At 42.5% G+C, this 144,179-nt stretch overlaps 1 long non-coding RNA gene across 1 annotated transcript; it reads right to left on the bottom strand.

Moving 5' to 3' along the window:
• Positions 1 to 25,655: 25,655 nt before the first annotated feature.
• Positions 25,656 to 142,097, bottom strand: LOC142064107 (uncharacterized). The gene is made up of 16 exons (XR_012662992.1): positions 142,030 to 142,097; positions 140,214 to 140,358; positions 137,649 to 137,822; positions 96,912 to 97,121; positions 89,037 to 89,134; positions 87,546 to 87,772; positions 67,829 to 68,020; positions 61,560 to 61,682; positions 61,171 to 61,325; positions 55,910 to 55,978; positions 52,351 to 52,512; positions 42,618 to 42,752; positions 42,034 to 42,225; positions 37,642 to 37,751; positions 37,448 to 37,530; positions 25,656 to 32,675 (listed from the first exon to the last, which is right to left on the bottom strand). It is a non-coding gene; the product is annotated as an uncharacterized LOC142064107 (long non-coding RNA).
• Between the last annotated feature and the right edge of the window lie 2,082 nt (positions 142,098 to 144,179).

Genomic DNA, 144,179 nt, shown 5'->3' with positions numbered 1-144,179 from the left:
TTTTTTTATTTTTCCTTTTTTTTATTTCTCCCCCTTTTAAATCCCTGGCTGAGCTGAGATTTACTCCTCGACACAGAGCCCCTCTGGTATTTATCACTGCTCCACCCCTGCAGTAGAGCGACGCACTGGGGCCATGCCACCAGCTGCCCTTGCGGGACCGTGTTCCGGTGGCTCCCGCTATGCTTGCAGCACCGGCAGCCCGGTCACGCAGCCCGGCGAACCCACACGGCTCCCAGCCACCATGCTCTCCCTCTGGAGGACAAGAGCAAGTCACAAATAAAGTTTACCAGCATGCTTGCTCCAATAACTTCTCCCATCACACTTTTTTCCCCAGTTATTATTTTTTCAGCCCCCTCCCTTCCCCCCCCCTCCTTATTTTATTTTAGGCGCCTCTGAGAGTTCAACTGTCGCCTGAGGCTTCAAACTAATTTTCTCTTCAGAAATGATTGCAGAAAGCCGCATGCATAATAAATCCCGTTATTGCTCTTGTTATTAAAATAGGTTGTTAGGGATGTGGACTTGGAGGCCTTTTTGTCTGATGACAGCAGTTCTTCTTAGCTAGGCGCTTATGGCTTATTGACTAAGGCTGCCAGGTTCAAAAAAAAAAAAAAAGAAAGAATAAGAAAAGAAAATCAAAAAGAGAAGGAGCTGTAGCTGCTGTTTAACGGTGAGAAAGTTGGGATGATTTGAGGCGCTTCTTTTAATCATGTCCATGGGCCATGTTCAAAAAGACAGTGCATTTCCAGCAACTCCAAGGCTGTACCGAGGGCCCACAGAGACTGTGGCAAGCTCTTTTCTGGAGCAATGATTAATTAATATTTCTTTGACAAGATTTATTGGAATGATTAATTAATATTCTGTGACAGCCAAGACTACATACCTTTGCCATGCTGGGCCCCCAGCAAGCCCCAGTGAGAACCAGAGCCTCCAATGAAGGGCCTGCAGTCAGAAGAGATGAACCGGCTGAGGGACTGTAAGGGAAAATTAACAGGACCGTTCTGCTTTGTTGGGTGGGGAGCTGACACTTATGGAGGCAAAGTGACTTGCTCAAGGGCACCCAAAAACCCAGTGTCAGGGCTGGTAATTGAAGAAACACCTGTCAGTTCCTGCTTGGCACGTTGACTGTCAGCTCACGTTTCCTCACCTCGTTCCAACAAACCGCTTGCTTCATCCAGCAACGTGAAAGTTTTAGCAAACCGGAGCAGAACCCCTTTAAAATGAAATGTGGTTAAAGCAACAAATCTGTGAGAATGTAGTCTTAAAACAATAAGAAGTTTTCAAGCATGTTTGATAAAGGAAAGTACACTGTCCATTCATTAAATGGAAACATTTTCTGGTTACCGCATGAAAATATGCTTCATAAATCACTGTTGTCCGGTGAAACAAAAATCTAATCATAGATGAGGCCATGCACTTAGCAAGTTTCTTATGCATGGAAACTATGAAGCAGGGTGTACTCCTACCCGGTGAAACTAAACATGTCACATCCATACAGAAGCCAGTGCCAGAACTGGCAGAAGTCTCATAGGGAAACTTCTTGCTGCAGGCACAGGGGCAGGGGCGATGCACGCACTGCCTGCAAAGGAGTGCGTTAATTCCAGTGCACTTTCAATGCGGACCTGGAAAGCACAGAGCATTGCTCTGAGCCATCACATCTCCAAGTGCCACCGGCACAAGATGAGCTGAGACGAGATAGTCAATGTCCTCCCTGACAATTTGATGTCTGTCTGCCTCTCACTCCCAAAGGGAGGACACTGTTTCGCGGTCAGTACTGACTCTGACATCTCCCCTTTAATATACACGCAGATGATAATATGCAGTGGTTGGCAATTCATGATTATTTTAGCATCAAAGAAATAAGGGTTGTTTAAATATTATTAATTTTTTTTGCACAGGGTCAGTATAGAATTTATACTGTAGTATCCCAAAGAGGAAACTCTGGAGACTTTGTTGTCAAAACTGTAATATCATGGTACTCCAGGCCTTGCTCTCACGTTCAGCTACTGGGAGATACCCCAGAGATACGATCAGTGAGCTCAACCTCTGCGGCACGTAAGCTACCCAGCTGGCACAGTTAGCAAGGCTGGGCACAGGGTGGGTACTGGCTCACATGTCAGATCAGGTCCTTCGGCTCTGAAATGTCGAACCATATTGCAAGCTCAGGGCAATGGGGATGTACTATCATCTCATTTCTGCTGCCAATGGGACGAGGTTTTGCTGGGGACTTCAGTGGAGCTGGGACTTGACCTGCTCTGTTCAGAATTGTGTCACTGTTTAGGTTAGGGTAAAAATAGGTGCTATAAACTAACACGGCAACTGAATGTAACAACACAGACAAGGAAAAGAGCTAAGTCTAGGAAACACTATTACCCAAAGGAGAAATATGGTCACTCAAAAGCTGTCAAGACTAGCTAAATGCAAAGATTCCTGTAGAAAATATAGAGTCCATTAGAGAAAATACAGACTCAGTTGTATATTTAACAGGTTGAGAGCCCCAATTTGCAATTGTTAATCAATTATTTTAAGGTATCCATTTGAGTGTGGAAGCTGACGCTAGATGTGAGTAAATGAAGTTGGACATTAATACTTGAAGTGCCCAAATTGAAAACAACATCCCTGGCTTCAGTAAGAAGACAGACATTCAGGCACAACTTCCTTGCCCATGTTCTATTTCTAGGTGGATTTTAAAGAATGCAATTCATGCCCCAGCAATACACAAGCAATTACAGAAATGGAAAATGACCAAGTCATTCTCAGGTATTCATAGAAAATTGGCATCTCCTGAATATTGAATTGTACTAGGTCCTAGCTTTCTATAAATACAGAAGATCAATAATTATCAGTGAAATGTTTTGCTAACATCTGAAAGTTGGCAGGACTGAAATAAGAAATGCCATTTATGTGTTACTGCCTGAAAGAGAGAAAGAGTCTTTCCCATTCCCTTGGTGAATATGCCGTGTAGCCTCTTGATGAGGATTAATTATGGGGCACTCCATTTGCACGCTCAGGAAAGGAGTGAACAAACAGATGTGGGTTACAGCTGATTTGCTCTTCTCCATGGTGAACACTACAATGTTCCCAATCCTTCTACTCTGAGGCTTGCAGAACTGCTTCACCATACATTTTCATGGGGCAATGGTGTGCTAAGAACAGCTGCTCTCAGGGACCGCTTGGAGAGTCACTAACAGAAGTGTTTACTGCTAACCATCCAAAGATCTGGGGGCACTTTCCAAAGGAGATAACATCACCAACCTTATTGTATAGGCGAAGGAAATTGCTCAGGTTTTTAGGTGCAGCATAGGATGGGAACTAGAGCTGATGCCTCCCAACTCTGAGCATCAGACTCCTGCCTCTTTACTTTCTTTGCTCCTTTCCTGTACCTTTTTATCCTGAGAATACCAGAGGCAGCTGTGCAGTCCAAGGACTGCAAGTTCCTCCTTCCCAAACTCCAGCATCTTAGGACTTTCTTCACTGCAGCAGACTTCAGAGTTTGGGAGAATAAAGGCAGACAGGAATAAATAAGCTAGAAAACATATCATCATCATTACAAACATAAAAAGCTACAAATCTGTCACACTGCAGAAACTCTCACTTCATTGTTACTCTGATTTATTGGGGAGCTAATTTTAAACAAGTTTTCTTTTCCAAAACCACAACACAAAAACAAACTGAACAAGCAAGCCAGAGGACAGAAGCTAGTCGCTACCGGACAATTTAAGCAATAATCTCATTTGCTTTGTAGTATAAAAAGCAATAAAGGGCTGTTTACTGAGTGAATAAACACTGAATGAATCACAAAAAGCTCTTTATTGCGATTATACTCCAAGGCAGAGGAGATTATTGTTATTACACAAGAAGGCACAATGTGAAAATTTAACTCAATGCGCCAGATTTTCAGACTGTTTCAGTGGTACAATTGTGTTCGGGGAGTACATTGTGTCTAATCTTAGCACGCTGTTTTGACAATTCTGCATGCAAATCAGGTGGTGGGGCACAAATGCATTTAATTAACTATTTACAGCCAATTTATGCAAGCCTGGTGGCTGGACACGTGTTTTGCACAAGCAATGGCATGCTGAACTGGTTCGAAAATCAGTTGCCCTGTGTGATACATTTAGCCCTGCAGGAGACCCACAGATGTTCTGCAGCGAGGAGCCTCCTAACCACACGTTCAGCAGCAAGGTGCATGGTGTCTCCTCCTCACAGGGCAAACTTGCACGGTTTCCATGTAAAGTTAGTTTCAAGGAGGTGGAGAAGGAGAAGGTAAGCAATAAGAACGACATCAAGGAGTAGAGCGTCTTTCTCTTTTTTTTGCCTTCACGAGTTTCTAACATATTTTTTCCTTGTCAGGTGGTCCTGTCTTGTCTTGCAGTCCTGATAAAGCGGCTGTGCTGAGAAAAGAAGTTAAGCCACAGAGGGTTTTTTCTGTGAGTTTCCTCCTACTGTCAGACCATTAAAAATGGAGGGAGCTCTGAAAATAGGACCTCTGTGGCATGGGCTTCCTCTCCTGGCTGATCAGCAGGGACAAATTCTGCTATAGTTCAGGTGTGCAGTGCACAGTCCTCCAGAAGCCACCAGCCTTCTGAAGGGGTGTGTGTGCCAGGCGTGTGTTCAGACCACAGCACTGCCTTGTGCACAGGGATGCTGGTTAGTCTCTTGATGTGTCCCCATGTCTCCTTGTGCACTAGTGCTTCAGGTGTTACCAGTCGCCTCTCAGCAGAGCCAACAGACATCCCTGTGATAGTTACCTACCTCTGACTGATGGGGATTTGCCAATTCTCCACTGGAGACCTTTGTGTCCTCATCCGATAGAAGTAGTTGGTGAGATGTGGTCTTTCACCATTGCCTCGCCTTCCTGTGAAACCTGCTGTCTTGGCGAAGCCACCAGTGTCTGCACTTAGAAACACCAGAAGAGGCTCCCAGTTACAGAAGATGCTCTTAATTAGAGAAGCTTTTCCTGCTGGGAATGTTACAGATTGAAAACCTGCATAGCTCATCCACAGAGTTGTATTGCTAAAACGCAATCAGCAGCTAGTTGTTGTTGAATGTGAAAAGTGGGTTAAGCCCTGAAGACGAGATTGCCAAAAGCTTCATTCTCCATTTACATGTAGTTGGGAAGCTGCTGAGAACCATCTCTAGTGTGGCCTGAGTGGCATCCAAACATGAGGAACAGTTAGATAAAATATGAATTGGCCGCCTTTTTTTTATTTTTATTTTCTCTTGGCTTCCACTTTTAAGGTAGTCTGGTCTGGTGTTTATGACTGACTGTAAGCATTTATGGGAAAGGAAGAAAACCCGAGTGAGACAAGAGTCTTACTGTATGTATTCATTAAAAAAAAAAAAGATAAAATGCCTGTAGTAGAAATAATATAGCTTGTTAGACAGGTGGTCCAGTTAGAAAAGCAGGCTTGAACTCCCTTTAAAAATATGTGTAAGAAGGTCATTATGGATTTTTTGTTTGTTTTTAATTGCTTTTGGGTTTTGCTTTTTTCCCCAATTTGAAATGCTTCAGCCACACAAGGAGGGAATGGAAAAAACATAACGTGATATTGGCAATCAGTCTCGTCAGACAATAATAATCAAATCCAACTACTCGGATGCAGCAAAAAAAAATCCTCTTGATTTCTTCCAGAATTGTAGGTCTGTATTTGGTTTGATTTCTGAGCTACCCAGTAAGCAAGCAAGGAGCTGACCTCACAAGAGTAATTTGGATCAAATAGTTCAAATTAGGTCTGGTGTTTGTCCAGTTTTGGGGGCAATTAAGTAGATCCCAGGGATTTGGGTTTTATTTATTTTTTAATGAAACTTAAACAGTCTCTTGACTACGCTCTTTGTGAGGCTCACAGCTATTCAGTGCTAGCAGCACAGGGAACAGGCACTGCAGAAACAGCATAAGTGCTGATATTTAAAAATATGGCCTTTTGAATCTATTTTAAGCCAAACCTCCCATGTGGAAAAGAGGCATCAATTTGTACCACTCAGGTAAAGAAAGAGGAGGAGTATAGGAACTTTTGTCATCAGCATTTCCTCACCTCACCTATCGTGTTACCAACATAAGGAAAAAGCAAGAGCTGCAATTGCCAACAAGAGCAAATGATGGATAAAGTAAAATAACAAAAGGAAAAAGAAAATATAGAATATTATGGGAAGTGTACATGGAAAAAAAAACCCACAGACCTTAAAAATATCAATCCCCCAAGCTCAAAGCAATGGATTTATTTTTTAAATTGTTAAATAAACAGAAGACAGGAATGGGGGGGGTTGCCATGGATGAGAATAGAAAGTATTTTGTTGCCGATAGTTCTGAATCTCCTTTGAAGGTTTATTTTGTGAAGGCCGGAGCTTTCAAGATCTTGAATTCAGTTCCTTTGGGCTGCTGGCCTCTGTAAACACTTTCACGGACTACCAGTAGGGAGAGAGGAGCTCGGGCCCTAGAGAACAAAGCCTTCATGTTCAAGACACGATTTCTCAGAGTAAGATGTGGTTTGGCTGTTCTCTTGAAACCACTTATACCTGGTTTACTTCAGCAGCGCTGGGCAGGATATGGTAAAAGACCTGGAGTGTTAGGACCAAACACACCAGATGTTCCTACACATACATACCCTGTCACAGCAAAACTCCTAGCAACAGCCCTGTCCCCTTTTTCATTCCCTTGACCACAATTCAACAATCTAAGTAAAACATTATTTTTTAAGTATACTTCTTATTTTCTTCCAGCTCTGACTCTCGTTATGCTTTTGGCCAAGACCAACTTAGCTTTAATTTTCCTTAGCAGCAAGTCTCTTGTGTTAGCATTTGCTTTTTATTGTTTGATAACTGGCTGGCCTTACAGGTATATTTTTGCATTCAGACAAAATATTCTCATCTGACAGAAGTTAGGGGTTAGCACTGTCTACCTTGTTTTCCAGTGCCTTGCTTGTATGTACTCCCACCAGGACATATGGGCAGTGGTGAGCAGGGGAGGAAGGCCTTGCATTATTGAATAAAACTTCGTCAGATCAAGCAGAAAAAAGCTAACATTCCCAGTGGATCCATCCAAGGTTTCATGCTTATGTCTCCTGGGACAAGACTCCAGGAATATAGGGACTGACTTATAAATCCTCCAGCTGTTCAATAGATCTCCTTCAGTTGATACAAACTGGTCTGTTCTGAAGACACAAGGAGCAGTAAAACTTCCAAACCTGACTTAATTTTTCTTCTAGATCAAGGAAAATAATAACCCAGGGACAACAGATGCAAAAAAATTCCCACAAAAAAAATCAAACGTGCTCTCAGTGCTGGCATAGCAGCAACACCTTCAAATTGCCTCTTCCCACCTCTTCCTCAGAGAATCCACTTCACCCTTCAAGGTGGTGTAACCCAAAGTATCACAGCTACACACAGCATTGAGGACAGAATACGGCTGATATGACTGAAGAAGTGACCTCGAGGACAATGGTGTTTCTCCTGCAAGAAGCTACCAGTGCGATAGCAGCAGTATAGAGATGCAGACCTGTCCGTGTAGCTTCAGTCTACCAAGAAGCAATGACAACGGTTGTCCACTGCAGCTGCCTAGGCTTATTCTGTTCTCTACCTACCTACTCAGCAGAAAGCCTGGGTTGATATGAGCAGATTGTCGCTGTACCTGTAGAATTCCTGGTTTCTTTTTTGTCTCATTTTTCCATGTTCCACGCTCCCCACCCCACCCTCTCCCATGGTACCAATCTCTACATCATCTTAAATTCTGATCAGTCTAAGTCAGCTGCAACTTGTTGCAGTTATTTTTAAAGGGAGAAAGAAACTGAATCAAAATTGTGCCAACATTTCCTGGTCTTCACTTTTTTGGACTTGTCTACCTAAAGCCATAAGCCCTTCAATGCATACTGTGCCCCTCAGGTAAGAAGTATGCAACACCTGTGATTTCCCTGTGGGTCTGTAGATGCTACACTAATAGAAGAAATACCTGATAGTGTTTAAATGCTGGCATCTGGAGCTCACTTGTTGAGAATTTTATGAGGGGAAAAAACCCCTTACTTTATATGTAATTTTACATGTCACAGCTTTGTTTTTCATTCCCAGATATCATCCCTTTCCCTCAATTAGCCAGCCTTCTGTTGCATGAAATGACTGTCATCTTGTGAATGTTGTAATTGCCTTTTGCAAGATGAAAACCAGGTATAGGACTAAAAAAAAAACAAAACACCACAAACCCTACAACCTAATGGGGCAAATGCTGCATATATACACATAGCCTTGTTTAACTTCAGCAGTGGGAGTGGATAGGCTTGGAGAGAACAGGCTGTGCTCCATAGGAAAATGATATTTTAGACAAAAATATAGGCCGCACTTTATGATTGAAATAGTAAAAACCTGACATCTATACATCTTTATCACAAGTGATTTCAAAGGCCTTCACAGCACAAGCAGAAACTCTTCTGCTCAGTCCTGAACTGCGGCCAGCCCTGGGGTGAATCAGCACGGCTATTTAAAAGTGATTTACAATATGAGGTTAAGAGGAGCATTCGATGCAAATGAACTCACTAGATGATTTCTGATGGCTAACATGCCATTAGCCTTCCTCATACCAAGCCAATATTTCAAGCTTTTGTGAAAACCACCATGATTTTTTTTAAATAAAAGCAAATTTTAAAAGCTCAAAGGGCTTACCCAGGTGGATCAGGGGTGGGGGAAGGAATTGAATTTTGTTCATGAGGCGCTCTCCAGATGAAATTTCACTTACAAAAGGAAGAAGGTTTTAAAAAAATAACCTGTCTGGGTGGAACCTGGCAGAAGTGCCCAGACAGGGGACTTTCCCTGCTACCCTGCTCTAACTTGTCCCATTAATCCTTTTAATTTCAGGTATTCATTTTTACACAGCTTAGCTTGTTCACTGCATGCCAGTACAAATCATGTTTTGCTCCCTCTTCTCTCATCATCCTCCTTTCTCTGACAGGACCTTGCTGCTGCTGCAGCAGCAACTTATGTGGTCTGTCAACTGGGCCTCTGGGATGCAAATCTCTTTTGGTCCCCTTGGGGTGCCATTGATACTTTATTAAGAGTTTGCATCTCCCTTTATCTGGGGAAGTGATGGAATAACTGCATTTTCCTTCCTCTCTAGTGGTCTCAGAGGGCAATAAATAAATAGATAATCTCTAAAAATGTCTAGTAAATAATGGCTGAAGGAGAATCGACTAATAATTTATCTAGGTTTTCTTAAAACTAAAATTCGTTTTAAAAAAAATGTACATTTCAAGTATTATTTCCCCCCTTTTTTTCCTGAAGCCATGTCATAAAAAAAGTTAGTGATACATAACTGAGAATCATTGGCACCGAGTATCCAAAACTCTGTCTAAAAGTCTAGCTCATCCACCCATTGGATTTTGAAAATATATGCTCTGTACCATATTTGAGTCAGGAGTTGATCTGGTTGTGATAAATCTTTCCTACTGTGGGAGATGCTTGGAGATGCCATTTAATTTGAGGGCCAAGTTCTAACAAACAAACATCTGGATTCACCAAAGCTTCAAAGCTAATTCTTTAAGTTCACCCAAACCCAGGCCGACTCCCCTTGTTTGGTGATGCTCAGATCATGCTTAATCTTAAATATATGGCAGTGAAATCCTCAGAGGAGCTTCTCAGTATATGTAAAGCTAAGAACATACCTTATCATTTTTCTGAAAATGGTGACATTCTGAGTACTACTCCCGACAGCAATTTTGGCATGTCAGGAGATCAGAAAAGAGTTCAACTTCTAAGGATTATATTAAAAAAAAAAAAAAGATTTTTGTTCCCCAAAGCATAATGGAGCTCTCAGAATTGAATGATCCAGAACTGGTATGTTTGAACACACGGCTCTTGCAGTCCTCAACAGAAACCCCTACACCAACTTCTGGAAATCATATTACCCAGGACTTCCAAATGTTTGTAAGATCAGGCTCTGTTGGAGTTATGTCTCCACATCTAAGGCAGAGCAAGAAAAGAATATGAGAGAGCAAGCAGGCCCTCCACTAGGATTTTTTACTTAATATTATGAAAGTAAAATGACTTCCTTTTGAAATTTCTTTTTCATGATTAAGGCACGGTTGCCTCAGCTTTCGCTCTGCCGGTAATCCCTTTGACTAGACACAGGCTGCTCCTGTCTCTAAATCCTCTGTGTCACAGGTAGAGAGGAGACGGGCAGCAGAGGAGTGGTCCTGACTGACCGCCGCAGATCGGGGGACGCAGCACCCTGAGCTGCTGGTGCACGCATGCTGTGACACAGCCTTCATTAGCTGGTCATACACTGGTTTTCTCCAAAGCCCTCTCAACTTTTCCAGTATATAGGTGAGATGTTGCTCTCTGAAGGAGCATCTACTCCATATTCTATGTTTCCCATGCCTAAACGCAGGGCCCCATGTACTATGTACAGCACACCTTTCAAACCCTTCATCAAGTACAGAATTATTCATTTCCTTATGGGTTTTTCTATAGGCTCATCATGACAACATCCAAGTGCTTCTCAAATAAGCACAGATGTTTCTTCAGAGCAGTCTGATGAGGATGGGAAAAGATGAGGTCCTGAGGCACAAAGACTAGGATAAGTCACCATGAGTTTGGTGTGCCCGAGGTGAAATAACAGAGATGCATTGTTTTCAAAGCTGAAGTTACCTGGCAGTTCTCAGGTTCAAGACCCTGCTCTAACACCTCAAGGCAGGTAAGGGCCCAGCATCCCTGCAACACAGACAAAAGCAAACCGATTAGACCTGCAGAAAACTAGGATCCCACAGTGCCTGGTGCTTCAGGAAAGCTGCAATCAGCTCCAGGGCTCCGTGACAGAGGCAGTGCATCCCATTACCTCCCCTAGCAGACCCACTTCCCACCTTCTGCTGTTCACGGCTTCATTCACAAAGTGTTTTGCAACTTTAACAAAGCAGAGAAGCCTGGGGTCCCACGGCTTGTTCCTCCCTGCTGCTCTTGGCAATGCCTTGACCTGCAGCCCACTCACTGGGCACTGATGTGAAGCTTTGGTCCACTCTAGGACATTCCTACTATCTGCTTTCTTTTCTTCTGGTGTACGCCTGATGGAAGGCACCTTTTCCCAGACTTGGCATTTGGCCCCCACATTGACCCATTCCAGTCTGGCTGCAAATGCTCTCCATCCCCAGGCTTCCCTAGACATATTCCTGGGTCCATATCCCTCAAGAATCTGCTGTCTCTATAGAGTCATTGTCTTCCCAGAAACAGTTCACCCTGTTCATCAGTCTCACCTTGCTTCACTCCCTCTCATCCTTCAAAACAGGAAGACTTATGAATAAGAAAGGTTTGTTTAGCAAGTTAAACTCAAAGATTATTTTAAACAGAAGGTTATGAATAAACAGAAGACAAAGCACAAGCATTCAGTATTACAACTGGATCACTCTCTAATTGCCTTGTCTTTGTCTAGAATCCAGCAGGTCTTGCCCTGCACATCAGTGCGCACACGGCAAAGTTTGGGAGATAAATGTAAATACTCAGCTTGAAACCTGGTGTTTAGTGATTCCCTCCCACCTGCCCATGGGGGTTAAGGCTGTCCCATTTCCTCACATCATATTGTAAGCAAATGTTTCCTTCCCATCTGCAATCTTCTGTCTTTGTAGAGCTTGCTTTCAACACCCAACCTCACAGACACCCTAAGTTACACACACTGTATTTCACAGCTCAGTTAGACCCATTTAATTTACTACTGAACCTCATGAGTACAGTGACCACAGGCTTGTGCCCCACACCATTCAAGGCTTCAGTGCTGTGTCCTACCAGGGACCGATACCCCAGCTTTTCCAGCTGCTAAGGAGAGTTGCCAGTAGGTCAGCATTTCTACCACACCCACAGGACACACAGGCTGGCTCTCCAGCACCTCACCCATGGGCTGGTTTCTGTCACTTCACAGCCTCATGAACTTTGTTCCTTTTCTGGTTGGAGCCTGGAGCATGAATATTTGCAGTGCACCTTCTCCACTTCCTCCAGAACTTCTTTTTGAGATTGCAACTGGACCATATCTTTTATTTGTACATGAGTACATATCGGACACAACATCTTAACACTCTTGATTAGCTTCTTCCTAATTAACCTTGCCACAGCATCCATGCACCAGCAAAGTAGGGGTAATATTGGATTAAAATATACTACACAGGGTTCAACTTCTGCTCTTGTAAGTCTTGTCTGGTTCTTCAGGCTGTGTTTTCTTTGAAGAGCAAAATTCTCTCTTCTCAGCATCACTTCTGTTACTCTTGCGCTAAACAGAGGAATCTCACCTTTCTTTTACTTAACAGTAGTTTCCTTGTTCAACTTCACATCTTCATAATAAGACGCAGATCTTCACTTCTCGGCAGCTTTAATGCAACCTCCCTAGGATCCCAAAAAGCCACATTCTTTTGAAAAAAATGAGAACTTGAGACATTAATGAACAGGTTTGACAACTGTTAGATGATTGAGCCAATCCTGCCTTGGGTCAGGGAGAACTAGATGACATCCTAAGGTCTCTTCCACCCCATCCTTTTATAAGGCTATTATTTTATATAATTAAAGATGATCAAAAAGCATATTTGTCCATTGGCACTTCCCAGATCTTACGGATTTGCAATCTTAAGAATTTCTTTTAAGGGGAGATTTTTACACATATGGGCATGCTTAATGCAATAAAATAAGGAAAAGAAAGTTGTTTGAATACTGTCGTACAATCATTCCTCCTGTGATGGAAGCATTTGTCCTAGATGTTGTCAGCCACTGCTTGGAACAAAAGGAGAATAACTAGGACTCCTGATGCTAAGTAACCCTGCAGGCCAGCAACCATACCCCATTACATTCACCCTGTACCTCGGCAAAGAAGCAGTTAACAAAACATTTTTGCTCATGTGAAAATACAAAGCAGCTGCTTAGTACTACACTTGGCAGAAGAAGGCAGCCCCCTCCGCGCTCCTTGTCTTCTGCTGCTCTTGGATCATTGCAGAGTCAACCAGCTGTTGCATTCCACATGCCAGTTACACCAGTTTGGAAAAGCAAGAGCAGGGATAGTTTTATGACTGTACAAAAAGAATGAGAATAATACACTACTGAACCAGAAAGGACAATATTTATATAATAAACATTTTCAGGAACATAATGATTCCTTTGTCGTCAAAATTTTGGAGTGGTTTAATTACACACACAAAAAGTGCACCTAATCCACATGCTTAATAGCAGTTAATATGTTCCCAAAGTGTCTATGCACTGTAGAGCTGGCCAGCTGCACAGCCCTTCCTGCAAGAGTCCTCACAAAATAGGGTGGTCAAATGCACAAACACTAATGAAAATATAGTTGCGTGTATGAAATGCCTCATTTTTTATGTCTGTGAAAATGCAACTCAGATGATTTTGTTTCCAAGTTTTAAAAAAAATCAGACTAAACCAAGCACTGAGGGTTTATTGCAAAATGTTCATACTAGCTCTGTGCATACTTAGAGGGTATTCCAGTATGAACTACAATTTGGTCTTGAGATATGGTGGACACAGCCATAAATATCAGCTACAGAATGAGATTCAGAGACAGAACCTGTCTGTTGCTTCAGATGTTCATTTCAGGCTAAACTCAAGTTTACTGAGTTCTGTTTCTGACTAACATCTAAAGCAAAAATCTACATGAGTCAAAACAGGCTTAGTGTGAAAGCTTTCCTAAAAGCTGAAGTGTGGGTAATTGGTGTCTTTTCAGGAGGTCTGTTCTTTTCTTCCTAAGCATCATAAGGGAACTCCCACACTAGTGAACGGATGACCTGGCAAAAGATCACAAAGAGTACCTGTAAATGAAACCAAGAAAGAAGAGGCCAGTCCTAAACATAAAACCATTTTTATCTGGGAAAGTTTACAAAGAGAAGTCAAGGGGTTTGCAGAGTTCATACATTATTTTAGCTCAGAAATGATGCTCCCCATCCACAGAAGTCTGTGCTAAAATTTAGCCTGAATAAACTGACATTCCCTATTTCATCATTTTAAATGAGTTCTTAATAAGCAGCCCTCAGGGGGAAAAAGCATTAAAGCAGGTATGTTTGATCTTATGGTGGGTTATCCCAGCCTCCCAGTCCCATTGGAAATCCAGTACCGACACAAAATCAAATCAATGAAAGAACCACCTTATTTGTTTCTTTCTTGTCTGTATCCTGGTACTCTCGCCCTTCTAATCCTGCCTGCTTTCTCTGCTACATTGTCCCTAAACCCTGTCATTAATTTTCCATCCCCCTTGACACCAAGTGCCCAGGCCCTGCCACTAGTGACTAATGGATCTCCTCACTCTCTTCCAGTTTCTGGGCTTCCCTTGAAGTTGGGTTTCCAGGAGTAGATCTCCTGTGTTTGATTTCATGGATCTGCAGCTCCTAGCAACGTCTGCCAGTAGCACAAGTCCTCAGTGGCCATCACATGGATTTCCAAGCTTTTTATTTTTTATTAATGCAGACTAAAAGTCTTTAAAACAGAGGAAACTCAGCCAAATGTAAAGCCAACATTAAATGGCATTCAAGCAAATGGTACTTGCAAGAGGAGAGAAAAGATTTTCCTACACTCAAGACTTCTTGAAATTTCTGAACCAAGTCTTTCAACAGAATGTTTTTTTCTAAAAAAAAGGAATTATCTCAAATATTTTCCTTTTGCAATAATAACTATAAATTACATATACCATAATGAAACCAGGTCAATAGAAAAATTCAGAACATTTCTATTTCAGAATCTAATTCCTATCTAAAAACCCCCCACTATTCAAATTTCAAATCATAAAGTCACCTTCAAATGAGAAACAAAGCTTTCTTTACGAAAACATTGAAAAGTCCCACTTCAGTAATTTCTTCCAGAATTCCTTCAAATCTGAGTATTCATCAAAGCCAGCCTTTCCCAGAGAACTGGGTACATTTCACTGAAGCAGCAATCATGTAATACACCAAAGACTTTCAGCAGCAGCAAAATTCTTTATTAAAAGGGCCCTCTTTTTCATATATAGATCAGGAGGTGAGCTCAGCAGACATAATGAAGTCTGTTGCATGGTTGTCTACTCTGGTTAATTTGTTATGTCCTATAATGCACAGAGGTTGGAAACCTGACTTGCTTTCCAAACAGCTTTCCTAGCACCTTCCTTCCCCATCCAGCCCAGGACATATTGTAACCTAGAGAGTAATATTTCTATAGGATGTCTGCAGCTCTGCCGTTGCCGGCAATAGGATTGACTGGCATGCTGGAGTTACTCCTGGGAGTGCCATATTCGGGCAGGATTAGATAATTGCAATGAGTGCTGGGTACCGAAGTGATGCTCACCTGTGAGCTATTAGCTGTGGGATGTGGGCTAATGGCTTATTAGGTCAGGCATCCCACCTCCAACAGAGACGTTTTACTTTCATGATGGAATGAGTTGTTATTGTTAGTTAGCGGTGGGGGGGATCTGTGTTGATGCCATTACTAACTGAGTTAGTAATGAAGCCATAGTGCCAGGCTGTTAATTAATTGCTTGCGGGATGGTTTTGGTATCCAGGTCTGTGACTGGAGAGCTTCAGGTCTCACCCTAAAAACGACCCTGCGCTCACCAGTGGTGCGGTCACTTCAGCAAGAATACCTCTGAAGGTTATCCCTCCCTGCACAGGTTAGCAATATTACCTTTTAAAGGAATGCTTTAATTTTTGAGAACCATGCAAGTCCTTAAACTTGGTTATGCTTCCTGAGAAATAGGAAATAATAAAGAATTCCTGCTCAGACAGGGAAGATCTCTTTGAAAGCCTTGCTTTACGGTCTGCCTGTGTAATGGGTGAGCACAGAATCCTTCACCGCTATTTTACGGTGCTGTTTTTTCATATATGGAACTTGCCCTTTCACTGGAGCTGGGGCTTGAACACAGCACTCCTTTACCCAGGGCTATTGGATATTCCAGAGTTTGACACAAGAAACCTTCTCCTTTACTCCAGAAAGTTTGTTTCAAAGAATTGGCATTTTCCAACCAAAAGACTTTTAATGACAAAATTCCTGAACAGCTCTAATTATACCCTATGGCTCAGTTTGAGGGAGAACACTGTTAGCCTCTATAAAACAACAGTCCAGCACCCCATTATGTGTCCCTGATCCTCAGGAACTTGGAGGAGGAGTGTTGGTGAAAAGCACAAAAATTTGGGGGGCTGTTAGGTGAGAGCACGCTGCTTCTTTGACCACCCTGGATAAATTAAACCCTCTGTGACTGCTGTGGGATCAAATCTGGGTGGAAAAATGTTACAAAAGCAACCGTTTTCTATGTGCTGCACACAGTGGGAAAACAGGCGGACAAAGGGTGCACCAATCTGTACCGTCCAGCCCCAGCCGAAGGCAGGCGACCGTCAGCCTCGTGCTGCAGACAGCAGCGCCCGAGGCACAGGCTGGCCCCGGTCTGAGCGCTGCCCCGCTGCTCAGCTGCCCCGGACACCCGGGGCGATGCGAGAGGTCGTGCGTGGGCTGGGATTCTTTGGCACATCATCCAAGCTCTCCCACCAATTTTTAAAGCACGTCGCAGAGCTTTGGAGTTGACTTTCTAATGAGGATAATTATTATTATTACATACACACATATATATATAAAAGCCCCAGATCCCCGTGAGGTTTCTTCAGATTGTCCCAGAAAGAAAACATTTTCATTGTGTGGGCTGTGATTGGGAACACATGTACACGCTGCACCCCACTTCGCTCCGCTTGCTCTGGTACTAATTACAAGGGGAGCAGAGCCCAGTACAGAGGTTTCTTTAATTCCTTGGTTTTGGAGACTCAGCAATCGAATTACCTGAAGAGGCTGGAGCTTCTCTGGGGTACAGTCAGTCATGCAGCATTTGCATTAGGCCAGGGTGGGGAGACACGGATAATATATACATGCTGGCAGTATTATGCAGCCACCCAACTGGGGAAAAAGGAATTTTTCTTAATTAATGGCATGATGTATGACACGTTAGCAACATAAACTCTTTAATAAACTCTGATGCCTTCTTTTACAATTCACACAAGATGAAAGTGTGCCGGGTTACCTGTAGGAACCAGGTACTCAGAAATGCTGGCAGAGCAGCTTGTGGTGAGAGAGTTTTAATAGCTGCACATGGTGCTTTTGATTCTGGAGTCAGTTTAGACAGAGCTGCCTTGAAGCAAAGGAAGCAAGTTTCACTTTCAACCTCTCCCAAGGCTGCTACTCAGAGATGAAGATATTGGTAAAGAACACTGAAATCTTAATTTAATTAACTATAACTCCCAATAGGACGTGCTTGGGAGGTTTGGTTAGGAGGATGATTTTCTGAACCAGTTAAACTGATGTACTGACTTCCCAAGTTCCAGCTCAAGTTTTCGTTCGGCACAGACTAGATGCGATCCTCAGATTCACTCACATTTGCCCAAAGTATAAGGGTACTCAGATTTGGCTTACATCAAAAAACCATGCTTACAGTTACAATGAATTTGGCCTTCTCCCACACTAAAAGCAATTTATTTAAAACTCTCATTTTGGTTATGTCATTTCCATCTTATATTTCTTAGTCTGCTAGGTCAAAAAGTGAGTAAATAGGTCAAGTGCTTCATGAAAAAATGGAATACAGAGATGTGGCTAGGACTCGGACTCCAGAGCTCTAAATTAAGCATATTAGCAAAGACTGTTATGAATTGCTATTTATTCATAGGTACTTTGATGGTCTTTGCCTCTTTGAAGGCCAGTTTCTGGTTTAGACCAAGAAAGGAAAGGAAAAGGAAAAGCCCCAGCTCTTGGCAGCTGTGGAGAACCCTCAGCTGAGATCCTGGCAGCACTAAAGCCTCAGAAAGAGAGCGATGGGGACACTGAAGACAAAATACAAAGAAAGAAACAAAATCTTAATCAGGCCCCACCAAATTCAGCAGAAAGAATGCACGTGAGTCCCACGGCCTTCAGGACAAGGCCATGACTCAGAGGAGGGACACGGATCCCAGACTCCAGATGTGACAGTAAATTTCAAACGTGCCTAAGCACAAACACAACAAGAAAAACATTTTAGGACTCTTCTGTAATAAATTTATGGCATCTTGTGTCCTTACACTTGAAAAAGGAAGACAGATCACTCTGACCTGAGACCAAGACCAGGGAGTAGCATAACATTGTTCTGTCCAATTCCGTACCCTTGAGACCTGCACAGGGCGACCTGTGGGGAAAGACTGCAGAGACCAAACACTCAGCATAGGACTTTTTGTCTATATTACACACCACAATCACGTTGTCTTTCTTCCATGGCTCTCCATAAAGTTGAGAAAGAAATGAAAAACTCTCCAGTGAGTAAAAAAAAATTGCATTCCTCAAAAGACAAAGGAGAGGAGAAGAGTCTTGCTCGAAACATGCTTTTTCGTTCTGGTATAAAACTTTTTTTTTTTAAAGAACAATTTAGTGTGGCCAATAAAAGCCCAGCTAATTTTTAAATCAGCATGTAGCCAACTCAGCCACCCAGTAGCTCTGTCCTTGGGTAATATTATTGAAGCACACACAATCTATACTAAAGCGATCAGCTTCCCTCAGGCCTGCCAAGGGGATGCGTTAGCCGAGCCCAAAATATGACAGAAGGAAATTTATGTGCAACTTTTACACATAATATCTCATTATGACTCTCCCCAATCTTTCAATTTTAAAAATAAACGGCCTTTGTAATGATTTTACCAGGAGTATGTTGGAAGGGAGATTGAAAAAGAAAAAGTAAAGTGGCTTTGGCTACAGTTATTTCTTTTGCTCTTCTCCTCCTCTCGGGTTTTTCTTTAATTTTCCTGAAGATGTTTCCACTCAATTTAGGAAGAAATGGAATTTCCCCCTCCCTGCCACCACTCTTTCTCTGTTTTGCCCATGTTTTCAAAGAATGGGATGGCTGACCTAATGAAGCCTCTGTCAATAGCAAAATCATTTTGACCGGTTGGTAAATAATGAAAGTTTCCACTTAATGTGCAAGCCAGCTTACCCAGGGGACGAGCGCTTGGTCCCCTTCCAGGCCCGCAAACTGTCATCCCTTGCACTGCACACACACAGACACACACGTCTGAGAGCATTGCCTTGTAGCAAGGAGAAACGAGAGAGCTCAGCTGAGACCAGAGTTAGTGGCTGCTTTGCCATGAAGCACATGCACTTTTGGACACTGGAGAACTGATTGCACAACCGCGCCCGCTGGTGCCTGCAGGATTAGACCCAAAATGGAACGGAAAAAAGATGGAATAAATAAATATGCACAAATAAGAGGGGGGGAAAAACCCCAGTGATGATTGATTTGCAAATACACAATTGCCAGAGCTGAACTCCAGGACTCGGTTTGATAAAGAAAGGGTAACGTGGTATATTTGCCCGTCTCCACCGACATGCCAATTGTTGCATGATTTTCTGATGTTTCACTGTGGGTATCAGCAGGAATGACTTCATGTGCTATTCATACTCCACAGACCACAGCTTGAGAACCCACAGGAGGAACATATACCTGGAGTGAGAATCAGTTATAAGCGTTTTCGGGAACAACCTCCTCTTAGGGGGGTAAGGAAAACAAACAAAGCCAAACTCTCACAGCTTCTGCTGGTAGCAGAGCGGGTTGTTCTCAGAGCAGCAAGCAGAATCACTGCCAATGTACACTGAGTGGCGGAAAGAGCTTTCCCATTGCGGGCTGATGGGCAAGTGACTGTTATCAGCGAGAACTGGAGCACATGTAAAAATACTCCAATCTGTACAAAAAAAGCTTTCGATGTTGCAAGTACCGCACCTCCCAGTTGTACTACACCATATTGCCTTTGCATCCCAAGTTCCCAAACGCCTTCTCAGGAGACAACAGCTTTTATGCCTGTTCCCCTCTAGTTAGTCTCTTCCCTCCTCAGCAGTCCACCCACTGGGACAGTGTGACACTTTTAACTATATTTGCTTCATTCATTTATACATTGCTGCTTTCTTTTCTGTATGACTATATACTGTTTGGTTTTCATTTTTGATGTGCTTGTGAAACCAGCAGTAAAGTTATTAGCACCAAAAAGCTGTAAATACCTTTCGGAGGACTCATTATTCTCTTCATCAATCCCCACACCTCTCCAGTGAGTCCAGCACTGACATCCTGTCAATACCTGCCCTTATGGAGGCAGTGGGGTGACCCCTTCCCTTAGGTGGCTTTCAGCGATATCTTTTCTCTGAGGGCTGAGCTATGAATTATTTGTGTAATTCTGGGGAAACCGCAAGAAATCTTGAAGCTGGATACTGAAATAAATAGGAAGTATGTATATGTATTTAGTAAATGACCATGACAAAAATAACATCAGAAAATACAGAGCAATGGGAGAAAAAATATACATCTTGGCAAGAAGATTGTGTATTTTTTATTGTATTTATAATGTACTAATTCTACATTTGAAGAGATCACTTGGTTTAGACAGGAGAATTTCACTGCATTTATTCTCTTCAAGAAAAAAACAAAGACTGAGGTCAAAGGGCTGAACCTCAGCAGCTTATTCCACACTACCTAGAACAAAATAACTGGAGGTGAGAACTCAGCTGGGATCTCCCCAGGGTGATTTTACAGACTAATCCAGTATTTTTTACCCATCCCACCAAGGCCTGGAAAAAATGGTATTTAATAGAAGGAGTATTCTCCTCTTATTCAGGAGGGATGAAATTGAACATGAATTTGGAAATATTTAAAGATTTACCAGTCAATGTTGGCCAACAGAGGTTGTTTGCTGTAGCTGCTTCACCCTAATCCTTGTTTTGGGAGGAAATGGCTGCACCAGAATTGCTGCCATTAGTACTAGTGACATAAAATATCATCAGACAAATAGAATTTATGAATGAGTAGCAGAAAATCGTCAGCCTGGGAGTTGCTGTGTGTTGAGTGGCATAATGCAGCCAATGAATTTTCTAGGCCTCGGTTTTCACCACTGCAAAATAGGTACAACCCATTAGGTTAATGAGAATTTATTCTTAGACGCTGCTTTGAATTTGGCATTGGCCACGGACACACAATGTATGTGAAGAACCTCAGACCGAGCTCATTTTGAATACCCCTGATGCATGCTGTACACAAAACACATGGCAGTAAAACACCTGAACATTTAGCATCCAGGGTGGAATTTTGCAATTCCACTGATTGCAGTAAATACATGTTTGTGTTATACCATAATTGCTCAGCTTTTAAATCAAACAGCTCAACAATTAGCACATGGCTGTTCTTCACACACCTTAACATCCCTCGCTTCACTGAATGCTTTATATGAGAAATATTACCTCTTTGAACAGATTTAAAGCAAATCTGCCTCAAATCTTTCCAAGCTTGCCACCGCTCCAGATATTACCTGGCAATGCTACTGCTCCCACTGAGCAGTCTGAGGCTAGAAACCCTCTTGAAGTGAAGGCACCTTTGTTCCATCACTGATTTCTTTGGAAATACAATGCATTGAATACATCCCAATCCCATTTTTCCACCTGTAGAATGAAGAGTCTTTTCTATTGAGTTGTTATAATGGGATCCACCACTACAGCAGTGGGGGTTATCTTTGAAACGTTTTCTACATGAGACATAAACCCATATTTATTTCCAAACACATTTATTTCCAAAATAAAATATCAACTAGAAAGCTCAGAATTTAAGAACATTAAAAAGAGAGGCGAGGAGAGGCGAGGAGAGGCGAGGAGAGGCGAGGCGAGGCGAGGCGAGGCGAGGCGAGGCGAGGCGAGGCGAGGCGAGGAGAGGAGAGGAGAGGCGAGGAGAGGAGAGGAGAGGCGAGGAGAGGAGAGGAGAGGAGAGGAGAGGAGAGGAGAGGAGAGGAGAGGAGAGGAGAGGAGAGGAGAGGAGAGGAGAGGAGAGGAGAGGCGAGGAGAGGCGAGGAGAGGCGAGGAGAGGCGAGGAGAGGAGAGGAGAGGAGAGGAGAGGAGAGGAGAGGCGAGGAGAGGCGAGGAGAGGCGAGGAGAGGCGAGGAGAGGCGAGGAGAGGAGAGGAGAGGAGAGGAGAGGAGAGGAGAGGAGAGGAGAGGAGAGGAGAGGAGAGGAGAGGAGAGGAGAGGAGAGGAGAGGAGAGGCGAGGAGAGGCGAGGAGAGGAGAGGAGAGGAGAGGAGAGGAGAGGAGAGGAGAGGAGAGGAGAGGAGAGGAGAGGAGAGGAGAGGAAGCAAAATATGCTGGGGGGGGGCTATTTCAGTCTCATCTTTCTAATCTGCTCTTTGGGACACCTCTGGTCACAGGCCAATGTCACACTTTTGCACAGAGAAGTCCTGGTCTGGCCACTCGGTCACACCACACAGTCACCTAAGGCAGCCAGAAAGTTCAACAACTGCTTGTGGCTTCAAATCCCAGAACCCGTAAAGCACAAATACAGGTTCTAAATGGGAGGCTGTGACCTCTCCACTCACCAATAAAACATGCCCAAGGTCATAATAAACAAAACATTACAATTCAGGGTGGCGAGGCATAAACCAGTCATATGTATTTTCTTTCTGGCCACTTAAGCAAATCTTAGCCTTTACCAAAAACTACCTCGGTGAACTAAGTTAGCAAAACAATCCTGATTACAACATAGGTTAAAAAAAAAAGTCAAATAAACTTAACCTAGGGTTTCTCATGGGATGTTTTATGTTCTTGTTGTTGCAGAGCAGAGTATGGGCCAGGATAAACATGGAAGGGACACAAGTGTGATAATATAATGATACCTTTTATTAGCTCAAAGAAGGAAAAAGAATAACAGAGCTTTGGACACATCAAAGGTCTTTTTTCTTCACTTTCAGGATGCAGAAAGGAAAAACCACAGCTTGTATATTCCTGACAATACTCATCTTGTCAGGAGCATGAACTCATGTTGTGGGCTTTTCATTTCTCTGGATAGCCAACGAAGGAGGGGGAAGGGGAGAAAAAGAGTTGCTTTGTAGGAATTGAAGGAACTGACATCTGGTTATACAACAATACAAATTTCCAGGTCATACTTAACAGCATGAATAATAAACTGAAAAGAGTTGCTGGCTACTTTCAGTGTGACACCGTGGTAACCTTGTTAAGCTGCTTTCCACGGGCTACCTATGGAGCTGCAGCAGATCACAGTCAGGGAAGGAGCAGAGGCAGATTTTTAGGAAATACTTTTGCTGAAGATGAAGATTATAAGATCAGAGCCAAAGACGGGTACTCTTGTATATCTGAATCTTCTCACAGAGGGGACAAGATTCAGAGCTGCTGGAGGGGGAAAAAAAACCCAACAAAACAAACCCCAAAAAAACCCAAGCAAAACAAACACTGCACATGAGGAGATAAACGTCTGGATAAAAGTGATGTGCTGGCAGTCTGCTATCTGCTGGATATTATCAGATGCACCAGAGTTGGTGCAGTAGATTAATGATTTCTTTCCCATCCTCTCACATCTTTTTTAGCCCCTGCCATCATTTATTATGGTATCCTTACTTTGTTACTCGGATTGACAGAAGGGGAAGAAACTTTACCCTGCAGGTGTTTTCAGGAGAAATTATCTTTCCCCCAGGAACTGGATCGTAGATTTGGTGAGTAATAGTTATTTTCCCAAGAGTTCATGGCACTGCAGTAGCAAATGCTTTTTCCCTGGGTATTTCAGATATGCCCACCTATGTCCTGAACAGTACTGGTCTTCTGTGTATATGTTTGTAAACGTAGGAAGTATTTTAGAGCGGTAGGCTAGAAAATATATTAAAAGTTCTATCACTTATATTGATTTTAAAGCATTAGATTTTGACATCTTTGGTGCCAACAGAGCTAGAAGCTTAAAAAGTATTTATCACACAAGAAACCATCCATTTTACCCTTTCAACGTAGATCTCCAACTTCCTCAAGCAATAATGGCATGTTTTTCAATTGACTAAAATAAAAAATGCATTAATAGGATTTAGGGTGTCTGGAAAGACTGAGCCATCTCTGAAGGAGATTTCAGAACACAGGCAAAGGGAGATGGAAAGAGGGTTTTTTCCCAACATTTTGCTTTCTTGTTAATACTCTCCTACCTCCATTTAGTGCAAAACCGATGCCTAACCACTTGTTTCCCTCAATGTTAGTATAAGTATATATACATGTATATGTATCTATGTATGTATTATAGATGCATATATTACAGTGCAGCAGAGATGCAACAAGGAAAAGCATGAGGAGTCTAACGCGGGCATGTGTTTAGGGGGCAGTCAGCAAAAGGCTGAAGGAACAATAGCGGAATCATCAGCTAATCAGTTCCATCAAAAGCCAAGGATGGGGATGGCAAACGTTTGAGGGGGGACAGGGACAGTGAGGGAGGGAGATGTGCACAATGCAGTGATTGCAGTGGCCTATGGAGAAGCCACGAGCCTTGCAGACATACGGTTTGGGCTGCAGCACTCAGTTTAGACCCCACATTTCTGTTAAGCAGCATTTGATATAATAAGATGATACAATTTGGGTTTTTTTTTCTGCTTGCAACAGTATGACTCTGAAACACAGAGGCACAGCGAAAGAAAGAGGACAGAAATGCGTATTTATACTAGGAGCAGTTCTGTACTTTCCACAGAACAAGGCACTTCTGGGCAAAGTTGAAGGGCTGGGAATATCCCTGCAGGGTGGCCACCGGAGCATGCACGGGCGCTTTGTACCACGGGGCTGCAATCCAGTGGCCGATTGGCTTGGGCTCACCCACCCCGCCGAGCTCCAGCGCTCTGGGAAAAACCTTGATGAATTTTAAGAACGACTGGAGAGAACATGTTAAATCTCTACGGCATTGCCTGGAAGCCTGGACCGTAGCACAGGAAGAGTTTACGCTATTTCAAAGGACCGCAGGGAGGATAATTTTGCTGATGCTAGGCGTGTCCTAGCTGATTCACAGAGATACTTAGACATTACCAGGGTGAGTGCCCACAGATTGAGAGATAGCGTTTAAAGTGTGCCTTCTACCTGAAAGTACCGGGGAAAGAGAGAGGGTCAGGCACTGGCTGATCACACCCAATTGCCCCACCAGCTGTGTAATAACAACTAGGAGAGGGGACCAAAAGGGAAAAGAGCATGCCTTATAGCCATTGCCTTCTAAAATATTGCTTTTCTGCATTTCTCCTGGTCTCCTTCCAATCATTTAGCAAGCTATTGTTTGTTGCAGTAGTAAGGTAAATAAAAATTAAGTCTCTTTAGGGTTGTTTTTATGGATTATACAGCTTTTATTTAACAATTACTTTGCCACTAAGGCTAACATGAAAAAGATGGTCTCTTTTCTGTAAGGTTCAGCTCTGCCACATGGACACACTGAGGGTGCAAAGGGCCTGTTTGATAACCAGATACAATAGGGGCAATTTCATGGGACATAGCCCATTGACATTTTTTATTTATTTATTTGCCTCAGAAAAATTTGGGGGATTAACATTTCTGAAGGAAGGATGTTGCTTGGCCTACTCTAGCAACACCAGCTTTACCTAAGTTCACTGGGCCTTTACCCAGGCCTAAGCTGAAATAAATATTACTCTTTTCAAGAAACATAATGAAAAATAAGGGCAAACCATTTCATTGCCAGTTTTAGGTGGTTTTGTGTGTGGAGGGGTTCTATCCTAATAGAGACCAAATGGGTGAATCTAGTTTACCTGTCCAAATATCGCTGCATTTGTGAAAGGCTTGCCCAGCTTAGACAACAGCTGAAATTGGCCTTCATACAGGAAATGCAAAAGAAAGCAAAATACGTGAGTGATCTATAACAGTATTTGTTGTAGCAGCTTTGGGTCATTCCACAGGTCACATATTCGCTTTATTAGATTAGCAGTGAACACATGTGTACATGGAACACACAGAACAAATTCCTGTCTCTTCTGTTCTCGCTGGTTGGCTAGGTGGCAAGAAAATGCCATTTCCCTTGTACGATAGCGGAACATTGTCAGAAAACTTTGCCCCAGCACCTGCCAGCCTTACCCCAAATTTCTGCCCAGCCTTCTTTGCAGGCTCTGCCCTTCAGCCATGTCTAGGCATCCCTTTGCATCCCACAACGGTCCCATTAACCTGAACCGCTGCCTCAACCTCCCCTCCAAGCCATTCATTTTTCCTCAAGCAACGCAGAGGGGCAACTCGCTACCCATCACAACTCTGGTTTTATGGAAATCAAAGACAAATCTCCCATTTCTGGCAGAAGTAGCTGCCCTAAATCTCTGTCACTAGTGCAGCTCTTTAAGAGCACAGTAATTCTCCACCAAATTGAATCTTCTCTGACAATTGGCAGCACATCAGAGACAATTCACAGGCATATTTTTTCCCCTTTCCTAACAGGAAATAGGGCTTGTGTTACATTTACAGTGACCTGGAGCTCCAGGGGCAGACTAATATCTCACCTAAACAAACAGACAGTATTTCTCCCCTAATAAAGGGAAAGCTAACTTGGCTGTGGCCTTCCCGGGTCCCAGCAGCGGCATGGGAGGTGTCAACAACGCACAAACCTGCAAACACTGACACAAGGATCCCCAGTGCAGCCCAGGATGACGGCTCAGGTTTGGAGCTGCAGGTTTGCACTCAGTCTTTGTGGACTCCTGTGGACTTCAGTGGGGTTCCCTTTCACAGTGCAAATAGGGGGTTTCACCTCTCAACCCATGGTGGGGTAGAGAGGACCCAAACACCCCCTCTGCTAAACCTCCCCACCTCCTTGGAGCCTGCAGCATTTTCCCGGGAGGTTCCTGCTTGCCTCTGTGGGGACAGGGACCTTATTTATGGTGGACGAAAAAAAGCAAACTCCAAACTGTGTGAAACGACTCTGGGGGACAATAACTTGCAACAGATGTCATGGTTGTTCAATGCCCGATTGACAAAAGAGCCTTCAGAAGTAATAAATGTTTACATGTACTTGCTTGTAAGACAAATAACGTTCAGATACTATTTTTCTTGGATTCCGCCCCCCGATATACTACTGTATGTTTTGCCCAGAAGTGATATCCTGTTCATCCCTTGTAAAAATGAGAGAAACAAACCAAACCTGATGGGGAAATTTACCGATTGCAAAACTCCACACCATACGTGCATCACACTGAACATGAACATGAAATGCAGAAGTGAAAAGTCTGGTTTCACGCCCATTAACTTCAAATGCCAAAGGCACCAGAAAAACCTGCATGTTTCAACGGTTCACCTATCCCAGCAGCGGGATTCAGCTCTCTGCTACCCAAAACCCCACTCAGCTCAGTGGCAACCATTTTCCTGATATAAACAGGCTTTGCATCAGACCCTCAGCTCCCCCAGCGAGCACAGGATCGGACCTCCTTACAATGTTATGCCCTTCAGGATACTCAAGGAAAGCACAGTTTAGAGCTGAAGGCAACATGTCTTCAAACCTCAGAAATTTTTTGTTCTTTGAAATACCATGAAGAAACAAAAACTCTGCAGCTTCTCCCCTGCACATCTTTGCCCCTATCACAGTGAGGGAGCTGGAGCAAAGCACAGGGACTCCCCAACGGCTTAGAGTGAGTGCCTGTACCAGGGAGTGTCTCTGTGCAACACCTCCCTGAGCCTGAACCCATCCTACAGGATTCGTGTCTGCATATAGCATAGGGAAAAGTATGCTTCAGGCTCCTGAGAGTCAGAAAAAGTCTGCCTTGGTAGGAAAAAAAACCCAGTGTAGTGGCAGGAGGAGCAAAATCCAAAGTGGAATAAATGCCTGTAGCAGAAGATATTCTCTTAGGGAGCAGCAGAGAGACAGCGACAGGCGAGGGAGCAATACGGCTGGAATGACTTGCTTTAAGCTGTTGTTTTGGCTTTGTCAATGCAACCACAAGTCTGTTCATGTTAGGCACAGACCTCTCTCTCTCCCTGCTTATTTCCAGGAATCAGCCATCCACTGTTGACAATCAGAAGAACAGCATGAGTGCTGCGGCTGGCCTGTCTCAGTAGGTCTGAGGTTCTTGGTTATTTTTTTTTTTTCAAGAGAAATAGCTGTTGACCTTCGGTTTTTCTGTGTCACTCATTGTCATGGCATTGACTAGAGGTGTTTTGGGATGACCATATCTGTTTACACCAACAGTTGCAACATATCCCCTACAAATCTTACAGTTAGGTGGAAAAGCAATGTGCCAGCCAGTCACCACTCTACTCCTGTGGATGCTTTCTAATCATCCCCCTCAATAATTCTGCTTGTCCAGGGTTGAATTTGGGAAATCAACTGAATTTTAACTGTCTGAATCTGTTCTGGGGGCCCCAAAACCTCCTGCTGAAGCTCAGAGTGAAACCCTATGCCAGCTTCAAATGAGTGAGAATTTTCTGTGACTGTGTCCTGTGGTTTCAACTGGTTTTGCAATTAAGTTTGTGTCCTAGTTTCGTTCTGAATTTCAGCTGATGCCATGCTCAGCTCAGATAAATCAGAGCCTTAAAACAAAACTCAACCCTGTATGAGCCTCTCCTCTGAACTTGCTGTTGCCCCCCCGCTTTTATTTTTTGTTATTCTTTTCCCCACCTCATTTCCAGTCAAGTCAAACTCCCCTCTAGTCACTGCTCTTTCCTTCATAGCACAAGTGAAAGAAGCCTCCCAGGGCATTTGGAGGTAGCTGCTAGCTTTTCCCCTCCAAATGCATGTTAATCGGTAGCTTTGCGTTCAGCCCTCATGCATTTCTGAAAATAGAAAAGCAGGGAGCTCTGGCTCCACGGATGAGCATGTGCTGCTGGGCTCTTTGCAGCCTCTGAATACTGGGATCAGTATCCACCAGGAAGCCAACTGGTGTGCACCCACAGAAGACTGCTGTCTGTGCATTAGAAGGATGCTTAGCTAAAATGACGGTGTTTTTGTAATCCAGAGCATGAAAAAGCAGGAAAGATAAATAAACATTAAAATGAAGAAGAGTGGTCAAGTGGGTACTCAAGGGCTTCACATCTTTCCAGGAGTCTGAAGCCAAGCAGCTAAAATGACTTTAGACTAATCTAAAGCTGAGAAACCAGAGGTCACAGAAAAGAGGCCACAATTATGTGTTGAAGTTTTGTAGGTGCAGATATATACTTTTGTCTTTGCAGTCAAACGTGTTGCCTCCATCTGTGTAAACAAAAAGCAGAGAAAGTTAACATTACAGGAAAAATACAGTAGAGGGAAAGAGAGTCGAGCAGGTTTTGGCTACACAGCAAAGAAACTTGATGGAATTAAAGTTTCAGCTCAGTTGTGTTGTCATTTTCCAATCCAGATGAAGAAAAAGAACAAATGCCCACCAAAAGTGGGAAAGGCGAAAGACCTTTGGAGGGCTGTACCAGCTAGGCCAGCAACACGACCTGTGAGAGCTCAGTTTTATTTTAATGTGGTGGGAAGTGTGCCCGGAACTCTAAGTAATGCTCTGTGTTGTATGTAATGTTACACAGAGCCCCAGTTAGATGGGGTCCTGAATCGACACAGCTGGAGGGAGGGCTCAGCAGGAGTCCTATGCTAAGCAGTAAATAAATAAATAAATAAATAAATAAATAAATAAATAAATAAATAAACAAACTTCAGAGCCATTCAGATATTTATAGGGGTTTTGTTATTATTGTTCAGGTACATAAAAAAATCCAACCAGACAAAAAAAAACCACCACACCCCACCAAAAACTCATAACAGCCAGTAAGTTCCTTAGCTATATTTCCTTTGTGCAGCTAGTGATTTTTATGTATTACCTCTCTACAGATACATATATTTCTCATCGGCCTTGCCTTGCCCAATAACCTCCAGTGTTTCCTTCTTTCCCCCATAATCTTTATAAAGGCGCTTCCTTATGCAGTTTCAGGTGCATCTTATCTGCCAGATAAGACTGGATTTAAAAGGCCCAGGCTAAAAAAGCATTTGCGTAAAGCATGTCATGTATTAATAAAAAATTTTGCTTAAATTGAGTTACAATAACAAATGTCGGGTAAAGAGTTAATGTGACTTTTGAAGAAATTATTAAAAAAGCAGATCCCCAAATGCTGGGAGACCTGGGAGGATGTCAGGATCTACCTAGACTGCAGGGAGAAAGTGCTCCACTTCAGGTCTTGCATGCTGGGCATCCCAGTCAGGATACCTGTCGGACGTCATGGCAGATCCTTTCTGGCCTGTATTTCCCTTAAGTGGAAACCGGGTTTGGGGGAGAGGTGGGGGACCTCTGCTCCAGCACCTTCTGCCTCCCGGGAACTGCAGAGGACTGGGGCATACGCTTCACCGAGGGCCACTGGATGTGCTCCAGGCTCCTGTGATGGAGTTTGACCAACTGGATTAAAAGGAAAATATCATCTGGCAACATCTTTTTAAGTGTATAAAGGAAATATTAATGATCGACAAATAGAAAATATATGAAGCAAGTGGAATAGAATGATTAAAAAACCTTAGAAGCTCTTATAAATGGTTGGCATTGGTTCAGTCTGTGTACTCAGCCTAGATATTAGAAATCTTCCACAAAAAATGAAAGCTCCAGAAAACCTGGTGAAATTTCCTTTTCTTAGCTACTAGTGTGGGGTAGTATAGAATTTTAATTTTTTAAAGCTATCAGATAATAACAGATGCACAAAGCTTTCCCTGTAACTCTTCCCCTCACACATACAGCCATACACCACCCAAATCAGATCCAAACCGGATAGTGTGGGCAGAACAATGGGAAACAGAGAACAGCTGGGTCTTTAAAGAAAAAAAGAAAATCACATGCAAAGTGGTTAAGTAACTGCCTCCTTCCCTCCTCCACCTTTTTCTGGTACCTTGATTGAAATCCAAACCACGAAGCAGATCTTTGGGGTGGGGAGCCAGGAGAGGAGAGGGAGGCAGAGCGGAGGCAGGAGACCACCTCTCCTGCCCGCCCCGTGCCCTTCCCCCGCGAACGCAAGCGGCTGGGGAGGCGAAGCTGCCCCGCGCAGTGAGCCGGGCCGGGCCTGCCGGCACCGTGCGGCCCTCTCAGCCCGCCGCCTCTGTCACATCACGTACTCAAAGTCAAGGCTGACTGATGTGTTCGGAGGCACTTTTCTAAGACAAGGTCTCCTGCCTTTTCACACAGATAGTTCGGTGAGAGGAACTGGCCAACGACTTCCTTGCGCTGGCCTGAACTCCCTAAAATCAAGAGGGAACATGTGATGCCATCAACGGACTTTGGTTCTACACTTAAGTGAGGTTCTTTGCTATTCAGTATCAACAGCATTTATCACTTTCCTACTTCAAAAGTGTCAGGCAATGAGTCACAGAGTGGAAACAAAAGCGATGTGATTTATGTGACCTGTCTTGTACAGGCAGTAATATAAAGGTATAAACAATACATTGTTGTCGTCATTCCTGTTGGCATAATATTAAGAGCAATCAGGAATCCACTAGATTCCTCTATCACATCCCAGTACGTTATCTTTGTCTGTAGAAAACACATAAATTGTAAAAGTAATTAAAACAAGTGCACCCAGGGAAGACTCATGGATTACATGCTACCAGGATCTAAAGTCACCCTCACGTCTACAATTTTTCTCTTATCTTTTTTCCCATGTATATATTTATAAAAGAAGTGTTTTCAGTGAAAAAATCAAAGGCTGCTTTTGAAAAATTGGAAGTCAAAATGACATGAAATGTTTCACACCATGTAAATACATGTAATTTGTACTGCCAGCACAAGTATGTAAGGAACCAGCAACGTGCTCTACCCTTTTTATACCTCTTAGCTGTGTAAACTACTCAAAACTGGAGGGCACATGTCACTTACACTGACATGCAAATCATTACTGCTTTGTCTGCCAGGAAATTTGTGTAAACCAATGCTGAGTTCAGGTTCATTATATTGACTTTTTCACCAACAAGTAAATTGAAAGGTTACATTGTTGACATACCAGATGTTATGCAAACTGCTTTTTCAAACCATGGTTTCCATACGTCTCTATAAATAAATAAATTAGACACTTACAAATGGTGTGCAAATCAATACATGGTAAATCACCCATTTATATACACACAGCAAAAACTACTGTGTGTAAACCCATATTTCACACAATGTCAAAACCTCCTTTTTCACCAAGTACTTTTCATTTTCCTGAAAATAGTTGTCATCTATGTAAATGTTTTCCCTCAAGACCAACTGTTCTTCATAGAAAGAACATTACAGGGAAACCCGCGTGCCTGAATTAGCACACGGTGTTATCAATGGGAGTTAAGCACCCGAGTGAGAGTTAGGCTATGATGTATCTTTAAGGATTTGAGTTTATGTATCTAGAAGAGTAGATTTGCATGTGCTAACTTTAGGCACACTCAAGTTTTTAATATGGATTGGCTCCAGTTTTGATTTAGCCTCAGGGTATTTTGACCCCCTCCTTCTGCATTTTTTCTCTCCCTGACTTATCTCTAATAACAAAAATAAGCAAAACAGTACTTGTCCAATGAGATACTTATTCAGGACTGGTTCTTCTTTCATGGTGATGCAAATCAGGACTGACCTTGTAATTGCAGACTTTATGAAGTACATGTGCTCCAGGATGAAATCACAAGGGTTAATAACGTGATTTTAAGATGGATTGCGCTCCCTCAGTCTCAGGACTAAAACAAAGTGCGGCTGACCCCTGCCTAGCTTACAAAGGCCTTCAGGTACCTCAGGCTCCATTATTGCAGGAACAAATATGGTGTTTAGTCCAAGGTCTCCCGTTGCAATCATTATTTCTGAAGAAGTCCCCTGCAGTGCCAGCGATTACTTGCCATGCCCAGTTTCCAACGTGTGAGTTTATTCTGGTGTAAATCAGGGCAAACCAGATTAATTTCCTAAATCTCCAGTTGCAGAGAAATGAGATTTCTTGGAATGATGGTGATGCCTTCTGCCAGTTGCTTCATCTCCTAATCAAAGAAATGTCATAACAAATCAAATTTTCTGTAGTACCTTATACACATTCAACATACAGATGCAGAATGGTTTCAATACACTCCAAAAGATTCCTCCAAGCTGGAAGAAGCCTTGATCAATTCAGACCCTTCTCAACCAGCTGTGACACAGGACTGTGTCTTTCCCACTTTATAATTCTTCACTGAGTGCTCATACTGAAATTGTTTCATAACCACATGAATTTGGAGTTTTCATTTCACCCTTGGAAGAAATGTAGAGTCTGGCACGGTGACAAGTATAACAGTGTGTAAAAGCACAATTAACTTATGCTCCCACCCCATTTTTTTACATTTCTAAGGAAGCTCTGAGATTTCAGAGTGATTGTTTTCACTTCAGAGCCAGCAGCACACGATCCCTTCACTTCATCAGCAATGCCATACAACACCGGCGTGCTCAGTCACCGGCGTGAGCCCCTGTCCCACCGCCGGAGGAGAGAGGTCACAGCCCACAGCACACTGCGCCTTCCCCCAGCAAGAGGCTTCCTAACCCAGAGAAGCAGTAATTAAAAAGGCCAAGGGGAGTTACATACAGCACTAAGAGAGTTAGGCGCCATAAACCCTATTTTTTTCCCTAGTACCACCAACTTTTCATTTCAAAATGTGAATTTGTTTATACATAAAGAAGTAACACCTAAGAGACTAAATATCAAAGCTTTTCAATGTGACTAAGTTAGAATATGCCAAAAGATGCTAGAGTTACCTGTTTGCCAAGTATTTTGAGATCTTGAATTTCCAACTCTTGTTGGTAAAAGAAAGGTGTCTAAAAAGAAAATGGTCTCAGACACTCCATACTAAGATCCCAGCACTGCAAAGGTTCATGAACTTTCATATCTACCTGCTTTCCAAAGACAGCTTGGGTGAGCAAAGTTGACTGTAAATGTTTTCAGAGTATTGCCCCTTCTGTCTGACTATGCTTTGCCATGTGGCTGAGACAGAGTGGTGTGTGAAAGTGGTGGTTATTGAGTCAAGAAACCTTTTTATTAGTTTGAGGATGTTGAATGAGCAAGGCTGATGTTCTCTGTGCTGAACATGGATGCTGTATCGAATCATTGCTTTGAACTTGGTTCCCTGATGACTTCAGTTTACTGCCACTTGCTTCCCTGAGATCTCTGAATGACACCATGTAGAGTATCTCACTTGCATTTCATCTTCTTCCTGATGAGAGTAGACCCTCAAAACTCTGTGTTGACCTTCCACTACATCTAAGCAACTGCCTGTTTTCCTTTTTGCCACCCTTTTATTGACCTTTCTTTGGCAGCTAAATGTAGATATCTCACTAGTAACTGGTGCTAGCACAGCTCAGAGGTGCTTTCAGATTTAATCACCCCAGGCCCTATATAATTTAGAGTAAAGAAAAAATCCAGAGTTCATCTGTCTTAAATTCTCTTACAGTTTGTTTTAGTCACCAGGCTTGCCACTTCTAAGGGAAAGCAGTTTAAAATTGATATCCAGCAGACTGTCACTTCAGAACCACCATCACTTGGATCATAGATGGCACGAGGTACCAGGCAGGTATCATATTTCCAGCAGCATTCAATAGCATTACATATGCTTTTCCGTTACCACCAACACCATAAAGACATTCTGCCAGACACAATCATCTGCATCTAGCCTGGCAATTTATAAGCTATCCTAAGCACACGGTCTGAAGAGCCTGGCTGTTAAAAGAGGAAGAGCCAGCTGCAGCAATGGATAAAATTGCATCTAAAAGCAGAACAAAAGAACACCAAGCTGAGCCTTTGCTAGTTCTCTTTCACAAGCCTGTGCACAGATTTGTGCAGGGTCTTAAAACTCTTAGATAAATAAAAAAAAGTATTCTGCCACTCCTAATAGTTGCAAAATTCACATATTAAAAGCAACGCATGTCCATATTCACAGGAAAGGCAAAGAAGAATGGGTAGGTTTTATATTGTGAGATTTTGGTCTGTGGATTCTGATTTTTCTTTTCTTAAATCTTGATTGTTCAATTTTAATAGAGTTCTAATGAAACACCCTCAAGCTCTGCAGTGGTTTGCATCTATGGTTAGCAAGCCAAATACCAGTTTGCTTTGTTTCGCAGGTAGCATTAGAGATAAGAGAGGGTAAGATCATGCCCTGGTTTTACAAGGCTGTAAGAGGCACTTAGGGGCCGTACAGTCCCCTGCTTGGCTGCCTAAAGCCTACTTTGGTCATTAAATAACGTGAAAGACTTATAATAACAGCTGGTGATTAATATATCCCCTTTGTACAAATGTTTTACATTTGTCGCTATAACCACTGCAGAGAGACAGCTCTGCTCTCCTAAAGGCTGAGTCTTGCCCAGAATTTTTTTTATTTACTTAAAACTGTACCATTACGCGTCACCATTTGCCAACTACTGTCACATCGTGACGAAAGTTTACATCCTATGGTAAGTATAACTAAAAAGATCATAGTCACAGGTTCTTTAGGATTCCGAGGTGAGGTAAAACATCTTAAGCAGGAGAAAGGGATGGGGAAGGTGTTAAAGAAGGTCTTTCCTTAAACTACTTGATACCATACTTTCCAAGACAATTTTTGCTCAGTCTGGAAAAGGAAAATAACCCCACAGCTTTGCGTGAAGTGGCAAATAAGAACAGGTAGTGCTTTGGGCGCTCAGATGCACAACTACTTAAGTTCTACCATGTGAAAGTCACAGCTGAGGTTTGTCAGATAATGACTTTCTGCTTTCCAGACACACAGGTCTATTTTTACTATATTTCATGGTTTCAACAGACAGCATATGAACTGCACATGAGAATCACATACACCAAACGTGTCTCGCTGTTGATTCAGTGCCACTGCCCTCTTACTAAAGAAACAATTTTGCATTCTTCGGTGTCCCTGGGCATCTGTGGGCGATCCTAGGCAAACGGCAAATTATTTCACTGAATTGCGCTCCAGATGAGTTTGTGACTTACATTTGAAGTACAGCCTGCCAGTAAGTGTGAACCTGGACTTGACCCTGAGTTCCTGGAGAAATACCATCAGCTTCCTTGTTCTAAAGAAATTTTAATTGATCATCGTCCACTCTTTGTGGTCATTTTCTTCGTTTTTACTGGCCTATTGCCACATAAAGGTCCGAGCATTAACCTTGCTTCCACCACTTTAACTACCTTTCTCCATCTGCAAGGAGGATCAACAGATGAATTTACATTCTGCAAGTGGGAGGGACTTTCACTTCTTTCTTTTGGAATAGATGGGCTGACACTTCTTCCACTGAATGCAAACATGTTCACCTTATGCAGAAAGCACCTGAGACAGTGTAAACCCACAGCTCAGCAATCTGGCCAGTGCTCCCTGAGACAAAACAATCCCTTTCAGAACTATGAAGCACACTGTCCTATGTCATTTGTAGTGTACAGACTCCCTTTTCAATTACACAGAATCATAGACTCATAGAATCATTAAGGTTGGAAAAGACCTCTAGGAACATCAAGTCCAACCATAATCTGTACAACTGTAATCAAGTCCAACCATACATCTGTGTTTTCCTCAGACTGTCTGCCTTTCTGGCAGTTATATGGACAGTTTTGCATTATAAACCCTTAGAAAGTCAAAAATTCCAAGCAACAGAGATGGTGTTGCCTTTTTCTTTACTTTTACAGGTCATGTTAGGACCAGACGATGTTACAGGCATTGCCTTGAGTCAAGCCATGTACTGGCTTTGGTAGTGTCTTAAAGAGTCTACACAGGAAAGGAGAAGAGGCAAGATTGATGCCTAGAGCTGGTCAAAGTGTTATAGCAAAGATTTTGCCAAAATCTCATTTCTGACCAACCAAAATATTTGCCAGCTCTGTGCTAGTTTCTGCAAAATCTAGTGCTTTAAAATAACCATCTCAAACAATAAAATCAGTTCAAAAACATTTAAATGTTTAGCTTTCAAATTTTCAAAAGAAAATATCTGCATTTTTCATTAATACATTTAAACTTACTTCATATTTTAAGGGGTTTTTATTTAAAGCTTAAAGAACATTAAATTAACAAAAACAATTAAATGAACAAAAATAAAATGAAACTTCTCATTTGACCCAAGAGGGAAGGCTGACAGCTTTTCAGTTTACATACTTTTTAAAGACAGATTGTTTTGAATACACTCAAAAGTTCCTTACAACTATTTTTGCTGCACGTTTTCAGAATTGGCAGAAAACAAAACCAGTCCATTATTCACATAGCTTTGCCAGTAAGCTCCATGGCTGTGAAGGACACAGGCCCATGCGGCCTCCAACAGCTGTGTTCCATCTAATTCTCCTTGTTCAGCCTTGGTTTCCTACTGGTTTGGCAACCCTGAAGGTCCAGAATATCTTGTGGATAACATTAGGCATGAGAACACAGGTAGAGATTAGGCTGCCTGAAAAGAGCCTTGAATTCATGGACATTTTCCATCTCCTGCTGGTCTTCCAGGAATGGTGCCACTCTAGCCTATCTCTTTCTCCCCTTCATCTAGGACTGTGTTCAAATGGCACACTTAGGCTCTGCAAATGGCATTTGACTGTATACATGTGTCACAATGGTGCCAAGGAATAAGGCAGGACTGGCATCAGGTGAAGGGAGAGAGAAGCCCGCCAAGGAAAAAGAAACTGAGGAGTGATGAGTCAACTAAATTCTCAGAAACTGAGTGATGGGATGCTCTGGCGACAAGAGGAGATATGATTCATTGGAAAGTCACATGAAACATAAACATGTGACCCAATGTTCTCTGCCATGTCTGGGGATGGCTAAGTACTCACAGAGGTATCACCAGGAGGAAACTCTGCTAGATCCATGTGGTCACCTCTTCCCTGGAATACATGACGTTGTCAGATATCAGGCACTGAAAGACAACCAAACATGGCTCGGCAAAATTTGTGCTTTCTCATAAACCTTTTACAGCACTGCATTTTTAAATTCAAGCTCAGCTGTGGAGCTTTCTTTTGTGACTTACATTCAATATCTATTATCATCATCGTTCAGTGCCAAACCGTGAGCTCCTTTGGAACAATGACTGTTGTAACAATGAATGCGAAATCACACTTTGTCCAAGGACCCTAATATCTAAATGTAGAAGAGACAGAGACAAACAAACAAGAAATACGAGAGATCTATACAACAACTATGATAAGCAATAGTCTCAGCACATCATGTTCCCTGGCATTGCCAGCTCCTTTTGTAGGCATCATGGCAGAGGAAAACTTGGTCCAAAAATAACCTATATTTTGAATGTTTTGTTATAAATTTGGTTTGATCAGTCACATGGTCTCTGGAATGAGAATAAACATAGGCTATCTTCACATACAAATAACTCATTGGATATTTATCTTCTAGTTGTTTTTCCCAAACAGTTTTATAATCTACACAGACACACACACATATTTAATTGCATACTTTAAATGAACAGGCATTCCTGCTGTGCCTTAGCCCCATTATGAAAACACATTTTCTGGATAGATGAGACATTTTTACAAAACAAGATTTTGCTACTTGTTGTGGACATGATCCTGTAACAACTGTTTCTGCTTGTGAGGTTACAGAGATCAACTGTCTTGTACCTACTGCACTAGGAAGCAAAGACATCTCCTATATGAAAATAGGTTGAATTAAAGGAATTGAGAAAGAACCATAAATGACACCATCAAAAAATTATTTCTAAGAAGATCATCCAGCTCAAGCTAAACTTGGTGGAAATACTCCAAATAACATCAGTAGAGGCAAGTCCTAAGTATAGCACAGATAGTTTGTAAGATGGATGTGCTGGCATATTTTATTTACATGGCAGAACTGTAATTTATGAATTCTTTGAGATATTCACATGCAAGGTCCAGTTAAAGTGAAGGCTCTGTCTCTATCCGAATTACTGCTGGAACTCGATGTGACTTCTTCTATGTTCCCATACACAGGAAGGACTGATAGACTGGCCACAGAGGAAGGAGTAAGTTTAATCCATTCACCGCCTTTTCTTCCAAGTAAAGAGTGGAATTACAGGGGAGGAAATGAGGCGAGCCTCAGCTCAGCTTGCTGGCAAGACCATCTTAGGCTGTGTGGGGTAGGAGACGGGAAGGCGAAAAGGCCTCCTGAGGTTAAACGGCCACCAGCAAATTACTGGCCTCCCTCAAACTGCATTAAGCAGGGAGGGGCATGATTCCAAGATATACCAAAATTCCTTCTCAAGTTAGCCGAAGGATGATGCAGTTTAGACGCTACCTACTGCACCGGGCAATACCTGTAGGTATAACCTAGTGCAGAGAAATACCGACATCTAAAATATTAAAACTTAGGTCTACAGACAGATATAGATCTGAAAACTCCATCTGGCATTACAGTGTGCAGGGAGCTGTTTTTAAATGAGGGTGGTGGCTTACACCAATAATGGAGCCTCCCTAGCACCATCCCCATTACGAGAGATTTTTGTTTAATTCTTCATAACCTGTAGCTCAGGACACTAAGCCATTTTCCTCTAGGTAACTTGTTCAAATCAGGACCCAAGTAACAGCGAATTAAAGCATTTACCATCTAACAACAAGAGTTTGGTGGCTGAAATAAGCTCCCTGTTGCATTGAATCAGACTTCATTTAGACAGACTTTAATAACCTATATAGCTGCCTGTGCTAAGAGACCTACCAGCACAGTGACCCAAGTACAGTGCCAGTAGTGCTATACCACCAGCGTTGCCCAAAGAAGACTAGAAAAGGATTGTCTGACCGCCACTTCCCTGGGGACCTCCAGGGGAAATGAGATGTATCTCATGAGCTTCTCAATCAGCAGAAATTGGAACAAAAACAAATAAAACAGTTGGTGGCCTCAGTTGTGTTTCTTGTGGGCAGTCACCCATGTTGCAAAAGCTTTCCTTGTGATGGGCACTAATTGCTCTCCCTTGCTAGAGGTCTTAGTCAAGTATTCAGAAGTGAAATTACAACAGAGAGTAAAGGTCAGGATGACAAAAGCATTTAGGTGCCTTGCCCCAAATAAGAAGTCTGAACTTCTACCAGAAAAAATGGGAATGTTGGTCCCTATGTAGGAATCACGACCTGGACTAACTTGACCCACATTTAATCACTACAGTAATAGTCAAAATGCTGCTGTTTCAGGTTTTTCTACAAAGGAGGAAGAAAGGGAACTCCAGGAGCCAGATCAGAGCTTTTGTGGGACACTCAGCTCCCCTGAAGATGCCTGACCAACCTGATAGCCTTCTCTGACGGCGTGACTGGCTGGGTCAATGAAGGGAGAGCAGTGGATGTTCTCTATCTTTACTTCAGGAAGGCATTCGACACTGTTTCCCACAACATCCTCACCGGCAAGCTTAGGAAGTGTGGGCTGGATGAGAGGAGAGTGAGGTGGACAGAGAACTGGCTCAACAACAGAACTCAGAGGGTCGTGATCAGTGGAGCAGAGTCTGACTGGAGGCCTGTCACTAGTGGTGTTCCCCAGGGGTCTGTGCTAGGTCCAGTCCTGTCCAACATATCCGTCAATGACCTGGATGATGGGACAGAGTGTCCCCTCAGCAAGTTTGCTGGTGATACCAAGCTGGGAGGAGTGGCTGATACACCAGAAGGCTGTGCTGCCATCCAGCGAGTCCTGGACAGGCTGGAGAGCTGGGCCCAGGGGAACCTCATGAAATTCAGCAAGAGCAAGTGCAAAGTCCTGCACCTGGGGAGGAACAACCCCATGCACCAGTACAGGTTGGGGCTGAACTACTGGAAAGCAGCTCTGTTGAGAAGGACCTGGGAGTGCTGGTGGGCAACAAGTTGACCATGAGCCAACAATGTGCCCTTGTGGCCAAGAAGGCCAACGGTGTCCTGGGCTGCATTAAAAGGAGTGTGGCCAGCAGATTGAGAGAGGTTATCCTCCCCCTCTACTCCACCCTAGTGAGACAACATCTGGAGTGCTGTGTCCAGTTTTGGGCCCCTCAGCTTGAGAAGGATGTGGAACTGCTTGAGCCAGTCCAGTGGAGAGCTACGAAGATGGTCAGGGGACTGGAGCATCTCCCATATGAGGAAAGGCTGAGAGACTTGGGTTCCTTTAGCCTGGAGAAGACCTATAAATATGTAAATGGTGGGTGTCAGGACGATGGGACTAGGCTCTTTTCAATAGTGCCCAATGACAGGACAAGGGTCAATGGGCACAAGTTGGATCACAGGAAGTTCCACCTGAACATGAGGACAAACCCCTTCCCTGTGCGGGTGCCAGAGCAGGGGCACAGGCTGCCCAGGGAGGCTGTGGGGTCCCTTCCCTGGAGACATTCACACCCCGCCTGGACGCGGCCCTGTGCCCCTGCTCTGGGTGTGCCTGCTCAAGCAGGGGGGTTGGACAGAGGTCCCTTCCAACCCCTACCATTCTGTGATTCTGTGATCTCCTGCATCAACCAGAAAGAAAGATCAACATGACTCCCAGTGCTAAAACCTCAGAAAAGTGCTTAATCTGAGACGTCTTGAATCTTGGCTTATATATCTAAGCCACTCTGTGGACCAGCCCTGATCATAGGATCTCTCTCACATCATCCTAGTCACTAAAATACAAGCATCTAGTTTAAGCTGGTCTTCCTCATGCTCCCTCTGGGGAAGCATCCCTCCATTGATCTAGATGGACCCTTCACTGAAATGTGAGGGTTTGAGCTTCTTCAAACTGAGCTTGCTCTTTTCTCTCATCTGCCTGGTCTGTGCAGCATGAATGAGCCTCACAGCTGCTGCCAGGTTGGAGATCTCGAATTTAGAATTTGAGATCTTGATTTTTGAATCAAGCGTTAGCGAGTTAGCATGGGTATTAGTAGGTAGCAGGCTGAAAGAGGTACACACTCTGCCGCGAAAGTCATGGAGAAGTGCCTCAAGCAATGTGAAAAAGCAGTTCTGAAACTTCACATTTTGAAAGAAACTAGATGAAAAAGATAGGCAGTGATTCTCAAACACAAATGTTAGTTCTCTAATCAGAAAGGGGATTACTAACAGCGTGCTCCCCACAAACAATACATTTGTGGTTAGGCACAGTTCCTAATACATATTAAGTATTTTCATTGCTAGTACGTTCAGTGCAAATGTGTGTCTTTTTCAGTAAAAATAATTATGTTTTTAATTACATTTCTAATCTTATTGTCATTAATTAGCATATAGTATTTTTTACAGAATCAGGATTTAAAAAAAAAACAATTGTAGAAAATACAAATTCTCTGAGTTTAGATTTAGGTTTGAGGCTTATGTCTATCTAAGAAAAGATATTAGATATTAATCTCATTTGAGATATACCCTCAAAACCTTAATTTTAAGGAGTAACCTGTAACCAGAAACTTGCTCCCTCATGGGGAGCTGGCAGAACGTTCTCATGAAAGATGTTGTGAAGTGGCACATACCTGGTGGGACGAAAGTGGTATCTGGTGTGTGATGGATCAGCCCTTTCAGTTAGTCATCCTGCAGCTTTTCTCATCGCAGGCCTAATCCTGGCTCTTATTCTTCTGTGTGTTTCCTGCAGGAATAACGTAACTGGCAAATCTTCAGGCATGTAAACTTACAAATGGGCTATGTCAGAGAACATATTCTGGAGGCTACAAAGAAACAGAAAACAGGATCAAATGAAACATAAACAGTCTGATTATACAAGACAAAACTGGTAATATGGGGGTTTATTGAAATTAATTTAATATTTCTAAGAAAGTATCTGGTTTAAGTGGGAATTATTTTCTTATGTTACATTTCAATGCTCAGAAATGTCAAAAGTTTAAAAAGTCACCATTTCAAAACAAGCGGTGGTGTTTCAGTGCAAAATGTTGACATTTTTTCACTTTAACATCACTGATTCTTGGGGAATATTTCATTTTACAAAAGCTTTCAAAATCTAATCCAAGCCTACCTACTACTCTCAAAAGGAGAGTAGAAGGGGAAGGGGAAGGGGAACATTCTTAGCAGAGCAAATGGGGATTAGGATGACAGGAGCAACCTGATGCTGAGTGGGAAGGTGAGTTTGTGTAGTAACCGCTCTGATGTGAAAGGCAATGTCCAACCCCGTCTCCTTCTTAACTTCAGCTTGGAGCGAGTGTCAGATCCCAATGTAAACTTTCCCATCTGTGTTATTCTATTAACTGAAAGGGAAAGGGATTAGCATATGTACTTGTCACATCTTTTGACCTGTTGCATACTGAGACCGAAGGTAATGTTAAAGCAAACAGCATTCTTCTCCCTTTGCCAGGATAAGCAGGGCACGGGGGTGGCGTTTTGTTAAAAGAAAAGAAAGCCAGACCATGTAAAACAAAGTATGTACCCTGTGCAAAAATAAATCTTGGAAGTTGAAGATTTCCAGTGGGTATACCTTAAACAGGGTGAGAGAGAGAGAAAGAGAAAACATTTGAGAGGAAAGTTCCCCTCCCTGCCAAGCACCACATGGAGGGCCTTCCCATGGAAATAGCTGCAGAAGACTGATCGCTGACAGAAAACACCGCCAAGTGAAGGAGGTCCCAGTCATTGTCCTGGTAAAAGCTTAGTGAATGAGAACATTCTGATTAAGACACGTGCTCCAGAGAAGGGGGTTGAAGTGTGGCACAACACTCTTTAATGTGACAGAGCATGGCTCGTAGCCCAAAAGGAGTACACTTTTTGGAAGGTTGATGCGGCCTGGGGCTTCATTCCTTCTTTTCGTATAGTTTCTTTCCTTCTCCCCTCGCTGTAAGTTTATAAAGCACATGTGCACACACACAGACACACATAATGGCAACAATAGTCTGCCTTTCCTCTTCCTTCCCCTGCATTTTATTTCCACCAGGCCTTTCCTGTGATTGGGACAAGATGAAGTGTTGGATGCTGACACTGATAGAGAATACATTTGGGTATAGAGGGTTTAATGAAGCTAGGCATCAAAAATCTGTTTTTCAAACGTTCCAGTTAACTTGGCACTAAATTATTCATAGAAAAAGAAATTGAGGGCTTTCCACTCCTCCTGCTTTTTCCTAGGTATTTCTGGTTCCTTTGTAAAAATCTATAGGAGTGTATGCACTTCGTCAAAGAAGAAAACAAATTCAGCACCTCCAGGATGATCTAGTCAGTTCAGCAATGGGAAAAAAAGGCAATTAACTGTATTGCTATCACAGAGAGCCAAATGAATGGGACAGGATGACCCGGGTACAGTGTATTCAGCAAACAGGCTTTTCCAAGAAGGCTGAGCAGGAACGCCCTGATGTCCCCCACATTTGAATAAGAGCCATTATATTACAGTTATGGCCAAGGCTTGAGCGTCTGATGTCAATGGAGTAGACAGTTTGTACAAAATATTAACCACAGCTAAATCCCAGTTCTTTTTTGACTGTGTTCCCTCCTCAGATTGCAAGAAGCATATCAACAGATTAGACTGAGCCTAGCAGTGGACTATCAAGGTAGCTGAACACACGAGGGGAGGCTGAGGGAGGTGAATTTTTTCAGCCTGAAGAAGACAAAGGTTAAAGGAGGGGATCTAATTGGTGCCTTCTACTAACTGATAGATGGCTACAAAGAAGATAGAGTCCAACTTTTCTCAGATACGCACAGTAAAAGGGTTAGAGGCAATGATCACAAGTTGCAGCAAGATAAATTAAAACGTCATTAAAAAATAAACAGAAAGGAATACAGTTAAGTTCTGGAACAGGTTGCACAGAAAGATGGTAAAACATCTAAACTTGCAGAGTTTTAAAACTTGACAGGACACGGTCTTGAGAAACCTTAACTACCTTTGAAGTTTGCCCTCTTTTAAGCAGGGGCCAGATGATCTACAAATGCCAGTTCCGATCTTAACTAGTCCCTGACTCTGAGTATATCAATTATATTTTTTGCAGTGATATAGACAATCACTTTCAGAAATCCCCATCTCCTACCTCAACTCAAATGTCCCCCTCTAAATGAAAACTTTTTCTTTTACTCCTACAAACCAGAAGACAGATTAAAGCATTATTGAAAGTACAGTCGGTACCACCTGCCATTTGTGCGTTCAGAGCAGGGCTTTTGATTCTCTGTGAGCATCATCACCATCACCATCTATGACAAATAGGCCACGGCTCTCCCATTGTGTAGGAAGAAGGCAGTGTTGTGCTAGGAGCTACACAAACACATGGCACCATTTATGGGTGACCGGGACCAGTTCTACGTTGTCTCATGCTCTGTCATCTCAGGAAGTGAATAAATCTCACTCCTTTCCTCGCTGTCACTAAGCCAGGGCCACGGATGTGTTCTGTGGTTGAAAAGCAGCTTTGTTAGATGAGTTCGCGTCTTCAGAAAAAGGTGTAACAATATTGACAAAAGAAAACCCCTTAAAACATAATGTGTCTCTTCTCACGGACAGAGTCATAATGATAGAGAGTCTGCAGAGAGGACAACTAAAGATGACACACAACTTGCCCACAGTGACAATTAGTGGTATCAAAATCAATTTGCCAGGGCGTGACAAAGAGGAATATCATGGTTTCCCCTTGACCTCAATCTTTTTGACGGAAAGTATTTCCCCGTACTTTGTAAAGCATTAGGCAAACCTGGGTTGAAGTTGTAGGGAAGCCGAAGGGAGTTGGAGGATGGAGCGCAGTAGGCAACACTGAGCTGCTCCTGTGTTGTGTGGCACCAAAGGAGATCACAGAGACTACTGCTGGGATTCCTCAGCGCTGATAACAGTGTTCCCAGAGCACATATTAACCCCTCTCAGAACAAACTGTTGAACCAAAGTTTATGGCAGGCTGTTATAATGAATGCAACCATTTCAATGCAGTGATTGGGAATGTTTACAGGGTGTAATTCTTGGCTAAACAAAGGAGGCATTTCTGGGAGGCCATGTGGCATGGGTCATTGCTTTGCTGAAAGACAGAATGAGATAAGAGCCCTCACACTTCACCAGACTTACTCTTTTCCCTTTACATGACTGGAAGGGTCCAGGCTGGCAGTACAAGGCAGCATTATTGCCGATCCTCCCATACAACGCAGTTGCCTCCTCATTGTCTTCTCAGCTCCTGAATCATCTTTACTGACTTTGTCTTACAGCAGCACATAACTGCCCCACCCACAGGCCAAAGCTGCCATGTGCCGTGCAAGCACCGAATGCAACCCTGACGCCAGGTCCATGGGGCCTCAGAGACTGCCCTTCCAGCAGAGATGTATGTATTGGTATTTGTATACATTGATAACATGATATCACCAGTTTGCTTGCCTTTTAGAGCGACTCTAACATTACATCTCCCAGGGCAAATATCTAAGTACATTGTACATACATTGACTGACAGAACATTTCCAAATATGGAGTCTTGACACTATCCATGCAGAAGCTGCTGGATTTATCTATCTCTGAGCTCAGATATTAGGAGGTCTTATTGCCTCAGGTCAGATGTGAAGCTGCCCGGGTTCTAGGTTTGATATCCACACAAACAGACTGTCTTTTTTAATCAAGTAATTAATACATGCTTTTGTATAGATGTGTATACTAACGAACGTGTAAGTTTGAATGCAAATAAACACAGAGACATACTCACACTAAAATGTAATGCATACTACCAGAAAAGAGGAGAGGAAAAAGCCACATCAGGGCACTGTTTTACATCACAGATTTGTGGTCTCCTGAAATGGACAGACAATATATGCTTTTTCCAGGATTATTCAGTCTGTGTACCAAGTCAGTGGCTTTAAAAAGACTCCCGTTTTGCTCCACAGAACTTACTAGTACCGCTTGGCAGCTTTCCACTCTAGTTCTGTACCGGCCAAATAATCTGCCTAATGCATTTCAAGTCTTAATTAGATTTTTCTTACATTTTGTTTTAATTCTGTCTGAAGAGAATATTAGTTCAAGGACCAAGTATTTATAGCCCGCTTGGTGGTGTCCTGACACCGAAATGCCTATATTCCCACTGCCAGGCACTGCCAGGCTTAAGGGTGCACGTATCTATATATATGCACAGCGAGGCACACACACCCCATAGCCTTGAATAGTCTGTAATGCCAAAAGAGAGAGACCTCACTATTTGTCCTTATTTTAGCAGCAGCAAAGTGAAAGGAAAACATGGAATGGGACATTTTCATACCTTTAACATTCCTGTTTACTTGTTCAATGAGTGATGCAGTTTTTCCAATTAATATATTTTAATACTTCTTATTTTTGTTGTCTATTGAATTTAACTACAATATATGTCTTCAAATTTGATATTCGAATATGTCTGATTTCCACCTTTTCTCACTAAAATTTCTTTTTATCTGCTTTTATTTTGTAGCTGATGGGGTCTGGAATCTGTATGGGCTGGCGGCATTTCTGGTAAGAATATCTGCAATTTTTTCTACTGTAGAACGGGTTAAAAAAAAGGAGCACCAAAGCATTGCTCAAAATTTTTTCAAAGTTATAGACCTTTCTTTACATGGAGTCTCTCTCTAATGCGGTAAGTAATAGTGAATGGCAATTGTAGGATCTCATAGGTAAAAACCACCATTTTTTTGCCTAAGTTTTGAAGGACAGCAAACTGCAAATCACCCACCGGCTTCAGTGGAGTTGGGGTTTTACACTGAGTTTTCTGAAGGGCAAAATATCCTCTGACTAACTCAGTGATAGCAGTATAGGTCTTTTTTGCACTTGATTTTCCCTGATTTCATTCATTACCTGCCAGCCATTGGGGTACCTCTAAACTCAGTGTAGACACTGTCCTGTCAGCTAATCACCATCCTCGCTGCTGTCAGTGCTATTCACACAGACAACACAAATTGTGGTTCATATCATGTAGCTTACCTCCACTTTATAGAAAGAGAAACTTCACCAGCATTAAATAACTTCAAATGTGTCTGTCTTTGTTAAGCAGATGTTGGTGTGAACAAGCATATCAGGATGTGATCCTTACAAAACAAAAGTAAGGTTCATTCAGCATCAGTTTGAGTTTTGAAGCACGGGTCACCAGAATCTGGATGCGAACTGATTGCTATCACCTTGCGTATTCCTTCATGCTAATAAAGCCCCACTACACTAACAGACAGTCCACAGAGTAGTCTTTAAAAGGGGAAAAAAAATCAAGCTAAATCAACTCTCAAATTCCCGTTTTTAAGAGTTTAAGAGTGGAAAATTTCTTTTACCTATTCTTTGGGTGGTACAAAAATCTAAAATTCCTATAGCCCTACTTCCCTGGGCCAAGTCAAACAAGGATATTGTCCTTTTAATGTCTTAAAGGCTCTGTTTTCTTGTAATGCCAAATGCAATATTTTTTTGAAAACACTACACCAGAAGTTTCCCAGCTGAGAAAACAGGCTGGTGAAAAATGGTTTCAGAAAACGAAATAAACCATGCAAAAGCTGTTCAGGGTGTGTGTATGAAATGAACATCTGGATTTGGCTTGTTAAACTGCCTCCTTTTTTCTCTCTCCCCCCCTTTTCTTTTTCTCACAGCTGTTCGAAAGAGTCCTAAAGGCAAAGAGACAGGTCAATGGACTGGGTTACACCTTTTTTTCTTTTCCTCTTTTTCAAACCTCTTTGCACCTACGCAAGGAATCCAGGCCACATGTGTGTTTAATAAGTAGGCACAAACACAAGACAGAAAAAAAAATATCTCAATTCCTGTTGGTTCTTAGGAGAGACACTGAAGGAAAAATAAACTCCGGATTTCAAATTTTCTCTCTCTCACAAAAAAAAGAAACCTTATGGTTCCAATAAAATATTTCTTTAAAAACCCAATGGATTATTATTTTTTTAAAAAACCAGGGTCTTTGGAGAGTATATCTTTTTCTCTGATCCTTTAGAGGAATAACAATGGGTTAATCCCTTACCTGCTGGAGCAAAAGGAAATTATAAAATGCCAATGTCCTAGGTTCACTGAACTGCATCTTCCTATACCACACAACAGATACATACATTTATATTGAATGGGTTCATATTTAATTTCAGGCTGCAACTTCCCCAGCTTGAGCACTCCAGAAACGAAACAGAGAACAAAAGGAACTGAGAAATTATCTGGAGACAATATTTTCTGAGAAACAGATGATTTGTCTTTTCCTACTGACACAACATCCCCTGGCATTGCTAAAGCGATGGCCAAGAGCAGAGCATCTTTCAGCTGTGACAGGCTTCAGTAACCTGATCCTGTAAAAGCTGTGGAAAGTTGTCTCACAAGGGTCTTCTAGACAAGGTGCAAGGGCTGCATTAAGTCTGATCCTAGTCTTGGATCATGGGTCAAATGACCACACTACATATTTCAGCCAACAATTGGGGATGCTAAGATAGCCCTATTCCACTGACAGTTAGCTGCATGAAAATACTCTGTTCTCTTTGAAATACAGCCCTGTGGCCCTGTACACTCACATACACAGATGGAGACATCCAAGGAGCATGGCGACCAAACCTGAGCAGACACTGACACTCTAAGCAAAAACACCCTTTTTATTTAAAGGTCCACTTTCTGCCTAACTATTAACAATTTCTGTGCTCCCTCTGCACATCTAGGCTTGACGCACAGATTTTCAGCTTAGACAGAAGTATTGCACTTGTGGGTAGATCTATACAAATATACACCTGCTGCTGCTCAGAGAGCTTCCACACACAGGTGGAAGAGTTTATGACCCTTATAGTACCAAACCTGAACCATGACTATTTACTCCACCTCCTTTTACTGTTGCTCCTCTGAGTTCTGCTTGGGGTTGGTCGCAATATTGCAGTCCAATAAGTAAAAAAATAAGTCCCCAGATCCTTAAGTTTGTTTGGGAATCTTACTTTGGCTAGAAAACCAATGTTGAAAATCAAATACTTGAGCAAAAGCCCTTTGCAAAACACAAACCCTAATGCCAGGAAAGAAGCTGCATTGCTTAACATTAATACTATAACTCAGGCAATGCAGTGATATTTTCTGGAAAAAGCCTTTGCACAGTAGCCTCTGTCGAAAAGCCAGCATTTGTCAATAGGTGCTGCACGTACACACCAGATTAAACACACAGCGACACTGTTGAGCTTTCAGAAGGTCTTTCCAGAGAGAATGCAGTGCTGGTTTTTGATGTGATAACCCTGGATTTGACCTACGTAAATACTATAAAAAAAAAAATGTTAACAACGAACAAAGGGTATGTGAAAAAAAAAATCCCACTCCAATCCCAGCACTTGCTTTCCTGTCCATCCTAGTTCTGTATGGGATCCATGTCAAGAAGACAAATCTTAATCTGAAATAGAAACTTGCCTTCAGTCGGTCTAGTGATGGTTTTAAGGAACAACATTTGGTCAGCGAAGAACTAATTTGCCGATATTTTCCAAGGTCATATCTGCTGTAATAGGACTGAAAGACAGAATTACCTCAAAATCCAACTGAAGGCAAAGTGAATTCCCTTTCTCTTCTCTCTTCCCTCTCTTTTTATAAAAGACCATGAGAAGAGCACGGCAGTGAGTATTATTTATGGAGCACCTAATAAAAATGCTATGGGGAAATAATTACTGGAAACATCTGACTGTGTGACTGTAAATGCCTAGGTCCCAGTGCGCTGATTTAATGGACCGCTGCTTTAGTGTGTTATGCCTTGTGCTACTGACTTCAAGCCCCCCTGCCCTCCTATTAAACTGCTCGCATCGCTTTTAGATCAGGACTTTATTCTGCAAGGTTTGTGGCAACTTTCCAGAGAGGGATAATGTCAGAAGGGGTGACTGTGTTCACAGGGAGGCCTGGAGCCAGCCCTGGGAGAGAAAAAGGGCTTTGTGAAGAAATCACAGTGAAAACCTGAAGGCTTGTGGTTCTGGGGCTGAATAATATTTCATAATCCAGATGCCAGGTGCTTTAAGTATTTCTGAATGACATTGGCTGGATGTGAACTCTTCCCTCTTTTTTTCTACTCATTTATAATTCACAAACCACCAAACTGTTATTTTATTTTAGGGTGTATTTTTTTTTTCTTTAAATACCCCTTTATAGCCTCCCAAACCCAGTGGTACAAACCCATGCAGCCGCCCTGCACAAAGGGCACTTCTCACTGAGAATTACTCGTGCCCTCCACCTTTTCGCAGATAGATGCAAAAATGTTAAAATTCACAAAACACCTTGTAAGTGATATGAAAAACACAAGGATTTGAAGTTCCTGCTTTCATTTGCAAAAACAGTCCTGAAGAAAGACCGGAGGGCTACCATTTAACTACTGGTGCTGACTTACTAAATGAAGAGAAAATAAAAGGCAACTCATTGCTACACTGACAGCAAGAACAAAATCATATCCACTCTTTCTGAACCCAGCAGTTAGCACGCTTTTTTTTTTTTTTTTATTGCTAGTTTTAATGTAATATTTAAGTTGGAACTAAAACAGACCATGGAACATTAAATCACTACCAAATGCAAATTTACCTATATATCTGAACTAAATTTTCTCCTACATTTACAACGCAAAATTCTACCATTTGAACTGTGAGCTCCTATTGCATTTAATGGGACGCAGCAAACTCCAGACATTACTTGGAATATACATGCACTTATCTTGTTGTTACAGGTCTCCCTCGCAGAACTGAAAGAGAGCTTTAGTACCAGACAGTATCTCTCTGGGGTCATACCCAATGAATAGTGTTTTTTGAAAGGATTATTTCAAAGGAACTCTGAAAAAGAATCTAATGACTTGCAAGCTACAGGATTGCAGCATGGGAGGAAGTAGATAATGGAATGTGACAGCAATGCATTTTTCATAAACCCAGTGATTTCTATCATAATGAGAAACCCATCTATAATTCGGAGAAGTCCCCCCCAGAAGGAAACCTACGCTGTTGCAGAAAGCGCACTGAAGTACGAAATGAAACAATAATGATGATGATGTTGCTGATGAGTCCCATAGCTCTGTCTTCCCTTCTCTCTCACTGAGGTTTCAGGCGCAATTCAAGAGGAGCAGTTCCAATCCCTCTCTACCTCGGCATCGCTAACCAGGGAAGCTCACAGGCGTACATCAGAGACCTCATGATAGATGCGAAACCCTAGAGAAGAGGCTGTTCTTTATCTGACGAAAGTTAAGGCCTACATCTGCTCTCAATTAGCAGGCAATTAGGGGAGCTGAAAACAAACCTGTTTACATTGGCTATGAAGTCTAAAATAATTTGTGAGATGTCAGGACAGGATATTAAGATGTTAATGATCTTGTTTCTTTACTTTTTTGCATGCGGCGTAGTATCACATCTTCCTTTCGCAGCTCCGTATACAGTATACAGTAACAGATGGATTGGCTTCTGGGAGGGTAAGAAACCACTGGAGGCTGGTTTGGGTGGGAGGAGAAGTTGTGTCTTACAAATAATATGTACGGGAGACCTGAGGATGAGGATTTCTTTGCAAAAAAGAAGGTGGTTGTTAATTTTTAATTGTGAAATAATGTCATGTCATGGATTACAGCATTCAGAGGTTTCAACCACAATTCCCTTAGTAAAGGGTAAAGGGAGGTCTGCAACCTCCTGCAAAAGTCAGAAACAGTGACTGAACAAATCCAGAAAAGACTGTGTGCAGACCTTTGCTGGACTTGCTCTGGTGGAACGGTTCTGACCCCAGTTGTCCCTCCACGAAAGCCAACACAGGCAAGTGACCCCAGTGCAAGGAAGCCATCTGCTCCCTAAGCAAGCATCCTGCATTAGACATCTAGGGAACACCGTGATCTCTGAACCTCAGATTAACATCTGGGATAGCATCTTGCTTATTTCTGTATCGCTTCTTTCCAAATATCGATTTACAGCACTAGCTCTTTCAGAAGAAAACTTTCACTACTGACCTCTCAGTTCAGCAGCACCCACCAGGGTGAGGTTGTTTAAGGTTCAGCTAATGCTTCTTGTCGTCGCTTGGGTCGCTTGTGATCAGTCACATGAAGGAGGTTTTGCAGAAGCATACGTCCACTTGAACAGAAAATGAACACTGGCACTAGTACCCTTTGCTTCTGAAATGACAGGACTAGTTAGCAGAATATGGTAGAAGAACAGTGGAATAGATGAGGAAAGCTGCAGAAATCACCTTCCTAGAACATATTTTTTTGGACCTTATTTATTACAATAGGTACCATTCCTACTGACTGCCCGGGTTAATTCTGTCAAACTTAGAGTGGGGCTTATTGCCATATTAACCTTAAATGATACAGTCATCGCACCTTACCTTTGACCCTCATAACTAACTAACAAATAATTCTAGTAAAGAATCCACTCCAAGCTGACAAAACTACGTTTTTACAGTTCCAGATAATCAGCCATGTTACCATAATTACTTACTTCATGCAAACAGAGGCCTAAATTCACACAGCCCTCAAAATTTCAAAAAGCCAGGGAACAAAAAGTGCACCACAGGTGCCACTGTGCCCTCTTGTGTTCTCCTTTGGGCCGTCTCCTCTCTTGTCTTTTTCTTTTTTCCCCACCACACGCTACAGATCCAGCTCTAATAAGAGCCAGGTGTTCAAGCCCCCAGGCCACAAAATAGCTTTAATTATAATATTAATAGCATTCTGCTAAATCAGAAAAAACCCAAATAGGTCAGTATTTGTGGTTACATTTTTCAATGTCCTGGTGTTTGTTTTCTTTCCAATTTTATGTTTCTTACTGGCATTTATAATGCCTGAGAGACATTCCAGAGGCCAAAATACAGGCGATCTGATCTTTGCATGATACTCCTAACTTTCCACAAAAAGAAATACCAGGAGGAGATCAGATCTACATTATACCAGCCCCAGAGGTATACCCTTGAGTCTTGACCTCCTTTGATGAAAAGCAGAAGAGCTCAGCATTATCTATATTTATTGTTATTACCTTAATTGCTACTATTATTAAGCAGCCCATGAAATATATTAATATAAATAACATAAACACAGACATTTGAAACACAAATTCGAGCACAAAGAAAAGACACCTCCTATTTACCAAATATTAAACCAAATGTATTTCATACTTTCCATTAATAACTCTTGCAGATGCATGCTGTATGAGTCAGTATATAGTAAATGTTAGGATAAATGCGTACAGTATGGGAATGCCAGCCAGTCTCCTTGGTGGATACTTACTATTTAAAAGATTAAAAAAAAAAGGGGGGGACTCCGTTAAAAGGAGAACATTAAATTAATTTCATTTCTGCCAGTAAACACTCAGATCAAGTCAATTCAGTTTGAAAGTTGAAAAAATCAAGCTTTTGCCAGTTGAGCTGCTAGTGGAAGGAGCCTGTCCTGTGGTGGGGGGAGAGGGAGCCACAGGAGGGCAATTCTGTTTCGCAGTATCAAGGCTTCAAAACACATTTCTGTTCCGCACCGTGCAGAAAACAGAACTTTTTAAATACTTTCACAGAAGCAGAATCAGTTCATTCCCATGGGCATCACGCAGCTCTGCTGACCGTGCGCCCGCCAGCACAGCCCCCGTCCCCGTGGGGTGCCAGGCAGGAATCCCCCCTCACTGGCACCTTCCTCTGACATGAACAAACCACCCCCTTCGCTGAAACGACACTTGGCTCAACATCTGCTTGCCAAATCGTGCCCCTTCTGCTGCTTACACCCCTCTCAGCAACAGCAAACCCTGGGTACCCGAGCCCGGTCATTCGGTTGGTAAAACTCGATGCAGTGAGCTCAACTCATTCATTCCCAACCCTATTGACTCCTCACAACCAAGAGTAGTAAAACATGTTTTTGTCAGTAAACTACACTACAGTGACTCAGACACTGACACACAGGGCGCAGTTACCGTGTGCACAGTAACACGGTGCCATATTTAGAGTTTCTAACCATAACCACACTTGCAAAAACTGCATTAGATCAGCAGCCAGTTTCCCGGACTCCCACTCCTTGTTTCTGACTGCAGGAATTCAGATTATTTGTCTTGTACCAAATAAAGTTGCTTAGGCGATAAAACAGTACGAAGTAAAAACAGAGGGGCCTAACAATTAATGCTTTAATCTGTTCTGGCTCGAGTAGATAATGCTTATAGTGGAAAACAGCAGAGAGTAAAAAAAAAGAAGCAGCAAAATTGAAACCCAACAGGAAAATAAATCTTTTTCCTTGTTTTTTATTTTTCAAACTTTTAATATTATCCTTAGCAGCACATGTGTAACTTGCAGAAGTGTTGGCCGATCTTCATTAACTACATTTGTCCTCATTGAGGGTGCCTGTGAATATCAGCATAGACAAAGCAAGAAAACCCACTGAGGAAGATGTTTGGGTTGAGCAGTGTGTGACTACTGCTGCTCACTGCAGTTAGCCATCAGGGGGGAACATTTCAGTTGCCTTAGTTTAAGATTTTTTTCCATAGGAGCAGGTTTGGTGCAATGTAAAGGCACTCTCACTTTTTTTTTTTTTTTAAAATAACAAGCCAGGTATTGCTGGTGGGATGAAGAAAGTTGAGGGACTCACACAATCATTTAGGATGTTTTGGGATTAGAGAGGATCAGAAGCACATGCTTTCATTGCAAGAGAGACTGTTTAAAAGTGAGGCCAGCCGAGATCAAAGATACCTGTCCTGGGAAAAGAAAGGCAGATAAACATCAGGAGTTAAAGAAGGTGATGAGCACAGGAAGAGGGGATCCGGGAGGTATCAGATAACTCTGACCTAGGTCCCAAAACATCTACTGCCTGGTAAGGAAGAGGGGTCTTGTACAGGTGTATTTATTATTTTGTCTACACTTGTTTCTTTCCCATGCTATTTTAGAGAGAATTGTTTTAGTACCGTAGGCAACACCTGCACACAGATGCTCCCAGGGAATCACACAGGGAATGCCTGTGGTGCTGGGAATCTAAGAAAAAAGTGTGGACTTCAAGTCCAAAAGGTCACGGCTGGTCCTGTGGTTTTAGGGCAGCTGCACCACAGAGCTTCGCTGCCTCGAGTACGCTACTGAACACCAAGGGACGAAGCGGATGAGCCTTGGCACAGCAGCTGGGGGGACGTCCAGTGTCTGGGAGAGCTGCTTTGGGGAGTGGGAACTGAAGCCCTTCCCGTGTCCGCTCGCTCATCCACCTTTGTGGCCAGCTGGTACAGTACCAGCACATCCCTGTCACCATGGTACTAGGCGACTTGTGCATAGCAGAAATTAATTTAATCCACTCTGAAGGCAAAATTGGTTTGGAAAACTGTTCAGCATATTCTATTCTTTATTTTTAGTCATTCTTTTAATGCATATTACACCATTGGGTCAATGGTGGGGCTGGGGGTTGGGTTTTTGTTTATTTTTTACTTTTTTCATTTTAATAGAAAACAAAAGGCAACAGTAAAAATGGTCCTAAAAGGGAATCAGCTATTACCCTGTTCAGATTAGTCTAACTGTCGAGCTCTGAAGAGCTCTCTCCTATCAAAGCACTAATATGTGCTACTGACCTGGTTCCTTTTGATCCATTATCAGGGTGGGGGAACAGTCGTGTCCAGTTATCCAGGAGACAACTGAGACTAAAAAAAGAAAACAGAACTGTGAAATTAAGGCACTTAGCAATATTGCTATTTTACAGTGGACCCTGGGAAGTTCCTTAGGTGGGATCCCCCATGTTGGCACCCTCTTCTCCATGGCAAAAGACTCAGAATGGCTCTGGCTCCATTCGTTGCCTCTCTGGAGGCTGGCAGCTCCGGAAGAGGAGGCTGGCTGGCTCTGCTCTTGCTGTTTATTTTCTGGGAAGTCAGGCTTGGTCAAGTGGAATGAGTCTTTGTTCATTTTAAGAAAGTTTATATTTGACTTCGGTAGGGCTGGGGAGGAGGTGAATGATAGGAAGAGGAGGGAAGGATCAGAGATCTTGTGGAGCTGCCCCCACAACACCACAAGCAGCCCCATTACCAAGGCAGCAAGAAGATGAAGCAAAGCACCAAAATCAAACATTCCTGATACTTTTTTTTTCTTCAAAGGTCAGTGATGACTCCAAATCTAAATCCAGCTCTTACTCTGTAGCTAACCTTGTGGCCCATGAGAAAATGCAAACTAAATCCCCTATGTTTAAAACTTATCTTCTACACTTCAGAAAAACACTTCCTAACTTTGCAGTACAACCTGACTCATCCTGCATCAATAATGTTTATTTACTGTCCACAACGTGGGGGTCTCAAAGTCATCAGTCACTGCTGGACCAGCCTGGAGTCTCACACCAGATTTGCATAGTTACATGAAGCACTTCTAATCTTTTTGGGCTATATCCTACCAGCAGGATAAGAGAAACAGTTGATGCAAAGCAGTGCCTTTCCATCTTCTGCAGGACAGACACAACATTATTCCCTCCCCAGTAACTGTGCAGAGGGAGTGTAAGCAATCCTGCCTTGGCTGCATGCAGAGGAAGCAGTAAATGGAGATGCTCTGCGCAGACTTTGCATTCCCCCATGCGGTGTAAACCAAAACCAGTTCCTGCAATTCTGTGCAATAATATAGAAAGCTTGCTGGCTGCTTCTCCCATCTGTCTCCTGTGGGTATAGACTCCTGGCCTCTGAGGCAACCAAGAATGCCATCCTTCTAGTTTTATAATCACAGGGATTTATAAAACAGAGTGTTGTTGTTAGGTGCCTTGAAGTGAAAGGGGAAAATAAATAAATAAACTCCATGGGCGTTGCCACTGGAAAGAAAAAAAAAAAAAAGCCTGATCTCAATCAACCAACCACATTTACTACTCTGCATCCAGGCTTACTACATAAACCACCACTGTCATCCCATCATTCTTTTCAGTACTTCTTAGGGGCATCCATCTTCCTTAACACAGCGTCCCTGATTTCAAAAGCCAGATGCAAATTAATTCCGGGAATCCTATGGCGGGGAGACATTAAAACCCATTTAGAGGTTTCTGTGGAAGCCTCTCTCCATGCTTATTTCAGTCAACTCAGACTCACAGCGTAGCATGCTGGAGCCAGCCTGAAGGAGCAGGAGGTTATAGCTCTGCGGCAGACTGCAGGGGCACGCTGGGGTGGGCTTATGCAATAACCAAGGGGTTTGTTTCCTGTGGTAGGGTGTCAATGGTGTGTACGTGGGAGGAGGAGACTGGCAGAGTTCCGTTTTAGAGAATAAAAATAAATATTTCTTTCATTTTCTTTTTAACTCCTTCATTCTTATTTAGGGGATTAAATCTCATAGGTTTCATTTCCAGAGACCAGCTGCCTTCAAGATCTCCTCTACAGCTCTCCAAGGCTAGGAGAAATAAGGGTTATAAAAAAGGAGGGGGAGCTGTGCCACAGCATTCAGAAGAAATGTGTCTAACAGATCTCCCAGGGTCTGAAGAAAGAAGGAGGCTTCCTACAGGTTTTGGGGTTTAAATTACCCCTCTGGGTTAGGTGTTAAGTAGCATCTCTCCTTCCAACATGTAAACATTTGTATTGCTAAGTGTCTCACTTGTTCTGTTTTCTAATGGCTGTTTTAAGACATGCAAAAAGCTGAGAGGACGGGGACAGGGAACTGCCTCCTGACTCACCTGGCCCGCAGACGGCAGGGTCCGCGGGTCACACGTCAGCTGCACCGCGGTCGCCCGGTCGCACCCTTAGCCACTGGCATAGGGCATTACAGCACATTCTCTTTTCTCTAGCTCATAAAAATAATGCATTTTGTCAATAACCCCTCCTATTTTTATATTAATTTTGTGGCAATTTTTTTTTTCCGGGTATTGTCGAAACTTGCTTCAGACAATCCATGGGTAAAATAAACATTTCCTGAAGATACATTTCCTTCCTTTGTGCTTCAGAAGAGGAAGAACACCTTGTCCTAAGCGGATATGCTGAAAGGTTTGGGTTGTTTCAGAGAATTGACCATCATTTGGAGCTAAGCTCACACCTTAGTTTGTGACCTACCCCCTATTTTTAAGAGCAGAGAAGAGCGCTCAGTGCCATATCCCCACTGCAAGGACTGGAGCGGTCCATACCCAACATCTGCCTCCAACTCCCTGCGTGTGCAGCCTGCTCTGCCTGGATCCACACCCACACCTGCAACTGAAGTTAGTGAACATCTCCCACCTTCAGCAAAGGCCAAACCAAAAACTCAGCCCTGCTCACGCCCCTGGTCACTGGGATATGTTTGATCTAGCCACTGATGTTATGATTATACTGTTTTTTTTCCCTTTGAGAACTGCAGGCTGAAGCCAAAGTAGTCACCCAGCACTCATGGAAAATAACTGGTGATAAGAAGGTAAGAATACGTATTGCAGCCAACACCCTCCTCACACCGATAGCCAGGATTTTGGACAAAAACGGCAAAACTCCCCAGGTATTCAGGTGCTGGGAGGAACAAGGAACAGGGCCTTTTCCAGTCACCTGGGGCAGCCAGCCCCGCCACAGAGACACCACGGAAGAATTGGAAAAGGGCTAGCTATGTTCGGCGGGGCTGCTTGTCCCTACCAGCACTTCCACACCCCATGGTTTATATGATATCTCTGCATTGTGTGAGTTTGCAAAGTAAGATTGCAAAGCCAGTGCAACATGCTGGTGTTTTCAGCACATACCACAACAGAATAGCCATTTTTCACAGATGGCGATGGACAAGAGAGTATTATTTAGAACTTCTTGAGCGCTGGGATTCAGGCAGTTCATTTAGTATATTTTAAAGCTCTATTAAAGTTTCTTTTTGTCAAAGGACAAGACATGTTCTTGCCTACGATATAGACCTATGGCTTGCTTTTGGCAAGTCCACTTCAGCAGGCTACCCCTCAGTTTCCAAACCATACCAGGAAAACAAAGAGGGGTATCTATCTTGTTACACACCTGGGGCTAAATGCTTTTTGGCCATAACAGACATGAGCTACTATTAGATGAGCTACATTGTCTGCCTTACCGACAATGTCTATAAATGCTTGAGAAGACAGGCTCAAAAGCAGCATTTCAGGGAACAGAAACTAAATGCAAAGGAACAGAAACTAAATTCCTTGAAAGATCTATAAGAAAAAAATACAACAGACACATTAATTATTTAGCAAAACTCAGATGTCCATTAATGGCTACTTAGACAGCATTTTGGCAGGATATCCTATCTACTGTATCACTGTTGTATCCCTGGAACTGCACATTTTGCTTCGGTATGCTCATGAGCCATGCCTCTTGCTCCTGTCGATGGGGGTGAGGCTCTGCCGTTCCCCGGCTCATTACGAGCTGTCTCTATTACCATACCCGCTCCTAAAGCCAGCACCCAAAAAGCTTTCTATGGACTGCTGAACAGCAAAATGAAGTCATCAACCCTAGGGAGAAAGAAGCTGTGACAGATATTTCTTTTTTTCAGCTCTAAATCTGTGAAGCCTCATTTTACTAAAGTGTAGGATCAGATCCTCATCTCCATCAGCCAGCAATCTTCATAATGCGACTGAGATCAGAATCTGGCCAATGGAAACAGAAAGCTTGGAGAAGTCATATTCAGTGCTCTCGGGTGCCGCCTGCAGGTTTTGTAACGGCAGTTTACTAATAACTCTTCCAAAACAACATTGAACATAGTAATTTGTGGAATAAAAAGGGAAGTTATTACACTAAAATTCCTAGAGAAATCAAGGAGTGAGAATACGAGCTTTGTTTTGATTCCGTTTGAGTAAGCAGAACAGAAGCAGAGATGTGCTTATTGCTTTTTTAGTTGTTTTTTTTTTCACAATGAGTTTTTGTAATGGTTTAAATCCAAATGGTAAAATTTAATAAACAAGCCAGAGGGCCATAAACTTACACAGATCAACCTGGGAGGAAACATGCACAGGAATTTTCCCAGATGTTGCTCTCTCTAACAAAACATTGTGTTTTGATGAGGCCTCACAGATTTTAGCCACATAAACACCTTTGAGGATCCTCATTCCAGCCCCAAAACGTAGACCACATATGGAGTTTTACAAAGTTGCTGCTATTTTCAAGCTCTTTTTTTCCTTTTTTTTCCACTCACGTTGGTAATTCATGCTTCTGGACTGTAAAATTCCAGAGGCTCTGGCCTCAGTGTCCACAGACAACCTCATCAAAGGAGTGACAACAGAGCAAGACGGCAATGTGCCACCTAGAACCAAGGGCAAACCCCTGTTGGAGCTACCTGTCCATGGCAAACGGCTCTCCTGGAGGTCTGACATTATTTGTGCCTTCCTTAACCTCGTTGACTTTTTCATAAGGCCTTGAAATGGTTTCCCAAAAGGCTCTGCATTTGTTCTGGCAGCCATCCATATTTTGCTTCCTTGCAGTCCTCTGGGTCTGAGGCTGCCGCTGTCTCCCCTTCTGCTCCTGGTCCCACCACTTCCTCCCCACGTCCCGTGCTTGAAGTACAACTCAACTCATAATGACCCAGTTAAAAAAACACAGGTTATTTGTTTACGGAGCACATTACACACTCGAAGACACAGTCAAAAACAGCTTACAGGGGATGTGGGGGCCTCCTAGGTTAAGTAAGAGTCATTTCTGATGCACAGCTCTCTTGCACGGCCTGAGCCCTGCTGCAGGCGCGGGGTTTGCCCTGTGCCTGCCTGTGCCTAGGGCTGGAGGGACTGCATCCTGCACCCCGGCCGTGCCCCGGCACCCGCCCGCTGCGGGTGGAGGAGGGTGGTGAGCAGGGTGACCGAGTCCTCTGCAGAGGTCTACGGTTCATCTTCAGTTCTGAAGGAGGTGGTAAGTGGAGGGTAAAATAGCAGGGAGAAGGAGTTAAAACAATTCCAGCAATGGAAAAATTAACTTACTTTTTCTGACAGTCTCAGACCTGGTGTTGGATCCCAGCTGTACTGACCTGTGACATTGACAGCTATTAAAATTTAGCTTTTAAAAAGCTTTCTATTTTCTTCATAGAGGAAGAAGAAGGCTGCTTCCCCCGACTCTGGGAAATGCATACTCATTTCTATAAAGAATAGTAGACATTTTAAAAAAATATTTCCAAAATGCTTTTCATCTTTTTGACAACTTGATTCAGATTGAAAACACCGATTTGGTTTTACAATTAATAGAATGCTAAAGTAGAAAAGTTACTGGTTTACTGTTTTTTAAAAATTATTTATTTCTTGTATAAATATAGAAGAAAAAGGAAAAGAACAAAAGGAGGGAATGAGAGGAAAAGTCAACCAGAAATACAGACCTGATAAGTCTGTAAAAAGACTGTATTCATTTACAATGGTTTTCCCTCCAAAAAAGTGAAGCCTTTCACCACTGTGAGAATTTTTCATGGAAATTGTTGCATTGTCCACGCGACTATATTAACCTAAAAAAAAAAAAAGACCCTTCAAGAACACGTTTTAACCATCATCCATAAAGTATAGTCTTTTCTTCTTTTCAAAGCTTTCTTTCATATGTCAAGCCTCTACCAGAAGTTCAAGGCCCTTCTCATTGAAAGAGAAAGTGGGGAATGAGACAGAAGCGAGAGCGAGTGCCCGGGGGGGGGGACGGGAAAAGGAGGAGGCAGGAACAGCCCTGACACAGCAGAACTGGTAACAGCTCAGTGTCCTGTTGAAAATCTCCAGTGGGAGCTGCAGAAATCCATCAGTGTCCCGAATGACTGGTCACTTGAGGTTTATACAGCACCACACGAAACATCAATTGGAAGGGGAGCCAGCTGGCAGGATAGCGAATATTGCAGAGCTGCAGAGCCCAGCACTGCGAACGTGCACGAAGCCAACGCAGCACCATGCGCTTCACGTGTCCAAGGGGATGGCTGCATATAGGGCTTGCCATGTGGAGGGGGGGAAGGGGTAAGAGATGACCGTCTGGCTATTGTCAATTAGCTTTTAAATTTTAATAGGGGCCTGAGCGATATTTTTTTTCTGGTTTAGACTGAAGCCTCTCTCTCTCTGAGGCTGGCTGCTTCTTCCCCTAGAAAGCAGAACACAAGCCAAACCTTTCTAAAATATTACCACTCTTCTTATTAGGAGATTTTTCTTCTGAAAGAGGAAGAACTAGATCTAAAAGGCATGTAGGGAAAGCATCGTGATTGCTTTTTTCCTCTTACAGATAACCTGAAACCAGGGTGTTAACATCCATGTGAGAACATGTGGGAGCAAAGAGCAAGGATTAAACATCTATCTTTATGGAGTCTTTTTCCATCCAGAGGATCCCAGAGTCCTCTACACCACCAGTAACACTAATCTCACCGGAGAGCTGTGACAACATAGTGACTAAAGGGTAGCCAAGACACCAAGGAAACAAGGTCCAAGGGACCCAGCAATGTCAAAAATTTCACCAATCTCACAAAAAAAATACACAAGAAATTAGGAAGTAAAAAGTCCCATGCTGCTGCAACCCTGAACAATATGACGATAGCCAACAGAAATTAAGAATAAGGCAACTAATAGACATATCACCCACTTCTGAAATGCAAGCGTCAATTGAGTGGTGCCCAGAAAGCAGCCAGACAGCATTGCTATGTGACAGACTTCAGGAAATTAAGGGTGCCGTATCTATGTGAAACTAAAAGCGAAATTTTGAACAAGAAGTTGGTTAGAAACGGGAGCAGCAGAATAAATCCAGCAGCAACAAGAAGGAAGCCAAAACAATAGTGTGCTTTTCAACTTTTTAAAAAATCGGCATTTAGAGCAAAACTGGGAAGTATTGGCTTTCTTATGTACGCAACTTATTTACAATTGCTTCCACGCTATCATCTCACATAGATACAATAAAAACCCAATGAAGTGGAGTACGCAGTCAAGAATAGGCTCATTGGAGCCATTCTCACGCTCCGCTCGAATGGAGCATATATCTGTGGGCGAGCGCAGACCGTCTTGTGCTTGCTCCACCTGCACTCCAACCAGTTTCAAGCCCTGTTGCTGCATTAGCTGGCATGCTGTCACTCCTGAACTGTTAAGCCTATCCCTCAAAAAGACCTATTAGCACAGCTGCAGTGCCATGGTACAGACTATACAGCACCTGGACCATAGCTGGCCTGCATCAAAACCAACTCAGCCCACCAGCAGAGCCGACGTGGCTGTACCCATCCAGCTGGAGACACCTGTAGATTCAAAGGTGGCACCTTTTCAGGCTGCCCGTAAAGGACACATTGCTTTCCAAAGTGGTTTCTGCCCACAGCTCTGGCAGAATGGCGCATGGTCTGAGTCTCGCAGAAGTGCAGCCCCCAACCTTCTGCAGCCTTCAGCTACAGTCTCTCTCTGTGTGCCCAGACATGTTCCTTTAATGTCAGGGGCAAATCTCCCTTTTGCCTCAGCTTGTTATGGATTTGGTCAAGCCTGGTCTTGTTTCTTTTGAAGTCAGCAGGAAAAATCTATTGGGGGAAAGGATAAAATCTATTTCCCAGTCTCTAGCTTCTTTTAAATGCTAGATTAACCTAATGCAATGCAACCTGAAGTCCTCCACTCTGACCAGTCCCATTCCTTCAGCCACGTGGCTTTATTCTCTGGAGTTTGCATCCTGGAGTCCCAGCAGCAGCAGCAAAAACAGCTGCCAACATCCTGGGAATATCTGCCTTGGAATCTCAACTACTGTGTGAAGTTGCTGCTCTCCAGTTTGAGATTTGTGTTTGCAAAGAAAATCTGTCCAACAACAACATTGAGAGAGGAAAAAAAGGAGGAAGAAGGGCTTTATGTAACAGAATTAACAGAGCTGCTGCAATAGTAATGCGAAGTTAACAGGCAACTTTTCCTCCTCCTTCTCTGCCCCCACCCTAACCTCCTCCTCTAACAGCAGTTTCATTTGTTTTTGTTTCCAAGCTTCTTTTACTGGCCACTCACACAGCCCCGCTCCTTTTGTCTAATTTGGATCTTGAACTTCCATGCAACTGACTCTTGCTGTAACTGTAAATCTTTTTATGGCCCTTCTGTCTCTGAACTGTAAAAGCAATGCCACTGTAAGCTGCCTAAATGGGTCGTAAATCCACTTAGTGCACTGAATGAGGAAAAAAGTTTTTAGGGGAAAGAAGGAAAAAAAGGCAAACCAAGGTGGCTGGAGGGACACAGGGGAAGAAAAACCAAGAATGTATTTGCTAAATGGAACCAAAATAACAGGAGTCAAAGGGAAAATATGAACGGTGGGGAGGAAAAAAGGATGAAAGAACGCATCTCGGCGGTAAAAACAAACTGCTTCTGGAGGGCTGCTCAGTTTATTAACGCTCAGTGATTTATGGGAGGATGTTGGTTGCCCTCCACTCCTGTTGGCATCAGTAAGGCCTGGTAGCACCAGGAGAGTCTACGAGACTGCTAGCAGCCAACTGACTCTCTTTTTCCACTGGGTGGTCCAGGGACTGGTATCTGGGTCTAATTCTAGCTCTTGACTAAGTCTAGCTGCCTGACTCACAGGTTTAATCGTGGCTTTGTGCCTCAGTTTATTCATCTGTAAATAGGAGATAAAGATATTCCTCTTGTTTGCAAAATGTTTTGAGAGCTGCTTGAATGCCACCAGGGAAGCGGCGGAACTGATTCCTGTGGCAGTCAATAGCAACAGTTTAATTTGTTTCTGTAGTAGAGCTAGCCCAAAATGGGCAACTTTTGTCTGTGTAATTTATTGCATTTATCACCATGGTATCTGAGCTCTGAGAGTATTATCCAAATTCCACTGAATTCACTGAGTGTATTTCCACTGCTTTCAATAAGTTTTGGATTTGACCCCAAAGTCACAAAAAACCTGAGGAATATGTCAAAAGAATTTAAGTGGGTGTGAGCTGAAATTGAGGAGTTTGGAGACTGGAGTATGCAGAACAGTAGCTATTTAAAGACTGAGTTTGCTACTGAGTGTTCCCTTTTAATAAGGTTATATAAATACATTCCCGTCTCAATATATGTGGAAAAACAGGCAGTGAGGTGAGACTCTATTGCTTTATTTCTTATGGGAAATATTGTGCATAGCTAAACCACCTCTTCCCCTTTCCTCACCCACCACCCACAGTCCCTGGAAGCCTTCAGCAGCTGTGTACAGTGTGAAGAGGCACATCCGGGAGCCCTGTGAGAGTTAAAAAGTTCACAGCCCTGCCTTTATAATAAAGCCCCTGTTTTCGTTGCGTTCTCACTTTGCCTTAAAGATTTGATCTGAGTTTTGGCACTCAACATGTCAGAATGGGAGGGGAGACTGGTTTTGCCTTTTTATTATCATTATTATTTTATTGCTGTGCTCCCTTGCAAGGAAAAGAGCAGGGGAAAAAAAAATGAAAAAAGAGAAATATTCTTGCTTGGCTCTCTGCAAAGACCACACGAGTTTCTGTACAGCTCCCGTGAGCCAGGTGTGTCCCCTGCAGAAAGTCGCTGCCGGAGTGGGCACCAGTTGGCTTGCCAACTGTCATTCTCGGGAAAAAAAAGTCAGTGGCCAAAGGGGCCAGAGGGGCAAATCCCTCTCTTTTTTCACCAGTACCATATGTGCGGTGCACTGACCAATAGTTCAGGTCAGGAGATGCCGATGCTATAACTTAAAAGAATCCTATTAAAATGATGGAAATCTTTGACTATGAAAAGTGGGGTCTGCACCTGGATAGTAATTATGTTTCAAAGGAAATCCATCTGGTATTTTATTGCTTATTCTCTCCATGCACTTTGTGTACAAGAACGATATAAGGACTGGAATATTTCATATCGGGAGGCTTCCAAAAAGCTGTTTACACTCTGTCAGGTCAATAGGCTACACAGATTTTTGCAATATTATCTCGATTATGGGTAACAATTGGAATACACTTTTTAAAAAAAATCTTTCCTAAAAACACTGGCATGGATCCTTGGAGTGGGCAAACTCCCGCAAACTCCATTAAGTTTGTATACCCAGAAAGCAGCTGAGTCTTCAGTATCTGGAAAGTTTTATAACTGCAGCTGAAGTCAAGTGAAGTTTATTTTTGCCATCAACAGAGCTAGAGCCATCTGCCTGCACTGAGGGCTGAACCCTGTCTGCATGTATGTGCTGGAGAGCAGGACACAAATGTCATAGCGTGAGAACCAGCTCCGAGATGAAACTCTGTCCCTGTATTAATAACACAAGACTTGAGCTGGATTGGGCCTGTCTGTGTACAAACAACCACGCAAATAAAAAGAGGACATTTTAAAACAAAAACTATAAAGTCTATCAGAATTAGGTACCAGCCTTTAAAGACCTTGGGAACCCAACAACAGTCTTACAATAAAATCACATACAGCCAGAGAGACTTGATTACAAGGCAACTTCTCCTTCTTTGCCAATTCTAGTGATTTTATTAATTCTAGTGAATATATCACAGGCCTCAAAATGACTGATGCTTTCACTACAGCCTTAGCCTCAGCCATTAGGTGATTGTTATGAATCTCAATTTTCATTTTTTAAAGGTTTACCTGTCACTATTCAAAGAAATTGTATTAAAAATGAACTATGAAAACTTGAAAGTAATAAAGAGGGGAAAAAGTAAGGTAAACCCGATAGAAATTCAGAAGACAAATTAAAAAATATTATTATAGTAATTATTTCTTATCTATCTTGAATTTTTAGTGATCACATTTGATGGCTAGAGTAGACATTATTGCCTAGCTGACAGCAGCAAAGTTACCTTGAATGAAACCTGTGTAACAGAATTCAGCTATGATCTAGGTTTGCTTTAAATATGTGCAACCTCTAGTACAGAACTAGGAAACAGTCACAGATTTCATTTACTTTTAACTTCTGGTACTCCTTGCATATTGTGGGGTATATGAGTTTGCATTTATTAGCACATATAAATTTACCAGGAATGTTTGGTCGTGCTGTTAAAGCCCAGATCTAGAACAAAAGAATATGTCTGAAGCTGATTGTAATTTTTAAAAGCAAGCTTAGAAACTACGTATTTCTGTTGAAGTACTTCACAAGTAAACCAATTACACCCAAAAAGTTGAGAAAGCAGAAACAAGGCATATCCTGAAATATTCTTTTTAAAAACCTATTTCATTATTTCTAAGATTTGGAAAACCTGACTCATGATTTCTAAATACTTGGAATTGGAAATACTACTGTTAACTGCCCATCATTGTTTCACACAGTATCACCCAGATCCAAGGACAGATTTTTGTCTCCCTAATTAAATTTAAGAGAGTAGATTTATTGAAATAACTTGCAGAGTCATACTTTAGCAGCTTAGATTCAACAGTAGGTGTTGGCACTTGGTCTCCTACCCATGCCTTCTGCGCAAATATCACCACAGGCATTAAAAAGCTGAGCGTCCCAGGGTGCTGTGGTGTATTCTGGAAGGGTCAGGTATGAGATTTTGCTATGAACCATCCTGTGTGATCCTGGCTGACACTGATAAGCCCAGGCCCCCTTAGGAGAATTACATGCTGAGGATCTGGACCTTGACCTCTTCTGCTTGAACTCCCCAACTGTGAAAGGGAGCAGCAGCGTTAAGCCACAATCCACTGACAAATGTGTAATTAAGGGAGTGCAGAACATCACACCACCACACTGGGGAAGATGGTACGGACTCACCTTAGGACAGCTTGTGTGTATGAAGAGCAAAACGTGGTGCAGAGATACCGGCTGAGGAACTTGGACCAAAACAGGGTGGAGAAGCACTCCGTGGGCTCGTACGCTCGTGAGCTGACTCCACTGCAGATCATTTGGGTAAGTCACAGTTGGCTGTTGCAGCCCAGTGGGGAATAGCACTGCGGTAACATCATGCTGGAGAGAACAAAATTGCAAGAGATGTTGAAAATATTTTCATTTCTGAAATTTTTAAAAAGGTATTCAGAAGTGTTACAGTTCAGAACAGCCCTTTTTTAATTTCCCTAAGCAGGTGTGGAAAACAAGAGAGATGTGGATGGAAATTTGTGCCTAGCTCTGAACTGCTTTTTTATTTCTTTGCTTTGCTTTACTTGTCTTGCTAATGTTTAGGATCAGAACAACTTATTTTGGGGTCAGTCTCAACTTTCTTGTTCATGTCAGTTTATTTTGGATCAGATTCCTAAATTCACATATGCAAACTCAAACAACTATTTACATCCACATATAACCTACCCACGCTATTAAAGAGAAACAGCCTCCCCTCAGCTTGAGGAGAACCTGCTGTTGACAAACTCCTTCCCCTCTGAACCATAACCTTTGACTCATCCCGTGGGGGACAAGGGAGAAATGCAATCAGGTGCAGAATACCAATATATCCCTCTGGGGCGACAGACATCCATTTTCCAAGCAACCAGTAAAAGTTCCATATGGAATTTCATGTTTAATATGAAGCAACAGAAACAGGAAAACCCAATGGCGAACACATGCCGTGTGTTACTTCTGCCTGCAAGCTTGGGCCAGTGTCTAAGCCTTTCCAGGTGCTCTCTTTGCGCCGAGAGCAAGCTGTTGGGATGTTCAGCACACTTGGGATGCTCTTACACTTTATTATTATTATTTTAACTAACAAACTAGCTGCTTGGTCCATTTGAGAAGGGTATGGCTTTGAGACAGATGTGGAAATAATCTAAAAACATGAGGGCCAGGCAGTAGAACATTCCAAGATTGCATGAAACATTAAGCAAGAGAACAGAAAACCATTTCTTTTTCCATCTCGTATTCCACAGCAAACTTGGATTTCTCAAGCTAAGCTTCATAACCACATTATAACTGAAGATTAATTGTGTTTTCCTCCATTTTTTTTCTGCAGATCAAAAAGTTCAAATCTAGAGTCTCCCCATTCATTCCAAAAAGTTGCCTTCACAGCCTCTGGCATCAGCTCAGCAGCCAGGACGCCAGCATGTAATGCCAGAGACACTGCTGGACGACAGGGAACTGCTGCAGCCCATGGGCCTCTGGAAATGAAGATGAAATGGGGCTCAGTTGTGTGCAGCACATCGATAAGATTTTGGCCCCCATTTCAGCATGACCCAATAGGTTTAAATTGCTTCATTTCTCAGCCAGCCAAGAGCAAATGGGTGGTAGGTGTGATATGGCTGTTCACTGGAAATCACTCTTGATTGATTTAGCTTCTCCTCCTCAGCAGTGTATGGGCTCAGTGTATGGCTCAGGCACATAAATTACACAGAAAACACCTTTCTCTGTTGTGTATAGTGTATATATATGTTGTCATCCCATCAGAGGAGCAGCTTTTATGAAGTATTAGCTCTAAGCATATTCAGAATAGAAACGACCATCTTTAGCTGCTCAACAAAAACAAAGTCACATTTCAAAATAATAATTTTGAGTTAGAATAAAGTAGAACCAAGTAGCTTTGATTATTCTTTTAGTTAAACAAAGAAACAAACAGAAAATACTGCTGCTGGCTATAAAAACAAGTGAATTTCGAGGAGTTTTTTTGTTTGTTTTTTTGAAAACTAATAAGAGCTGTGAAATTCAAAAATGTTTTCAGTTCTCACTAACAAGATTTCAACAGTCTGAGGTTTGCTTTTTCTTTTTTGAAGGAAGACACAAAGATGCTTCATTTTCATTTTAACATGTTTACAGGAAAAAAGTCTACTAGCCCTGCTACATTGTTATCTCCGGGGGTAACAGTACCAGTAACAGGATATTGGAGAATTATTCATAACAATTGTTTGGGTGATTTATATACTTTCTTGTGATTGGAACAAGGACCTCATTTCAGGCTGTAACACCCTCAGTTCATACCCACAGGCGGATGCAGTATTGACAACAGTCACTTGAACCTAGACTGAAGACAACAGAGATTAAAATCAGAGAATGAAGCTTCAAGACAAGGGGTGTTTTTGTCTCGGGTTTGTGCAACACATGACAGCGGGGTCCTGACTCTAGACCGCATTCCCCAAGGGACGCAGCACTGACAATCGTACCGACACTCAACAGCGGAAACTGGTCAAGGACCAGGGTCCCCTCTCCAGGCTGGCTGGAGCGCACGGGAGAGCCAGGTTTTTGTTGGAAGAGGAAGGCTGTGAGAAGAAAAGGGAGGAGTGGATTTTGCAGGCCTACGCTTAATATTCATGAAGATTAGGTTTTAGATCAGCTACATTTGGACAAACACGTGAGGAGAGATTTTTAGATTCGTTATCCGAGTATCCCAGTTCTTAAGACTACCTAGCTCTAGTAGTCCACCTAGCTCTAAGTAACGTGTCTCAAAGTTATCTTCCATCCTTAATACTCAAAATTTCAAAACTACCCCGAGTGGGAAGTTTTCCTTTTCTTCTTACCCAAATCATCCTCCACTGAAGGCAATGTAGATACTTTTTTTTTTCCCCAGGGTCAGGATAGGTTTACAAGATTCAGATTTATTTTAGTATTTTAATGTTCCTTCAGTTCTGAAAGCTCCTGTGCTTGTCTGGTTGCTCTAAGGTAAATAGTGCGTAACTGCTGACTGCGGAAACCCTGGAGAAATTCACCATCACAATAAACATCTGATAATTAATAGTTACTAGCAAAATTCTACTGTTCATATTAGTTTTGTGAAAGAAGGGAGATTTATATATTTTATTTTATTTTTTTATATATGTATATACACTCTCTCTATATATATATATATATTACTTGTTCAATGCAATATGAAATCCTGCAGTATAAACACCATCCTTGCAAACCACTGCTAGAAATCCCCACCAGTCTTGCAGGTTCCCAATCAACGCCTCCCTAATTTTTGCAACCAAAGCTAGGCACTCAGCAAAGCATACCTGCCATAAATCTTGGCGCATTACCAGCTTTCAGTGAAAACTGGTAACATTACAGCTGGGGGATGATGAATGGGGATGTCACCAACTCCCTCTTCACACGCACATACCCCTTTCCCCTGTTGCAGGCATTTTTTATCAGCTTCAGTGACTCAGCCGTTAAACATCTCCCAGCCATCAAGCTGAATGACAGCAGGCCAGCGGCGGCGGTCTGCCTCGGTCAGCAGCGAGTGGTCAGCGGCTGATGTTTATGGGAGGGTGCAGGAGGAAGACGGGAGCTGAGCGTAATTAACGGGACAACTGAATGGGTTATACTTCTCTGATTTCAATTAACCTCTGAACTTTGCAGTGACAAGATATCATGGTTACCAACTAACTTCAGCAAAAACCAGATGTTATAACTGGTTAATCCGAGATCTCAAATAGCGTAGAGTTGGGATTTGCTGATAGTCTCTTTGCAGATCACTTAACGCTCACCAAAAGAAAAAGGAAAAACATTTTGGACTTCTTTAATACCCTTATTGTTTTGGAACTGGGGTATGGTTCCGTTCCCTTTTCAAACCAACTATAGAATTCATTAATGGGAGAAAAATTAAGTCAAAAGACCCAGAGAAATATATTAATGACATTAAGGACACGGGCATTCTAAGCTTGCAAAACAGATTAGTGTATACAGACAGATAAAATAAAAAAAACTTTGTTCAAGAAAGACTAAGATAAGCACAGAGCTGATATTCAGAGAATAAACCAATCTAGATACGTTAAGAATAGACTTTTCCACGATGTGCTAATGTATTTTAAAGCAAGCACTTTTCAGTTTAAAAATCAGCAGTTTTAGAGATTCAATACAAGATGTTCTTTTAAAATCCTATATGAACTACAAAAATGTCTAGCTCGCAATAAAGCTACAACATGAAAATTAAAATTCATTAAAAATGCAAATTTTTCAAATTAAAATATCTTTTGAATCCTTCTACCTTTACAATTCAGAAACTAGAGAGAGAAATCCTGGTTTTGTTGGCCTTTATTTCAATACAATTCTGTCACTTAAAATGTTGACCATCTCTGGTTAGTGGAAATAGATTTAATTCTACCATCATTTACAGGGCCGCAATGACTAAAGAGGATAAATTGTTACCACTTTCTGTATTGGCTTAAATGAATTTGTTCCTAATCCTTAAGCAGCTATAAATGAGAGCCGAATCTGAATTTACGATAGCAGACGGAACATTTTCATGTAGCTGCAGTTACAGCACCAGGTATGAGAGACCCTGAAGGGTGCTGAAGCAAGTCCAAGGGCTACGGTGCAAAAAAAGATTATAAATATCAGAAAATGTGACCAGACTCAAAACATTTTAAACAGCTGTTCTATGCTCTAAGCAATTTCAAGACAATTTGATGACAAAATCAGTGTTGTTCATACGGACAATAAACCTCTCTTTACAAATGCATCAATAAAAATATCGGTTTAAAAAGAAAAAAAATATGAAGAAAGATTTTAAATGAATTATAAAAAAATCTACTGACTGAAAAGTGTAGATATTTTCAATTACTTCTAGGACTTTGCTATGCAATTCTTCATAGTTTAAATAGTACAATTAGTCAAATCTTAAGCCTGTAAATTCTGTATTCAAAACAGTAAATAATTATATCTATTAGGTAATTCTTTGTAATGTAAATCTCACAATCTAGGCTGATATTATCAAGTATTTTTCTCATAATGGATATTTAAACCATCTGCAGTAAATAAGAGCCAAAAGTCAAAGCTTCTTTAAAGCACACCACCCCACTTTTCAATATTAAAGAAATTTCAGTTGGTACATTAAGAAATTCCTTTTAGACACTTGAAGATGCCCATGTTACAGCAGACTGCAGGAATGCCCTTCAATTTCTTACACGTTACTAGCCCTATCTAATAAAGCCTAATGTCCCAATGATAGAAGCATCTGGCTCTTCTCCCCTAATCAATAATATTCAGCAAAAGTCCCTTCTTCCAGCAGCAGCATAAATTATCAGATATATGCAAATAGACTTGCTAATGTTAATTGCCAGGGCTGATTGGTGATTAATTTTTTGATTATGATCAATCATTCTGCAGGAATCTTAATAAGACATTCAAGGCAATCTGCAAATTGATAATAATTAGGGATCCTAACCAGTAACGCATCCACAGCCAAGTATGAAACATCCCTGTGATTGAGCGTGTTTCCGTGAACAGAGTTCCCCCTTTTTGAAGAAGTGAAAAGGGAACGATGAAAGCCTCTGAAGCCGGAGGAGACCATGCCATCACGTCTCACAGGAAGTTCCTCTTTTGCCATTTTTATGGTAAGAAGAGTTATGACATCCTCTAACACAACTGGCTACCTTCCTTGTGTTCCTCACATGGTAGGAAATGAAACGGGGGTTTCATTTACATGACGATGCTTTGTAAACGTTACCCCAGTTCAAAGCCTTCCAGCCCTGGAAAATAAGCGATTCACAGGAGCACAGGATCCTGAAGAAACCAACCTCCGCTGAGCCACGGAATCCCTCAGAGCAGTCCTGCCAGACCTGCAGGGAACACAGTCAGCGGTGTGACACAAGAATTTTAGGCCATGCAAATTTTAAAAAGGCCAAACAGGAGGTTTGCAAGGTGTCTTTTTTTTTTTTTCTAGTGCAGACCAGGCACTAGAATTAAATTTCTAGCAATGAGTTGGAAGAGAAATACTTTCCCTGTGCGACACTTGTCTGTATACCTTAGGGTGAAAGTTCAGAAGTTGTTGTAAATATAGCAGCTCAAACTGTAACGTGATTTATAACATTTTCTTTAAAAATGAATTCTCTTGCACACATAACTATCCTTATACACTATTTTAAACCCAAACACCAGCTATTGCTGTGTACAAACCGGCAAGCACAACTGACTGGAAGAGGAGGTGTTGCTTACCCAAACAAGCCCTACAGGGAAAACTGCTGCTCCCCAAACACCGCTACCCACTTGCGTCGTGCAAGGGAGTTTATCAAGCCGCGTGCACCTTCTGGGCTTGGGCAGCTCTCTGCTTGCACATCCCGGCGTGGCATTTCATGCACATAGGATCATAGAGTCATAGATTGTCCTGAGTTGGAGGGGACCCACAAGGATCATCAAGCCCAGCTCCTGTCCCCGCACAGGACACCCCAAATTCACACCGTGTCTCTGAGGGCGTTCTCCAAGTGCTTCTTGAACAGCGTCAGGCTTGGTGCCGTGATGCCTCCCTGGGGAGCCTGTTCCAGGGCTAGGAATACTCAAGGACATAGGTCCTACTCAAGGACTTACTCAAGGACTAGGCCTTGCAGAGCAAGGCTTCGACTGTGCTCTATGTTCAAAATGGACAGACAGATCTCGACACCTGCTAAGAAGAGCTAAATGTCCTGTCATGTTCAACTAATATCCAAGCTTTGAAATTCCTATCTTTGTAGCCTAGTTCTGATTTGCACAAAATATTCTTTTTCACATGTCAAGAATGGCATAAAGGAGTGGGAATATAAATGAAAATAAGCCTCTGAGGTCTACAATTCTTCCAGTTCTTTCAGTGTTGCCAAATGTACCATTTTATGATGAGGTCCGAGGCATTTGCTCTTTTATTTGAAGAGCTTGCAGTTAGTACAGTGTAAGTCGCTCGGCTTTTGTTTTTATTAAAAGCACACAGTAGGATTAGCCCCCACTTTTATGTTAAATTTTCTGAAGAGAAATTAGGTTTCAGGTGAATGTTATTTTGCACAGGAAATATCTTCTTCCTGAATATGCCATCTTTTCAACAAGAAACTAAAATCATGATTTTTACAAAAAGTTCAGCTTTAAATACAAGCTTTTACAGTTTCAGTAAGAAAAAAACCCAAACCCTAACAGAGTGCGTGCTTGCTTGCTTTCCTCTTCAGTAAACAGGAAATGCTTTAAGGTGACACATGTATACATGAGGTTCTTAACTATAAAATACCTTTTAACAAGATATTTTTTCAAAGCTTAGCTCCATTGTTTTTTCAAATTTCATCATTTCTCAGCCAATTACAAGAATTTTAAACATCTATAGAGGGAATTCAGTGGCCACACCAAGCAGAGTGTCATAAGGAGTAAATGTGAGTACGTAACAAACACATTTACCTTAGACAAAACCAGCTTGATTCTTTTCTAGTTTTCCCAGATCAAGAACAGCTCATCTGTTGTCAGGGAAGCAAGTCTATTGTTAACCTGATGTCTTTGATAAACAAATTAGGTCCATACTTTTAAAGTTAACATTCCATTATTTTTTTTTAAATTCTGCATATTTTCTTAACCCAAATAAATTAAAAAATGTTTAAGTTATCTTTGCAGCTGAGATTCCTCGCTTCTGCCTTTATAAATCTCACTCAGGAAAACTGAAATGCTAACACGTTTCTTGGATTTGGTCTGTCATTCCTCTCCAGCTCCTCGCACTTTTACAATTCACAAGGTCATGAGTACAAAATGTGCTTGTTAACTTACCCAAGAATAAAGCTGTCAGATGGGCTGAGGCCTCCTTGTGTACCAGTTTAGTGAAATATGATTATCCAAGCTGTAAAATGGATAAACCTATTAAATTAATAAATCTGCTGCCCTGTAGCCTACCACTGATGTCATTGCCTTACCTACAAGGCACCCCTTCTTAAATTAATACTTGATAAAGGAATAAATCTTTTAAAGGCATACACTAAAGCTCTGCGTTGAAGAGTTATCTGTTGTGTTACAAACTGTAAGCATTTTTTACTGCCACGGATGTAAGTGAGAGAAAATGAATTCCAGAAAAAAAAGAAATCTTAGGAAAATATTATTACCCAGCTAACACTGTGGGCTGCTTATCTGTACACAACTAATCGCTTGTCTGTTTCTTTTTTTATTCTAGTGAGTGGATTTTAGCGCTTATGAAAGTGAAGGATAATTAGTAGGGTAGTGGATAAAGGGGAAGGGCACTGTCTTATCAAAGACAGATTGGGTCAGCTAGACATGGGCAAAAGAAATCATGATTCACTTCTTTTGGCTGCTTTGATTTATTACTCTAAAGGTCCAACAATGAAGTTTTACATCAGGGGAGAGAAAAGGAAAAAGAGTTTCAAAGGGTTCATCCTTCTTGACTTCTTAGAAAGCCTTTAGCATATTGTGCTTGCTAGCGTACAATATCGCTGTTCCTTATTATTATTAATAACCTATTACACAGACAGTCTCACAGAAACAAAAATGCACTCTACAAGGCACTGACCAAATATATGGCAAGACAAAAGTCTCTGCCTCTAAGATCTTCCACTCTAAGATCTAAAAATTAAAAAGTGGAAGGGAAACAAGCACAGACATACAAAAGGAGTTGCTTTAAGATCACATGGCAAACCACCAGCAAAAACATGAAACAAAAAACAGATTCCCTAGATCCACACCAGTACCCACAGACAAACTTATACTTCAATAACATTAAAAATGAGACAAAAATAAAATCCCAGCTCATCCAAAGGCATCCAACAATGTGCTCAAAACTCAAAAGTGAATTTGTAAAAGGAAACAGGAAATGAAAACTAAAGAGGGTTGACATGATTACGGGGTGTTAATAAGAAAAGACATAAGCCAGGGGCCTTGATGTACAACTAGACAACAAGAGGTTACGTTTGGAGTCAGGGCTATGCTAATTTGCAAACTTGGGTCCATTTCATTAAGTGAGCTGAGAGACAGGCTGTCTCAGTCCAGCAGAGAGGGATCTCATTATCCATGTAGGGAGCAAGAGATAAGAATCTTTTAATAATTGCTGGGAATTTTTTTTATGATGATATGGAATGCCAATTTATGCATCTCCACTCAATATGGATAAAAACCAGCCTCCCTCACAGTTCAAACCAGCCCCCCACCCCAGCCCCCCTCCTGGCTGTGGCCATTAGGACAGGGAGGGAAAGCAGAGACTAATATGCTTGCCCGGGAGACCAATGCTGCAAAACTCCATTAAATGCACTTCACAGGGGAAACATGTTTGTTTACAATGGATGAAAAACTTTGCCAACCCTTTTTACTTAATTATTAATAGACACAGCTGTAGGATTTAGGGCCCAATCCAAACCCCAGTATGGTCGACAGGCAAGACTTCCACTGGCAAGTAGCCTTTAGATCGAATCCTTTACTGATTTCTTGTTAAGAAATGGTTCTGAATTGACACCTTTGGAAAAAGCTAAAGAACACATATTACTTTGGCAAAAGTATTGCTCACACTCCCTTCCCCTTGTCCATCTCTCCAAAACACACCCAGTGCAGCCATGAGAAAGGAGCTTTCTAGAAGCCAGAGGTTTGTACAGTTATTCCATTCCCTGCAATAAGTGTCCCACCTACTTTGGGCTAGGCACATCACAGATTTTGTGAGAGGGACAAGCTTAGTCTATAAGGGACTAATTTTGAGAGACCTGCATCTTTCACATGACTGTACCAAACACAATTCTGGCTACCTCTAAAAGCACTAGCATAAAAAAGCTGGGGGAATTAGACAAGGTCTCATGCTCATATTTTACCACATAATACTTGTTAAAGGCTGAGACACAGACACAATAACTTCTGAAAATCACACAAATAGCATTAAAACTTTTAGAGTCAAGTTTTCCCTCTGCCGAAACTTATGCTGCAAGGAAAAGAGGCAACAAAACGGTTTCCACAGCCAAATCTGCTCATTTGCTTGAAATCACTGGGTTAGACTGTACTTCAGTGTTGGAAAACACTGTCCAGGGAACTCCAAAGCTGCGCTTATCTCTAAAGCTGGCTGCAGGATTTGTTTTTATGCTTTGGGTCAGCTTAAGAACTATGTACAACTTATCTATCTTCTCAGCAGGAACAGAATTATAAGGCTCTCTTCAGCTGACCTTGCCTCTTTTCCCAGTTTCTAGTTGTTCATGAATGATTTTTAATTTTCCATACACGCATTTACTATTTGAAATGATTTGGCAAATATCTCTTGTGAAAGGCACTCACAGCCTCCACTTTGCAGGCAAGATTGGAGCAAGGAGGACTGGCAAAATGGAGCTGGCTTTTCTGGGTAAAAAGCTCATGTTCTGGCTCCTTAATTAGAAGGGTAAAACTTGAGAGCTAGATATATGGGCACAGATGCTCCCCCAGGATAACAAAAGTGGTTTCTGATATTTACATTTAAGGAAAAAACTCTGTCTCGACAGATATTCCTGCCTGTAAATCCATTCCTTGGAGCACTAGCGGGAAGCAGAGTCCGAGTGCCCCTTGGCAGCAGAGCTGTGAGCAGTGCAGTGATGTTTGTCACAGTGCAGGGATGTTTGCTGCGGTGCAGACGCAGCCCAAAAGAGTGACTCAGGCTACAGCCCACTGGATCAGGAACAGGAGCGACTGGGGGGAAGGAAGTGCAGAGCAGGTGCGCTCACAAGGACAAGGCTGGTGGAGGGAAAACCAAAAAGAAGAGAAGCAGAGGGCAGGAGCAGCTCGAAAAGTCCCGCATTTCCCCCCGGAGCCTGTGCGACCGCACTGGGACAGCTCTCGACAAATGCTGAGTGAAGATAAGGTGTCCCATCCCTGACTTGAGGCTGGAGCTGCTGCGGTACAACCCCTCCTTTTCCTCACAGCTGGAAGAAAAGACCACAAGGTTTATACATAACACACCACATCCATACTGAAGCAGAGACCAGACACACACTGCTCCTAAGCAGCTGCTGTTCAGTCCCCCTCTAAATTAACAGTGCCCACATCAATGGATGAGAGAGACTTGTATTAATGAATATCACTTCTTGGGCTGCTGCAGAGCAGGCTTCCTTTCAGAAGCAGTTGATTCTATGACAAGGAGAGAGGCAAAACGAAGCGGTTGGCAGAATGAAGGCTGAGATGACCTGGGTCCCAGGAGAAACCCCAAAGCGTGCTAGCTGGGAGCATGGCACAGGCTGCTGCTGTTACGGAGCCAGGAGGGAGTGCAGAGGGATTAGCCACACACTTGTTCTTAACCTTGCAAGGACAGTGCTTCAAATTGTCCTCTTGGTAAAGCTCTGACAGAAGCCAAAGTCTCAATTCTCCGCTCTTCCCTCCCCCTTCACCACCACCTCTATCCCATCCCTCAGAGATATGAAGAAATATGAGCAAAGGCTGCAGTAGATCACGTCAAGCCAATATTAAATGCCTCTAATGGAACTTAGATTAGACCAGCCTTCTTAAATGTCTGGATGCTGCCTGTAAACTGAAAGTCCTGATCACTGGGGAGGGAAGGGTCAAATACTGGCCTGAGTTCTTGGTGTGTTGAGACGTAGCCTATAAAATTATGTTTGCAGTCCTTTCTTGTTAATGCTATTTAACTAAACAGAAAAGTATGTGTATTAACAATGTCATGCAAGGTTCCCTTACCCTACACTTCACACCAGAGTTGAAATACCCAGATAACACAGTTTAAGGCTCTAAACACAATTCAGTCAATGCTCATCAAGACAATAGGCAAATTCTATCACTTTTGTAGCTTTAGGATTCCCACATCGATGCAATTGCTGTATTGCATCATGTTTCATCCCAGATAGATGTGGGGTAACACACATCAGCCTCCACTTTTAAAAGTTTCCCTTTCTCCCAATTCTCCTAACTAAGGATATTCCAAGCTTTACTTTCTAATCAAAGACCTTATCATATTAAAACATATGGTGATCTTTCCAACTGGATAAATGATGTCCACTAGGGGCTTGTATGAGACCACTAAATTTACTTTTGCTTTTGAATAAAATCACCAGGTTTCAGCCTAGGTATTGAAAGATTAACAACTAATATTCAAAATCTGATGCTCCCAAAGCTTCATGCTGGTTGCTTTACTCTATTCTCTCCCCCATCCATGGGTTCCTGTTGTCAAGTTGGGAAACATATATCCAAGCTACCTTGGTCTGGATTTATTTGTAGTGTACTGAGATAAAAGTCCAGCTGTAATATAATTTGAATTTAGTGGGGTAATAGGCTCCAGATTTTTTAAAACTTATTTTCTATTAAAAGGAGACTCTCTCTGCTTATTTCTCATAATTACAATAGGAATTTAAGGTACTGTAAAATTAATAGAACACCGACTCTAGAGACTGAAGTTTCTACACAGGCAGACAGACAGCCTGTCCCTGCCGGTGCCCTCCAGCTGTGACCGTAACCCTACACATGATAACAACGGTTTTACCTCTAGGCAAACTCATTTATTGACCTTTAAGATGGATGTTAAAAGACCAATTGAAGCTAATAATGTGCAATGTTTTTGTGGGCTGGATCCTTGACTATACAGAACAGATTTTAAATTACCCACCTCATTACATGCCACAAAAAAGCGGTGGAAAATTCCCCTTCCACGACTGATGAAATATAAAGAGAGAAAGAGAGATATACGCACACAGGAGATTCGCAAGCTGGAAGGTGCAGATATGGTTAAGCCACCTTTAGCCAATGATGGTGCTGATTTGATTTTGTGTTTTAGGGGGTTTCGGTAAATATGACTAGCAAAACCGATCTTCATTGTCCCCTTTTCTTGCAAGGTACCAAGGGCCAAGACGCATCAGGACGGGCCTTTTAGCCTGGTGCTGGTGTCTGGTCAGGACTGGGCAGTGGGTCTGGAGACCTCCCCAACCCACTGCCCCAAGGCCTTCAGGTTCTGCAAAGGATTTTGGAGCTGTTCCATTCACAAGCTCTCACTCCAGCTGTTAATTTGGCACTGGCAGCGCCGAGAGGCCTGGCTCAGTGTCTATCAGGGAGCATGTCTGCCTTCTGGCTTGCCTGTATTTTGTATCCAGATCCACTTAGGGAAAAAATCTTCTGTTTTCTCTGCCCTCGTTTCACAAATAGGTGTGATTGCAGCTGGAAGGCAGTGGCTGTGTGCTATGTATACATGAAAGAGGAGACGGAAAAGGAACTCATGTTAGCAGCTTCTGAAGACTGAGACATTATATCCAGCCACATACCTGTGATATGTACAATTAAAACAGATCTGTATATACACGCATATTTGCTCAAGTGTAGGATATGATATCATTATAGTCAATTACATAATTTTTACTAAGATGCTTTTTAGAAATCAAGTTATCTAGTCATCAGACTGTCAGTAAACATCTCTCACATACAACATGTTTAACTTCTGCTCAGGTTACATTACTCATACACACCCCTTGTGGTAATTAACATTACCTCTATCAGTTCCTAACTTGTCAAAACACCTGCAAACAAACAAAAATATTAATAATTGAGGAAATTATCCTTTACTCATTTGAGACTGTGCCATGAAGGCTTGTTTCTTTCTTTGTTTTTCTTTTTTACTTAGCTACTTTTATGTTCAAATATATCTTCTAGAGCTGGGTATGGAGTTACTATGACCCCAGGCCTGGTAATGCTTATTCATGCAGCACCTTCAGGCAAGGGGACAGATCCCATCCAGAAACTGAGAGTTTCAACTTTACAAAGCACAAGTTTTGCTTTGCTAGTTTTGTATTCAAATCTGATTTTTGCTCCTGCACTTCACAGATACATATATATATGTGTGTGTGCGTGCTCATTTTGGTTCATAAACATACTTATTTTTGCCTATATATATGTACTTGCATCTCCTGTAAGTGCATACGAGCAAGCCCTGGACCTGTGGCCCGGCTGATTACAGTTCTGTAGGTTATGTTAGTTCTGGCTCAGGTTTTGGAAGTTCTGCCTACATTTTTTCCTGGCATCAGGCAGTTCTTTCAAAGGCAGCCTGTGTTGCAGTCATAGATGAATAATGATGTATTGCCTGGGTCCAGAAATGTCAAGGGGACTAGTGGTGAGTCCATTTTTTGATGTTCATGTCAATGGTACCATTAAAAATCCAGTGTATAAAGCTGGAAGACTCTACAACCTGGGCTTTTCCTCAACATCCACTACCTAGACCCATTTTAAACCTTCACAAACAGCTTCTGTCTTTATCCTAAATAAGTCATGGAGCTTAAACAATGTTATTTAACCTCCTGTGCCCTCTCCCCATATTTCTACCAGTGCCAAACAACCAAAAACTCATTCCAAAAAGCCACACGTTACCCAACCAATGCTGCCTAAGGAAAGCATTCAGGAGTGTTTATGGGGCAGCTGAAGTGTAATGATTTAGTAGATGTTTATAAATGTTTATACTGTACAGATTAACATTCCCCAGGGGGCCTGTAATGAAGAGAGTGCTCCAACTGGAATCAAACCAGCCAGCCTAGGCTGAATGAGCGTGAATGAATCCTGCTGGCCTACCCTCATGAGCTGTTTACTCAGTTTGAACGGATTTCCTCTATCCATGCTCCTTCGGCATTTTGTTTTGGGAGAGGCAGAAGAGGAGTCTGGTCTTGGAGCACAGTTTGGAAACAAGCTAGAAAATCCAGCCCATCACTTGGATCATAGCAATTATGCACAGATTGCACTAGACAAAAGAACAAAGAGCCCAACCCTTCTGCTGTGGAAGTCGAGGCTGAAACTCCCATTGACTTCAAAGGAAGCTGGGTCTCAGTCTCAGAACATGGTTTTCAAACGTCGCGCCCAAGTGCAAACATTGAAAATCATGTTGAAACAACTAAGTCTTCCTATTGGACTAGGATCAGGTTCTTGGTATTTAGAACTTAGAAGTTTTATATTAGGTCACTATATTTGAAAAACATGATTTCTGATACTGTGATGCTGTACTGAAGGTTCAGAGCAACGGGTGATGAGCTTCTTATTCTAGAATAAACACTCACCAACAGTAGTGGACAGCTTCACTGAATATCTAGCTGGAGGTGATAGAAATCTTTCAGTAATCAGAGTAAATAAGGGAACAATTTCAATTTGTTCAGTGATGGCTCAAAGAATAAAACTATTTGCTACTGGTACTGGGATGCATGCAACAGGTTTCAAATTGCCATGGGCTTAGCAACATGAACACCAAACCCAAAAAGTACAGCTGGGAACTGGCAGATGAAGCTTGCCTGCCTTGATACCTCAGAAGCAATGAGCAGGGAGGTTTTAAAAGATGCTAACAGCAGTGAGGACACTGGGAAGTATGAGGGAAATATATTTTCTTTTGGGCAAGGTGCCAGGTGAAAAAAATCAGCCTGTGAAATGGCAAGTAAGGAAACAAACCCCCCTGGATTTCTGCTGTGGTCAGGAGAGTAAGACTTTATACATGACACATGTATATATTCAGAAAGTGAATCATCTCAGAGGGGCCAGGAAAGGGTGGGAAGAAAATAGAAAGGATCATGGCATGGCCATAGCCAGCATGGGCCAATAAATGTGGCCAGAAACACCAAGCAGAGTGAACTAGATCTTCAAGAAAGGGGTACCACTGCCGGTGGATTTCTGCAGACTGAAGGCCCACAGTCATCTTCAAGCTGCGCTTTTTTGCTGATGTGATGAGATTTCGCGCTTCTCCCAAAATTATTCAACCTCTGGCTCTGATAGCTACATGTCTGCACAGGGCAGGCGGTAGCATCACGCGCTACAGGTGTTCTCAAAATAAGATACAAACTATTCCTTGCAAACACTTAAACCACAGCACTGAAGACGGTCCCACTGAAAATGTCTGCTGTGATTCTGCAGCTTCTGTAATGGATCAGACAGAGGTAGAGAGCTCAATACATAAAAACATTTCTTTCAATGAGTTTCTGAGGCGTTTTTAAAGGCTCAAAAAGAAGTTTGCTTTGAATCTTGGGTGGAGGCACTGGACAAAGGTAATTTTGTCTGCAGTGGTTTATTTGCCCATCTCACAAAGCTGTCTGAGGTAGTTACAGTGTTTGGCAAACACTCCTGGTACAAGCTCTATACTGTAACCCCTCTTGGGTATTTAGACCAGTGAAAAAGACAGATATCTGAAATCTTCTAGAGCGCTGTAACCATCAGGTAATTAGCTGTAGCAGACTTACAAAGGAGGGAAGACTCATGAGAGCTCTGAAATGAAAGCACAAAATGCCTCCTGGAACTAATTTTAGAGTGGCTTGAAGTATTTAATCCTGCAAATTATTGCCAGTGAGGCGACATCAAGGTACTGCTGGATCTTAATAGTGGCAAACCAGCAGGAATGGTTCACCCTAAGCTGCCTCCTGCTGATGGCTAAGCAATCAGACACACTTTACACCACTCACAAGGTGCAGGGGCAGCTATGTTTTGTTCCAAGTGACCTGCAAAGCGGCCTGGAATTGTTCCTCTCTTTGTGTCTGCAAAGGATCCTTTATCCGCAAAGCCAATGAGCCTTCTTTGCAAACAGCAGAGAATAAGGAAGAGGAAAATAAATACTGGGGGTACAGACAGCACCCCACCACTGCATCATGCTAGATGATGCTAGATGCTCTCCATCCATCTGAGGACAGGGAAGGGTGTGTAGAGGGGCACAAAGAAGCAGAGTGTTTTACTCTTTCATAACTAGGGTCTGTCTTATTTTGAAAGTTGCCTTTCTGATTCCTTGCTCTGCTCATGAGTCCTTGTTAATGAAGGTGAGGAAATCGGATTTATCCTTTCATCCCTCTAGGAGTCAGTTTCTCCATGCGCGAAGTGGGGAAGGTAAACGTCAACCTTGTGAGAACTGTTTTTAGGAACGGGAAATGGCAGATATGGGGCTAGAAAACAACTTCTTATGTTCTTAAGCCCAATCTGCTCTCACAGAGATCTCGGATCTGCAGCTCCCTTCTTTATTTTAATCAGAGACCATGTGAGGGAACTCGGAAACTCCATGTTTCTTCCCACTGGGAAGCCACTCAAGAATTCTGTTGCTGTGGTGACTAAAAAACTTCATGTATTTTCCAGGCTGAATTTATTCATTGCCAATTAATACCCATTTGTTCTTGTGCCAAAATATTCTTTTATCTTTAATAAGTAGTCTGTCAAGCTCTGTAAAAGCTATATACTTGATTGCTACAGAACCTAGGAGTTTCCTCTTCCACAAGCCATAGGAAGAAGTGTTAATAACAGAACGTACTGTAATACCCCATGCAAATTTTGCAGGAGCCCATCCAGGTATGTGCAAGAACCTATGTACTAATTTAAAAGCTATTTCCACTACCAGCTTTCCCAGCTGGAAAGCTTTTATCATATTTTAAAAACAAAGGAGAGGCATTAACCTATAGTTTAACATTTTCTTCAAAACTATTTCCCAAATACTCTCTTCCTCTCCAAAACCCAACAGACACCAAGAAGCATCTCATCTGCCGAGATAAGAATTAAGATCCTGCATATTTCTTTGAACAACAAGCATTTTTGAACTCAGATTGTGTTTCTTTTTAGGCACAGGTATCCTTTTGCACATGTGCCACTTATATCTGAAAAACCAAGTGATCAAAATGTCAGAACTAAAGTTAACCATAAAACCTTATTAATCTGTATTATGATTCACCTTTTAAATATAGGATTATATCTTGTTTTCCACCAGATTCTACTTCAGGATGGACAGTGCTCACTTAATATGCAGATATTAATTTTTTTTTTTTACAGCGTCATTATTCAGCGTGTGGCTTGAGGCCTTATTTACCACACAGCATTCAAAACCTGCTTGGAAGACACAGTTGCTAATTTTCTCATAAGTTTTTCTAGGGCTCTTATCAGTATGGCATATGAGTGCTTCACAATGTTAACTATTTTTAACAACACTCTGTAAGACGAGAGGATATTATTATTCTTGTTTAACAGATGGGAAACCGAAACACAAAGAGATTCAGGTAAAAAAATTCTGCTAACATTGGGTACCCAAACTGAGATGTCTGGGAATTGATTTCTCAGAATGTTTAACACTGTACAGCATCATATGTCAGGAGGAAATACCACTGGCAACGTAGTCTGCAAATGGGAACACAGAAAACAAAACAAAATTAATTGCCAGTTGGGAAGAATTTAGTTTAAATCAACTTCTGTAAGACTGGATGAGAGTTTTGCAGTATTCACGTGCCTTGGTGATGAGATGCCCCATTTTCTTTTCAGTCCTCTGCCTCTTACCTCACCTCTCCCAGCTTCCGCACCAAATACAGGCAAAGTCCATCAGACACCAGCCTCCTCCCCTCCCCAGCTGTGACTCATCTCCTGGGCTGCTCCACCTTCCGAACCAATGAGACCAGGGTCCTCTGCTAAATATAGTACATGGTCATGTAATTAAAAACTATACCAAACACAGGTACAAAAGGAAGCCAAATAAACACTATGAGGAAACCTTCATTTAGTGATTTCCTGACACCCTTTCATAAATAATAAGCTTTTCAAGGGGAACGTTGTCTCCATTATATTTACATATATATAACCATTTAATTTTTATATAGAACCCATATATATTTATATATACATGTGTAAGATGAATGTATATATAGGATAAAAATGTTATGAGTGTAATAATATAAATTGATATATATCTATATTCTTGTTCCTGACTCATACCAGCTGAAACCTTCCAAAAAGTGGAAAAGGTACCTGGCATGGAATACTAAGCTCAAATGATTAAAATTTTCATGTTGAAATTAGAGGTGATCAAAATCTGTCTATAGGCTTCAGTTCAGCATTTTGCCTGTGGCTTCCTGTTTCAGGGAATCAGGACAGACACACTTGTGTGAATCAGGACCACTTCTATTCTGTAACGTTCACTGCTGAAGGAACGCACAGAGGCAGCACTCCAAATTTCCAGGGTGCAGGAAATTCAGTTATTTCATAATTTCATTTCATTCTGAATCAGGAGAACACCTATGCCTCCCTTGCCTCTAACTTTCAAATTCCCCTTGAAATTTTATTTGCGTTGGGTTTAAATGTTTCTAAATAAATCAACCAGAGCTGATACCAACATGGGAAATTTCAATGTGAATGTTCAGAGTTTGACAGAGTTACAAGGAAATAAAGAAGCCTGGAAAGTTTTAAGCAATCCTAGTTACAGGTACATCACCAGCTATTTCTAAAATACTGCTGTAGCAGAATATAAATTTTGTAATTAAAAACTTATTAAATGTGCTGTGTGTTATTTTCAGTGCAGTGATACCAGGGAAGGTATCCTTACTTTCCAGATACTTTTACTGCCTGTCCTACTTAGACACAGCAGAGAGAGGAGTGGAGCCCTGTTCTCCCCGCGCTCACAGGCTTGCCTCAATTCATACATTTGTGATAAAAGACCCAAATCTGAACCCTTTTAATCTAAAGGAACCACCACTAACAAGAGGCAGCAGCTCCCAGCTGCCTGTGCAGATGCAGGGACTCGGAGGCAGAGCCGTGCCAAGGTGCTTTCAAGAGGTGAAACCAGGGTTTGGGCTAACCAGGCATGAAATGCTATGGAAAGCTGGACAATTTGGCCATTTCACTGATTGATAATTTGTTATTTTGTGTTTTCTTATCAAGGGGGTGAGTAGAGTGCAAAATGTAACTTGACGCATGCCTTTGAAGGATACCCTGGGGCTTGCTGTGAACCTGGGCTTTTCCTAGTTCACAAAGGATCTGTCAGAAGAACTGCATGAGAACTGTTCGATCAAAAACCCCCTATGTCAGGATCTTCTATTTTGAAGGGAGGTGAGAAATTGGAATTAAATACTCAGCTGAGAACAGCTCTTTCCATAATGCTCAGACAGTGGAAACCGCTCGGCCCCACGGCTGCCAGCAGCCAGCGAGGAATTCCCCTGTCATGAGGGCCATGACTCACGCGTGCCCCTGCTGCTTCTCTCCCTCAGATGCAGAGGCCATAGTGTGGTCTGGGATGTGTCAGGAGAAAGGACCTGGCAGAGCTCGCCTCCGTTACACAACCTCTCAGTTCCTGCCCAGAGGCACGGTCCACCCAGGGTAGGAGCCGCTGCAGGTGACACGAGCTAGAAGATCCTTTTGCAGCTGGTACTTCGTGTCTCCCTTCATTTTCTTTATTCCTCTGTTCCTCTGGAAAAATCAGAGTAACTCGGTCAGCTCCCAAGCAATCACAATACTGTTATAAAAGTCAATGGGATTTTTAGCATCAGATTCAGCAGTATAAAATGAGGCTCCGCACTCAGCAGCACTGAAACAGGTATTGAGGTCCCTCATCAGTTTTGCTCAATGAATTAACAACAGAGCTGCTGCCACAGCAGTGTGAGCAGTTTGCAACATCTGTATTTGTGCTTTGGGTATTTATTACTGTGGGTTTCACAAGCCTTTTTAATGCCTCCAGGAGTAATTTATGGGGACAGAATAGCATGAAAAGAACAGATCCCACTTATTTACATCTCTAGATGATGAAAATCGCATGAGAAGAGCAGGTTTCACATAGTTTCCTCTCTGTAAATGGCTTTCTGAGGCAGTAAAAGCCATGTAAAAGCAAACATAAACACCGTACAAACACCAAGATATTCAGGTTTGCTTGGGCTTACCCAAACACTGCGTGGAGATTTTCAGGTTTATTCAGGTTTGGGCTCTGTTTTGCTAACTCATTCCATTAACGTTGTAGGTTTTAGTCATCGTTAACATAACTAACTAGATACAGGTACTGAAATGTCTTTTAACCAGTTTTACTACAGGAGAAGATTACTTTATAAAAACAGTCCTTAGTATTAATCTTGCAGCTTTTCAGACTGATGAGTAACGTGTGTGACTGACATTCTTTTTTTCTTTTTTCTTTCTGGCAACGCTTACGGCTCCTGATCCAGAGCACGATGCAGACTCATCTGGACACCCAGGATGGTCCAAGTTTCCAGCAACTGACATGCTGGTTATTTGTTTTATAACATAAGCAAATTAGTGAAGTATGACTAACAAACTTTTTGACCCAGTAATACTCATCTATGCAGTCACATTAAGAATCGTAACCTTTCGGTGCTAAGAGTAACAGCAGTGACCTGGGGCAGGTCACCAAGTTTCCTTCCTAGGGCTGGGTGGTGTAGTTTTGGAGGCATCTGTCACACACAAAAGCTTTACATTGTTTGAAGTGTGACACTTCTGAAATAAGTAGCTTTTGCCTGTAAAAGGCAAATTAAAGGTGTTTCTTTGCCCTGTCTTTTCTCATTAACTGACGCTCTGACTCCCTGATTTCCACATAAAGTCATAGACCATAAGATATAATGTTTGCCTACTTGAGTTCTACTGTATTTCATGTTTCCCCTCATGAGACCCAATTTATTACAGTGATGGATGTAATATCAGAGTATATTTTAAACAACTATGAGTGTACCTGCTTGGCTGCTCATTTTTCACAAAGTCATTCCAGGAAGCATTTAAAAGTCAGAAGACTGCCCCAGAATTTGTTTGAATAATCCAGGCTTCATGATTCTGCAAGACAGGATAGAAAATTAACTTGAAAGGTTTCCTCTGCTGCTAGTCACACTAAAATGCCATAAAGGCAGCTGGATCCTTTAACACACTGTTTTCGTACAGGGTTGTGGAGAGAAATCTCAATCTAGACCTTCATCCAGCAAAAAACCCTGCACACATGCTCAGCTTCCTTTACTGTTACCTCTGTATAATCAGAGGAAATAACCCACAGTATACAACGCTGCAAACATGTTCAAGTCTTTGCAAAATCACAGCTACCACAGACCTGAGCTTTGGAAAGCTGCAGGATTATTCATAATTTCATCAGCCTGATTCAGCAGAAGGAACGTGGAACCATTTCGAGTCACATTTAGAGCTGTTCATGTGTACTAGGAAAAGTTGCATCCCCTGAACAAAATGTAGCTTTCTCTCTGCTTCATTCTTGGGTTTAAGGAGAATTAAACCTTTCTGAAACTTGCTGGAAAAGGGGGGGGGGGGGGGGGGGCAGGGAGATAGAGAAGGACAATTTATCTCTAAATTACATTGCTCTTCAGAGTAAACCACAGAGAGCTGTAATGGGACAAGTAATTTTTTTACATGGTATAATTAATTAGAACCCATAAAACCCAATTAAACAGCACTTTTGAGACTATCAAGTGGTGCATGTTTGAAACTGCAAATATGACAGTATAAGTACGTTTTTATAGCTGGGCATACTCCTCAGGATTATTTTCAGTGCTCTACTAAAATGGGAAATGGCACCAGTTTGGCCCCTGCTAATAAATCTTTTGGAAACAGGCTATATTAATAATCTTTATGGGGTAGGGTGGAAGCCAGATGGGGCAGGGAGGGGACTGCAAAGGTGGCATAATATATTGGCCTGGAAAACATACTCCAGGCCAAAGCAGAAATTTAATCCTGGTGTGTATTGGAGAGGGCTGGGAATTCAAAATGAGAGGTGGTGGGCTGGAAGGGGACTCACCCTGAGAGATCAGGGAGAGTATTTCCAAGGTAAGGAAGGTAATATCGCACAAAGTAAGCACTGGTCCATCTGCACGAGAAAGGAAGCAAAGAAAAGAGCAGTGCTCCAGCAGATTTAACAGCCTCTAGCAAGACAGGGGCTTCTCCCCATTTGTCTGTAAATGAGAAATGGTGCTGGGGAGTTCCCCTCACCCCCACCTTTCACAGCTGTAATAGCCAGTCCTGCCTTACTGCCCTAGGAGGGGGTTGCATGTGCATGCATACGATGGGCTCAATGCGTGTGTATGAGCTTGATATACAATCTAGTGCGAGTAAAAGCTCACTTTGCCCTTGTTTATTTACATGAGGCCCCATTTATGTTTAACTTGGCAGCCAAGAGGTCTGCGCCTTGTGCCAAGCACTAATTCCTTGACTGCCCTGACAGGCCCTGGCGTGCACACCTGAAAGTCATTAGCGCTCGGACCCATTTTGTTCTCACATTTCGAGGCAGTGACCCGCAGCCACGTACAGCTTCAGCAGACACTTTATCAGCTTCCCTGTCATCGGCTTCGAGCTCAGCAGCCCGGGCATTGCCAGACCACAATAAGCAGTGAACTAATGAGGGCTCAGGAGAAGCCTCTATCTTAGCAAGCGGCTCCCCTCTTCTGGACAGAGGGCAACTGATACTCCGTGGAGGCCTTCTTTCTTCTTGAATTATGAGTTTGTTTGGGTCTGGAATATTTTATCCTTCAGAAAATAGCAATGCAGTGTGATAAGTAAACAACCCATGACAGCTGAGCTTCGGTGACAGAACCAGACAAATTAAATTCTAACAGCCCCGTTCAACTGTACAATGCTCCTCATGCAAGCTGTTCTCAAAAAGGGTAGCTTTACCTCCTCAGTCCCTCAGAAATTTCCTCCAGAGTCACCTCTAGAATTTTTAATCTAGAAATGCAGAAAAATACACTTTCAGATGATATTTGGAAGGAGAAATGTAGTGAACAGCTGCTCTGGCTAGAAAGCGTTGCAGTGAATACTCACACCATCTATGGAAAGAATATAAGGAGGACTTAAGAGTGTAGAGGAGATAAGAACTTTCTGCAGAAATGCTACTGAGGTATATGTTATGCTCTCCGAAGATCTGCTGAGTGCCATCGCATTCTTTATTATACATGGGGACACTATCCACCTCTTAGTTTTTAAGAGTCTATTTACTACATTACAGAATCTTATAAATATTTGCATTTCATAAGAGCTTTGCCATTTCACTTGCACTGAGACCCTTAAGCTTTCTTCCCTACAGAAGTTATTTTAAGATCTTAGCCTCTTTAGCAGCTCTGAATAAATTTCTTTTCTATCTATTCTCTCCATGTGTAATTTTTTCTTTTTAAAATCAATAGGGACTAAGACTCTGACAAGCTAACAGTCAGTCCTAGACCACGAACAGGTTTTGGACTAAGTTCTCATGACCTTGGAAAGGAAGGAATGGGAGACTTAAACCTCCAGAGAGCTACAGATTTCTGTGAGGGAGAACAGCATTATGGGTTTTTTCTATGGCAGTCTCAAGGCAATGCCCTTCACAGTCATCCCTTGCTAAACAAAACAAAATAAAAGTCCAAACAAACAAAAATCTCATTTTGGATCCTTCTTAGAGGCTTTTTTTCATTACTTTTCTGAGCCCTGCACTGTTGAACATGTGGTAATTTAGCACAAGGCCTTACAGTCAGAATACAACCATGGACCTAGGAAAATGTTTATACATGCTGTCAGACATTACAAAAGTGGTATTTTCTCTGAAATATAATAAGTAGATGCTGATATTGCCATTTTTTTCCTAAGTCTATATAGTTCACACACAGCACCTCTACAAGCCTTCTACTTCAGGTGCCTTATTTCTTTGCTCTTTATACTGTTCAGCTTTTGAACGTTCTTCATTCTTGCAGCATCCCTGTAAGATTAGCTGGGGCAATAATACCCAGGCACCAGCACACAAGGTATTAATAATTTGAAATGAAAATGGACCTGAACACAGAAAACATGGGATGATTTAATATAAAATATGTGAGGTCTTTGCTCCGAAAGCCATTAACATATGTGGTCTCCCAAGAGATTTTACTTTTCTTAATCCAAAAAAGAAAAGGGTGCTCTGCATTGTACAAAGCATACTGAGATGAAGAACCTTCCTCCCTAATTTAAGCAACATACATGTTATTGCAGAACTAGGCATTTAGTAGAGGTTCACGCAGACACATACAGGGTCATCGTGTGTTGAAGGAAGGACAGAAAAATCACTTTAATCTTAGATCCTGGTTTAGATGTTTCAAGAAAACAGCAAATTTTAAGGAGGTTGGAAATCTGGGATTGCAGCAGACTGGTGATTTAGTTAGTTAGGGGGTAGAGGCATGAAGAATATTCAGCAGCCATCAACAGGATGGTAAATGTCATTTGTATAGACATGTGTCATTCCTGTACTGCAGCCAAGTGAAACTACAAACACTATTAAAAGTATAAAGAGGCTTTAATTTACATTCCTGCTAAGGCAACTTTATGTTGCCAGAATATTGCAAGTGGGCTTAGTATAAAGAACCTGGCCTTAATATTCTCAGGCAGAGAAGTGAAATACACAGACATATTGACTTGGATTTGTATTCTGTCTTTTGTTAACCCAAGGTATCTGCACAAACCAAAACTGAGAGAAAGAATATGAATCTTCATGTACCTCCACTGCATAGCAGTTTTAATGAGCACAAATGATCATAGAATCATAGCACTATTAAAGTTGGAAAAGATGTCTAGGATCAAGTCCAACATCAATCCAACACACCCATGACTCCTAAACCATGCCCTGAAGTACCACGTCTACACCTTTTTTGAACACCTCCAGGGATGGTGACACCACCATCTCTCTGGGCAGCCTGTTCCAATGCTGACCGCTCTTTCAGTGAAGAAATGTTTCCTAATATCCAATCTAAACTTCCCCTGATGCAGCTTGAGGCCATTTCCTCTCTTCCTGTCTCTTGTTATTTGGGAGAAGAGACCAACGCCTGCCTCGCTACAACCTCCTTTCAGGCAGTTGCAGAGAGCGATAAGGTCTCCCCTCAGCCTCCTCTTCTCCAGGCTAAACAACCCCAGTTCCTTCAGCCAATCCTCATATGACCTGCTCGCCAGACCCTTCACCAGCTTCGTTGCCCTTCCCTGGACACGCTTCAGCAACTCAACATTGTTCTTGTAGTGAGGGGCCCAAAACTAAACACAGATTTGAGGTGCGGCCTCACCAGTGCCAAGTACAGGAGCACAACCACTTCCCTGCTCCTGCTGGCCACACCAGTGCTGACACAAGCCCGGGGGCTGGTGGCCTCCTTGGCCACCCGGGCACTGCTGGCTCATGCCCAGCCGGCTGTCAGCCAGCACCCCCAGGGCCTTCTCCGCCAGGCACTTTCCAGCTACTCTTCCCCAAGCCTGTAGCGTTGCAGGGGGTTGTTGTGGCTGAAGTGCAAGACCTGGCACTTGGCCTTGTTAAACCTCATACAACTGACCTCAGCCCATTGATCCAGCCTGTCCAGGGACCTCTGCAGAGCCTTCCTACCCCCAAGCAGATCAACACTCCTGTCCAATTTGGTGTCATCTGCAAACTGACTGAGGGTGCACTCGATCCCCTCATCCAGATTGATGATAAAGATATTAAACAAGACTGGCCCCAACACTGAGCCCTGGGGAACCCCGCTCGTGACCAGCCACCAACTGGATTCAGCTCCATTCATCACAGCTCTCTGGGCTCCGCCATCCAGCCAGTTTTTCACCCAGAGAAGGGTACACCTGTCTGAGCCATGAGCTGCCAACTTCTCTAGGAGGATGCTGTGGGAGGCAGTGTCAAAGGCTTTGCTAAAGTCCAGGTAGACAGCATCCACAGCCTTTCCCTCATCCACTAGGCGGGTCCCCTGTCATAGAAGGAGATCAGGTTGCTCAGGCAGGACCTCCCTTTCATGAAGCCATGCTGGCTGGGCCTGATCCCCTGGTTGTCCTGCACATGCCTGGTGAGCTCACTCGAGATTAACCGCTCCATAACCTTCCCGCAGGTCAGTACCGAGGTCAGGCTGACAGGCCTGTAGTTCCCCAGATCCTCCTCCTGGCCCTTCTTGTAGATGGGCGTCACATCAGCAAGGCTCCAGTCACCTGGGACCTCCCCTGTTAACCAGGGCTGCTGATAAATGATGAAGAGTAGCTTGATGAGCTCCTCTGCCAGCTCCCTCAGTACTCTCAGGTGGATCCCTTTGGCCCCATAGGCTTGTGAGTGTCCAGGTGGAGCAGCCGGTCACAAACTTCTTCCTCCTGGATTATGGGGGGTTTATTCCACTCCCCGTCCCTGCCTTCCAGCTCAGGAGGCTGAATACTCTGGGGATAACTGGTCTGACGGTTAAAAACTGAGGCAAAGAAGGCATTTAGTACCTCAGCCTTTTCCTCAACCTTGGTGGCAATGTTCCCCTCTGCATCCAATAGAGGATGGAAATTCTCTTTGGTTCTCTTTTTGTTGTTAATATAGTTATAAAAACATTTTTGATAGCCCTTAACCACAGTGGCCAGACTGAGTTCTAGCTGGGCTTTTGCCTGCCTAATTTTCTCTCTGCAAGACTTAATGAGATCTCTTTGCCAAGACTTCCTGGACTCCTTTGCCCTTCAGGACTGCTTCCCAAGGGACTCTCCCAACCAATGCCCTGAACAGGCCAAAGTCTGCCCTCCAGGAGTCCATGGTAGTGGTTCTGCTGACTCCTCTCCTTACTTTGCCAAGAATTGAGAACTCAATCATATTATGGTCGCTAAGCCCAAGACAGCTTCCGACCACCCCATCTCCCACCAGTCCTTCTCTGTTTGTGAACAGGAGGTCAAGCGAGGCACCTCCCCTGGTAGGCTCACTTACCAGCTGTGTCAGGAAGTTCTTCCACACACTCCAGGAACCTCCGAGGCTATTTCTTCTCTGCTGTGTTGTATTGCCAGCAGACATCTGTTAAGTTGAAGTCCCTCACTAGAACAAGTGCAACTGATTGTGATACTTCTGCCAGGTGCTTGTACAATGCTTCATCTACCTCTTCATCCTGGTTGGGTGGTCTATAACAGACTCCCAGGATATCTGTCTTGTTCGTCTTCCCCCTCATCCTTACCCATAAGCACTCGACCCTATCATCAAAAAAGACATTTCATGTGACAGCAAAATGGCCCTATTCAGCATCCCATCCCCCAGCACCATGGCAACATGCAGCCAGAAGCACTGCCTGGATCATCTCGCCCCTGCCATCACAGCAATCACGATGCTAAACTCAGAACTTCGACACCCAACCTAAACACAAGCCATCCAGGAACCTCCAATACCTGCTAACACACTTCAGACTTTTAGCACAAAACACTAAAAGCCTTGAATACCACCAGTGCCTTGGGAGAAAGCTGTGTCCTTCACCAGAGAGAGGCACAATAATAAAGCAAATTGCAGTGATCCCTGCCAGGGTGACCGGGGACAACACACATCAGCTGGGAGGTTGAGGAGCTTCTCACTACCACCAGAAGCATCTATGCCCCCTGCCCATTAGCCCATTTCTAGCTGTGGTCTATTTCAGATGTTTCAGAAGAAGATGGAAGAACAAACAAACCCAGAGGCCAAGTTATGCATGAAAGGAGGCAAACAAAAAACCCCTCTCATACCCATTAGGAAGCCCTCTAGCAAAGGGATGAGACATGGAGTTCAGAGCAGACTGTGAAGAAATCTTTCTGCCAAAAAGGAAAAAATCATTATATAAAAGACACATGAGAGAAAAGGTAACTTGAAATACCTGTAAGTAAAATGGTAAAATTCTGAGGCCTCTGAAATCAATAACAAAACTTTCAAACGTTATTTGGGCCAAGATTTTGAGTTCAACATTTTTAAGTATTTTTCTACATTTATTTCTAAATAAGAGATCTGTAGCTCTTGAAATGTCTTCTCGGGATGTGTTAACTTTGATAGGAAAATTAAAGGTGTTAATTTGTCCCTGTCACTGTATAATATTAAACAGTTAAATGTGGTCCGAGTTTGGAAAGAGTATATGGCAGACATCCTTATAAATTGAAAGAATAATCTTTTCCAAATCTGTCAACAAGATCCTAGCCACTGTTCCTGGCAAGAAAACTAGCTTAATTTGGTAAAACAATCACTTTTGCTCTCACAAACATTGTAAAACCAATGGGGTCATGGAAAGAAAAATGGGAGCATTAAAAGGACCCTTGGTAGATCCTCAGCAGCACGCTGCTGTGTTACCATGGGATATTTGCAAGGAACCACACAGGTTTTAAAAGTACAAGTAAATGCAGAGGGTGGGACGGAGATTAGGCTGCAAGCAAGGACTGAGGCACTGCAAATTCAATTCACCGCGTGGTTTCGCTGTGAATGCTTTTCCAGGTCTCACACCATTACATAGGATGTAACATCATAATGATGTCAACTCTTGGACCAAGGAATGAGCTGATTTAAGTTTTATGAGGGGAAGGATGAATACTTTCAAAGGAATGGTGAGTCGAATAATACAGAACTGGTAGGATCACAGTTCAGGGAACTCACGGTTATGCTTTGAACTATTTTTAGCAAGGTATTGCAAGTTCAGGGATAGTTAGTACAGAAAGGGCCTGCACAGCTCAAGTGAAGCACAGCCTTTCAAAGTGTTGACAATTTTCTATCAATTTTGCAGAGAGAGAACCAAAATCTCTCTTCTTTTTCACTGAAGGTGACTGCTGTAGCAAGGCCGCTGCTTGCAAACGGCCGTGTGTGTGTGTGAATGAGCATCAGAGCGTGGGATGAAGGACAACCACCCACCTTATATTTGGAGCAGCACAAGACCCATTTTGCAACAAGCCACAGCGTAGCAGGGAGGGTGCTGCCGCAGGATGCGGGATTCCTCCATCCCCGCCCTGTCTACAGCATGAGGCGGTCCCTGCTCATCACATGCTCAAGGGAGCTGTGACTTCGTTCTGCCCACTCAAGGGGGCACTTTATTGACTCAATTTTAGCTCCAGCACTTACAATCTGTAGGGAAACAGAAAAAAACCTTAAATTCAGGTATAAGAGAAACCATAGGTAGGTAGGTAGGTTTTCCATCAAAGCTGTTGCTGTTCCTGCAGTAAAAGCATATTAAAAAAGACCTTCCCCCAACTCCCTTTGGAAAGTCACTGCAGATGCTAGTTTCTGTCAGCTCCTGTTATGTTTTTCCTTCTTTAAATCCATACTTAAGAATATCCAGTTATTGCTGATCACCAGGAATACACAAGGAATGGGTTGCTTTATAAGCTTTACTACAATTACGGATAATGTTGGAAATATACACAATATTTCCTGTATGTTGTGACTGCTACAAGCACAGAAAACCCACATTGAAGGGGATTTCTATGCAAGCTACGAAGCAGATGAAGATTGCATTGCAACCCTGAATTACTGATTCAAGCGTCATTTCTCCTCTCCCCACCCACTTCTCTAATAGCTTTTAAACTTAAATAGCCATATAAGTTAAAATGTTCTTTTATAGGGTGAAATAAACAGATTTTATGGTTCAGAAACTGCAAGTTTAGAGATCAACACTTTACCACTAATTCATGCAGGTTCAAGCTAAGGAAATGGCTCATTTTCCTCTCTACAGTTGTTGAGATTTTTTTTTTCTCCAAAAAAAAATATTCAAGACACACTTTAAATTAGATGTTATGAAAATTCTGGATGCAGACATTGCTTTCTCTTGACAAAGTGCATCTAACTCGCTGCCCTCCAGGTCCCAGTTCCCATGAAATCAGAGGTAAATCACTGCTGAAAACCTCAGAGAAGCTGGAAGTTGGTACAAAACGTTAGAACTTATTAATCATATTATTGACAGAGCCTTTTTTAAAAACAAAAAACACAAACCCAAGAAAACAAACAACAAAACCAAAAAAAAAATCACAGGAAAGCTTTCACATGCCACTCTGGAAATCTAGAAAAGTCTTACGAGTACAAATGTAATTTACACTTAAACTTCTTTTTAACTGTCAAAGTACTGTAAAAAGCATTTATCCCCAGCCCGTTCAGTACAGTCCTTCTGGTGGGGTAGCAGGAAATACCGGTTCCAGCTGTCACAGGGAACCCAAGGAGAGGCAGTACTTTCAAGCCCCATACCTTATACAACGCATTTCCATCACAAGAAGCGCCTGCTGGACTTCATGGGTAGCCCTGGCATTTCAGTGAGCCAGGGGGAAAACCATGAGCCAGAGACGTGAATTCCAAATAGTTAGAGGGTATAAAACCCAGGGAAGATACAGCTTGGAAAGCTTGGTATGATCTGAATGCACAGAAAGTTATTTTCAAACCCAGCAAGAGCAAGAGCTGTGTTCTGCTGTGCAGTGGGGAGACTCTGCCCTATATGCTCTAAAGGAAAATTGCAGTGCCCTGATATTTTTATCATAAAACTTACAGTGTGTATCTTTCATTTATCCTCCTGTTTATTCAATCCTCATGACTATGATTTCTGAGCATTTGATACAACCAGTAACAGCAGGGGAGTATTTTTCCTCCCATTTATCAGCTACATTAACCAGCATTTAAATGGTTAAATCAGAGGCTTTTTTTCCCAAGAAAGATAATCGTGTTCCTTGGGACATCGGTAATGGTGGCATATGACAACATAATCAGCAGCACAAGGATATAAACAACTCCCAATTATCCCAAACCAAAATTTTTTAACATCTTGTTACATTTTTTCCTTAGGCCTTAAAATTACTGAGTTGTTATGGTTGGATGCTTTGTGGTGAATAAATCTAGAATAATTCCCTGGAAAGAGTGGATTGCCACCGAAGTGTTATTAGTGCAAAAGACCACAGTACCAAGCTTGCCCTAGCTTTCCCATCCATGGGGAAAAAACCATACATCATGTGAGGACAGGAAAGAAGTCGGGAGGAGCAGTGGTGATTCGATTTCTAGGAAGTGGGAAGCAGTTTCATACCCTGCATGGAAAACAGACAAGAGGGAGAGCACAATGAGAACAACATGCAACATTGGGATTTCTTGCACACTTACGCCTGTCAAAGTGCCAAATTCTCTAGGCCTCCAGGTAAGTAATAAAGAACCAACCATTAAAAAAACCCATTGCACACGAACAGTGTCTGAATGAAGTTTGAGAGGATCAGTAGGTGTCATTTCCCACAACAAGGTACACTGAGGCACTCATCAAGGCTAAGAGCTCTCATAGAGATAGGAACAAGATTTTGTGCTAGAAACAGACATGTCACAGGACACAGTATTCAGATCTGAAGCCAGATCAAAGTAACTGTGTTGAGAGCTAAATCCAGGCTTGGGCTTTGAATATACCTCCAAAACATGGATGTTTTTGGATCTAGAGTTTGGGTTCTGTCATCCATCTAATCTTGAAATGGGTGGATCAAAGATGTTCAGTCTGAGGCTTAGCAAAGCGCTAACAGATACTTTTGAATAGGAATGAGTCAGTAAAGTGCTCCAAGCAAGAAATAAATTTGTTGGTGGACAAGTTGTGAACTGAAAGAGAAGTGAAACTGCCCAAGGAAATTACTACGTACCTATTTATTGCTTTGGTACGTTACCTTGTGAGGTTGGCTTTATTTACAAAAGGAGGAAAAAAGAGGTACAATGTGGTTAAGGAGCTGGACCAAAAAGTTGGTAGCAGTGCCAAGAAAGAGTGGAAATTAAGAAGGATGTCCAGTGGTTTGAAAGCTGGCTTGGAAACCAGTAGCAATCATATGTTTGGTGCTTCATCCCAAATTTCCTGTGTGACCTTGGCCAAGTCATTTAGTGCTTTGGTGTCTCAGCTTCCAACTTGTCAAATGTAGGTAATAAACCTTGTTAAAAAAAAAATAAAATCTTGGGGGGAGGTGAAGAACCCTCTCTCACCCTTTGCAGCCTTTTGACTTACTAGTGGCCTGATATACTCATTGAACGAAGGAGACTGGATGGCTTCCTGAATTATTCAAAATAGAAATACAGAAATACAATTATAGGAAAGACCTGATTTCAGAACAGTTAAAGCTATAGGGACAAGCCTCGTGATAGATTTTTCTGACATACTTGTACTTTAAGGAAGCCATGCTCCTGTTCAAGCTATAGGAAAAGCACAGACAAAATATTGCACTACTCAGACTGGTATTTGCTCTGTAGACGGCACAAATGCTAACCTTATTTTCTACATCGTTTATGCCAGAGTAAAGCGGAAATAACTGTAGACCACCATGGAATTAATCCTGACGTACACTTGTGTGAGATATGACCACATCAACCGTATCATTTATTCCAGAGTATGCATCTTCTTGGCCACCATTTTTCAGCTTGACCTAGTCAACTGCAATAACATTTTTGGCCAGTACAAGCTTCTGACCTGATGTCTGTGCAGATCTGAAATGAATTTCTCCTTCAACGCACATGATATTCCATTAAGCAAAGCCAGTTCTATAATTCCTGGAAGAATTAAGAGGTACAAATATCCTGTAACTCTGGATCCTTGCAGTTAATGTTGTGGTCTCCTTTTAGGGGACAAGAAGAGAATTTTTGCACATCTGGTGCAGACTGGTCATTTAGGGATAGCGTTATATGGTCGGTGAGTAAAAACAGATTCCTAAATAATTCAAAATGGAAATCTCAGATGTTGTTCATTCTTGTGCTCTAAGTGACCAAGTGTTATGCAAATTTTGGAGTGGAAAAATATGTGGTCAGCCTTGCAAATGGAATTACACCATAGAAGGGGTGCTGTGTTCTGGAGAAAACAAAGAAGAGTATAAGACCTTAGCTTTCAGATTTACTGATCATGGAGAACTGCAACATTTCTCCTGCTGTTACACACATCCACTTCATCAGTGGTGACAATTAAAGAGGCCCAAGCATTTCTACCACTGTGTCATCCTAACTTGGCTCATAGCACTTGCTGATGAAGGCTTTTTCTAGAGGCGTTGCTATCTCTAATGGAACCACACTCATGGGCAACTGTTCTAGTCTAGAAAGGAAGCAACCTTTAAATACCTATGAAAATAGAAACTGAATTTCTATTGAAAGCCAAGTGAATATTTGCATTGAAAATCAAGCTTTATAAAGATATTTAAGCAATAAAACCAACAAAAATAAGTAAATCAATCAGTAAAACCAGAACAATGAAATTAATCAGCAACAGAGACACAAAAGACTAAAATTATGACCTTACAACAAAGTATGGCTTTGAAAAGACTTAGAATTTGAAACTCTTCCTCCTCCTAACTTGTCCTTCAAGTTGTGATTGTCAGAACTTCTGTTCAGCTACCATGTAAGCCTGATAGCTCTGAAAAATAGTGGCCAGCAAGTACACCTATGTTAACATTCCCCCAGAATCATATGTGGTCCTTTGCTCATAGTACACAATTCCTCTGCTGGGAGGGGGTAAAGCTGTTGCATTCCTGCTGAAAATGTTAAGACAAACCATGGAAAACAAGTGTTATGTCCTAAATCTCACTCACTCATGGATTTACATTTTTCAACCTTGGGAATGTAGCTGCCCTTTAAACACATGAACCCTCTCCCCAGAAAGCCCCACCACAGAGTGTCCAGACAAGCAGTAGGGGAACAGAAATGGCCCACAAATTTCCTATGCTGAAGCTGAGAGCTTTCCATTATAGAAGGAAAATAATTCTCCCCTTCCTGGGGCTCACTCTCCTCCCTGCCCAGCATTACCTGTGGTCTGCCCAAGTGTTCAGGTTGGGTGACTTCTCAGAACAGTTAATTGTCTAAAGAGGTGGTGAGCCTTTGAGGGCTGCTACAGTAGGGCATGTACATCCCTTGAGGTCCTACCCCTCCGTGCCCATATCATATGTGAAAATGGGAATGAAATGCCTTTAGGAATACAGCCAAAGGCCTTTTGTACTACAGCCATTGGGAGAATTATTCCTCCTGGAATCCATCTGGGAATTTTCGATTCAAGCAATTCGTTGTAGCTTCCTCAAAGTATGCTTTGGGTCTCCTTGAAATTGGTACCTATATTTTGGGAGAATATGTTCAAGCCTAAAACTTTCTGTTTTCTGCCTCCTGCAAGGTCACTTGGCAAATACATGCAAAGCCATGCATGTATCACATCAGGTGCGGACATGATATTTTAATTTTCCAGGCAATGTTCAGTTAAAAACCACCGAAACCTCTTTAGCCACAGAGATATAAAGATAACATCAGAGAACATCCTCACAAATAACATGCATCGTTATGCAAAAGCAAGCAAAGTCAAAGCTAGCTGTTTCCCGCTCTAGTGTAGAAATTCCTGTAGAGATTACACACCTGATTAATTCTAGACCAGTGAACCTTCCTTCTAGCTTATAACAAAGTGTCACATTATTAGTCAGGTTGTCCGGCATCTCTTGATAAAAATGGTGGTTTTATTGCTGCATAAAAAATACAAGGCGAGTTAAATGTTCAGTATTTTCTTATAAAATATTTAGGTTTATAAACTGTTGCAAATAGGCTAGCGTTTATATAATATTCACAGACATCTGTAATGCCTATCATGAAAGCTAATGTATAAGCTCTTAGCTACTGCAAAAGCGTTTTAAAGACGCTCTGCCCATCTTAAAGTGCAATTTTACATAGTCTGAAGAGCTGCTTTGATAACAGTCTGTTTTGAGCTTGATGTTTATATTCCTCTCACTGCTGTCTAGGTTGACTTTTGCTTACTTTACGAGTGAAGGCTCCAGTGCATTTAAAATTTAAATACCTGACTAGGACACCCTTACTCAGCAAAACACATACCCATACCTAATTTCAGGCACATGCTTACATCCTTTAAGACTCAGGACTCAAATCACATGCCCACATTATTTGTTTTAACAGACAGAAAAGCAGTTGGGACTACAGGCATTTCTGAGGCCGAAGACCACAGTTCGTACGTTAACGAAGCTCTGATGACTTGTTTTCTAGGTATTGCCCAAGTATCTACCGCTACTAAGAAACAAGGGCTGTTGCAGTTTCTGAGTTGCTGTAATTTTTTTGTTGCTTGTTTCTACAACAGTGAAGTTATCCCGTGGATACTTTACTTTTGTTCCTTCTTATTAGTTCCCATGATATAAAACAAATAACATAAAATAAAAAATAATAAAGCTACTCAGGCTACAAGTATACAAGTGCTCCTACATCCAACAAAATGCAAATCAGAGGTGGGGTTCTTCTCCCACCATCAGTGGACTACAAGGTGTCGCATTTGCACCTTGTGTCATTTTCATGTCAAACAACAGGAATCATCAATAATATTTGTAATTTTGAGCACAATGTTTAAAACCGAACAGTGTCAGAGAGGCTCTCCTTGGATTTCTCGTTCGGCTAATTTAGAGGCAGCATAGCTGATGCAAGAAGACCGTAAGTCTCAACCACACAACCTAATGCCAATAGCTGACCAGCACAGTCTGAGTTATGGCATTCCTCTCAAACCTATTTCCACCACACATCAAGTGTAAACACCGATCAAATGTGCTTCTGAATCAAACAGCTTACAGTGAGGACCTTGGGTTACCTTTATCTGAGTCCATTCAACATCTTCAGAACAGCCCTGCCAATCAGTCGCGTTATGACTTCTGCAGATGGGGCGTTTGCAGCATTTCATATTTTAAGGGACTAAGTGGTTGGTGATGCATACCAACCCATCAGCTCCGAGAATGACAAGCTTTCTCCTTCCTCACACAAGTCTAACAGGCTGGAAAACAGCACTGCAAGATGTCATGGCAGTGTTTCTCTACTATTAGGGATCAATTTCAATATCAACCTCTATCTTTCCACATGTATCTTTTTTAACTTCCAACACAGTATATTCCCATGCAATAGGCGATGGTCATAGCTGTGATGGCAGATCAGGGGCAGGCACTTACCACACTGCAGATGTATACGCATGCATGGGAGCAGGTGAAGGCAACCACATGCTGGATGGCAAATCCAGATCTGAGGAGCAAGCACGAGCTGCTGCCTGGGAACCCCCAGCAGGAATGGAGCAGACAAGCTTAGAGCAGATACAGGAACATGAAATGGGGGCCTGATAAGTGCAACCCAAGCAGACCCCATGAAAGAAACAATTCTGAAAGCCTAACTGTGAGAGCTAGGAGAAGCAGGCCTAGCTAGGCCAGGCCTAGCTGCGAGGACAGGACTTGCAGCATACACAGTGAGCTACTGGCACCCTTTCTCCGTCAGGTAATGGCGTTTAGTTACTACTTGTCTCTGCTCTGTTCAAACTCTATCCACAGCCAATACTGTGGTGACATTTTGTAAAATATATTTGCTCAGGGAGCAAATTGCAGTTTTTGCAGTCCTCCTACTGAGTTGCTGTATTTCAGTATACCTTATTGAAACCTCAGACTGGTGCGTACCGGTGCTTTTGACAGGAATATTGCCATTTTATAACAATAATCTGTACACTACATAAATAAGGTGTATACTAACCATCTCCCCTGTTTCTTTCCTCATCCTTGCCCTTGTAGTGCTGGGTGTTTGACCATCCAAATGTAATCACAGATTAATACGGTGTGAGCCAGTAAAGTGCTGCAAGGAAGTTTTATAACTCAACTCTCCCAGCCAAAAGACTGAGTAAAGTGTGGCACCAGACTGTTCTTCTGAGCAGCCATAACTGTAAATAAAAACATGTTGTGAAAGCAAAGGGACATTGGGAGAACATCTTTACCCTCTAAAAGACACAGATGTTTCTAATCTCAGAGCTTTCTCTTTTTATTTATGGTGACTGATAACACAGTTTGTACTTGATTTTAAGGAAAGTTACAAGGAGGAGTAACTTAATGTGCTGTTTCCCATGCAACATGTGGCAGAACTGGTATTCGTCAGTGTGGCCACATAACATGGCGTTTGACTGACGGGAAAGGAAAACCTGCACCTAACACAAAACAAGGTCTGAGAGGACTTGAAAACAGGAGCTAGATGATCTTATATCACACTTCCTTACTCAGACGGTGCACAAATGTGACTCTAGACTCACAGCTGTAGCCTGTTTTTTCTTTTTTACATCATCTATCTTTCAAGGGTGCAAGGAAGTATTTGGCACCTTCTGTTGTCTACATCACATGCTTATAGATACTATGGGAATTTTCTGATTTAACCATTTCATGTATAATAGCCAAAAGTGTAAGGGACTAGAATTTACCCCAGTGTTCTCCCCCACAGCTTTTCTACTGTGAAGAAAACAGATTTTTCTTTGTTCCTCTGTGCAATTTCTAGGACCTATGGTCACAGAAGAGAACTTACATAATGCTAAAAGGACTACAGGAATCCTAGGGCAAGAGCTATTATCTTGAGAGAAATATTTCAAAGTCCTTAAGTATCGTTTTGCATAGTTTCTATTCCTGTGTTATATGAAAGCAAACTATTTTCCCCCCATCACTTGACAGATCTGTCTCCTTATAGGTCTGTGTCCTCAAGAAAACTCATCCTCTACAGCAAATGCAGAAACATGTCACCTAATTTCTCACTAGACTGTCACAGAATGAAAGACAAAACAAGCCCAGCAGATCACATTTCTACTAAACTCCCCAAAGCAGTATTTTCTTCAAAGATCCAGCCCTTCTGGAGCTCCTTCTCCACCCACATGTAATAGGCCTTCTTTATAGATTTGCAAGCCAGGACTGAAGAAAGTGACAGCTTCTTTCTGATATCTTCATATTTTAATATACATTAATTTCATCTCTAGTATCTAGACCCAGTGGAGAGAGAGGTGCCTACTGTTTTGGTAGATAAATGGCATCTGGTACATAGAGCAACACAGGGCCACATAAATATCTGCACAGACAAAGAGTTATTTTCAAAGGTCCGCTGTACAATGCTAATGGCACTGAATATGACCTTCAATAATTTTTTGCATAGTAAATTAACCCTCCTCAAAGCATGAATTTATAGAAGGAAAAAAAAACCCCACCCACTAAAACTGAAGAGCTTTTATATTCAGGACAAGGACGTTCTGATAAATTAAAATAAATTTATCCTTTAAAATAAATTTAAATAATTATAAGCTGAGGAACACCTTGAAAAGATTCCCTTCCTTACCCCTTTTAGTTTAATTTAATGAGGGGCACTAGTTAACAATGCCAATAATAGACTGTTTGGGTAACTCATCATGGCCACTACAACCCAGCTCTAATCAGACATAAAAGTACCAAGGGTTGGCCAGTGCAGTCATTATAAGACTGAGATTATTTAAGGGGGGGGGAGGGGGTGACAACAGAAAAAAAGAAGCAAGACATTTAAACAAAGGACCTTTGTTTATATGATTAACTCCCTGGCTCCCTGGCGTCTATTTTAATTCTTTCCTCTTCTTCACGTAGTCATTCTCCGCTCGTCTCTCCTAGCTTCCCTGCTTACTTTGCTTAGCAATGCACTTCTTGCAAGCACTTGAAAACTATCGCTATGGTACCAATCATGCGTATTCTTGAAAGGCAGGCTTAGCCTAAAAAAGTGCTCAGAGTCAGAACAAGATGCAAGACAAGTGGATCCAGCAAATGAATAGGGGGCATCATAGTGAGACAATTATGATGAATATAAATAAGCTGGTGAGAAAAATCATCATTTCACCAAAACATGCACTTTTACTGAACCCAGAATCATTCTCAGAGCTAAATCCATCTTCAGAGAGCCTTCAGGATAAGGATTTTTGAGGTTGGGTCAGCTGTGACCGAATAACATCCCAAATATTCTGACTCTCTACATTTTGCAAGGGCAAATTTTGAATGTGAGAATTGCCATTATCTGACTCATGGTGCAAAGTTAGCAAGAGCCATCTTTGGGAAGGAGAATGTTCTTAAAGCCAGTTAGTCCATACGGTCTCTCGGTTTTACTAGAAGCCACTGTGAAACACTATGCAGAAATACCTAAGCTAATCAGAACAAGCTAGCTTGAGTACCAACAGCAGTGCAGCTATGCTAACCTAGCAAGCCGCCCAAATGAATCAGGTGGAGTTCCACTCTAGACAACTGCTGATCCTGCAGTGGGAGCCGCTCAGTCAGGTACCTCCGTGCAGTACTGCACAGCCTCCTCGAGACACTGCACACCTGTCCACTTTATCCTGAATTATCAAAGATACAGGAGATCATGCAACACTGCACATATCTGACTCGTGCAGTCAAGTCAGACAAGTCTGGTCACCAAAACGCTGCTGGTAACTCTTGTTAGCAATGATCTACAGGATGAAAAACATCCAGCAAACTACAGCAGTTTTGTTTTGAGGTTTTTATTGTGGGTTATTTCTTTTTCTCTTTTTTTTTGACATATTTTTTTTCTTTTTTCTCCCCTCCATTAGGGAATTACTAATTGTTCCAGACTGCTGTTAATTGGCTTACAGTTCCACATACATCGTCAAACTGCTGGTCAGCTGGCAGGCACACTGTGCTTTCCCGACAGATTTATTTCACAGCTGGATTTGCAGTTTAAAAGGTCCTTCCCATTTCCAGCTCTGCAATCCTTCCAGGCAGAAGGGAGAAAAAGAACAGACAGATGCCTTTCCACAGAGATGTAACAACCCTAGCAGGTTCTCAGCATGTCAATAACAATCTAATCAGGCTGCATTATATTGAAGGGAAAATGAGATTTCTGACTTTGCCAGAACACTTCACGCATCCGCTTGGTCTTACAAACACATACAACACACTCCAGTTTCCAGATGCAGATAAGGATAACCACAGTGTGGAAAACAATCCAAGAACTAGTCTAGCCAATTCCTAGCTGGACCTCAGCCTCTTTCCACCTCCTCTCCTTGCTCTGGAATAACAATTGTTGCCTGTAAATTTAATGAAATTTCATAGACAGCTCTTCTGTGTTTCTCTTGCAGACAGTGCCCTGCTGCTCCGAGGATACATAGGAAAGATGACTCAACAAACTGTCCCACCTTGCCTCTCCCCCAGCCTTGATGTAACCACAAGGAAACCTGCAAACCCAGCGGTGCCCAGGGAGCAGGAATTTGTCCTGGAAGAGTCCTGATGGCACCTCTTGAGAAAGAATAGCTGCAAGAGCCTCTCCTCCCCACATGGCCAACGAACTATACAGAAATGTCATGCAGCTCTCCCAAAAAGTACTGCACCAGGCTTTTCTTCTGCTCGGTGTAATTCCTGCCAGAGCTCCCTCCTTGGACAGGGCTGGTTAAAGCTGAGCTAACCCAGACTGTAAAACTGGGGGTATCATCCCCAGATGACCATAGTTAACCTAAATTAACCATTGGCTTCTTAATCAGTGAGCAATGGAACCACCCCAGACAGCAGAGCTGCATGCTGGAGGGGCCAGCATGCTCTGAGGCAAAGACTCATACCCAGTAGCAATCTGTCCTTAGCAAAAAAAGTAAAATTATAAAGTAACACAATAGGATTCTGATTCCAGATTCACTGCCTGAAGGAAGGAGGAGGATATTTTATTTCTTTCCTGGCTGATTACGTAAAAAAAAATACTAGCTCAAGTGAATGAAAAAGAACCTTTTAGTCCAAATGCCTCAGTCAGGTCATCCAAATTCCCAGTTGCCTTGATCTCTTTTCCAGCCAATAAGCTTCTCAAGCTCTGACTGATGGTGTTGTATATTTAAAAATGTGTTTATTCTGACAATTTGCTATGCTTTTATGTAAGAGGACAGGCAAGCAACTCATCCCCAAAACCTCAAGGAAACAACACAAGTCTTGGCTGCTAGACTAGTTGGCTCCCTGTGGACTGTTGATTCTTGGACAAACTGTTATTCCATCCTTAAAATATGTACTTACCCTGAAAAAGAAAATGCACACACAAACATACAACTAGGTATTAAGAGTTTTGGTAGATTTGTGACTCTGATCTTGTGACTAAGGTGTCAGCTGCTTCTACAGAAATGGAGATGGTAGTGGAAAAAAAAAAAAAAAGGAAAAAAAACCACCAAAGGATGAGTGAACACTGAACTGCCCGCAGCTGGACTGAGCTGAACTTGCACTGCTAAGCTGCTAACGCTAGGTTTTCCTCATTGCTTCAGTGTCAGTGAGGTTATGGAAACCAGAGAGGGAAACAAATGAGAACTTCTAAACAGATCAAGGGCTAAAGGAAGGAAAAAAAAGGGTGTGGGGGAGAATATTCAGGGAACATCCGTTCTGTGGAGAGTTGTGTGTTTCTCAGGGTACCCAAGAGAAGGGGAGATATGCCTATACAAGAGAGGTCAGCGGGTATCAGATCACATCACCCCTTTCCTCTTTCCCTTGGCTGCCTTTTAACACTCCCTTTTGAGTACATTTCCCTTTGGTTGTGGGAAACACATAATCCACCAGCCCTCTTAAAAAGCATGTTGCAGTGGCACTGCCTGAAATAGAAAACAGATTTCTGCCTTCAAGTCCCCTGCTCTACCCTCTACTGATCAGACCTAGCCTTAATCTGAACAGAAGAGACAGGATTTGGGAGTCGGGCACAACCCCACCATACAGCAAGAGAGCACATGAATTACTCCAAACACAGCTGGTGGGGCTCCTTAGTCCCCCTCACTCCATTCCCCTAAAGAGTTCACCCCTGGTTTTAACAGGAATGCCTGCACAGACATGGTGGAAATGCAGTCCCAGCTCTGCATATGCATCTACATGCTCAGGGGTCAGCAGCACTGAAAACGATGCCCAGACAGCAACATGATGAATGGAGTACAGGGACTGGATTAAAATAGACTTTCAAATGCAGTTCAATTTAAATAAATCCCCCTATTTTTTGTTGCCATTGACTAGCTTAAACTAAATTTAGTGTCTACCATTTGTCTTCTTTTTTTACAACCTATTTGTGGTTAGCAGAGATCGCCTTTAAGAGACTAACAACAGAGAGGTACCTGAGCTCATCATCTCCTAGGCTACACCCCAACACTGCACACTGTCTCATTCCTATGGGTTGCCCCAGTGATGGTCTCGGCTTATATCCAGACCACCAGGTCCTAGGATGCCCACCTACCACCCCACACTGCACACCAATGCCTATCCTGCAGCCCTTTCCTGCCCACCTTCATCTCACAGCCGAGTCCTGGGACACAGCCCTGTACTGGGACCTTCTTCCCACAGCTATGTCCAGCACGCAGATTGGACTGGTTGCATCAGCACCCTACCACAGCCTGACACCCAGCTCATGTACCAGGGGAGAGAAAGCACTGAAGATTTCACTGAGGGCCGGCTAGAGGAGAGGACACAACCTACATCAAGGTGGCACAGAGCCATGCTAATCTCCAGGGCCACGGGATGCAACCAGCCAAGCTTGAGCAAGTCCCTGCCCAGTGGAGCGGAGCGGCCCGAGGACCCCTTGGCCGAGTTCACACCTGTACGCTGCCCACAGTTCATAGCACCACTAGCAGGACCCAACTGACCTCCTCCATGCCCAGTACCAGGCTGCTAATAAGAGAAGAGAAAAGGATAAGAAGTTCATGCATGCCTGGTATCTTCAGATGGCATCAGCTCTGGAGAGCAGCCAGACAGCCATCCCAGACCAGGAGCAGCTGAGTATCACCAACTAGCTGCTGGGCAAAGCAGAACATTTTTAGCTGTAAGGCACAGCAATTTGACATCAAATTCACCATTTCTAGAACTACACCAACGTGAAGCATCACTGTCACTTTCAAAGATGTCCAGAACAAGAAGGATGCATTTAGGAAATATGACATTCCTATACACAGCACTACCATAGACAGGACATGCTTCTCCATCCCACATGACTCCAATTAGCCCTGGATTATTGCCAGTCTACAGGATGCCCTCCAGTGACACCCCAGGCTCCTGCTGATCATGGGGGACAATGTGCAAACACTCACATCAGCAATACAGCCACATGGACCGCATGTCTCTGAGCCCCTGCACCCACAGTTTGGGACATGCAGATGTCTCCTCTCTGCCACGTGACAACATACAGTAGCATATATCTGTAATGTCAGTGAAGTAATTTCTCAAGTATCTGCAGCCCCTTGAGGCTGACCTGCGCAGCTTGCAGGTAACCTTGCATTTCTGATATTCTCAGAACTGTGATCAGTGAACAGACACATATTGTAAAGCACAAAAATACTCTGATGTCAACATATAGAACCTTTTACTGCTATCAAGTAAAAGCAGAATAGATTGGCCACACAAAGAAACTACTGACAAAGAGGAAACCCCAGAAATCCAGCCTCCACTTAACATCAACCAAGGGGACCACCTGCCCCATCATGAGTCTAAAAATTAAGGAAAACCATTTACTTACAAAGACTGGCAAAAAATAGTCAAAATTCACTGTTGTAAAGTATTTTCTCTCTCTCTCTTTTTTTTTTTTTTTTTTTTTTTTAGGACCTCTATTACAGTCCAATGCCGAATTGAATCAAGAGAGATTAGTCTTCTTTAGACTTGGTAATTCAAGAAAAATATGTGAATTCTCCAGTCTCAGCATCCTGGGTGCATGCCAAATCCTGCTTGGGCAGCCAGCTCCTGGGCACTTGGAGGCAATATAGGGAGACACATGACCACCATGGGACAGCAATGCCAAAGCAGCACTGCTGCAGACGGTGGTCGATGACACCATCAGCCCCTCTCAGGTTCTCCTAGTGCTGGTGCCTGTCTTCATGGTACTTCTTCTACCAAGCCATGGCTGCTGAATAGGGTAACATTTTGCGCACTTAATTTCTTTCCAGTTGCTTCATCACGGTTTGGCGTAAGCCATTACGGTCTCGCTTTGCAGCAGCCAAATAGCCCTATAAATCCCAGGGGTGCTAGGGCTGGGATGATCGTAGGCTACCTAGCAGCTCCCTTGCCAAAAAATTTCCTGCAAAACCTCCTACCTGAGGCAATCCTCCATTTCCCAGCCACATGGTTTTTCTTGAACCTTTCCAGATGGGACACATTCAGACAGCGCTGGAAGCACTCAGCAGCCTGGGCACTATCAGCAGGCTGGCAACGTAACCTCCAGGGCACCCTGACAGGGCTGCTCAGATCCCATTGATCTCCTCCCTTTTAACCTGGCGGAAAGCTAAAGTTTTCAAAAACGATTCCCTTTAACCTCTGCGAAGAAGGAGAGATCTCAGGGATTTGAGTGCTGATCACCTTAACACTGCATTAGCAGGTGAAGGAGCTTGTTTGAGATTCTGATCAGCGAAGTGCAGCTCAGAGGAGGGGGTCAGAAAATGTCAAAGACGGATCAACGCTGAAGAAGGTGGTTGTGTTTCTCAACGAGCTCTGCTGCTAAAAATGCTAGGGAGGAGGGAGGGAAAGGGTGTACAGTGTCACGGCAGAAGGGAGAGAAAGCCTTAGCCAGCAAGACGAGCATCCTGAGTCACTCTGCTGGGGAGGTGAGGCCACTTTGCCAAGGAAAGGCTGACAGAGTAAGTCAGATGCCTGGAGTAATTCCATAGCGTAAAAAAAAAAAATGAATTAAAAAAAAAAAAGAAGAGCTGGGTTTGGTGTTCTGTTTGGTTTTTTTTTTTTTTTTTCTTTTTCTTTTTTCTTTAACAAAGGGTTGCAATTCTAGCCACAACCAGAATACAAAATCCCACTGAGTTGAACCCCGGTCAGCCACTGCTCTGACCGCCAGGGCTGCCCCTGTTCATGCACACGAGCGAGGGGGTAAGTGCGGTCCGTGCCAGGCATCTGAATGAGCCGCAGCTCCGGCCCCGAGCAGAGCAGCTCCTGATGAATCACCAGAGCGTGTGTGAGGCAGAGCGTTCCATCCACGGCTCCCGCGGCCACCACGAGCATCGCCCCACCGCAAGCGTCGAGAGAGGCCGTGTGCTCGGTCCCAGCCCTGCTGCTGCGGCCGCCGGCAGAGAGCTGCGCCCCATCCCCACGCCAGCCACGCCTCGCTGGGGCTGGGAAACACGGCGGCTGTGAACCTCTCCAAGATGAACATTTTTAGATGGGAAACAGCTTGTTCTGCTGAGTCATAGATGTGATTTTTACAAAGAAGCAGTGAATTTGGTGAACTCTGATTTCACTTTGCCTAGGCCTCCACAGCTACTTTCTGCTGCTATAAACCGTCAAGGTTATTAATTCTTTTTTTTTTTTTTTTTGCTATAAAACCATCGATATTTCACTAAACTGTCAATTTGAAATGCAACAAAGAAAATAATTTTTTATATATATCAGCAAAAGCGCTATGCTACGTTCCAAGGCCTTTGAACACGTACCGTAGGTACTCTACTAGCAAACCTCAGCCATTTTTATTTCAAACTGACAAAGCACAAAGTGAATGCCCAAACCTGAAAAAGAAAATAACATTTTTTTTCCCCATCATTAGCCAAGCCCTAAAAAGCACAAAATTTCATAGCCCTTTGAGAACTGGGGTAAAGTTGGGACTGACAACAGGAGGAAACTGTATTTTCATTTTGTTTAATAAATATTCTTCTTGCAGTGTTTTGCTTCAGCACTGAGGACCAAAGGACCTAGGGACAACAGTGTTTGTAGGCAGAAATAAGATCTTTCATTAGATAGAATAGCTGGAAAAATTAGCTAAGTTTCCAGGTGCTTCCTAACCAGTCTCTTGTACAGACACTAAGACAAGTGTATTGAAAGCCCTTGAGCTGAAAGACTCTATGGGCTCTGCTTAGCTTTGCTTTCAGTCCTTGTTTCCAGAAGCGTAAGTGCTTTTTACGGCTTATTTAACGAAGGGTAAGGATTAGACCTCTCCAGTTTCAGAGAATTGTCTGCCCACCCCTTAAACCAGCTAGAATCACTCCAAGTGCCTCAGTAGCTTTGGTTTTTCCCAGGCTCCTTTCTTTTCATTTGTGAAAAGAAATGGCCAGAAGAGTGATTTAGAAAATAAACACAGACACAGACAAGGCCCCTAAAAAAGCACAAGGAAAAAAAAAAAAAACCTTTTATGATATATCAATCATATCTATTCTCCTTAGTCCCTTTCTGAGCTGAACTCTCACCAAATTCTACGTCAGATCAAGTTTGCTTGCTCCCAGTGCGATGACCTTGTGTGTAGCTGCTGGAGAGCAAAGGAGACACCGTGGTATTTCGTACACCAGCGACAGAGGCGCCAGCTCTGTTCCAACTCCATAAACTTCATGGAGAGAAAGGGAGGAGGAGGGTAAGGTATCAAGCAGCATGCGTCTCCCAGGTACCACAGACCTTCCATTCTGTGAACTCAGCAGATATGAATGGAAATCACTGATGAAAAAACTGGGACATCAGAGAACACAGAGCCCTCTTTCTGCTCTTAATCGCAGCTTAGTGGTGCGTGGGACTTCTACCCGTATGCACTGCAAGCATGGCTGAAGAAAAATAGCACTCAGTGCGGTTAAACATGATCCTATTTCACCTTCAAAAATAAAAGCAATGATTATGAAAGAGGTGACAAGGTTGCTCTGGATATTCTAATTGAAAATTGCTGTCATTTTCCTAGCTTCCTTGGATACGTGGCTTCAATTAATCAGAATTCAGTGATAAATAATGCTGGGAATGAGAAAGGGTTTTGGATTATTTGCTCTAAGCAGAAGACAGTCAGCAAAAAATCAACGAGGGGCTGTGAGGCAGCGATCAGCCTACCTTGGTGCATGGGCACCTCACAGGGTTTCAGTATCAACCAACAAGCAACCATGCGCAGAGCCGCTAAAGCTGTGCACCTTTCAGCAGCCTGCAGAGCTCTGTCACACACCACCAGTAGACCTCAGCAGAGGGGTCAGACTCAGATGCTTTAGCAACAAGCAGTGCAGAAAGCCCAGAAGACAACCGAATCTGGAGTCTTTCTTTGGAAGAACAATGGCAAAATCATCCAGCCAGGATTTGAATCAGTACTCGGTCCTGACACCTGAACTCCTAGCAACCCCGAGGGCTGCTTTAAAAAGAGAAACAAAATCACAAGGTTTGTCAGCAGATTTTCATTATGAGGAAGCTGAGGTCAACTATATTTCTAAATTAATTTTCTAATACATACTGGTTTGACTTAAGGTAATTGTCCCTCCTCCATAACCCTCCCCCCCCCCCCATCTTTTTAATAAGTACAATTTACTAGAGTTGCATAAAAATGAGTAATACATTAGTTTCACTTAGACCCAATATGAAATGAGTCATTTCTTTCCAGCACATGACCAGGCTATTATGTCTCTCCTAAGTATACTGCAGAAAGATAGAGAAAGATGTTACTTTTTGCCCATAAACAGACACTGTACATCATCTGATCCTTTAAGGGACAATGAGTTCACCTCCTGAAAAGATCCATTTGAAATGCACCTTTCCCTGTCATACCCACATCCCCACGGCTATGACAAGTCCTGGGAAAGGGGCACGTACTTTGTTCTCACTCAGCCAAACCATGTCTATCTCCCTCTGGTTGACAAGGGAAAAAAAGACTTTTTGACAATGGGGCCCCGGAGGGAGTAAACATGGTACCGTTATTTATAGATCCAAGGCTCTAAAGTCTGATCACTAGATCTTCCCTCCTCCAGGCTTTGTACAACCAGTATTTATTCTTGCCCTGTTTTTGGCTTTTCTGCCCATCTCATCTTTCTAGCTCTCTGCATTTCAAACACACTCTCTTTAGAAAAGGGGCAGGTTCTGGCTGGGACTGAAGTGCAATGTTTGCGTAGATAACATGATTACATTGAAATTGCTATTCTCTCTTCCCCAAGCTCAGCATTGCCCTTTGTTTTATCCCCTACATTTGAACTAGAAGAAACATGGTGTAGGCCAGGGGGTCCTGATCTTCTCATAAATTAAGCTCAATTTAAGAAAACCCAGCCAACTAAACCAAGAAAGTTACTCTCTCTCAAAACAGAGAAATTGGTAATTAAAGTAAAAAATGCAGCAGAAATGAACCTTCCAGAGTAGGCCACCGTTGAACTTTGTGCCTCGCACCCCAAAGCAAAGGAGGGCATTTTGCCATCCATGAGGCAGCACGTGCTCTGCAATGCTCGCAGGACCTCATCGGGGCTTGGGAGCTACTGCCCTCACCAGCGCACGACACCCATTCGCTTCCATGCCCCAAGTCACTGTCTTAGCACGTGGCCGAGGCAGGAGGGATCAGCGCTACCTTGCTCTGTAGTGGCAACAACGTTTCTGCATAATCTTTGTCAGGTTACACTGAAATTAGGGTGGATTCACTGGTTTGTTTTCTTTTTTTTTTTTTCCTTTGTTAAGCTCACCCCTGACCAATCCCTCTAGAACTATATGGCAGACTTGCAAATATACCTAAGTGGAAATCAGAAGCAGGATTAATGGTAGAAACCAAAACTGTTATTAACCTATTTACTTTAACACAGCCTGACAGAAACAGGTTATTGCGTCCAAAATCCCACCCTAGGGAGAAGCTCCCATACTCCTTTCATGTCTTGTATATCTTCTCTGGCCTGCTTCACGTCTGAACTCACAGGTTTTAAACATACGCGTGGATGCTCCCCAGTGGCCTTCTCACTGATGGCTCCAGCCACTGTCAGCAAACGTACCATGCCAAATATCCCTGTGACAGTCTAACCTAGCCTTGCCCTTCACTGCCATCCAGAACCCAGCCCATAACTTACCGACTACAGAATACATCTTTTTCCTTTCCAATGAAATGTCTTTACTAGACCAACAGATACAGCAGGAAGAGACAAAATACATTCATGCCGCCAAGCTTGTTCTTGAGGTCAGGAATGGGAGCAGGAGATTCTTCATTCACGTTAGAGTACTAGTTTGTTCAATGGCATTGTACGACTGCATTTGCCATACTTCCAAATCCATATGCAACTTGCAGTTCTCTTAAGGTAGTAACTGGTGTATTGATTAATGCATTTTCTATGTGGGGATATTCACTCTGCACACAACTATCCAACGGCATTGACAGCAATCAAAGTGTTCCCTACATGTATGCATCCACCTTACTTTGATCTCAGTAAGGATACTTCCATGTCACGCTATGAACAGAGACTTAGACCTCCCCCCGCCTTAATCAAATCTTAGTTTTAAGAAAAGTAAGAAAAAAGAGAAAAAAATCCCAAAACCTTGTTGCCACATTGATTTAGAGGCAGGCACAAGGGGATCTCTTTCCACATTTTTTGTTTGTTCCACAATACAGGACGAAATCATCAGTTGACCCAGGACAATATTCCTCTCGATTTATACAAATGTGACCAAGACCACAGCACGGGTAAAAATTCAAAAGCTGCTCTCCTGCCTTCACATCTGCAATGCAGGCCTCCATGGCACTTCTACAAATTCAGCTCCCACTTAGCTCAAACCATGGAAGCACAAATAGGTGACTTGAAGCTCCTTTTCAGATCCCAAATCCAGAAACTGCTCTTGTATTATTCAAAGTTTGAGCTAGCAATACTGAAAACCCATTTTTTATTTACCTTTTTATACAAACTGTATATCACCATCTTCTCACTTTGCAATCTGAGCCAGTTTTTAATCATTTGCCTTCCAGTCCCTCAGTCCTGAGGGTACACTGAGGTCACGTTTCCTATATTTTCTTTGAAATCGTGAAACTTATGGGGGAGGAGGGAGGGTTGGGTGGAATATATTTTAAGACCTTCCATAACTCAAGACCTGGAGCTATAAAGGAAAGACTATGCATTGCAGCACTGATGACCAAATCATGAGTTGGCAAGTCTGGGCTTTCATTCAACTGAACCACAAATGCGCTTGAAACAGTGACTTGCTTTTCTCCTTTTGTTTCACAGCAGCCCAGTATCTTTTCTGACATAAAATGACCCAGGTCATTTCTGCTCTGAATCATCAGAAGGGAAAGGAAGAAAAGTGAAGATATCATACTCCAAATCTTATCCCACAGCATATTCCAGAGGACACAACTTGACCATAACTTCTCTCACTCTCCCATGACCTCTTACAAAATAATCCCTCCTCTCATCCAAGTTATAAAGCAAAGCAGTTCCTTTCACACTTAAAGTGCATGCTGCCTGTGATGGCAAGATAAAAATTATCCAACAATGCACAAAATTTCAGCTTATCTTGAGAAAAATGATACCTTAGCCATGAATGTTGAGGGCCATGTAGTGAATGCAACTTGCCCAAGGTTATTGGGGGATCCACATTAAGGAGAACTCAGACTCTCCACCCCTACGTTACTTCAGCACACAAGTGAGGCAATGAGACCGTTGCCCTTAATTTGTGGATACTGAGGCTCCACCACAACAAAACCGCACAACAGCACTCATCCAAGGGAGCTGCCTTCCCCTTCCCAAACCTCAGGAAGTACTTGCAGAACATGGCTGCAGAGTGCAGCTATCCCCAGATCGGTACCCAGCTGACGCATCCACAGGCAGCAGAAAGCCTAACACATGACCTAAAGCAGGGCGACTATGTTATTAGATCAGGGTTGAGGCTGCTTCTTACTGAAGCCCACACAGGAGGGAAGCCTACCTGTTTGGAACCATGCTTCCTCCTCTATTTTCAGTCACATAGACACAGCACGTGGATGTAGGAGCTACAGCAGCCAGGACCGTAGCCCACTGGGAAGTGTGGAAAACCTTAGCCCTAGGAAGGGCAGACACTGTCATTTCCAGCCATACTCCTCTTCATCCCCAGGCTCTACTCCCGGAGAGGCAGCCTTCGTCACCCACCTACCCCTCAAAAGGTTCACACCTATTTCACTGCACAGCAGAGAGGCAAACACTAAGCTGCAGATCACCAGCAGCGTTTCAGGTTCCTGTATGTATCAACAGCAATGCCTGAGCCTAGTCTGGATGGTGGTGGTTTAGGCTCTCTTTGGTTGCAGTGTTTATCCAGGGGAGAAAGTACATCTCGATCCTCTACCAAGAACCTCTGTTAGTGGTCAGACTCACGCTGATTACAGCTAAGGAGTGAGAGAGGAGGAGTATGTTACATTTCTTTCCTTTAGACAATGCTTCAAAATTCCTGTGTTCCACTACAGAAAACACAAATTATGTGGTTGTTTAAACTGATCACCCTAGCAGTAATTTAAAAAGAAACAAAACAGAGCCAGGAAACCCCAGATTTATAGAGCTGCAGCCTATTTCCTAATAACATGAAGGAGAAAACCTGCTTGTATACACATGCTTTTGCAGCCCCCAAATTTGTCATCTGTACTGGTCTTATATTCAGGGGTGTTTCTCCAAGAAATGTCCAGGTAAGCAGGAATATAATCACAACCCTTTTTTGTATAAGCCAGATGGCCCTAAGGCAGCCAAAGCTACGGGTCGGCCCTTTTGTTTGCTCTTAGAAACAAACATTAAAGTCACTGAGTAGGAGAAACACTGGGACGGCCCCTCCTCAGGAAACCCCAGATACACTTCCAAATAGCAAATTAGACATGTATAAAGACTTGGCAAATGGGACAGGCCTGCTCTACTGCTGTACGTTTACCTTCCACATAGCCTTCATCTGTTCATTTTCATCATTAGCCATTTTCCTGCATAATCGTACATTTTAAAAATTGCAATGGCTTCTCCTGAAAACATCACCCTTGGGAAGCCAAAGCACTTCAAATGCAATGGTTGGCATTAAACAAGGAGAGTTATTGTTACACTTCCCACCCCTACTTAAGCTCAATTTGGGCATAGATTAGAAGCTCAGAACAGACAGACAACTGCAGAAAGCAGAGAAAATACTGAGGTTTCTTGTCCAAGGCGGAGGAGGGGAAGGGAAACAGGCTGGAGGTGACTGTTCCTTAGCCAGCCTCTGCTAATCGAAGCGAGCCATCCTCATCAATATCACTTTGCTTTGGCAGCTTTTCAAGAGGAAATAAAAGAAAAAAAGAAGAGAAAAAAAAATCACACTCCCCTTGTGCAACATGCTTTAATTGCTATGTGCACCGCACACCGAAGAGGGGTTTAGCAGCAGTGTGATGAGCTGTATCGCCTTTAATGCTTTAGAGAGAAAATTCTTGCAGTTGGGGAGCGGGAAGGGGGAAGGTGCATCCCCCTCTGACCCACAGGGCACATTCTTTGCCACTCCATCTGCCACCCCCAGCTGCTAAATCCTCTGTCGCCAGCACAAGGTGATCTCAGACCGAAGCACGCTGCTAACACATGAAAGGAAACAACTTTGGCTGGTTGCCTCCTTACAAGCCCCGCTCTCCCCACCCCCTTCCTTCCCTTCCTCTCTGACACGTTTAAAGCGTCTGAACGTCAAGGTACTGAGATATCACAGAGCGAGTTTCCCTTCCCTTCCCTATCCTGCTCAGATGGCTCTTGTCAGCGGCTCCCTGCAGCCCTACTCTCAGCCCCCTGTGTTCCATGAGGATTTCCCTCCCTCCTTCCCTCCCTCCTGCTCTGGAGCCACTGCTCTGGAGCTCGCATTATTTCCTTTCTTGGAGCCTACAGTCTGGAGCCAGCGAGGTTTGTCTGCTTCCCTGGGTTCAGCTAATAAATTGGGATCAGGGGGTCACACAGCAGGGGACTTGGAAGCCTGAGAGCCTCTGACACCATTTTTATTAGTTTTTACTATACATACCATTTCAGGAGCCGGGATGCCATCCCAGTGGGGCCCTACCCATTGCTTAGTAACTAAGATTTTGTAATCTAAGTTTTGACAAGGTCATTTTTTACCTTGGGAGAGGATGGGGGAGGGAGAACCCCCACCTACATTAATTACACAAACACTGTGGGGACAATGCAAATAGGAACCCATTTCCCTTTTGCATCAGGGATAAAGAATGAAAGATCTTTTTGCTATAGGACTATTGCAAGCCAGGATATTTTAAACAACACACTGAAACAGTTCCATCCTCTGCTTGCAGATTGGATGAGTGCATTTCAGCCTTTCCCCTGTCTGTCCCTAACAAAACATGCCATCAACAAAAGTGACCAAACCTGGAGGTAGCCACAGACCCCTGATGCCCAGATTATATTAAATGCCCCCATGCCTCTGCTGGCAGCACCGGGGTCATCCTGATCAAGCTAAAATTAAGTAACAAAACCTCCATTGGCTTCAGCATCACCATGCTGATTAATCCTGTGTTTAGTCAATCACTGCTGGCACACTGGGTATAAATTACCTTTTGGCAAGCTCTAGTCCCAGCAGACAGACATGTGAAGAGCCCAAATCCCCACTGGCCCTTCAGGTCAACCAGAGACAGTTTTTTTTCCTGATATAATGTTTCTTAGGGTAACAAGCAGGACGTTTAGAAAGCACGGCAAACAAGGAAGCACCGCCACTGAGAGCAAGTCAGCGCTGGGACAATTTTATGAGAGCAGGTAGAGATCAAAGCCAAAACAGTGGAAGTGCCGTGGCGACAGGACGCTGCCATTGCAGTAGGGGAACGGTGCTGGTCTGGAGAACTGGCAAAAATGTCATTTGGGCCCAAGGCAGTGCACCGGAGGAGCCACGCTGGGCCTTCTCTTGGGCATTTACTATTGCTTTCTTCAATTGCAGCTTTGCTGTGTTCAATAACCCTGAGCATATTTTTTTTCCCATCTGCTGCTCTGCTCTGATAAATTCATTCTGGAAGGAGGAAAAAGGTCCTTTGTCACTGCTACCTTTCCCTTCCACCCTCTCCCCTGATCCAGAGCTGTGTGAGGTGTATCCTTCTGATGTGGTTAAAGGAGGACTGAGATTGAGTAATGCTTTGAGGTCCTTCAGTATGCCTTTTGCTGGCTGTCACCTCATCGGGCTCCAGCATATGCTTTGAGGTTAAGTCCCAGTGTTTGTGTTTTCGGCCTTTGTTGTGGTTGCTTGATTTGTTCATGATGGCCTTGGCTCTGCCACCCCACAAGCAAAGCAAATGCAAAATTCACAAAGGGGTGACTCAGTCATTTTATCCACTGGCAGCAGCAGCTGGCAGGGGCTCAAAACAGATCAGAGCGCAGGGCAACAAGTGTCTCCAAGATGGATTTCAGACAAACAAGAAAAAATGAAAAACCTGAAAAAGCCTGATGTTAAACAAATAGACAGAAGAACAGCTGGAATGTCAAGTAGAGACTGAAGAGATCAAAAATAAATCAGCTCTGTGATAGACAAGGAACTATGCTGTGCTTCTGAACAGCAACACTCAAAATATGGCAACTCACTGGCCCATACAGCTTTTTCCATTGGTTAAACTCAGCTTGGACGTCAAAAGAAGTTTCTTTTTGCTGCCAGCACTGGAAGCTCTAAGCAGAACCTACAGATCAAGCCGCTTTCTTCCTGCTTCAGGCATCAGCCCTAAAAATAAAATGACCCTGGAGGACTCCAAAGCTGGCTTGCTCTTTTGGCTGAGAGGATATGAAGTAGGATAGCAAGGCTTGTTCTTGTTCTTCTGCAGTTATATAAGGGCTCTGTGGGTTTTCAAATAACAAAAATATGTCCCCAGACATGAAAGGGGAACTTCATCCTGATCTGGTTTTACATCGTGGCAACACCGTCATCTCTGGAGGAGAAAAGACTGATCCTTATAACATATCCTCTCCTATCTCAACGCATAGCACTGAAGGCACTTATTCAGTGGACATACAGAACTGTGAATAACATCAATGAGCAATCACAGCACCAAACCACGTGTCTGAACTGAAGCTGTGAATTTTCCAATAAAAGCAAGACATTATGAGCTATGATGCACATAAAAAGGACATTTCTACATTAACCATGTTTCAGGCTGAACACAAGAGAAAGTATCAGATATGGACTTACATGATAAGGTACTCTATAATAAAATATCAAGTTTCTAGAGGGAGGAAAGATGGTCTTGTGCTTAAGCACAGCAGTAGAGTCACAATGCCTGGATCCTGTCCTTGCTGTGACCCACAGTCATCCTGTGAGGCCTCAGGCAATTCTTGCCTCAGCCATGTAGTACTTGTGAAATCACTACAGAGTGTAGCGATGTTTTTTTAAACCATGCACAGCAATTTACATTCAGAGAGCTTTATAACTCATTTCTGCCTGTTTGATCTCCAGCCCCAACTTTTCTGGCAAAATAGCAATTAGAGCACAAGTGCTGAGCCGGCTCTTTGTTGCTGCCCATGCCCTATCAGACTCAGAAAATGATTGTGACTCAGTCACCTAAGCTGCGTTCTGTTTATTCATGTGTAAACTGGGAATCATTATAATTGCTTTCTAAGCATTAATTGATTATTCCTCATAGCACTACTATAGAATTCCTAGGGCAGAGAGGAAGAAAAACAACAAAAGGAGCAGACAGAAGCAAAACTGCAAGCTGCTAATAATTTTAATTTACTTTTTTTTTTCTCTTCTGAGCGCTGAGATGCGGAAAGTTCTTTCCACTCAAGTCCTGAATTCAACATGGTGTGCCATGGTTTGCTCTGTGACGTCCACCCATCTATCTCAGCTTCTATTTGTTCAGACACAAATCCATTTCAGAAGTGAAAGTCAATGTTCCCAGGGATGACTAGCAGGGGGTTTCCTCACTCCCAAGAAGACAACGAAGGTATGGCTGATTATATCATAGAATCATAGAATCATTAAGGTTGGAAAAGACCTCTAGGATCATCAAGTCCAGCCATCAACCCCACACCCCCAGGCCTCCTAAACCATGCCCTGAAGTGCCACGTCTACACGTCTTTTAAATACCTCCAGGGACGGTGACTCCCCCAACTCTCTGGGCAGCCTGTGCCAGGGCCTGACCACTCTTTCAATGGCAAAATGTTTCCTAATATCCAATCTAAACCTCTCCAGATGCAGCTTGAAGCCATTTCCTCCTGTTCTGTCGCTTGTTATTTGGGAGAAGAGACCAACCTCCGCCTCGCTACAACCTCCTTTCAGGGAGTTGTAGAGAGTGATAAGGTCTCTCCTCAGCCTCCTCTTCTCCAGGCTAAACAACCACAGTTCCCTCAACCTCTCCTCATAAGACCTACTCTCTAGTCCCTTCACCAGCTTCGTATCACTACCTATATTTGCTCAGGTGAAGAAATCTTCTATCTTTTCCTATCATTAGGGGGCAAGACAGTCAGATGGATATCAGGAGATGACTTATGAATTTCTAGGTGCAGTTACCTTCTTCTGTAAATTCTCTATGCATTTGTGTACCTCCAGCCACTGCTCTCACATACATGTGTATATTTTCTCCAGGGGGCTGAAGTCCTTCATAGCTCTGCACATCTCCCTACCTGTTAGAGCAAGAGGCTGGAAAGCCATTGTGACCAACACACTAATTTGTGTAAAGAGAAATTAATGCCCTTCCTTCCTGGGGCTGAACTGCCTTGAGTGCAGTGTGGATGGATCAGCAACTAAAATCCCAGAGCAGATAAGGAAACAAGTCAGAGTGTCAGTGGGTGTGTTACATGGGCAGGTTAACTTCACACCCTTAATCATTTTCAGCAACAAAACAACCAAAATAAAACACAAGTCAGAGTACAATACTCAGGTCTGGTTCTCCCTCGGGGGGGGAAAAAAAAACAACCCAGAAAAAATACAAGCTGAAGAAAGCAACCTTTGTAAATCACTTATATGGGAAGAGGCAGGTATATACTATAGCTTGGTAATGCAGCCTGCTTTTCTCTAACAGAGTGTATGCTTAGTCCACAACAAATACTGCTTTACAGAGTCATAGTTTTAGCTTTGATTTTTATGCTGTTAGGCTAAAATTATTTTACTATTATAGTTATTTAGTCACAGGTCAATTAGTCACACAATACCAAGTGCTGTCACGGAAGATTAACTGGGAATATGGTCTGCACATTTTGCTCCTAAAAAATCAGTTTCCTCTCATTTCAGGTAACAACATGGAAACATATTGAAAGGACAAAAGGAATACTCAGACACAAGAAGCAGGACTAGTTAGTAAAGATTCAAGCAGATATTCTCAGCTCTCTGTAATACACTCACAGATCTGTCCCACCTGAAATGCAGAAGTTTCTCATGGTGGGGGAGAAAGTTATTTGGGAAAAACACACAAGTGAAAAATCAGACATTTCTGCTAGCAGACAGCTAGCTGAACACTCATTTCTCTCCTCAGAGAATGTTTTAATGGAAAACCTGACTGATCTGGCAGAGACCGTTCCAAGGCAGTGATACTGAGTCATAAAGCAAAGCTGTAGCTACCACGCAGCCTGATCCAATGCCCCTGAAGTCAATAGGAAGGCTCTGGAACAGGCCCATACAAATTAAATAAAGTTTGCAGCATGGCTGTTATGAGCTCAGACCCACTGGAGGAGCTGGCAATGAAAAGCTGCTGCCACTGCTTTCATGAAGACTCTTCGGTTGCTGTTATCAATGTCATTTCTGTCCAAGGATGTTCTGCAAATTGAGACAGGCATCAAACTGAGGAGCGTTCTCTGGACTCTGTTGTTCGAAGAGAGGGGAAAAAACGGTTTCACAGCTGTAGGTTGAGCATGAAAAATGTGGCAGGTGACAGAAAGAGGGTCACCACACTGTGAGAGTGTCTCTGACAGCGTATAGGCTTGGTTTTCTGTTATTTTGTCTGAATTTAGTGCTGGTAAAACGTAGGGAAAAATGCTGGTCTATTTAAATCCTGGGATGAGGAGCAGCAGCAGCCATCACTTAATGGGAAGAAATATTCTCCTTCAGATGAAGAAGGGAACAAATTCTATATAAAGGACAAGAAGTAACAGAAATCTGACGTGGAAGTGTAAGACAGGACATCAGAAAAAAAGAAGCTCCAGAAGGGACCCTGAACAGGCCTAACTGATCTCCTGAAGTAAGGCACAACCCTTCAAGTCAGACACCTTTTTCAACAGGGGGTGGGAACCAAAAAATGTCAAGGCACAATAATCTGCCAGTTCAGGAGGACAGAGAAGAGACAGAGGCATGATTGTATGTTATAGGACAAAAGAAAAGCCGCAAAGGGAGCCCTTGACCTCCATTTCTCAGCTCAGACGCAAGACAGGAATAGCAGTGGTGGTAGCAGCTTCTTGTGTTGTAGTGGATTTCCATTGGAGACTGTGGCCAGGGAGGCACCGAATGAAAAGAGAGGATAAGAAAAAGAGATTATTTAATTAACTATACACCAATGCCAAAAGCCTGGGTAATAAACAAGAGGAAATAGAATTAGTCATTTACGAGCACTAATCTGACCTAGCTGCTATTACTGAGCCTCGTAGAATGATTTGCATGACTGAATGTTTAAATCAATTGTTGTAATCCACTTAGATAAAGCCCAGGTCTTAGAAGAAAATGAGGAGTGGGAAAGATGGCTTTACCTATAGCCAAGTCGCTAACATTAAAAATAAAAACTCTCCTAGATGCTTCCTACTTGATGACTGTGATAAAGCAACAAGATGGCATGGTAGCTGACATCCGCTACCATCACGCTAGAAAGCAGGGTGACCAATACAGAAACCAGTCGTTTATGAGTTGTAGGATGAAAAGATAATCTGCTAACCTCAAGGTCTCCCATGAGAGATCGATGTTAACCCCCCTCAGAATTACTAAATATCCTAACTGTAAACTAGGTGGTGGAGAAGTCACCAGGCTGTGGAAAACCTCTCCAACTTTCTCTGACCGAGGAACCTATCACCCGACAAACATCGGTAACATAAGTACAACTCCTTATAAGTCAATCACACTTGTTACAGGCAGCAAGATCAAACACTCTAAACTAGCAATAATATATTCTTGGAGCCCTGAAAAGTTTCCGGTTCTGTCAAACTGTTATGGGCAGTTCAGCTGAGGGAAGCAGTCTCACCGACCGAACATGATGGGGAATGTTTTATTAACATCTTACTAGAAGCCCCAGATGCCACAGCCAAATAGCCAAGAGAGGAGATGATACTGCTCAAATAACTAATTTACACTAACAAATTGCAGAAACCTAATAAAAGCAAGGAAAATTAAATAGCCAGTAAGATAAAGCATAAAACAGACTAAATCTGAAGTTTATTAGGAATCTTAAAATGGAATTTGTGCTTAGAGCTAACATTGAAACACAAAAGACTACTACCAGAGGAAGAAATTTTTCAACACAATACACCTAAGCAGTTTCCATCTAAGAGCTCCCAAGCAGGGAAGCAAATGTTTTCAGTACGCCTTGGAAGAAGGAAAATTCTAGAAAATAAACCTGATGTTCTGCCAATATCTTAAAAGACAGTGAACAGATGTATTACTGTGATACTAAGACTGATGAAAAGAAACTAACCAGAGGAATAACGTGACCCTCAAAGCATGGGAAAGGACAAACCTATAAGTAATCAACATGAGATTGTGGACACCACAGCCTACCAAACCTATTTGTTTTCTCTCTGAGATTATAAATGGAACTAATAAAGTCAATACCTTATGTTCAGATTTCTGGGAGGCATTTCAAATCAGATTTATACAGACTGAAGCACTATACAGTGGATCAAAACACATTGGTCTATTGTACCCTCTGACTTTATAATACATGATACTAACAGGGCTGGGAACAGCAGTGCAGGGGAAGAGCTGACTGCCACCCTCAACAAGGGAGTGCAGAGCAAGGCAACCTGCTATTCCATTACAGCAGCACCACTACTAAGCTATTTAAAGGCCTCGGAGTGGATAGATTTCTCAGACATAGTAGGAGCAAGAATGGTCTGGGCTTAACAAGATTTTACACGCATGGTAAGGCATATTTACTAGCCTAGTTCATTGTCCCCACAATTCCTGCTCGTGAGACATGGGCAAACACCTGAGGAATGGCAGCAAAAAGAAAATGCCTTTCGAAGGCACTGTACTTCTCTGACGCCAATTAGTAACTATACTGTCTTCTGGCAGAACCCAGCAGTGTCCAGTATCCACATCAATACTACATATCTCTGTTTGCTGGTATAAAATTACCAAGGTTTTCCTTTGGTTTAAGCCATACCCATTGTTTGCTGCCATATCTTGCTTATCTCCAAAACGCAGTCTGAATGTAAAGCTCTAACAAGCTATAGGGCCAGTATCACTGGTGTTGGAAGAGCTTCCAGAAAGAAAACCAAAAGCTTTTGTGCAATTATACATACATCTCTTTGCTGAAAATCACAGAGACCAAGAAGTGGCAATCGTCATTCACTGACCTTCTAGCATGCATGGCATGCCATGACCTTGACCTTATTTTTAACCTCTTACATGCCATGCCTTGATGCCAGCCCTGCAGGGTTATGCTAGTTAAAGCTTCAGTGATTATTTTGAAGTGACAGATGGAGTGTCAAAGCAAACAGCATCTGTCCAAAGGGCCCCAGTAGGTGATGCTTCACAGAGTATCTCCTGAACATCTGCAGTAATTAAATGCTTAAGCTGAACAAAATTTAATTTTGCAGGCTGTGTTGAATCAGATATAGTTCACTGCACAGGGGTCCTTGATCTGTTCTGCGCTTCTAGAAAATAGTGATGTTTCTCCCTAAGCCTTCTTCACCCTGAACTTCAGAACCGTGGCAGCTTGTTTGTTCAAAAAATAGGCATTTAGTGGCTAAGTACCCAATCTGGCATCCAGTGAAGTAGTTTCCCATGTCTGAAAGGAAACCACAATCAGAATTTAAAAGTGTGATTCTCTTCTCAAGTCTTTTATGGAAGGGGTAGGTTATTTTACTTGAGTGGAAGGCCTTTTGGTCTGTTTCTTGTAGAAGTCAGTAATGATATCTTAATAAATTTAGGTTCTTTGTGAATCCCAGGCAAGCTGAAAAACATCAAGCGATGTTATTACTCAAGAGATGCTACTAATGGGAAAAAGCATGAAGATAGTAAGAAATGGGAAAGGCCAGAAACTTATCAAAGTGAGACACACTTGAGTTTGATAGTCAGCAATCTTAAAAAGCCCAGTGCAGGGATAAAATACGTTCCCTTTCCTCCCACAGAAGGGAGGCAAAACTCAACAAGTCCGTACCAAAGACACAGCAGAGACCATTTAATTTGCTTGCATTTACACATACCTGGGGTGGCATTCACCATTCACTCTTTCCTACTTGTGGCATTCCCGGCAGCTTGAATTGACGTGCCCTGTGGTTCATTCGACTCTGCCATTTTAAAAGTACAAGAAATATCTCATTTGGGAGAAAAGTTATGAGGATGGTAGCAATTTGAAGAAGAATCTGTGACCAGTACAAGCCATAAAAGCAGCTGTAGAGTCAGTCCAAACAGTCAAGAGGCAGACAGGTCTGTAGAGAGGAGATAGCACTTCTTAAAACAGATGATAGCTGTCAGGCCGATATATCAAGCCTTACGGTAATGCTCATGGACCTTATTGTAGCCATAGCTTCCTGGCTCCAGAAAAAAATCATTGATATGTCCTTTCCAAGACAGAAAGGGGCAAGGAAACGAAAACCCTTTGTGCTGCATGGCAGGGAAACCTTATTATGGAGGGACAATTTTCTCAGTCCCCCGAATATCTGGTAACCCTGATCATTCTGAACAGGGAACAGGTCATAAGATAAATGTTCAGCCTTTGGCACTTATTATTCAGAGTGCAAGGTTCTCATATGGAGGTTACCATATAATATTGGATTATGGTAATATATTACATTGCATTGCTGATAGGGTTTTTTCATAGGTTTTCACGTTCATTGCTTAACTCTTCATAGTTTATATTATTTTCTTCTATCTATCCAATCTACCATATTTCTCAGGCACCTATTACTTTGAGATCCTTTTTCTATAAGCAGTAATATATTTCTTACACATTGGACACTTGGTTTCAGCAGCTACCTGCCAACACTTGTTCTTTCCCTCTCATTCCTTTGGGGAACCCAAACAAGATGCACTGCTGATCTCATCCTTTGCCAAAAGCTGAGGCTGTTAGTTTGGGAACTGCAGGTATTAGGAAATCCATTTGTGCTCCTTCTTCTTACTCAATGGCTTTTCCTTTTCCAGCCACAGAGCAAAAGTCTGCAGGTCACACCAGAAGAGGGTAATTCATTATTTTTCAGTTGACAAATCTGAGGGTGAGTAGGAAAAGAGCTGAAACAACGGAAATGCTGATCTCATTGTAAATCATGAATTACATTTAATTCTCTGTTGGTGTTTCTTCATTGCTTACTAAACCTAAACTGTTCACAAATCTAGCGGGGCAAGTTCAGAGCCAAAAACGTCAGCAGGGGTCATAACTAGAGAATGGGCAGAAGATGAACTAATGGTTGGAGTCAAGGCTGGTATATGCCCACAAGTCACATTCAGATATAAACATCCAAGACCTTCAACTCTCCTTGCAAAAGTGTGATCACACTTCAGAATACCCAGAAAATTTGCTCTCCTAAATCTGAGCTCTGATTTACTGGGACCCACAATGTCATGGCCAGCTCAAGTTTATCTTAGCCCTGAAATCAAAAGGTTTTGATTCTGGACATAGTTTGCATAATTCTGCATTTTAAAAGATTATCAAGATAGACCTCTCCATGTGAAAAACCCCGGACCCACTATTATTACAGAACACCTAAACCCTCTGATCAGGGTAAATACCACTTGGTAAATACCTGCACCAAATACCACTTTGGGCAGCCAGAAAAATTCAGGAAGGAAGGAAAGAGAAAAAAGAAAAGGCCTGTGAAGAGAAGAGGAAACTCACAACACAGCTAGCATGTGAATGGGGGACGGGAAAAGCGAAGATGAAATAAAGGCCATGTCAAACGACTCTGCTTTCCCCTCTATTTCGTTTGGAGAGAAGATTAGGTTACTACAGTTCAACAGGACTCAGTTTGCTTATTGCTTTGGGCATTAAGAACTTAATGCAAAAGTAATGAAGTTAAACCTGTGGCATAGATAATGGTCATTAGCAGCCTTCTTTCCCTGTCATAAACCTGACCCTTGTTAACTCCCATTTTATCTTTCCATGCAGATGATTCTGAGTGGGGCAGGGAGTGTTCTCTATTCTGTCCAATTTGGGGAAAAAGTCAGCTAGTGAGTATGCACTGATATTTCCCAAACTGAAGCTCCTCTCCCCCACATTGCAGGTGCATTACAAGCTAGAGGGAAATGCCACGAAGAAAGTGCAGAATTGGAACCCTGGACAGATAAAACATAATTTGTAGTAGGGACAGGAGCTTCAAGAATTCAGCTGGGATTGAAATCGCCTAAGAGGAGGATTTTATGGAAAAGGCAAGGCTTAAAAAGTTTCAGCATGAAACATAGCCTATTTACTGCTTAACCCCTTTCATTTCTGTCCTCCACCTCCCAGATAATGGAGCTCTTTCTCCACTCATTAATTAAGTTCTTTTAGAGTTTATTGACTGAGGGCAAAATTGTCCTTGCAAACAGTTCCTTGATAGCTGTTGCAGCATTTCTGTGCCACTGCTCTGACAAAGGGAATCCTGTTACCCAGCTCTGTCAAGGATCATCTGCCCTGGATGAGAGATATTTGATTAGACCAATGTGACCAAATATCCCTGTTCCTCAGTAGTTATCCAAAATTCAAATTTTCTTTCACCGAGGACCCAAAAGGAGCATAAGTGTAGCCAAAGGAACCTATTTTTCATGACTGCATGGGGAAAACTCTGCCTCCTTATAACCCAGGTCTGAACGATGCTCTAGTTCATCTGCTTTTAGAAGCAAGGTGAAAATTACTAACTTTTTTATATGTTTGCCTAATAACAATGGTTAGGCTTTTTTTCCTGGGAATTATGGGATGGCACAAAGCAACTTAATTTAAGGTTGCAAACTGAGGCGATATGCCATTGTCCAGCTACAAATGGAGAAGGGCTCTATGGCCACATTGACCTTAAAGATAAATTAATCAATTTTGAGGTTTCATTGCCAAGTGAATCCAAACATAGCAAAAAGGCAGTAATAGACCCCTCAAGCCAACTGCAAAATTGCCTTACCTTCAAAGGAAGGATGATCTGGCCCTCAAAGTGAAAATGCTTCATAATAATATCAGTCATCACAAGTCACACCTATATTTGAGTAACAGGGAGTGGATTAGTCATCACTTGATGAGCAAACAAAAAATGAATTTTTGGATTATAGTCCCAGAGAATTATCTGTTTTCCTGTAAATTCACTAGAAGGGAGGAAAACCACAGACTAAAATCTCAGCTTGGGGTAATTCTGTATTTCATGCCGAAAAGGGGTCTGTACAGGACATTGCTGAATAGACAGATAAACCAGTCAAATTTTAAAGTGTAGGAGCCAATATGACCGCTTGAATCATCTCCCAATCTCCTGTTCAGCTTCTCATCTACTTTATTTACACAGACATATGTGATTTTGTTGCCAGCTGGTCATTTGGCAATAAAATGAAATCTGAGCCTAATGTGCCTAGAAGATTTGTTTGGAAAAAAATAAACCCAAGATAAAAAAACTAAACTAAGTAGTACTTGTTTATAGAAACATTACGGTACCTTTGATCCTTTCTTCTGTTCTGCTTCAATATGCTTGAGTAAAAAGAAAATACGCTGTAAATTTCAGAGAGCAGCATGGGGGCTCCTATGTTTGTGTTGCAAAGACAGACTGAAGCCTTTAATCAAGACAAACTCCTGTAGGGCAAATTTCCCAATCCAGCATTAGCGTGGTGGTGTTGCTAGGTGGATCCTCATCCAGCCAATCTACAGTTCTTGTAACTTGTCTGACCCATTTTGTGGCAGGGCAGCCCTGCAAAATCATTTGGGCATGAGAGAAGGTGGGGACACAAAAAGGTGACACACAAGGAATGAAGACATAAGCTAATAAACACATAAATATGTGGAAAAAAAGAATGCAGGACACTTAAGGATGGCTGAGACACTGAACTAGAAATACCAAAGCAGAGATATAAATATTATAGGAAACACAGCATCCATATGAAGAATGTTTCACATACCCATGACCCTGAATAAAAGCACTAACAGTAAGCGCCTTGACCTTTTCTATACATACACGTCAGACAAATACGTACATGCTGCTCTTTAAAATCTGATATTTATTATATCTCACATCAAAGCCTAACTGCACATGCACAGATTCTCAGAGATTTTGAGCATGCAATAAGCACAGAGGAGAATAAAAAGCCATTAAAGCTGCCTATCTTATAGAAGTCCCAGTCAGGTAATAATACCTAAAAATAGCGGATACTTTTGTATATGAAGTTGCTGTAATAATTACACTTAAAAATCAGATGTGCAAATACACCCTTAACGTCTGTTAGGGCACCACCTTCATAATCTAGAATTTCCAATGGGATTCAGAGTTAGTGTCTTCACAGGAAAACCACTGGCTTTTCAAATGATTCTCCAGAGTGCATAAGGTACATAGTACTATGCCGTGCTACAAACTGAAGTATGTTGGGAAGGGTAATAAAAGATGGTATCCAAATAATAACACATTTCAAAAATGCAACAGTATTCCTTTTAAAACCCTGTTTTCAAGCAGTGTAATACAGTCCTTTCAGACTAAAATCTTGTCCCTTTCTCAGAACAGCTGTGAATATACTCGGTTGATTCTGAATTCATGATCAGATAAATACTTAGAGTTACAAACCCTTAATGAAAAAGAACTCCAAAATAGCTAAGGGAAAGCATCATTTGTCTCTGCAAGGATCCTGTGCATAACTGACCAAAAGTAAATTGATTTTTAAAATAGAATTTAGAAATCATTACCAGACCCCTGAGTTATGGAAAATAAGCTGCTGTACTGTAACTCAGCACCTAGTGCACCCAGGATTCATGAAAGAATGCATGGAGAAATATATACTGTTGGGGCTTCTGCAGTAGGAAAGGGTTTAATTTAGCCACCGCCTCACACCAACACGCTGGAGACAGTGTGGAGCCTCCAGCAGCACATGTCAGGAAAGCCCACAGCAACCACCTGATGTATCTAGGTGGGTATTTCCAAAGTCATTTCTACGTTCCCTGTTTCCGCTAGGTCAAGCCTCTGAATGACGATGGTGCTCCACGGATAGGTGAACTGATTTATGTTCTCCCAGGTAAGGGGCCACAGCACAGAAGTAGCTGATTGCTATCAGTTTAGAGGGAGCGGGAACCTTGGTCTTCTCCAGCTTTCTAATGACCAATGGAAGGCATATGCAATTTCCTACAGCCATCCAAGAAGAGCAGGAAGTGAAAGGTAACTTCCCCACCCATGTGGAGGATTTTAAAGCCTGCTGAGAACTTCCCTCAGTCAAATGTTTGGACTCTCTGTGCTGTAGTGATTTCTGCAGCCTTCTCTACCTTTGAAACATGAGCAAGTTACTGTTGGCATACAAAGAAGCTGGCAAAGTGTCATTCCATGATTCAGCATATCAAGAAGCAAGACAGCATAATGAATCATTGTGCAAAAGGGTTGCACAACACAGACTGAAACAGTCCATATAAAAGCACTGTTGTATTGGAATGGAAATGCTTTTTCATGGAAGATACCCATCTGCCAAAAACCCCGTTGTATAACTAATGTTTTACGAGCAGAAGATCCACAGGCAGATAGAGGCACCAATGCTAGGACCTCACCTACTGTGACACACGCATACGAGAAGATACTTTGGGTTGCCAGGATGATCGGTTTACAATTGTGAACATCTGGTACAGAAAGTTTTGAAAGAGATTCATGAACTGGAAAGAGGAGAAAAGAAGTCCTGCATTCTGATTTAAACTGTACTACAAATTGGAGAAAATCCATTGGAGTCAACGGAGATAACCTGGCACAAAACCATCCTCAGTGCAAGGAGAAACAGAGCCAAAGAGTGTCAATGCACAGAGCCTTATTGCGTTTTCTCATCCAGTCCATGCAAAAGTCTGCAATACCTCAGGCTACTTCAGCTATTTCCAACACACAACTGTCTTTTCACCTCTATGGCACTGCCCAACAGCCTCCATCCCCATTAATTCCTCCCTGAGTGCTCTAACAGAGTCAGACACTGGCATCCTATAGGATGTCAACAGCGCACCCCATAAGAGACCGTGCTTTTTGTCTGTTACCGCGCCCCCCCCATCTGCCTTGGGAATGGCTCTCCAGTTTGCTTGCTGGTTATGGTGAGCTGGTCTCCATCAGAAAAGTGCCCTCACACCCTTTTTCCCAGCCTTTCCTCCTTTCTGGCAAAAAAAAAAAAGAGCAACATTCCTAGATGAAAGACTCCACTTTTCTTTTAAAATAAAAAAAAAAAAAACACATCCAATCTTTAAAAAGACAACTCAGTAGAGTGTTTTTGTTGAAAGAACTGTTATGCTTAGAAAGGAAAACCTTCTTTTTCAGGATTTTTCCGTTGCCTTAGATTCATGGACTACTACTAAGGAATCTGGGAGACAGGACGAAGAACAGCAAGTTCACATGGCCCATAAAGTTGTTCATCTGAGTGGCACTTCTAAAGGGGGGCAGCTCTGCCTCTGGAAGAACTGTGGAGCCACACATCATAGAAAACTGAAAGGCACTGGGCTTTTTTGTAACTATTACTTGTGAACCGACACTGCGCAAGCACCAAGCAGCACGCTCCTGCCCCGCTCTCGGGGACGAGGCCTGCCCACGCCGGCAGCTGTGCCCCACGTGGGCCGAGACCAGCGCCTCACTGCGCTGAACAGCCACCGGGCTGTCATCAGGCGGTAACAGTGACTGACCCTGGCCAGAGTTGCCATGATAAGCCAAAGAGAAAAAGCTCTGCAAATCATTAGCCGTATCCCTCTGCATCCTTCAGGCATCCAGTCCCCATCCTCTACTTCTTTTAATTTGGATAATTGGTTTCAATGCCCTGTTTAATTTCTCTTTTTCCTCTTTGCTTCAGCTTCCTCCCTGCTGGCTCCCTGCTCGCTTGCCCAAAGAGCTCTTTTGTCACCATTTTTCATACTTCATTTTCCTTTTATATATGTTGACGGGCACAGATGCTATTAATTCTATTTAATAAAGGTGGGAGACACAGGCAGCGAGGAAGGGAGGGCACACTGTTAGAAATAATGAAAATAGATCAAACTTTCACCCTACGCACCTCAAATTATGGGAACCTAGAAGTAAAGCAGTAGTTAAGGGCCTCAGCCACTTATATTGGCAAACCCGTCTTTCAAAAGCACGCAATTTAGATTTAATAATATGCTTAATGAATGGTAATTAAAAACAAATTGCAATTAAAAGACTATTTAATGAGGTTTAACAGTGATGTGATAGATATGTATCTATCACCAAGTTCAACTTCAATAAATATTTTCTTAATAACAAACTGGCATTTAATTAGTATGGGAAAAATGTTGCTGTTAAATCTAAATTAAATTAAAATATACTTAGGGCACTTACCCACTTAATAGTATGTGTTAATGAAAAATATTTAAAAGGATTTTTCTTTCTTTTTCTTTTTTAAGGGCAACAGTTACAAGAATTAAATAAAAGGAATTTAATTGATTGCAGAACATGAAGGCATGATCCAGCCCTACACATAAACACTTCATTGATTTAAAAGTTTCCTCACTCACAATATCTACACTACGACACACGTAACAACAGCCTGGCTAGAATTTGAAGTTTAAGATCTAACAAATGTGACAGTTTACAAAGTCATACTCAAAATTCCCACCACAGCTTTCCCACTAACCTTTCCATGTCATTTTATGATCCTAGTCTCATAAATATCTGAGCACCTGCCAAAAATTTTAAAATGGAAAAAAAGGTGCTTTCTTTCCTCCTGCAGATACAAAGTTTAAATATTTCATAGGTCTTTATTTGTTTAGTGGGACAGGGCAGGAGAAGTTGTTTAGTATTTTGAGCTTAGCATATGTCAACTATTTTGTTTGAAATTGGGGTTTGTGAAATCTTTATTTCTCATAAAAGGTATTTCAGCAGCTTAAACCCTGATTCGATCTGTCTCCTGTGCTCTCAAGACTCCTTATAGTGGCTGATACTTTAATTGCTCCAGCACTCATTACGACTTGGACTAAATTCAAATAAAATATTTTATAGTGAAAAATAGCTTTTAAGAGAACACAAAATTTCTGCAGAAGACATGGACCCTTTAAACATTTAGTACTCTTGATGAACTGGTTGGAACTGGGAAGGATTCATTTTGACAGAGCCTGTAGAAATGTAAAATAGGATCTGAAGAAATACTTTATATTTGCCTTTTTACACCTTTCTTTACTGAGCATTTCAGGACAGAAACTGGGAAAAACCCCAAACCAAAATGTTTCCCTCACAGATACAAACAGGACTCCTTCTTCTGTGTCTTCACAGTACCTACCACAAGGGGTCTGGTTCATAAGAAGGACGCAACAGGAAGACAGATTTACAATATAAATGCAAGTCGTTCCCTAAGGCAAAAAAAAATGCTTTTTCAGAGTTTTACTCTGCAGAAATTTTGTACGTAATGACACTGCTGTATAGCAACGTACGCTGCTTATGCAGGTATGGCTTTTATTATCAATAACAGTATGTAACGTACCTACTTGCAGACAGAAACAAGCTTATAAGAAAAAATGGCACAGCATTCAATGTAATTTAAATACAGAAGGAAAAATCAGTGGGACAATATTTGCCATGAGTTCACTATGACTTCCCTTTCTTCGTTGCAGATGGAACAGACTTACAGGAACTAGATGTTAAAACCACAGTTTTAGCCCTTAGCTCTGTTCCTCTTGAAGGCAGCATCAAGAACAGGAGATGATAATCATAAACCTGGTCTCTGTGAATAGCTTCCTGCTTAATCCCACCAGCAGCTGCTTGGCTCAAGCCTCTCCTTTCTCCTTACATATCTCAAACAGACCAGAATGAGGACTACTAGTTTTAAACGTCAGTTATTTTCTGTTGGATTTAAAGTGCCAATCTTGGTTTAACGTGATTGCTCCAATGTTGCACAGTATTATTTTATAAAGTAAAAACACTGGCCATAGAAAATAGGTAACAGATAAGCAATGTGAGAATGAGTTCCGAACATGGCGTATAATATTATGCCACACATGAACAGAGAGAAATAGTGTACGTACTCAGCCAATTCATGATTGATCCTGAAAGCCTGGATATATTAGTTGCAGACTGTGAAGGATGTTTTCCTGGCATGTTCCAGCTTCAGATATGATGCGGATAACACTTGGCATTAAATAATGCTCCTATGATTCCAGTTTTCAAGCATTTCACAATCCACTGCTAAACGTGACATCCTGGATGAAACAAATGACTTGATTAAGGACTTATTAACATTGAAACAAAACTGACTTCATGAATTATGACAGGTTCTACTGTACATGTCACACTGCATCAAAGCTGAAAGCAAAGATATTGTCCTTACGTCAGAAAAAAGCAACTATTTAGTTAGGGAAATACACACTCCACAGCAGTAGGCATAGAAAGAGCCTGGTTCCAGCAGGCAGAACAGAAATTCATATCCAGTTTTTCACTCCAGTGTCTCTTAGCGCACAGCAGTGGCTGTGGTATATCTTACCATGCTCCTGTTCGGTTGGAACAAAAATCATTTAATTTGAATAGAATATCTGGGCATCCTATCAAATTAATAGTTAAAACTGTTGTGCTTTGAAGAGGACCATCTTCCTCCACTTTCTGCATTTAAACTACTTTCTCAGAAGTCAGAAAGACCCAACAGGGACCCTGAAAAGATGATTTGTGATATGGATTATTGGATAATGGTGGAAATGCCCCAGAGTCGTACCTGGTTTTGATGCCAAGACACCAGCTACAATACAACCCACATTTCAGTGTCACCTTGTCCGCAGCATACCCAGTCGTCTCATGAAAGCTCTCAGTCGCAGACAAACTGTGGAGCTGCCCTCTGAAAAAGCCAAACCCCCATGGATTTCCCTGGGACGTGTTGGTACCCGCTGCAGTAACTATGGTGGTTCAGATGAAACTGCAAGTCAATCAGATTTGTCTTCTCTAATCCCATGGGGACTTTCAAAAATTCCACTTAAGATGCAAGAAAAGAAATAGTAGATTGGAAGCACAGAATCAGAAGCTCTGAAATATAATTTTTTTTATGGGTGGCTAAACAGCACCAGGCTTGCCAGTCATTCTGAGCCAGGAGAGCTAACGATCTTACCAAGGGGAGACCAAAGTGCCACCACTGATGCCACCAAAGATCTGAACAGTCAGGAACTACCCCTCTTCCCTTGAGTATTTTCCACCAAAAATGGCAGAGAGGTACTAGTTAAAGAAAGGTGGTGCTTTAACACCCTCAGCTTGTGGCTAGCAGTCTGGCATCTCTGGTGATGCTCAGCTCAGGCTGAGACAAACAGGAGGCTCATGCCAAGTTGTTTTGCAGTCAGTGGCCTGTTGCCAGAGTGTCATTTTTCACAGAAAGGACACAATACCAAGCAATCTGGCTGAGAATGAATAAAATTGTCATCTGTGTTCGCTCCACTTCAAGGGCTCGTGCAGTATTGTTCTTCTCGTGTGCAATACAATTCCAATTGATCTAACAGACTCATCAAAAGATGCTTCTCAGGGACTTGTTGAACAGTCTTCCAACCTTGACAAGGAACTCACATCAAACTATTACATTTTATAGCAGTGATTAAAAAAGGGTTCATTTCTTTCATGAGCTGGCGATGGTTTATTTTTTGCCTACTAGAAATTTGTCTCTTCTTTCACCCAGCAAAAAAGCACAAGAATTAGACAATGAGAGCATGGAAAAGAAATATGCTTAGCAGAAATAGCAAGCCATCAGATTTGCACATTGCTGGAGATACAAAAGAAAATATGATTGAGAAAAGGCTGTAAAGCCAAAAAAGCACTGACAAGATTTATCTGCCATCTGCAAAAAAAGAAAGGAGCAAACAGAAATAAACACGCGTGAGAAGGCAAGAGGAATGAAGGGTGTTTATTATCACGGGGGACCTTTCACTGGCTGAACTCTAAAGACCTTACTGATACAGATACGCAATTTCTGTCCTCGGTAATCATGGCTGAATATGCACAGAGAGACAGCCTCATCTTCGGCCCTAACCCAGGAAAAGCATACAAGAGGTACCCAAAGAGCATAAGAATCACATCTGGCTTTTATGTGTTTCCCTGGAGAGGGGTCTCCGTGTTTGACTGGCCATTTGCACACCATCTGCATGTGCTCTTAGGACATAAAGTTGGACCAGTTGGTTGTACAAGGTAAAGAGGAACACTGTTTTTTCTTCCCTGGTTAGACTGAATTCAAGATGCTAAGGACTTCTTGAGTTGTTCAGCCTCCTCATGTCCTGAAGACAGCAATGGATGTTGGGGGTATTGAATAACATGCAGTGTGGGAGGTACTGAGTAGCATGCAGAAAAGCCCAAACAAATGGGCTGTACCAGCTGGTACCAACGGGAAAGAGCGGTAGGGAGCTGGGGAATGAGTAAAGCTCCCTTTGCCATCTCAGTGCATTCATGCCAACGGCTACTGATAGGATCTGATTCTAAACACAACACTCAAGACTAGATGTTCATGCTTGGAGAGAGATGAGGAACAGCTTACAACAAGTCTCCGTGAACCATCATAATGAAGAAACTGTAAATATGAGGCACAGCAAAACACAAGCTGGCAAAAGAGGACAGCATGCATTCCTCACCTACTGTTGTGCACGGAAGAGAGGTGTTGGATATTTAAAATCAGGAGCTTTTTTTCCTCACTTCCCGTGAGAGGGTTCTGCATCCTCACTGGTGAATCAGTCATACTCTGATGGGCAACTCTTTGAACAACAAATGAATTTTTGTCTTGAAAAAAAGAAAAGAAAAATCAGAGAATCCCACAGAAGGACTCTGTGTTTTGAAAGCTGAAGAATGACCCAAAGAATATGAACAAACAGTACTGGAAGAAGTCATGCCTGTTTTCTCCCACGCCCCAAGCCAGGATCTGCTCTCCATAAGCCACCCCTGAACATGATTTGGTAACCCCTGACTCAAAAAAATATTGCCAGTACAGATTCCTCCACCTGCTTTAGCCATTAACATCAGAAACCGTTTGAATGGGAGCTTCAGGGAAGATGTTCCCCATCGCAATTATATTCAGCACCAGCTTGCTCTGTGACCTGAAGATACCCCTGGCTCCAACCTGTAAGAGGAAGGCCACAGCCTTACAGAGTCTGGTCTGCCACCCCACTTCAACAAGCAGGCACGGTACCACGCCGACGCTGTCCTGCCCAGAGAGAAAGGACAGGACTGACAGCACAACGGCAGAACTGGATTCAGCACCCAAGGTGCACTGCACAAACCATACATGCGATACATCACTTAAAAAAGGGCTGCAGAAAGAAGTTGCCATAAAGTTTCCATTCCAAAGCACTAAAATCTTACATTTGCTTATTAAATTTCAGTTGGGGCCCCAGGCAATTGAACAGAACACTGGTCTAGCTACTGCATTTTGCTTTGCTTACTGCTACTGACATACAGCCATAACTTACATAAAGAAATTGCAAAGCCCAGGACTTTAATCTTGGCTAACCATCCGTTCCACCTCTGGCTTTCAGGGTAAAACTGACATCATGTTTCAGGTCTGGTTTTTTTTTTTTTTTTCCTTTTTTCTTTTCTTTTAAAAGCATTATGGGAATGGGAACAAAAGAAGAATAGCATATCCTCTGTTTAAGAGCCCCTGATTTAAAGACCAGTTGAGACAATGGCAGGATTCTCATGTGTTTTGGAGGCATTTAGTAATAACCCAGTGAGTCCAATTGGAAAGTCGGTACTCTCAGGGCCTGCTGGGAATCTGTGCTCCCCCTGCTCCCGGTCCTTTCACATGGCTGCATGCACAGACGTGTGGCAGCCCTGAGAAATCCCCTGGCAGCCTGAAGCTCACACCCACAGCCTCACTTAGCCGTGCATGCAAGGAGGTGGGTGCTGCATCAGGGCTCTGCTCCTATGTGAGTGCTGCAAAACAGGGTCTGAGATGACAAAACTTGTTGCAGTTGTAGTTCCTACTCTTTGGCAATCATTTTAGCTGGTACAGACTTTAAAGCCCCAACTTTCTCCCATGTGGTGTTTCTATAATGCTCGGCACAGCAAGGGAGGATGAATATTCTAAAGAGTTCAATAAAAATCTGATTTCCCATAAGCCAGGCTTCAGGGGCTCAAGGAATTGCCAGGACTAAGTGCTCAAAAACCTGTCAGGTCTCAGAAAGGCTCAAAATTGGCTTGAAAATCATAAAAAAAAAAAAAGAAATACTTTTTGATTTTGGAGCCTAGAACACAACCACCATGTCATGTTTCAAGCTCTCTTCTACCACACCATGAAGGCTAGAAATGTATGGGTTTGCACCTCTATAAAAAAGAAATGTGCTGGGGTTTGTTTTTTGTACGTTAAAAGTGAGAGTTCAAAGAAATAGCAAGATTACAAGAGCTTAGGCTTTGAGAACCCCCAAGCATTACTGGAAAGACTCACAATAACCTTACCAGGCTTAGTACCTTTGTGCTCTTCCTCCAAGGCCAACAGTCTCTACTCACAGCTGAGGATCTCCTTCCCTCAGGTAGCAATACAGAAAAAGGATTAAACAGTGGCAAGGAGCGACCAACAAGCTTGTAAGATATATAGCAAACAAGCAGGCTAACACCACTCAGCTGTTGCTGCAACACCCCAAAATTATACTGGATAATTAATATATTAGTCATTCTTCAGCATTTGCTAATTCCACAGGTTTACCCCTACCAGTCAAAACCAGAAATAGCACATCGCAAACAAACATCAGGAGTGGCTCATGCTGGCATCAAACAGCAGTAGAGCAGAGAGCTAAAGCACGTGCTTAACTCTGATGAACAGGAACACGCACGCGCTTAAAAAGTTAAGCATGCGATTAAATATTTTGCTGGACTGCGACCAGATTAATTCTATAGTTAATTGTTATCATTACTACTACCATCATTAATATTGAACGGATAACAGTCCATGTTAAAGCTGACTAAACTTTTTCAAAATACTGTTTTCACGCAATTTATCCAGAACATACTGGCATTTACACATTTCAAGTTAATGCTTCAAAAGAGCAGGACCAGTGACTATCCAATTTGTTACGACAAATCTGAGCAGGTCTAGCTACTACTTTGCACCCCAGGAACGTTTCTGATGATCTACGGTATCTTAAGGAAATGGTGCTAAACAGTAAACCATGGAGCAGAACGTGCAACAAGTTAACACAGGAATATTTCGATATGCAGAGCAGCAGAATTAGGGGAGTTTAGGCATTCCTATCTTGTTTGTTTTAAACACAATGTTCCTGCTGTAAAGGGGTCGTTAAGAGCAGATGTTGACATTTAAAACTCCCTCTCTATTTTTTAAATTTAAAATACTAATACTGGATAATATTACAAAAGATGAGAGGATAGCGCTCCTTTAGAGAGATTTATTCTTTACTTTTTATAAACCGCCGGGCATTTCACATGTTCAGGAACTGTGACTGTAACACATCTGTATTTTTATTTAATTACTTCTTTCCTAAATGAGATTACAACATGGCATGTGGTGTCTTTCAAACCAAACACCTGTAGTCAGAATTAGAAGCTTCACAACTACCACCGCTTAAGTTCCCAGGGGTTGGGGAGGTGGTGGGGAATTGTTAAGCTCAGACCCAGGGAAAGCTGGCAACCTCATCAGCAGTGTTATCAAGGCCTCTCCAGATCTGAATGGCTTTCCTGTCTGCATATTTTTATACGTATGTATATATATTTATTTATTCATTTTATTTTAAGGCTAGTTCCAACAGGAAAAAAGTAATAGAACAGTGAGAATTTCCTGTGACAGCGTAACCAGAAAAAAAAGCACCCATTAAATAAAATAAACCCAGACAAAGCCTTATGTGAAAATGAAATAGGGCCGAGATGCCCCAGGTGCAACATGGGTCAACTGTCCCTCTTACAGCTCAGTGCTGGAAAAGTGCCCAGCTTTTGTAAAAGGTCCCAAAGCCACAGTAGAAGGCTCAAGATGTTGCCTGGCCTTGGGCTACACACTTGGCTGCTGCAGAGGCAGCGACCTTTGCTCCTGACACAGGGCTGGATTTGTCTTTTTGTTTCGGTTTGTTTTGGTTATTTTTTTGTTTTCACCAGGGTTCTTCCTTCTCACAGGAAAAAGAACTGCTCAGCAGTTGGGGTTTGCAGCCTGACATTTTGGCATTCAATTTTTTTTCACAGGCAAAACTCTATTTAGAAAATGGATTTAAGCCCATTGTTCATACTGGTTTCATGCGCCTGGCGGCTGCAGGAGACTGTGGGCTGGAGTATAGCTGCAGAGCACGCTGCAAGGCCCCGTCAGTATGCATTCAACCCTATCCTGCACAAGCCAGGACCACAGAGAGGGCACTGTGGACTCCATGTACAATGCCAAGCTGCTCCAGTGAACACCCCAATAAGGATAAAGAGTGGAATCGAATATGGACCCATGACATTGCTCTGTCCCTTCTCATAAATGAACTCCAGCTCATTTTCTGCAACTCCCCCAAACTATCTACCAACTGGAAATGATTTCTGAACAGAGTAGGGAGAAGACCCAAAAGTCGAATTGCATAATGCTGGTTCCACCACTTGCCATCCTGCTTTTTAAGCCTTTTACCCTC

The sequence above is a fragment of the Phalacrocorax aristotelis genome, chromosome 13 (assembly GCF_949628215.1).
Source record: "Phalacrocorax aristotelis chromosome 13, bGulAri2.1, whole genome shotgun sequence".
NCBI classification, from domain to species: domain Eukaryota; kingdom Metazoa; phylum Chordata; class Aves; order Suliformes; family Phalacrocoracidae; genus Phalacrocorax; species Phalacrocorax aristotelis.
This window is presented reverse-complemented; position numbering and strand designations above follow the sequence as displayed.